Source organism: Anarhichas minor, unplaced genomic scaffold, assembly GCF_050575085.1.
Source record: "Anarhichas minor isolate MPS153535 unplaced genomic scaffold, ASM5057508v1 ptg000058l, whole genome shotgun sequence".
NCBI lineage: Eukaryota > Metazoa > Chordata > Actinopteri > Perciformes > Anarhichadidae > Anarhichas > Anarhichas minor.
This window is the reverse complement of record NW_027466504.1, coordinates 4,779,535-4,895,012: the sequence shown is the minus strand read 5'-3', so window position 1 is coordinate 4,895,012 and position 115,478 is coordinate 4,779,535. Positions and strand designations below refer to the sequence as shown.

General features: G+C 40.8%; 4 protein-coding genes and 3 pseudogenes across 4 annotated transcripts; 5 read left to right on the top strand and 2 right to left on the bottom strand.

Annotated features, from left to right (window-relative positions):
- The first annotated feature begins 7,256 nt into the window (after positions 1-7,256).
- Positions 7,257-13,421, top strand: LOC142933152 (protein NLRC3-like; annotated as a pseudogene).
- A 17,135-nt stretch (positions 13,422-30,556) lies between these two features.
- Positions 30,557-31,339, bottom strand: LOC142933151 (general transcription factor II-I repeat domain-containing protein 2A-like; annotated as a pseudogene).
- Positions 31,340-61,882: 30,543 nt separating this feature from the next.
- Positions 61,883-68,001, top strand: LOC142933150 (protein NLRC3-like). Its single transcript, XM_076077292.1, has 7 exons — positions 61,883-61,950; positions 62,959-63,037; positions 63,193-63,421; positions 63,584-65,378; positions 65,476-65,649; positions 67,360-67,533; positions 67,641-68,001. The coding sequence occupies exons 1-7, from the start codon at positions 61,883-61,885 to the stop codon at positions 67,792-67,794; spliced, it is 2,673 nt and encodes an 890-aa protein (XP_075933407.1). The 3' UTR covers positions 67,795-68,001.
- A 1,023-nt stretch (positions 68,002-69,024) lies between these two features.
- On the top strand, positions 69,025-70,557 carry LOC142933149 (neoverrucotoxin subunit alpha-like). Its single transcript, XM_076077291.1, has 2 exons — positions 69,025-69,042; positions 69,694-70,557. The coding sequence occupies exons 1-2, from the start codon at positions 69,025-69,027 to the stop codon at positions 70,333-70,335; spliced, it is 660 nt and encodes a 219-aa protein (XP_075933406.1). The 3' UTR covers positions 70,336-70,557.
- A 20,745-nt stretch (positions 70,558-91,302) lies between these two features.
- Positions 91,303-96,755, top strand: LOC142933147 (NLR family CARD domain-containing protein 3-like). The gene is made up of 5 exons (XM_076077290.1): positions 91,303-91,314; positions 91,755-91,998; positions 92,162-93,965; positions 94,063-94,236; positions 94,638-96,755. Exons 1-5 carry the CDS (start codon positions 91,303-91,305, stop codon positions 94,900-94,902), a joined length of 2,499 nt encoding a protein of 832 aa, XP_075933405.1. The 3' UTR covers positions 94,903-96,755.
- LOC142933146 (stonustoxin subunit beta-like) lies at positions 96,703-98,750 on the top strand. The gene is made up of 3 exons (XM_076077289.1): positions 96,703-96,720; positions 97,167-97,263; positions 97,403-98,750. The coding sequence occupies exons 1-3, from the start codon at positions 96,703-96,705 to the stop codon at positions 97,927-97,929; spliced, it is 642 nt and encodes a 213-aa protein (XP_075933404.1). The 3' UTR covers positions 97,930-98,750.
- A 1,955-nt stretch (positions 98,751-100,705) lies between these two features.
- LOC142933145 (general transcription factor II-I repeat domain-containing protein 2A-like) lies at positions 100,706-114,838 on the bottom strand (annotated as a pseudogene).
- Between the last annotated feature and the right edge of the window lie 640 nt (positions 114,839-115,478).

Below are 115,478 nucleotides of genomic sequence, written 5' to 3'. Positions count from 1 at the left end.
AGGTTGTAGTCGACCTTTTCTTAACTCAACTGTCTGAGACACTTTTTCTATCTAACTTTTCTCTTCAGACTTTTCTGAGTTAAAGAGGAGCTGAGCAGCAGAGAGAGAATGTTTCCTCGTGTTCTTTGAGTTTTCACTGTAAAAACAACTGAAGTCACAATTAACTAAAGGTTTGTTCACTTCAGTCTTTAGTGTGAGCAACAAGAAGCCAAAGGGATTCAGCTGACACTGATAGGAAACAGAGAGAAGCAGCTGATACAGGAGAGATGATGTAAAGGATGAATGAGTGCTGATGTGCTGATCAATGATTGGACTGATGCTTTCAGCTCTGCTCTCACTGGTTCCTCTACACATGAAGGTACAAAGTGATGTGAATTCAGCAGCAGCTAACAAGGTCACATGACTGATTTTGGATTATTGGACTAGCTGCTTCATGCTCTGACTGGATGTAGTAGACGTGGAAACAGAGGAACATTTCAAACGTTGAAGAGCTTTTCAAAGTCAGTCAAAGAAAGTGAAAAGTGACGTCATCCCCAGAGAACATGAAGTGTCTTCCTCTAGTCTTCAAACAAGCCAACAGACTAAAGAGCATTGTGAACGTCATTTCTTAGAGATGACTCTGCAGCTCAAAGTGACAACAACATGGAAACTGTCCCATGAGTGTCTTTAGTATTGAGGTGAATGAGCTGTGTGTGTTTGTCATGATGAAGAGAAATAATGTTGTTGTGTTTGTGTGAAGGTGTGGACTCTGCTATGAATCAGTGTGAGGACAGAGAGGAGGGAGTCCCTCCCTCTAAAACCAGCCAGACCAAAGCTCAGAGGTGAGATGACCATCTCTACCTGTTCACACATAGTGTTCACTTTTTACTGACACCGTCACAGAGGAGTTCACTCAGTTCATTATGTTTTATCACTGAGGTCAAAGTTACTGATGGTGTTGTACCAGACTTCATTATGTTCAGAGGGGTTCCTAATATTCTGACCATCAAACACAGCTCTCAGTATCATGTAGTCCAGTACAACACCACCTTTAACTGAGTCAGTATAATGTAGTCCAGTACAACACCACCTTTAACTGTTACTTCAGTAATAGACATAGAACTGATTTAACACACTTCTGACACAAAAACTGGACATTATCATCTTTGTAAAGGTAGAATTTAGTGCAGCACTGTTTTATTGAATTGTTTTAGACTTCACAGATGTACTTAATAAAGTGGACACATGACATGTTTTTCTTCATTAAGGACAAGGACAAAGTTTCCTCAACTTGTATCAATACTGTTTTTGTTTCAGGGTCCATCAGCAGAGACCAGACTGTCCCGAGGCCAGCTGTCTGTCCTTCAAGAGCGACCAGTCAACACAAGATTTCATTGACTTTAAAGGACAACCTCCATGTGCTGATCAGATGTAAGCTGTAACTGAGAGTAAGAGTCGGGTTATGCTAAAAAATAAATCTAAATTGTTTCTATTTCTTGTAAAAAGCCATCCGTCTTAGAGAGCTGTGAGACAAGTTCAAACTCTGCCTACTTTCTCACCTAAAATCAGCTGACCAATCACTGAGTGAGGTGGGTGTGATGATTCATGTTTGAACTGTTGTTAACTCAGAGAAACTTTACTGGTTTAGTGTCATTTGTTCGTACTGGGAGCTGCCCAGTACAACCAGTCTGACACTGAGACGCTCCACTGGAGCAGCTGGAGGTTCTGGGTGCCTTGCTCCAGGGCACTTCAGCAGTGTACAGTGAGGGAGGGAGAGCTACATGGAGGGCTTGGTGAGAGCTGTTGGGACTAAACCAAACTGACTGGTGAAGAAAACAGTGAGCTGAAAGACTGAGCTGTTGATTCTCAGTGGGATCAGCAGGACTAGTAAACCTTTACCACTACAGGGACTCATCTGATCCACATCCAGATATCACTTCATGGACCTTCACCTTGTGTTTGTCTCTGTGTGGACAGACACAATGTGAGCTGATTCTTCATGATTGAATGATGATGATGATGTAATGTCAGTGTTTCTATCAGTTCACAGCAGCAGAGAGAAAAGTTTCCTGTACCCAGCTGTGTGTCCATGAAGAGTGATCGGTCTACAGGTCGTCTGATTAACTTCAAAGATGGACGCCATTCTTATGACCCAGAGTAAGTTCTTAAAACCAATGAAACCAATGATGAACTGTTCTGATTCTCAGTTATGAAACACAGAATTGGTCTTGCATTGTTTACAGTGTTGTTTTCATGATGATCAATCATGACATAACTCAATATATTTAACTAACCGGTCTGTATGTGTTTGTGTGTAAGTCATTAACTGTAAACAGTTTCGGGTGCAAACACAATGTGAGCTAATTCCTCCACAGAGTCGACCAGGAGAGGTCATATTTTCAGATAGCTGCAGATGTCTGGAGACAGAGGAATGGGACAAGCTGCAAATGTCTTTAGAAAAGCTTCAGTGCTCTGGGGACTAGCTGAAGTTGTCTGGGAAATAGCTCCAGAGTTTTGGTTTCGAGGTATGAGGAGTAGTTTCAGAAGACTAATTACCAGGTTCAGAGGTCTGGGGACTAGCTGCAGGGGTTTGGGGACTACGTTCAGAGGCCTGGGAACAAGTTATCAAGGTATGCAGACTTGTGGCAGTTCAATCAGGAGAGACAAGTTAGATGAAGAAAAGATAATTGTTTTTTATTAACTGATGATAAAGTCTTGACAGAGTCTTTGGCGCTTGGACTCTACAGGGAGATTTGTAATTGAGGGGCGTCTGCCCTTAGCAGCAGCAATATAAATCCCCCAAAAGGAAAAAAAAAAAAACACAGCCTAATATTTACCCCAAAAGAATGTTGACTTACCAAGCGGGAATGAAACGGGTCACAAATGATGGATGAAGATTGCATAAGCTGCTAAGAGATGAGGCATAACAAGGAGCATGACAGAAATTTGACGTTTAGATTAGAATCAGCGATTTACCACAAATGAGTAAACGTGAACGAAAACGCTGCAATGACTAGGTCAGCACTGACCAGAGCATTTGCGAGATCAACTTTTTTGATCTTAGCCAGCAATGGCCTGAGGACAGCAATGCCCCGATTGCAATGTATAGGCTCTAGTCAGCAATGGCTAATGGCCAGCAGTGACCTGAATAGCAACAGTTTGAGCTTAGACTAGTGTACTGGAATGACTCCATTACCTGCACTTTAAATGAATCACACATCACTCATAAGACATTGAATGGATTTAACCAAACAAGTCAGCAGTGACCTGAGAATTAGTTATGCGATGGATCTGATACCACTTCGATATACGATGTCCATGACGTCACTTATTAGAATACAATGATTGTGAGCAATTACAGAAGTAATGGAAATGTAGCAGATAGCCTATGACTAAATTATGAGAATACAAGAATATGAACCACTTGTAAAAATAAAATGAATAGGTTTCTACTTACCAGATACGACGATATAACACCACTTACCTGATATGACACCACATATCAGAACACAATTAATATGGGCATTTAGTAGAATATGATAAAAATGCAACAATTGCAGAGTAAACATAAGTAGACAGCAGCAAGATGATAGGAAAATGATCCGATTGTTTCATTGTAATATTGGATAGAGACCAGCTGATCTAAACAGCTGATATTATGATTGACAGCCCCGAACAGTGACAACAAGGAAATAATGAGTGAGAAAGAAACTTTTAGCCTCAGCATACAAGCAGGGACGTGCGGTCAGGGGAGGCTCACCTGCCATCATGAAAAGTAAAAAACAAATAATGATAAAATAAAATAAAAATGAATATTTATCTACTGATCTGTGCTATAAATGTAATTTCTGTATGATTCCCATCATTTCAAGCATTTTTGTAATCAAAATCGCTGAATTTGCGCATTTCCTGTTCAAACAGAGGAGACGCGAGGTGAGGCAGCGACGAGCTGGGTTGAGCGCGTGCCTTAGAGCAAAAGGCACGCGCTCAACCCAGTTTGTGGGGATTGCGCAATCTGAGGTGAGGCAGAGCTCGTCGCTGCCTCACCTCGCGTCTCCTCTGTTTGAACAGGAAATGCGCAAATTCAGCGATTTTGATTACAAAAATGCTTGAAATGATGGGAATCATACAGAAATTACATTTATAGCACAGATCAGTAGAAACATATTAATTGTTATTTTATTTTATCATTATTTGTTTTTTACTTTTCATGATGACAGGTGCCTCCCCTGACCGCACGTCCCTGGTTGACACTTGTATTATATGTCATTTCTTTCCATAGAATAGCTCATGTATTTCACGTATGTGTAGAACATATTCAGTCTTGCTGATTTGACAGAAACCGCAGTGAAAAAGCACAGAGGGGAGGCACACAGTACCTCTGCCTCAATGAAGGGGGCGTAAGAGAGCCCACGGGTCGGGTTATGCTCGTAGTTCCGTTACTCTTCTTCTACACTTCTCTTCTTCGTTTTATATTTAGCTTTGACCGCAAACATTTAAGATTAAATATCTAAACTTAAACAATTCTCAAAAAACAGGGAAATGTGACCAAATCAACAGCAATCCAACGTCGGACAGGTAAAGTAAGCTTGTCTGTGTTTGTTGTTCTCTTTATAAATCCGTGGTTGTTACACAGATTATCGCGGGATCTCGCGATTTTCGCTCCGCTTCTGAAACAGGTTGGTGGGGCAGGTCGCAGATCGCGGCACACACGCTCCTGGTGCATTCAAATATGTTCCGTACCTATGTGTGTGTAAATAATGCTGATATGAAAAGCAACCAGTAGTCAATGTGCAAGCTGCCAATTGAATGGTGATTTAAGATACTCTATTTTGGGTTCATATATTTGTAAATCTGACTCTGAAAGATCGAGTCAGTGCCTCACCAGCCACGAACCTCACCGCACGTCACTGCATACAAGAGTATAGTCTTCCTGACTGAACTTACGCTAGAGCTTCATATGTTTGGCACTACCTGCAGGGGTTCTGGTGGTAGAGTGCAGTTCGATGAAGAGTCAGTGGTTTAAAAGAGTTGCCTGTTGGATGTTTGTACTTATATGTCGCAGCCTTTGTTGGTAACTAGGCTGTTGCTTTGCAGATGACTCCAGAAATACCCTCATTAAAGCAAAAGCCCCAGATTGATAATCGCAATTGCAATCAGGGAACATAGTGCGGGGCTCAAGTGGGGTGGCAGGTCGACAGTATTAAGTCTTAGCCTGGCATTGGTATAAAATGACAAAACTCCATGTACCACATCAGATTGTGGAGATCAGCGCCTTTAAGCTCGCTCGCTCCTGCGTCACACATATCTACCAGTCAGGCTCCCCGGCTCCAAGTCAAACTGCTACAAGATGTGACTCGAATAGTTTTAGTTATTGTGTCTCATTGTAATGACAACAAGTCACCATAAAGAAGCTGTGTCTTCTTCATCATTAAAGACATGTTTCAATGGCAACAACATAACTTTCACTGTCCAATAAAAACAGTGAAAGCAGAAAGAGAAATTGTGTATATTCAGTAAATCTCAGTGTTTCTATCAGTTCACAGCAGCAGAGAGAAAAGTTTCCTGTACCCAGCTGTGTGTCCATGAAGAGTGATCGGTCTAAAGGTCGTCTGATTAACTTCAAAGATGGACGCCATTCTTATGACCCAGAGTAAGTTCTTAAAACCAATGAAACCAATGATGAACTGTTCTGATTCTCAGTTATGAAACACAGAATTGGTCTTGCATTGTTTACAGTGTTGTTTTCATGATGATCAATCATGACATAACTCAATATATTTAACTAACCGGTCTGTATGTGTTTGTGTGTAAGTCATTAACTGTAAACAGTTTCTGGTGCAAACACAATGTGAGCTAATTCCTCCACAGGGTCGACCAGGAGAGGTCATATTTTCAGATAGCTGCAGATTTCTGGAGACAGAGGAATGGGACTAGCTGCAAATGTCTTTAGAAAAGCTTCAGTGCTCTGGGGACTAGCTGAAGTTGTCTGGGAAATAGCTCCAGAGTTTTGGTTTCGAGGTATGAGGAGTAGTTTCAGAAAACTAATTACCAGGTTCAGAGGTCTGGGGACTAGCTGCAGGGGTTTGGGGACTACATTCAGAGGCCTGGGAACAAGTTATCAAGGTATGCAGACTAGTGGCAGTTCAATCAGGAGAGACAAGTTAGATGAAGAAAAGATAATTGTTTTTTATTAACCGATGATATGTGATGATAAAGTCTTGACAGAGTCTTTGGCGCTTGGACTCTACAGGGAGATTTGTAATCGAGGGGCGTCTGCCCTTAGCAGCAGCAATATACTGGTTTAGTGTCATTCTTTCATACTGGGAGCTGCCCAGTACAAACTCTGACACTGAGACTGGAGCAGCTGGAGGTTCTGGGTGCCTTGCTCCAGGGCACTTCAGCAGTGTACAGTGAGGGAGGGAGAGCTACATGGAGGGCTTGGTGAGAGCTGTTGGGACTAAACCAAACTGACTGGTGAAGAAAACAGTGAGCTGAAAGACTGAGCTGTTGATTCTCAGTGGGATCAGCAGGACTAGTAAACCTTTACCACTACAGGGACTCATCTGATCCACATCCACATATTACTTCATGGACCTTTACCTTGTGTTGGTCTCTGTGTGGACAAACACAATGTGAGCTGATTCTTCATGATTCCTCCACAGAGAGGACCAGGAGAGCTCAGAGGTTCCCAGAGGTCAGTCTGCCCAGCAGCATCAAACACACCTGGACTCCATATTTATGGTCTGTACATGTACAACTACTTTTACATCTATTCTGTTCACAATCATCTCCATGCTGCACTTTGTAGACCAGTGGATTGTTAGTCTGTCCAACATGGATCTGATGTTTGGTTCCATGGTTTTAGTTTGTGTCATTCATAGAATATTCTGTTCCAGCTGCTGGAGGAGAACATCGTCACTTTTGTGAAGAACGAGCTGAAGAAGATCCAGAAGGTTGTGAGTTCAGATTACCCAGAATGCTTAGAGAGGATGAGGAGGTGTTGGACGGTGAGGATGAAGAGCAGAGGAGGAGCAGCAGAGAGGCATTTGTGAAGATCACACTGCACTTCCTGAGGAGAATGAAGCAGGAGGAGCTGGCTGACTGTCTGCAGAGCAGTAAGAGGATTTCTCTAAAGATTTAACATGCTGGATAAATGGGACGTTTACTAATGTCTCAAGAGATGGACCAAAATATATTCATAGACTCATTCTTTGAGGAAATGAAATGTTGAAATCTATTGTTTGACTCATTGATCTTCTTTGTTGTGTGTTCATTCAGGACTTCTTGCTGCAGTTTGTCAGCGTGAACTCAAATCTAACCTGAAGAAGAAGTTCCAGTGTGTGTTTGAGGGGATCGCTAAAGCAGGAAACCCAACCCTTCTGAATCAGATGTACACAGAGCTCTACATCACAGAGGGAGGTACTGCAGAGGTCAATGGTGAACATGAGGTCAGACAGATTGAAACAGCATCCAGGAAACCACACAGACCAGAAACAACCATCAGACGAGAAGACATCTTTAAAGCCTCACCTGGAAGAGAGGAACCAATCAGAACAGTGATGACAAAGGGAGTGGCTGGCATTGGGAAAACAGTCTTAACGCAGAAGTTCGCTCTGGACTGGGCTGAAGACAAAGACAACCAGGACATACAGTTCACATTTCCATTCACTTTCAGAGAGCTGAATGTGCTGAAAGAGAAACAGTACAGCTTGGTGGAACTTGTTCATCACTTCTTCAGTGAAACCAAAGAAGCAGGAATCTGCAGGTTTGAAGAGTTCCTGGTTCTGTTCATCTTTGACGGTCTGGATGAGTGTCGACTTCCTCTGGACTTCCACAACAATGAGATCCTGACTGATGTTACAGAGTCCACCTCAGTGGATGTGCTGCTGACAAACCTCTTCAGGGGGAAACTGCTTCCCTCTGCTCGCCTCTGGATAACCACACGACCTGCAGCAGCCAATCAGATCCCTCCTGAGTGTGTTGACATGGTGACAGAGGTCAGAGGGTTCACTGACCCACAGAAGGAGGAGTACTTCAGGAAGAGATTCAGAGATGAGGAGCAGGCCAGCAGGATCATCTCCCACATCAAGACCTCACGAAGCCTCCACATCATGTGCCACATCCCAGTCTTCTGCTGGATCACTGCTACAGTTCTGGAGGATGTTTTGAAGATGAGAGAGGGAAGAGAGCTGCCTAAGACCCTGACTGAGATGTACATCCACTTCCTGGTGGTTCAGTCCAAACTGAAGAAGGTCAAGTATGATGGAGGAGCTGAGACAGATCCACACTGGAGTCCAGAGAGCAGGAAGATGACTGAGTCTCTGGGAAAACTGGCTTTTGATCAGCTGCAGAAAGGGAACCTGATCTTCTATGAATCCGACCTGACAGAGTGTGGCATCGATATCAGAGCAGCCTCAGTGTACTCAGGAGTGTTCACACAGATCTTTAGAGAGGAGAGAGGACTGTGCCAGGACAAGGTGTTCTGCTTCGTCCATCTGAGTGTTCAGGAGTTTCTGGCTGCTCTTCATGTCCATCTGACCTTCATCAACTCTGGAGTCAATCTGCTGTCAGAAGAACAAACAACCTCCCGGTTGTCTAAAGTCATTAGAGACAAACCTAAACCAAAACGTCTCTACCACAGTGCTGTGGACAAGGCCTTACAGAGTCCAAATGGACACCTGGACTTGTTCCTCCGATTCCTCCTGGGTCTTTCACTGGAGTCCAATCAGACTCTGCTACGAGGTCTGCTGACACAGACAGGAAGTAGCTCACAGACCAATCAGAGAACAGTCCAGTACATCAAGAAGAAGATCAGTGAGAATGTGTCTCCAGAGAAAAGCATCAATCTGTTCCACTGTCTGAATGAACTGAATGATGGTTCTCTAGTGGAGGAGATCCAACAGTCCCTGAGTTCAGGACGTCTCTCCACAGATAAACTGTCTCCTGCTCAGTGGTCAGCTCTGGTCTTCATCTTACTGTCATCAGAAAAAGATCTGGACGTGTTTGACCTGAAGAAATACTCTGCTTCAGAGGAGGCTCTTCTGAGGCTGCTGCCAGTGGTCAAAGCCTCCAACAAAGCGCTGTAAGTACAGAGAGAGTTAGATTCATATATCATAACTTAAATATGCTGCTTTCTTTTCTACTTATTGCTCATTTTTTCTTCATCATTGTCTCTTCAGACTGAGTGACTGTAACCTCTCAAAGAGAAGCTGTGAAGCTCTGTCCTCAGTTCTCAGCTCCCAGTCCTCTAGTCTGAGAGAGCTGGACCTGAGTAACAACAACCTGCACGATTCAGGAGTGAATCTGCTGTCTGGTGGACTAGAGAGTCCACACTGTGAACTGGAAACTCTCAGGTCAGGATTCATCAATTTGTTCCACTGATGACCACCTTAATCCTGATTTACATTAATGGATACATTCTTAACCTGCATAAGATTGTGTCTGTGCTTGCATGGTTTTAAACCAATTGTGTTTAATTTGTTTCTATTTTAAAAATATCAATTAAACATGTTTTATGATCTTTTTTTTCTCACTCTGCTGTTATAACTTGAAATTTCAGAGAAGAATCAAAGAGTTAGCAGTAATGTTGTCAGATTGTTGATGGACATTAGTGAGTGTTTGGTTGTGACTAGAAAACAGTCAGTAACTATGTTAATGTAACCCCACAGTAACCGACAGTATCTCAGTACTGCAGTAACCTTCCAGCCCTCACAGTTCCCTCAGATTATGTGACGTGTGTTGTTTTGTGTGTTTGCAGCCTGTCAGGCTGTCTGATCACAGAGGAAGGCTGTGCTTCTCTGGCCTCAGCTCTGAGCGCCAACCCCTCCCATCTGAGAGAGCTGGACCTGAGCTACAATCATCCAGGAGACTCAGGAGTGAAGCTGCTGTCTTCTGGACTGAATGATCCACACTGGAGACTGGAAACTCTCAGGTACGAAGAGGCATGCTGCATCTATAGCTCAGTGAAGAACCAACAGCTGATTGTGGACATGGTGTGTCAGAGCCCAAAGAGGTTTATTTAGGACTGGACCAAAGTTATAGGGGGACACAGGCAGTGCTCTGTGGCTGCAGACGGACTTGAACTGTAATATGTTCACCCTCAGATTACAGATAATAGAAACCAGTGTTGACTGTTGCTAAGAGACGGGATGTGAACAGCTTTGTACATCCAACCATCCCCCCGACCTCCTTCATCAGAGGGTTTGTGGCGCTGTAGTGATTTCAGGCTACTTTCTCCTTTACTTCTGAGAGACAACAGTCATTATTACACAAACACAAGAGGTTGCTTGTCAGGACCAAAACATCCAACAATCAATACTTCTATATTGACAACGGATCAGCTGACTCTGTGTAATGGTGAAGAGTCGTGTGGTGGTGATGAACCCACAGAGAATTGTCTCCATCTCTACAGCTCTTTTAGCTCCTAGTTTTCTCAGTGTTTCCAGCAGCAGCTGTTTTCATCCAACAAGCTGTGATGAAGCCACTGTTCACTACCTGCTCAGCAGCAAACAGCAGACAGACTCAGTTAAAGACTTGCTGGTGAACATAGTGGAGCATTTAGCAGCTAAAGAGGCAGATGTTTCCCTCAGGAGGTGGTGGAGACCAAAAACAGAGCTAAAAGAGAGAGAATATTGGACTTCCATTCATCAGGTGACACAAACACAAAGACTCCTGATGAATCATCATGTTGATGTGTAACTGCTGGATGTGGAAGCAGCTGGTTGATATCATGTTAGACACAACTACTTTCTTTCAATCATTTTATTTTCAGTTTATATAGTTTACACACCACATGTTACCCCCAAAAAGAACAGCACATAACATAACATACCTGCTAACTATACAAACAATCAGACTCGGACACAAAAACAATCGAGACACAAGAAACCAAAATAAACATAAATCATCACCCTCCATATTGACCCTGCAATAACAATTAAATATTAATTGAGGCTAACTATACAGACACCACAGTTGTAGATCATCATCATCCATATTATACCTGTCACAACAATTAAATAATATTAAATATTGTGGACTTTTCCCTTCACCAGCTCACTTGGATCCCACGTTGCAAAACCTATTCGTATGGTTTCGGCATAGTCCTCTCCAATAAAATCCATAACAGGGTTCCAAACAGAGAAGAACCCATTTATGTCTCCTTGGAGAACATGTGTGAGCCTCTCCAATGGGAGTAGTTGTAGAACATTATAAAGCCAACTTGAAACAGATGGTTGTGCGCCGTCTAGTCAATACTGTAAGATTGATAACCGTGCACAGAACCATAGAAGACTAAGAATTCTCTTATATCTGTTTAATACTGGTGAGGCAGCGTCTAGGCCTAGGATGCATTGTACAGGATTGAGCTCAATAGGACACTGTGTTATGGAGGATACTTGGTTACCAATTTCAACCCATAATGTATGAATTTCTGGACAGAGCCACATTAAATGCACATAGGTGCCTACATGCTGCTGACACCTTCCACATACATCTGTGTGGGGCTGAGTGAGCTCTCTCCATTACCTGCTGTAATTCTCCATTGAGTCCGCCTTCTGTTTCAGCTCACTGGTTTCTTTTTCAATGTGACTGATGCAGGTTTTTAAGTCCTCAACGTCGTCTTCGTTGCAGCTGACTCTTTGTTGTACTGCAGTGATTTGGTGTTTACCTCTTATATTATATATATATACTGTGTATAAAAGATCATAATTAATATCACCACCGTATTATTGGTTTCAGTAGAAGCATCAAGCCGTGATATTAAGTCTGGTTTACACTGGCTGATTGCGTCCATGAGCAACTGAAGGGAGACTTGACTTTGGTTTAGATGTCAGAGATTTCACAGGTAATCAGCTACTTGTTCACTAGTTTAAAGGTCGTACATCCGTTGGTTTGAACTTGTAGAGGTTCTATTAACAAACTGACTCCGCCCATGCAGTGCGACCACGACCCAGAACCGACACAACTACTTTATAAGCTGATAATATGTCAGATGTTGTGTTTACAGCTTGTTTTCACTGAACCACAAGTGGACAAAGAAATTATTTGATGCAGGTTTAAACATGTGATTTACTGACTGACTGGAAGAGGAAACTGAGTGTGAAATGGATGATGATTGTCAATATAATACTGATAATAATATATCATGAATAAGTGAACATAATGAGCTGTCGTCATGGGCCAATCAGAAGAAGCTCCAGTGAAGTAAAAGAATATGAGCTGATGAATAATAAGTGCTCCATGTGAACATGAATAACAAAGCTCTGTGTGTGAGAGCGATGTAATGTCCATGTTTCATGCTGCTCTGACCCCCCTCCTCCTTTCAGGGTGGAGCCTGCTGGAGTCCGATGGTTCAGACCAGGTCTGAGGAAGTGTAAGTGTGCTTTGACTTTGATTCATGAAAACAAAGCATCTTCAAACTGTGACATCACTCATTCACATCTCTGATGTCATCATCAAACAGATGATAGATTAATAACTGCAGCTGTATTGTGTCTTGTTCTCTCCATCAGATTCCTGTGAACTCACACTCGACACAAACACAGTACACAGAAACCTCAAACTGTCTGACAACAACAGGAAGGTGACACATGTGAAGAAGGTTCAGTCATATCCTGATCATCTAGACAGATTTGATGTCTGGCCTCAGCTGCTGTGTAGAACTGGTCTGACTGGTCGCTGTTACTGGGAGGTCGAGTGGAGAGGAGGAGTTTCTATATCAGTGAGTTACAGAGGAATGAGAAGGAGAGGAGACAGTGAAGACTGTTTGTTTGGAAGGAATGATCAGTCCTGGAGTCTGTTGTGCTCTGATGGTGGTTACTCTGTCTATCACAATAAGGCAAGAACATTCATCTCCTCCTCCTCCTCCTCCTCCTCCTCCTCTGGTAGAGTAGCAGTGTATGTGGACTGTCCTGCTGGCTCTCTGTCCTTCTACAGAGTCTCCTCTGACACACTGATCCACCTCCACACCTTCAACACCACATTCACTGAACCTCTTTATCCTGGCTTTGGGTTCTTGTTCTGGTCTGGTTCTGGTTCCTCAGTGTCTCTGTGTTCTCTGTAGGAGGGAGAGTCTCCTCCTGCTAGAGAAACTTTCTCTCTGCTGACCAGATAGTTCAGTGTGTACAGGATCACACACAGCTGATGTTAGTTAGAGAATGTGATTAGGAGTTTATCCTCAGGGTGGTGTTTGTAGTGTTCTCTCTCCAGTATGCTAGAGGTTGATGAAACAATACTCTGAACAGAGTGATGTAACTTCAACAACCTTACTCTCATTCTTGAAGGTCGTACATCTTATGTGTCCAAACAGAACATCATGTATTGCTTGGATTCCCCGGAGAGGTGTTTATTCTGTTTATTATTACAGAGGATTATAAAAACAGAATAATATGTTAAAATAATCATTCGATTTTTTAATATATACTGTATATATATACACACACACATAAAATATAGCCTATATTCCATCAGAAAAACATTACAGCCAACAATCATCTTTTTGGAATTCATTAAATGTGTGTGTAAGTGTGTGTGTGTGTGTGTGTGTGCATATGTATGTGTGTAGGTGTATATGTGTATAAATAAAATGTAGTAAATAAAAGTTGTATCTGATGAACTTTAACTGAGCTCTGTGACTTTCCAACAATACGTGTTAATAACAGTGACTCTAACATGATAAAGGTGATTGTTTGTTCACTATATGATCAGTATTTAGTACATTGTGTGTAGAATGATGGATTTGGGACACAGACTGTGGTGTTGTTCATCCAGCAGGGGGCGTCCTCTCCCTGCACATCAAGTCTCAGAGTCCTGAACAACTGAACACGTTTGGACTAAAGATTCAAAATAATTATTATCTTTAATTAAATTTAACAAGGAAATAAACTGACGCATTCAGTCGTTAGATTTAATTAGATTTTAATCTTAAAGAAAGAAATAAACTGTGACTGAGTGTGTGTTGGAGGTTATATACACATGTAGTATACATGTGTGTGACATTTTCTTTATTAAAATCACCATTTCTTCATCCTTCTGCTCCCCGTGTCTCTGTGTTTGGGTCCATCTCCTGCTACCTTTTTGCCTTAACTTGACAGAAGGAACCAACCGAAAATATGGACTCAGCAGATGGATGGTTTAAAGAGGAGCTCTATAACCTGAGTTATTCCCTCTTTTGTTTTCATGGAGCGTGGAGGAGATCTGTGTTGAGATTGGTGAGCAGGAAGACATCAGCAATGTTATGAATGGCAGTGGTGGGCCGTCAGGGCCTAAACAGAATCACAAAGTTATAGCTATTTTATTATTTAATCATTTTTCATAAATACACTACATGTATTCTAATTATTTTTCCCATTATCTTATTTTCTCATTGCACAGCTACTGTCCTCTGTTGCTCTGCTTCCAGCCTGCAGCGCTGCTTCCAGTGCAGCTTGTTTTAAGGAGAGCTTTTATCCAATCAGATTTCACCTCGATGTCTCGAAAAGGTTCAAAGTTGCTTCATGTTAACAGAAGAATTGTTAGAATCTCATAGTTTGTTAAAAAAAAAGGTTCAAATAGTTGTTAAATATTGTGTAAATATCAAATAATCTTATATTTCCTCTTTCTGAATTCCCTGAAAAGAAATGTTAGAATATTATTAATTTGAACAAACAACTCATATGATCAATGACTAATAAATCATAAAGCTGTGAGCTGCAGCAGCTTAACAGAAGTTAGAGAACAGGAGAGTCAGAAGGTGTTAATAGATCTCGGTCTGTTCACATCCACACAGTCCTGACAAGAGCTCTAATTAGGCCACAAGTGGAAGCAGCTGTGTGGGTGAACCAGGCTTCACTAAAGAAAACCAAAGGCTCAGATATTATCAACATATTACCAGTCGAACAAGTTCAGAATACAGAAACAAAAGGTTAAAAGGCTTTTTAAACCTCATCACACCTCAATGTAAGTGTCACAGAAACGTTGGAGAGAAAAGTAGTCCCAACCCAGACACTTTTCTCTCTTTTATTATTCAAATAAAGAAAATGTGTCCACATTGTGATCCACTTTTCAGCTGCTCAGTATGATGTATTGAGTCACCGTATATTGTTACATCCCCAGTGAAATATGTTCCATATACTGTCGTTGTTGACTGTCACAACAGGCCGAACGTTGTAGGATAAACTGGATATCTTAGAGAAATAGAGCAAAGAGGAAATCCTGCTTAAGTCATTTATTGTATTAATGACATTTCAATCAGTCAACAAAGGTCACCTTCCCTTGTTTCCCTCGTTATTTGGAGAAGATACGCTCCTTCAGGACGTCGTAGCAGACCTCCACCACCTGAGGGCGCAGCAGAACAAGACGTGTTAGGGAAGACAACTGTAGTCCTGACTCTCCTCTTTCTGATGTACATGTACAGTGCCTTGCATAAGTATTCACCCCCTTGGATGTTTCATCCTTTTGTTGATTTTACACATGAAATCATGGTCAATATAATTTGGCTTTTTTGACAAGAATTTGCAAAAAAAGTGAAAACAGATTTTTACAAAATAATGTCAATTAATTAAAAATATATACGGTAAAGTAAATGATTGCATAAGTATTCACCCCCTTCAGGTCAGTATTTTGGAGATGCACCTTTGGCTGCAATCACAGCACTGAGTGTGTGTGTGGATGTGTCTCACTCAGGCTGGCACATCTGGACACTAAGATTTTTCTCTATTCTTCTTCAAAACAGCTCAAGCTCTGTCAGGTTGCTCAGGGATCGGGCGTGAACAGCTCTTTTCAAGTCCAGCCACAAATTCTGGATTGGATTGCGGTCTGGGCTTTGACTTCCACTCCAGAACATTCAACTTGTGGTCTTTGAACCATTCTGTGGAGCTTTTGCTGTATGCTTGGGGTCGTTGTCTTGCTGGAGAATAAATCTTCTCCCAAGTCGTAGTTCTCTTGCAGACTGAGTCAGATTATCCTCCAGGATTTGGGGATATTTTTCTGCATTCATGTTCCCCTCTACCTTTACAAGCCTTCCAGGGCCTGCTGCTGAGAAGCATCCCCAGAGCATGATGCTGCCACCACCATGATTCACAGTGAAGATGGTGTTTGTGGTGATGTGCAGTGTTTGGTGTTCACCAAACATAGCGTCTAGTCTGATGGCCAAAAAGCTCAATTTTTCCAACATGCCTTTGAGTGAACTCCAGGCGAGATTTCATATGAGCTTTTTTTAACAGTGGCTTTCTCTTTGCCACTCTCCCATACAGCTCCGACTGGTGAAGAACCCGGGCAACAGTTGCTGTATGTACAGTCTCTCCCATCTGAGTCACTGAAGCTTTGAACTCCTTCAGAGTGGTCCTAGGTGTCTTGGTGTTCTCCCTCATCAGTCCTCTTCTTGCCCGGTCACTCAGTGTGTGAGGACGGCCAGCTCTAGGAGATTTAAACAAGTCCCATACTCCTTCCAATTCTTAATGATGGACTGAACTGAACTCTGTGGGATGTCCAGTGAGTTGGAAATCTTTTTGTAGCCATCTCCTGACTTACACTTTTCAATGATCTTTTCTCTGAGTTGCATGGAGTGTTCTTTTGTCTTCATGTTGCAATTGTAGCAGGAATACTGATGAACCAGAGACTGGACCTCCCAGACACAGGTGTGTTTATACTACAATCACTCGACACACATCAACTGCACTCAGGTCATCTCCATTTCACTACGTGTGACACTGCTGGCATCAACTAGCTGGACTTCTGTTGAATTAGGTCAGTCACTTTAAAGGGGGTGAATATTTATGCAAACAGTTATTTTACACTATATATCTTTAATTAATTGACATTAGTTTGTAAAAATCTGTTTTCACATTGACATGAAAGAAGCTTTTTATTGACCATGATTTCATGTATAAAAGCAACAAAATGGGAAAACATCCAAGGGGGGTGAATACTTTTTATAGCCATTGTATGTATATAATATGTGACTAGATGGATACTTCATGTATCCCCGGGGGAGATTGGTACGTCACATTTACAGCTCTGGAGGTGAATTCATGTCCTCTTTTAAAGTCAATAACAGTGTTGGAGTGTTGATGATGTCAGTGATGAGGAGCTTTATGTTCTCAGGTTTGTTCCAGTGTGGAAGATGCTGTGGGTTAAACTTTAACACGTATCATATAAAGTCATATAAACATGATGCAGCTGATCTTTGAACTGAGTGCTGCAGGTTCAGACTGGTTTATTAAAGTGTTGGAGTGTGACAGCAGCCTGAAGACACTGAGGACTGATGAAGAAGAAGAAGAGGAGCTCATCGTCTCACTCACATCAACACAAAACTTTTTTTCCACACAGACCTGGTCCAGACAGCAGAGAGCTGCAGAGTGTTGAAGTTCATGAGAAGAAACTGAGTAAGTGGAACTTTAATTCATGACAGACGAGCTGCTCTTTGTTGGTTCATGTGTTGACCTCCTGTCTTTGATAATGAGTCCACAGCACAAAGCTGATCTGACAACAGATACTTGAAACTACAGCTGGCTGTCTTTAAAGTCTACATGCAGAAACAGATCCCATTTCCTGATGAGACACAAATCAAATGAGACTGAAGACTAATGATGAACCCGTCTGTCTGTCTTCATCAGGTGGCTGCAGCTTATCAGCAACATGGAAAGGTATCACACTCAACACTTCTCATTACATTTGATACTGTTTTACCTTCAACATATTCATTCTTACTAACTTCATGTTGACTGTTTCTCTGCTCTTTCACTTAAACATTAATTCATAATGAACCTATAAATCTATAAAACAGATACAGTCGTTAGATTGAATTCTGATACTGGACTAAAGTCTGGACTTTGATCCTTCAGGTATTTTATGAAGCTCATATTTCATGTTTATTGAGGCCTCTGTTGGTCAAAGTGCTCTCATAGATCAAATGACCAGTTCTACTCTGTTAATGAATCACTTCATAAGCTCAATGACAATGTGTTATTATGTTGAACTTATCAGTCTATGAAGTGAGAACCAATGTATGCAGAGAGGTCTATAGACTAGTTCTAGAGGTCGAGGAACTAGTTGAAGAGGACAAGGAACTAGTTGAAGAGGACAAGGAACTAGTTGAAGAGGACTAGGGACTAGTTCTAGAGGATATAGTTGATGTTGTTCTCCAGAGCTAGAGATACTAGTAGTAAAAAAAGTTCATATTTCCACTATACAATGATTCAAATATATGAGGGTTACAGAATATAAATACCTCAGTATTTGGAGATGGGAAACTCACATTCACATATCCTTTCAACAATCTTGTCAATACATTACAACAAATAATTGGTATTCTGTAATGAATTTTAAAATTTCCCTATGTTTTATGGTAAAAGGATTATTGGTAAGTAACCTTCAAACATGGACTATGGACAGTTCAGGGCCATGATCATGGGCCACAGTCCGTCAGTGTGTACTGGTTTTATCTGATTTTGTTGTTTTTCTCTTTGTTTTTTAATCCTTAAATCCTCAATGACATCTCTGATATAAATTAATTAATTAATGAATAGCAGCAGAGATCTGGGGACTAGTTGCAACAATCTGGGGATTGATAGCAAATGTCTACTGACTTTTTGCAGATGTCTAGGGACAAGTTGCAGCAGTCTAGGGACTACTTTCAGAGGTCTAGTGACTAGTCTTTAACTAACTGCCATGCACATCTGTATGCAGATTATACAATATTGTGTTGTATTGCCCACACTAAACCTGCAAAATTGATTTAACGCTCTCCAAGTTGCACTCAGTGATCTAAAACTCATATTAAAAGCACTACTTCAGTGTTCGGATAGATGACAAATTCTCATACTCAAAGGAACTTTATATGGTAAAAACAGAAAGAATAAAAGCAATTACAGTATGAACTGCAGTCGTTTACTTAATCAACAAAGGACGCTGCTACGCCCCACCCATCATGCTGTTCATGCGCTGTCTAATCTGGCACTCTATTACACACCAGTAATATGTATGTTCTCCACACAGTCCTCATGTCCAGATCACTCCATCACTTTCTCGTTTAACGTTCCAGAAGTTCAGGAGCTCTTGCAGACACACATCCACCATTGGTTCCTCCATTTTCAACTCTTTCGTTCAACTTGTAATTCCCGCCCTAATTCCGTTGATCATTGAGTCCCAGAACTTCATCATGGATACCCTGGATCTCCCTCAACCCTTTCTTTTTACTGGTCAGCTTGGAAGAATGTCCACTACTTCCACCACATGACCAGTTCATTATAACCTTTCCACTGTTAAATCTTGTCAACATGACCTGTTTTTGTTACCTTCACCCATTCCATGATGATCATCTAAAAACTCATGCCATCAAAGTGCACCTTAGTGGAATAAGCTTCTTCTCTAAACTCTTATCCGGTAGCCCGAGCTTTTAACTTCACTTCTCAAAGCTCCTCTACGCATCCCAGAACCCTCAAAACAAACATGAGACTTTGGTCCTCCTAAGCCAGGGGTCGGCAACCTGCGGCTCGCGAGCTGCATGCGGCTCTTCAGCCCCTCTGTTGCGGCTCCCTGAGTCGACATCAGGGAACCCCAACTGGCGGATCGGATCCGGACCCAGGACCTAAATCCGATTGATGATTCGGAATTATACATATTAAGCACTGAGTTTATAGTTTAACTGGCGCCTCTTATTAAGCCGTTACGGCACTTGTTCGGCGGTGCAGGAAACACACCGACCAATGCATTGTAAATCACATTAGGTGATGCAGCTCAGCCAATCAAATATGGGTATTCTGACAAGTTTCCTGACTCGAGCGAGGTTTACACACACCGTGACACACAGGGCTGAGACGAGGAAATAGAAAGAAGAGCAGGGAAATTGCGCTGATCGAAGAAGATATCTCGCATGACGTTCTCCAAAAAGAGACACATGTTCAGAGAGAATATAATTTATAAGCAAGAATGAACAGAATCTTCTCTGTTAATTATTCCCACAGGCAGTCAAATCCTCTACCTCTGTCAAGTGCTTTTCCCCCACGAACGCAAACGGCTAATCATGATTTTCAGACCCACGCCCTCGGTAAACTATCAATGGATAAATCCAAAAAAAGAAAAGTCACGGAGGAAAATAGAGTTTGACTCTGCGTGGACGTCTTCATTTGCTTTCACTGCCAACGATGCTGGCTTACCTGTATGCTTCCAGAACAAGCACACAGCATGTGCTCAAAAGTGTCACGCTGGAGATGAGCGAAAAAGAGCGATTCCTCAGCTGCTGCAGCAAACTGAGCTCTTCATAAGAGTTTGATATTGTTATAACAGGTAAAATTGCAGTAAAATGTGAAGAATTGTCTTTATTCTTGATATATATTTTCAGAAATACAACAAACTATAGTTTTTGTATATATAATATAACTATATAACACTTTATAAGCTGTGATATCAAATAGCTTTTGCAGCTCCAGACGAATTTCATTTGGTGGAAAATAGGACAAAATGGCTCTTTGGATAGTAAAGGTTGCCGACCCCTGTCCTAAGCGTATCTCCACTACATTCACTCAGTTCTTGAAGATCTCAACTCCGCTCAATCTAGTTTCAAGTATCTGGATATTTTTGTGGCTTCGTTGTGCCGGGGTGCTACAGCGGATTCCCTATCAAAACTTCCCCACAATATATTTGACAGAGCAGATGAGCTACAAACAGTTCAAGCCTGGCAGATAAATCATGTTTTCTTTAAAATGCTTCTACATCGGTTCCTCAAATTTCCAAAAACCACTCTGTGTGGGGACATGACAGCCAGACCAAAGCTCAGAGGTGAGATGACCATCTCTAACTGTCCATGACCCATGACTCAAAGTCTTTGATTCACTAACTCTGTTTCTACATATGTGACCAGGATCCATCAGAGACCAGACTGTCCTGGACCTGGATCTGGACCTGGACCTGGACCTGGACCTGAACCTGAACCTGAACCTGGACCTGGACCCAGCTGTGTGTCCATGAAGAGTGACCGGTCTATGCGTCTTCCTATAGTCTTCAAAGATGGACGCCACTCTGTTGATCAAAGGTGAGGATTTCAAACTGATGATGAAAACAAAGTGATGATGATGATGATGATGATGATGATGATGATGATGATGAAGTCAGAAGGTCACTCAGGTAAAACTCTTTTACACCACATGGTTCCTCTCTTCATCCTGATTGGACAGCATTACTCTTCAACCATCATGTTCATCTCACTGCATCACTTCCTGCCTTTGCTGCACTGAATACAGCTTCAACATCAACATTGAAACATTTCTACATGAAACATTGATTTCATACTAAATGTCTCCTAAAACTACCAGAATGCAAATACACTGAGTACAGTAGGTTTATTAAATCACCTCAGTGCAGAATGTGTCTGGTGTTTCTATCAGGAGGAAGATGGAACAACCTGGACCTGAACCCAGCTGTGTGTCCATGAAGAGTGACGGGTCTATGGATCATCCTATTAAGTTCAAAGGTGGACGCCACTCTGTTGATCAAAGGTAAGGATTTCAAACTGATGATAAAAACAAAGTGATGATGAAGATGATGACGATATGTTTCTATCAGACTCTCTGTTGTGAGATCTTCAGGTTTTAAACCTTTACTGACTCAGATGAAGTCCTCTGAGCACCAACACTCTTCTTCATTGAAATACATTCACACTGGGAGCTGCCCAGTACAACCAGTCTGACACTGAGACACTGAGTTTTTCTGCAACATGCACATTTTTCTGTGCTGTTTTTGTTTCAGGGTCCAGCAGCAGAGACCAGACTGTCCCGAGGCCAGCTGTCTGTCCTTCAAGAGCAACCAGTCAAAGCAACATTTCATTGACTTTAAAGGACAACGTCCATGTGCTGATCAAATGTAAGCTGTAACTGACAGTAAGAGTCGGGTTATGCTAGAAAAGAACTTTATACGACATCTGAAATCTAAAGTTTTTCTATTTCTTGTGAAAAGCCGTCCATCATAGAGGGAGAGAGACGTGATATTGTTTGAATATATATGGAGATAAAGAAATTACGTAAATTAATTAAGGGAATAATAAATAAAGAGAGCTGTGAGACAAGTTCAAACTCCGCCTACTTTCTAATCTAAAATCAGCTAACCAGTCACCGAGTGAGGTGGATGTGATGATTCATGTTTAAACTGTTGTTTACTCAGAGAAATTTGACTGGTTTAGTATCATTTTTTCACACTGGGAGCTGCCCAGTACAACCAGTCTGACACTGAGACGCTCCACTGGAGCAGCTGGAGGTTCTGGGTGCCTTGCTCCAGGGCACTTCAGCAGTGTACAGTGAGGGAGGGAGAGCTACATGGAGGGCTTGGGGAGAGCTGTTGGGACTAAACCAAACTGACTGGTGAAGAAAACAGTGAGCTGAAAGACTGAGCTGTTGATTCTCAGTGGGATCAGCAGGACTAGTAAACCTTTACCACTACAGGGACTCATCTGATCCACATCCAGATATCACTTCATGGACCTTTACCTTGTGTTGGTCTCTGTGTGGACAGACACAATGTGAGCTAATTCTTCATGATTCCTCCACAGAGAGGACCAGGAGAGCTCAGAGGTTCCCAGAGGTCAGTCTGCCCAGCAGCATCAAACACACCTGGACTCCATATTTATGGTCTGTACATGTACAACTACTTTTACATCTATTCTGTTCACAATCATCTCCATGCTGCACTTTGTAGACCAGTGTCCAACATGGATCTGATGTTTGGTTCCATGGTTTTAGTTTGTGTCATTCATAGAATATTCTGTTCCAGCTGCTGGAGGAGAACATCGTAACTTTTGTGAAGAACGAGCTGAAGAAGATCCAGAAGGTTGTGAGTTCAGATTACCCAGAATGCTTAGAGAGTCAGAGGGAGGATGAGGAGGTGTTGGACGGTCAGGATGAAGAGCAGAGGAGGAGCAGCAGAGAGGCATTTGAGAAGATCACAATGAACTTCTTGAGGAGAATGAAGCAGGAGGAGCTGGCTGACTGTCTGCAGAGCAGTAAGATGATTTCTCAAAAGATTTAACATGCTGGATAAATGGGACGTTTACTAATGTCCGGAGCCTAAGAGAGGCTGAGCGTAAATGGAGAAAAGGCAAACTCCCGGGGGACCTTCTTAACTTCCAAGCTCTTCTTTCCACTTTTTCCATCACTCTATCTACTGCTAAAGCTGCTTTCTTTCGCTCCAAAATCCTAACCTCTGCTTCCAATCCTAAAAAACTCTTCGAAACTTTCTCTTCACTCCTCCAACCCCCACCCCCTCCTCCTACTTCCTCCCTTCTCCCTGACAATTTCGCCAACTTCTTTGACAAGAAGGTAAACGATATCAGATCCTCCTTCTCTCAGCCCCCCTGTCCACTCTCTCCCTGTCCACCCTCTCCCTCTCTACCATCTCCAGCTCTTCCCCCACAGCTCTCCCTCTCCTCTCCATGCCCCATCTTACCCTATCTTGCTCCCCTCTCCCCTAACGAGGTCCTCAACCTTGTTACATCTAACCGCCCCACCACGTGCTCCCTTGACCCGATTCCCTCCCCTCTTCTTCAGTCTATTACAACTGAACTCCTTCCTTTTCTCACCCACCTCATCAACACATCTCTTGTTTCAGGATACTTTCCCACGGCTTTCAAGACTGCTAGAGTCACCCCCCTTCTGAAGAAACCATCACTTGACCCCTCTGATGTCAAGAACTTCAGACCGGTGTCTCTTCTACCCTTTCTTTCCAAAACACTTGAACGTGCTGTCTTTACTCAACTATCCTCCTATCTCCACCAAAACAACCTCTTGGACCCTCACCAGTCCGGGTTCAAAGTGGGTCACTCGACTGAGACAGTCCTCCTTGCGGTGACGGAGTCGCTTCATGCAGCGAGATCTAACTCTCTTTCCTCTGTCCTGATTCTCCTGGACCTGTCTGCGGCATTTGACACTGTTAACCACCAGATCCTCCTATCCACCCTCGAGGGGATGGGCGTTTCAGGCTCTGCACTCTCCCTGTTTTCATCCTACCTGACAGGTCGATCCTACCAGGTGTCATGGAGGGGCTCTGTGTCGGAACCACGCATACTGACTACGGGGGTTCCGCAAGGCTCAGTCCTGGGCCCCCTTCTCTTCTCGCTCTACACATCATCTCTGGGTTCTGTTATTCGCTCGCATGACTTCTCCTACCATTGTTATGCCGATGACACCCAGCTGGTCTTGTCATTTCCCCCCGGGGACACTCAAGTGGAGGCACGCATCGCTGCGTGCTTGGCTGACATCTCGAAGTGGATGACGACACACCACCTCAAGCTCAACCTGGACAAAATCGAGCTACTGTTCCTCCCGGGGAAGGGTTGCCCGCACCGAGACCTGTCCATCACCATTGATGATACCGTGGTGACGTCAACTCAGACTGCGAGAAACCTGGGTGTGACCCTGGATGACCAACTGTCGTTCTCAGCAAACATTGCATCGGTTACACGCTCCTGCAGATTCCTGCTCTACAACATCAGGAGGATTCGCCCCTTCCTCACTGATGAGACGGCGCAGGTGCTAATCCAGGCTCTTGTCATCTCCCGCCTGGACTACTGCAACTCACTACTTGCCGGAGACCCGGCGCTGGCCATCAGACCTCTGGAGCTTGTCCAGAAAGCTGCAGCTCGCCTGGTGTTCAATCGCCCCAAGTTCTCTCACACAACTTGCCTTCTCCGTTCTCTACACTGGCTACCTGTAAAAGCCCGCATCCAGTTTAAGACTCTGGCGCTAGCCTACAGGGCAGTGAAAGGAACAGCTCCTTCCTATCTCCAGGCCATGGTCAAGCCCTACACCCCGGCCCGACCACTTCGCTCTGCTACCTCGGGGCGACTGGTTGCCCCGTCGCTCAGAGGTCCCTGCGGCCAATCGACCCGGTCGCAGCTGTTTTCTGTCCTGGCCCCACAGTGGTGGAATGAACTCCCCACTGACGTCAGGACGGCAGAGTCGCTGCCCATCTTTCGGCGCAGGTTGAAAACTCACCTCTTCAAGAAGGCCTACCCTTCTGCTTAGCACTTACTTAGCATCTACTGTATTCATACTAGCTTATTGCACTTATTGTTTTTATATTAGCTTGTGGCACTTATTGCATTCCTTTGTTTCTGCACTGTATGTTGGCTCTGGTTTATGCTCTTAGATGTTTGTTTGAGGTAGGGACATGTACTTATTACTTCTGGTGACTAGTTGTTCTCTCGAAAACCAATGTTGAATACACTTATTGTAAGTCGCTTTGGATAAAAGCGTCTGCTAAATGACTGTAATGTAATGTAATGTAATGTCTCAAGAGATGGACCAAAATATATTCATAGACTCATTCTTTGAGGAAATGACATGTTGAAATCTATTCTTTGACTCATTGATCTTCTTTGCTGTGTGTTCATTCAGGACATCTTGCTCCAGTTTGTCAGCGTGAACTCAAATCTAACCTGAAGAAGAAGTTCCAGTGTGTGTTTGAGGGAATCGCTAAAGCAGGAAACCCAACCCTTCTGAATCAGATGTACACAGAGCTCTACATCACAGAGGGAGGGACTGCAGAGGTCAATGATGAACATGAGGTCAGACACATTGAAACAGCATCCAGGAAACCACACAGACCAGAAACAACCATCAGACAAGAAGACATCTTTAAAGCTTCACCTGGAAGAGAGGAACCAATCAGAACAGTGATGACAAAGGGAGTGGCTGGCATTGGGAAAACAGTCTTAACACAGAAGTTCACTCTGGACTGGGCTGAAGACAAAGCCAACCAGGACATACAGTTCACATTTCCATTCACTTTCAGAGAGCTGAATGTGCTGAAAAAGAAAAAGTACAGCTTGGTGGAACTTGTTCATCACTTCTTCACTGAAACCAAAGAAGCAGGAATCTGCAGCTTTGAAGAGTTCCTGGTTCTGTTCATCTTTGACGGTCTGGATGAGTGTCGACTTCCTCTGGACTTCCACAACAATGAGGTTCTGACTGATGTTACTGAGTCCACCTCAGTGGATGTGCTTCTGACAAACCTCTTCAGGGGGAAACTGCTTCCCTCTGCTCGCCTCTGGATAACCACACGACCTGCAGCAGCCAATCAGATCTTCTGTTGTTTTACATCTGCAGTAGCGTTACTACTGAGTTCATTTGTCTATGGTGTCGTTTTTATGATATGGTTAATATTGTTCCCTCTGATGTGAATACTTTTTGAATGGCCCGTGCTCTTCAGTGTGCGGTGGAATATACGTGTTTTAGCGCCGCAGGTTTGCTGGATTGATTTGTTGCTTTGTTGTCATATTATATATGTGACTGGTTCTTGTGAGTTTTTTCTTGTCATTGTGTTAATTACATTGATTTTGACTATAACCATCCCGTCATGCGCATATTCATGTTTCTGCAATCTGCAGCTGGTGTATTTGTGTTGAGTTTCATGTAACATTTTATTTCACTTGTCAAATGTTGCAGTGTTATGTGAATATGCTTTGCACTCAAGGTACTGTTATCAGTGTAATGCACAATATGAGCTGTTTCAATGGCTGTTCGTGTATATTTAGTTCATCTGATTTTAAATGCATGTTAGAAATGATTAAACCTGTTTTCATTAAGTTGAAACCGGATGTTTTATAAAATAATTGTAATATAACATCTGAGAATAATATTTGAGGAATAAACTCAAATGTTTTGATTTTTAATGGAGGTCTGGAGCTGTATGATATATTCACACAACACATTATCTTTGTTTACCTAAACTCATCAAACCAACTTGTTTCGAGAAGTTGTAAGCACACTTCCCAGCATGCATTGTGTGTGGGTTAAAATTCTCCACAGAACCTCGTTCATACGAATTGGGGAAAGTTATGATGAGAGTTTTTTATGGATCTTTTTCTACAAGTGTCTCAGATGAGTCACATGGCCCTCTCTATGATTAGAATTAAAACAGTAAAAACCATTACCCACTGATCCAGGTGTGGATGTGCTGGATTAAATAGCTATGGTTCATTATATTGTAATACCAATTGCTTACATAAAATAATTGTCACTGAAATCTGAACATAACTGTTAAATGAGTCTCAAAACTCACCTGAAATTCACAAAAGAATGATTAACTGACAGAATATTTGATATATTCGTAGAAGTTAGAACGAAATCTAGAACTTCTTAAACAGATTTCAAACAATGTTAGTTTACTAAAATACCTCGTTGTGTTCACCTTGAAAACTAATATTTCTCTTACAGTTTGTGACATTTGGTTTCACTGTTGATATTTAGAGCTGCCTTTAAGAAATGTAGGATTATCTATGAGAGGTGAAAATTGTCAAAATACCATAAATTGTAAAAAAAGAAAGCAGAAAAAAGAAATCAAATCAAATGATATATAAACTATATTATTATTATTACCATTTATTCTATCTGAATACTCTGACAAGACAAAATAAAATATTACTAATTTTAATTTGTTTGTGAGTGTTAATAAACAGTGTCGGGTATTTTGAAACATAACATAATGGGTGTTATTTTTTCCACAATAAAAAGAGAGTTAATAAATCATTAAGATGTGAATCGTACCACCTTAACAGAAGTAACACACCAGGAGAGTCAGAAGGTGTAAAGAGAGCTCAGTCAGTACACATCTACAAAGTCCTGACAAGAGGCCTAATTAGACAACAAATGAAAGTAGCTGTGTGGTTGAACCAGACTTCACTAAATAAACCAAATAAATAAATAAATAGTAACAATATTAAAATACCCTATTCATAAGCTATTCACAACCTACTAGAACATAAAGAGTCGATTCGCTTCATTATAAACAAAAAGTACGATAGGAGCCAGAAAAAAAAGGGCTGTAATGCAAGGCTACTAGAAATGTTCTTGATACAATAAGAGACAAGTTCTGGCCAATGAAATTACATAGCAATGCTTGATTCCAAAGCACGTTCACTTATTTCAAGAATTTTCGAGCAAAACATGTCAAAACAAGAGAGATTAAGGCCCCCAACACTACTTTGGCTCCCTGTAAGAGCTCACATCCAGTGTAAGACTCTGGTGCAGCCTACAGGGCAGTGAAAGGAACAGCTCCTTCCTATCTCCAGGCCATGGTCAAGCCCCACACCCCCGCCCGACCTCTTCGCTCTGCTGCCTCGGGGCGATTGGTTGCCCCGTCGCTCAGAGGTCCCTGCGGCCGATCGACCCGGTCACGGCTGTTTTCTGTCCTGGCCCCTCAGTGGTGGAATGAACTCCCCACTGACGTCAGGACAGCAGAGTCGCTGCCCATCTTTCGGCGCAGGCTGAAAACTCACCTCTTCAAGAAGTACTACCCTGAGCCTCTCAGCACTAATTGTATTATACCGACCATCTCCTCACCTGCAGCTCATCCTCTCATTAGTCCCTCAGTATTGTTACAAGTCTACTTTCACTCTGTCCTTGTCAGATTGACTTGTATGTTTCTGACAAACTCTCCAGTGTTTCCTAGTCCGTGTTATCTGATCTGCCTGTTCTGACCCTGCTTGTCTGCTTCTTGGACTTTGGATTTTCTACCTGAACCTTTTCAGATTTGGTATCCTGAGTGACTGATCTCCCTGTTTTGATCTCACCCGACCTGATAAGTAAACTGAACTTTCCTTGTAACTGTCTCATTGTGAGGCATTTTGATTCAAGTCTGCCTGAACCAGTGAAAGTTACACAAAACAACACAGAGACTCAAAACAACTGTATAAGAGACTCAAAATGACTACAAAGAGATAAAAGCTACAAAAGGAGGCTAAACTAAAGTCGTTGTGTCTTGCTCCTATGAAGGAGAGGTGGTGAGGTATTTTAGGTGCCGATTGTCTCATAATCCAACTATGATTATACGTATTTACTGTTCAACCAAGTTTGGTACTAAAAAAAGATCTATGACCCTTAGCTTTTGAGGTCAACAGTGGTCTGACCTCGGCCTTGATCAAGTGATCTTTTCTAAAAGCTGCAGTCATTCTGGGGTCCTATAGTATCAGAGTTCCTCATATTATTAAGGAAGTCTGTTTTGTTCACTCTGCCTGATTCTGAAATAAAATAAACTCCGTATAACAATATGAGACTCCAGTGAAATGAAACCAAAATACCTTTCTATCTCAAACATTTGTGTTTCATTTTGATTATGTTATTTATAAAATATATATTTACTGATATTTTGTGAACTTTGAAGCTTAAGATTTCAGGAAAATTTAACCTGAAATTAACACTGAAGCACAATTTGTGACAAATATCTTTTAAAATAATATGTTGTGTATTTGTGATTACTATTATTTATATATATATATATATATATATATATATATATATATATATATATATATATATATATATATATATATATATATATATATATATATTATAATATTAGACCCGTCCTTCTAACTTGTCCTTTAGTTATAGTTAACTTAAACGGCATCCTTGTTAATGTTTTGTTGTAAAGCACCCTGCAGGGCGGGACCATCAAGAAGCCAGGGTGGAGGCACATGGCTGGACTCCTCCCATCACATCAACCTGCTGGAGCTTGTTGCTGTCGAGAAGGTTCTGAACCATTTCGCTCCACAACTGAGGGGGAAGCACGTCATGTTGAGGTCGGACAACACCACTGTGGAGGTGAACCTCAACAGACAGGAGGTTGTCAGATCCCCGGCCCTTCACAGGGCAGCAGTGTCTGATCTGATGTGGACAGATCATCACCTTTTCTCTCTTATTCACAAATAGAGAAAACACCCAATGTCCCCCGTTGGGAGTGGACACTTCGACATGATTCAAAGCAACACCTGTCCATGTTACTGGTAGCTCTGGAGAGTCCGGGCACCAGGTGGTTCCTGCACCTTGCATCACGAGCGGTTACCAGACCTGCCCATGGCTCTGCATCAAGCAGAGGACTCCATCCTCTCATGCCCGATTCTGGGGCAACACCTCATGGTCTGGAGGTTTCAGGGATGATATTGAGCGACCTGGGTCTACCACCCCCTATTGTCTAGACCAGGGGTGGGCAATTATTTTTCCCAAGGGGCCACATGAGAAACAGGGACTGTTGTGGAGGGCCGGACCAATAGACTGAACTCAATCCTGCTCAATATTATTCCACCTCTTTATAAAAAGCAGTACATTGTATGGTTTTGATGAGCTGTGAGTGGTAACAGTAAATATTATGATCAGTGGTGGAATGTAACTAGTATATTTGCTTAAGTACTATACTTATGTACAAATTCAAGGTACTTTACTTGAGTATTTCCATTTTATTCAACTTTGTACTTCCACTCCACTACATCTCAGAGGGAAATATTGTACTTTTTACTCCACTACATTTGTCTGCCAGCTTTAGTTACTAGTTACTTTGCACATTATAATTTGTCAAACCTTTCCTAACTACCCAAACTGAACAACAGAGTATAAAGGAGTTAAAATGAGCTCCACCTTAAACATCTGCAGCAGGAATAATCCAAACCACATATACATTTGTAATATCCATATATAATAGTAGAACACTGACGGGGATCATGTTTTTGCAAAATTTTAGGAGCATTATCCACACTGCACGTGAAGGGAGAAGAAATCATGTGCATTTCACTCTCAACTGTTTTGAAGTCTTGAAAACTCACCATGCAGTGGCCCTAACATGGATGATACCTGTGGAGATGTTCAACTGATGGTGTGGCTTCTTTCAGGGTGTGCAGGTGGGTGAGAGTGTTACCTGCATCTGGCTTGAAAGAAACTGCAACTTTGTCATGAAAGCCTTCACCAGGCTGCACATGTGATGTGCAAAGAGGCCCTTGCCTTGCAGTTTGGTATTCAGATCATTCATTAGTGCAGTCACATCAACAGCAAATGCAAAATCTCTCATCCAGTTTACATCAGAGAGCTCTGGGATGTCCTCGCCTTTCTTCTCACAAAACTCTTAAATCTCTGCTCTCAGGTCCCGAACTCTTAACTCTTTGAAGCACTTTGCCCAGGCTGAGCCACCTGCCAGCTGTGTGTTAGCCTATGTCACTGTGTTCAGTCTCATGCTCCTCCAAGAGTGCAACAAACTGTCTGTGATTCAATGCTCTTGCCCTGATGACGTTAACTATTTTAGTTACAACATCAATAACATGGTTACGTTTGAGCACATTCTGATGTTTAATGCAATGCAAAAATACACATTTCAGTTCTGGGTTTATTTCAGTCACTTTATCTTGCATCCGCTTTAAAAGTCCGACATTTCTCCCCGTCAGATTTGGACAACCATCAGTTGTGACACGTGCCAGTTTGTCCCATTTCAGTCCCAGCTTGTGGAAGCATGCATCTACCTCCGTGAACAAATCACTCCCCGTCGTCGTCCCTTTCATTGACTGCATTGCTGCCAGCTCCTCTGTAATCTCGTACAAAGGTGAGTAACTGGGCTGTGTCGCGGACATCGCAGCTCTCGTCCAGAGCCAAGGCGAACAATTCGAAATGATCTGTTTTTTTTTGCAGCTGAAGCTCCAGATTTCCCGCGATGCCCTCGATCCTCCTCGTTACGGTGCACTTGGAGTCCATTTTGTGGGATATCACAAAGCTGGTCTTGGCGGCTGCATCCCTGATGTGTGAAGCTGGATGTGTAAAAAGGACTTGTTGCTTTTGCAGCTTAGCTAGCAAAGCCTCAGACGTCCGTTCCCGCTCTGCATCCGTCAATCTTTCGTATTTCTCCGTGTGTTTCCTCTCGTAATGACGATTCAAATTGTAATCCTTAAACACTGCGACTTGTTCTCCACAAACTAAGCACACGGCTTTACCTTTGACTTCAGTAAAGAAATACTTTAAAGTCCATGTTTTGTTAAAAACTCTGCACTCTGTGTCAGTCTTTCTTTTTTAACACAGGCTGGCATTTTTGAGGGCTAACAGCTAACTCACATCTCCCGTAAACTCAGTTCGCCAACACATTGCAGTGACGCTGCTGCTCACACACATTCACTAACGTACTTAAATTGAGAAGAAAAAAAACAACGAAAGTCGCCTTCAAAATAAAATCAATGCAGCTCTATTCTGTGCATGATGTACACTTATTTACGTTTTATTCCTAATTTCCCAATGACCTCCCGCCCGGATGTGGCCCGCGGGCCGTACAATGCCCAGGTCTGGTCTAGACGTATCACAATGCACATAACCCCCCCTGTAAGAGGCTTACTTGACTTGTTTGTGGTTGACTGATGCAAGATCAAGGGCCTCGCTCCACCTTCCTGCTCTCTTGAGGATATTTTGACTTTCCTGCAGGTTGTTGTTGACAGTGGTCGTGCTGTATCCACCTTGGGGGTGTTTGCTGCAGGAATTACAGTTTGTGTTCTATATTCGGTCACATTTTGCAGCATGCAAGCCAGCATGCTTTCCTGACTATTCTGACCCACAATCCTTTGCACAGCAGATATTTGAGCAAGAGGGTCAAAGTTCAAGGTGCCATGTTATAAGGAAGCAGTATGTCCCAGTTGAATGCAGACTGCATGCATCAGTATGTACTTTGTAGGGAAGCTGCAGTATGTCCTCAAAGTAAAAAGAAAAAGTAAATGATTTAGAACGCAGCTTCAGACTGATACGTGGGTAAGTTGTCCCGCCCCAACAGGTTCAACCAGATCCACAAAGTGGAGTGAAGAATAAAAACACTCTCAGGTCAGACTCTGTTGTCTTAGTGAATGTATTTATTCAAGATAAACTCGACACAACATTTGCTGCAAAGGTTTCTGCTTGATCATCTGTTCCCTACTAGTCTACATACAAGAAGACAAGGTGACAAAGAGGGGCGTGCATGGATCCTCTAAACTATCTGGTCTAAACAACAGAATCCAGTCTGATGTCAAAGCAACTCTTTACAAGTTGAAATGATTTTTCCACAGATGCTGAGTTTGATCCTGAAAGACTCTTGTTTGAGCTGTGAGGAGGTTTCTGTTCACAATGACATTTGATCCTGTGAACGCAGCTCAGACTGAGACTCAGTCCAACCAGTCAGACTGCATACTGTGATGGTGACGTGAGGACACACACTCTCTCTGATGAAGGATAACAAGCTGCGTCACTTCACTTCGTCTGATGGAAGTTGAAGTTGAAGTGAAGCACGGAGCTCCTTTTCTACACAGACCTGCTGAGGACAGAAGAGAGCTGCACACTGATGAAGTTCATGCTAAAAGTTCAGTAAGTGGAGCTGTGATTGGTTGAAATGACGTCATTGATTGTTGTGAATGTGTGATTGTTTATAGCTGCTTTCAAACACAAACGTCAGCTGGGAAACAAGATGTGTGAGCATGTAGAGAGAAGCTGCTGTTAGTTTGAATGTTGAAGTCCAGATGAAGTGTTGCTTTGAATGATGACACTGTGATGAAGAAGATGAGTTCAGTCTGATCTGGGGTCTGTCAGGACTGTTACTGATATGGAGCACTAGGACCCAGCAGGGACCAGAGAGCTCACCTGGGCCTTTGTTCCTGCACTGAAACACACCTGAGAGAATAGGCTCGTTCGAGTTGAACTGCGCCTCGCCTGGAAAGCAGACGAGAGCAGGCGGACGTAGAAAGGGGCGTTGACAAAAAACTGTGTTCAAGTCGGACCGTTTTCAGCCGCCTGCTTCTTCTTCTATATATATATTTATATATATATATATATGTATACATATAGAAAAAATAAATAATAATACATTTCTTTCTCAAATTCTATTCATTAGTGTTGTTGACTCTAAATATTCCAGAAAAAGTTTCCAACATTTGTCACTAAAGCTTTCCTCTCCAATCTCTCTTAGACCTTTTTTTTCAAAACTTCTCTCTCTGACTCGTACCTCTGACAGGACAATAAAACATGATCCACGGTTTCTTCTTCTCCACAAAATTTACACTTTCCATTATTATGCTTTCTAATAACATAGAGGGAACTGTTCAGACCAGTATGGCCATTCCTTAGTCTTGTCATAATCAATCCACTAGATCCTGCACTCCCAACCAATGGTTTATTTTAAAGACATCTTCCTTTACTCCCTTTATTACATTCGTTCTGACATATATTTTTAATTTGTTCCTTAATCACCACTTTAGCTTCTGACTTACTTATATTTACATTAACGTTATTTTTCCCACTCTTCAAAGCCCTTTTTGCTGCTTTACCCGCCTTCTCATTGCCATCGACTCCAACATGGACCCACACTAAATCAACCGATTCTTTAAAATGATTGTAGAATTTCAAACAGTAAATCCTCTCTGTTTCTGGAGTGGCACAATGTCAAACTCGTTAGCACTGCACATGAGTCTGATGCAATCACCACTCTCTCTGGCCTGACATCCTCTACCCACTGTAACGCAATAACTATGGCCATCATCTCACATGTAAACACAAATAAATCATCACTGAGTCTCTTCACACTCCAAATGGAATTCTGGGATTACTGCTGCTGCTGCTGTTCTACCAGTTTTAGGGTCTTTAGATCCATAAATCTGTATTTAATTGTGTTAACTGATGTATGACTTGAAGATCTTACAGTTTCCCCCACGTTCATGTCTCATCAGTTCAAGGAGGCCAAGATCTATTCCAGGCTGTGGCAGTAACCAAAGAGGAACAGCTGGACCACAGCTGGAGAATAACTCCTATAACCTAATTCACTAGCCTTCTTCTTAACAACCCAACCAGAGCTCTTTGTTGGCCTTTTTGTCATGTTCCCAGCATGGCTCAATTGCACTTATTGTTGGATAGTTGTTATGTCCTTGTAAACTGACCCAATATGTCATCATTATCTGTATTCTTCTCAATTCCAACAGCATTTCCCCCATTTCTACCTGCAATGCCGGCACAGATGTTGTTTTAAAGACCCCACTACATATTCTTGATGCTTGTATTACATCCAGTTTTCCCAACAAGGTTTTAGACGCCGACCTTTAAGCCACACAGCCATAGTCTAGAACTGATCTTGGGCGACTGTGGCTAAGTGGAGTGCAGGGCCGTCATTCAATCAGAGGAGCGGCGGTTCGATCCCCGGTTCCGCTGGGAGCATGTCGATGTGTCCTTGAGCAAGACACTTAACCCCAAAATTGCTGGTCTTTAAGTTTGGATGTCTTTTTATATATTTAACTATGTTATTATTATAATTGAGGATATAAGATTGGGCATATTTTAGTTCTTGGATGTCATATTTATTTAAACATTTATATAAATAAATTAGTGCTGGGCAACGATTAAAATATTTAACCGCGATTAATCGCATTGTTATGGCAAAGTTCAATAATGAATCCAAAAGTAGTGTATTGCGCACTTTTATTTTAAAAGTACTGCTATATGAACAAAAGGGCAATAACATTTGGTTCACGAGATGCAGGTAGCATGTTTTATACTTAATGTGAATATAATTCATACTTTGTTGGCATCTTATTCTGAAAACCGGATGTTCGTCTGCAGAAACCGGATGTTGTCTCACGTTAATCTTTCCGCTAACTTTCAAAGTCCTTCGCTCGCTCCCGATCTGTGCCGTTTAAATGTGTTTACCGTGAATTTCAGCATATAGGTGCACTAACATGTAAGTGTCTGCTGAGTTGACCACGGAGATCTTTTTTTTTCCCATCTTAAAAAAGGCTCAAGGACATACACACACGTTCACACACACACACGTTCACACACACACACACGTTCACACACACACACGTTCACACACACACACACACACATACACACACATACACAACTGACTATAGGATGTTTGCTGCCTTTTATGCCACTGTTCTTGTCATTCTCTTGTTGTTATGTCTATGTATTGTCTCTTGTCTTTCAATTATAATAAATTAAAAGAATGCGTTAACGAGCGATAAAATAATTGTTGGCGTTAATTGATGAATGCGTTAACGCGAAATGAACTCGTTAACTTGCCCAGCACTAAAATAAATATATGTGAAGATAGCGTCATTTCTAAATCATACAACCGTAAATTTAAGAAATTTAAAAACTGAACCAACTGTCCAAACATCACAGCTACATAAACAGGCTACACGGAGGAAAAGCAACGCTGCAAGTTTCTATCAGTGACAATTGTGCTTTTCTTTTAATACGTTTTGTGATGCTTCACAATCATTAGTCGATGGACACATTCCAGAGCTCTGACTGAAAAAATGTTGACATCAAGTAGGATGTAGGCTTTCTCAATAAATATCTTTATTTACAGATGCTAAATAAATAACCTTATATATTATTATTGTTATTGCACAAAATGAGACTAATAGCCAACAATCTAGCGTTAAGTATTACAATTAGACAGAAAATTAGGATTTACATTTTTTTATACTATATTTATCCTGTTAATTAAGGATAAATTTGTCTCTGCATTTGACCCATCCCTATATATGGGGAGCAGTGGGCTGTCTTTGACAGGAGACAGGTCAAAGGCCAAGGCTTGAACAGCTGATGTTGTGGGCACCAGACAACCCTCTTAACCCAGTGAGCCACGATCGCCCACCTTTTCCACTAAAGAAAATCTAAGAGCCAATCAGCTCTTTGATCCGAAGACAGAAAGAAGTTTCCCATCATGCACTGGCGTCACGCAGTCAGTGGAGAGCAACTGCAGCGCCTGGCTCTAAAATCTGCGGCCACCCCGCTCTCGTGAGGTTATCGTTGCCCACATTTTCATGACGTCAGAGCAAATCGGACGCAAATCTACCCAGCATGCATTGTGCGCCGATCGCCGGTGATCGATTCTGCGCACGCCTGGCTTATGTCGAACGAGCCTACTCTCTGTTTGCTCTCACCTGCTGCTTTCAATCCTTTAAGTCCACAAAGCTTCATGTTCATTTCTTCATCTGCTTCTCAACACATTTACTCCATTTTTGATAGTGTTTGAATGTGTTTTCTTTCGTGTTCACTTTTTCTCTCATTGATCACCAGGTTGTAGTCGACCTTTTACTAACTGATCAAATGGTGAAGTGAACAATCCATCAAATGAAAGCTTCCACATGTTCCCACAGTGCCCACAGTGTTTTCTATGAGGACACTTACATGTCATTTTACTGTTCTGTGTTTTACTGACTTCTGGACTCTGAAGCTAGATCATGAGGAGAAACAGCTCAGCTCCATTTGTTGGAGGTTGATGAACAATATTTAACTTGTAAAACACTGTAAATTTATAGGATGAGCATTTAAAATGACGTCTTTTGTCATGTTGATAAAACATTAAGTTAGTTTTATCTCCAGAAATCTAAACATTAACAGACAGATGGACATAACCAAAACATTTGGTTAAAACATAACCAAAGTTCAATTAGTTCAATTCTATTAGCAGTATTCTCTTATACCTTTAACATATTTTCTCATATCTACTTACTGGCTGTACAATTACAGAGTTGGTATCCATAGCTAATATCTGTATTTAATGGTATTTTATTGCAGTAGAATATATTTATATTTTACTGTAATTTAATGGGAACTTCTGCTGCCAGACGTTTTACCATTTTATAAAGATTTGTTTTTTAAAGTGTGCACATTAATCAGCAGGTTGTAGTCGACCTTTTCTTAACTCAACTGTCTGAGACACTTTTTCTATCTAACTTTTCTCTTCAGACTTTTCTGAGTTAAAGAGGAGCTGAGCAGCAGAGAGAGAATGTTTCCTCGTGTGCTTTGAGTTTTCACTGTAAAAACAACTGAAGTCACGATTAACAAAAGGTTTGTTCACTTCAGTCTTTAGTGTGAGCAACAAGAAGCCAAAGGGATTCAGCTGACACTGATAGGAAACAGAGAGAAGCAGCTGATACAGGAGAGATGATGTAAAGGATGAATGAGAGCTGATGTGCTGATCGATGATTGGACTGATGCTTTCAGCTCTGCTCTCACTGGTTCCTCTACACATGAAGGTACAAAGTGATGTGAATTCAGCAGCAGCTAACAAGGTCACATGACTGATTTTGGATTATAGGACTAGCTGCTTCATGCTCTGACTGGATGTAGTAGACGTGGAAACAGAGGAACATTTCAAACGTTGAAGAGCTTTTCAAAGTCAGTCAAAGAAAGTGAAAAGTGACGTCATCCCCAGAGAACATGAAGTGTCTTCCTCTAGTCTTCAAACAAGCCAACAGACTAAAGAACATTGTGAACGTCATTTCTTAGAGATGACTCTGCAGCTCAAAGTGACAACAACATGGAAACTGTCCCATGAGTGTCTTTAGTATTGAGGTGAATGAGCTGTGTGTGTTTGTCATGATGAAGAGAAATAATGTTGTTGTGTTTGTGTGAAGGTGTGGACTCTGCTATGAATCAGTGTGAGGACAGAGAGGAGGGAGTCCCTCCCTCTAAAACCAGCCAGACCAAAGCTCAGAGGTGAGATGACCATCTCTCACTGTTCACACATAGTGTTCACTTTTTACTGACACCGTCACAGAGGAGTTCACTCAGTTCATTATGTTTTATCACTGAGGTCAAAGTTACTGATGGTGTTGTACCAGACTTCATTATATTCAGAGGGGTTCCTAATATTCTGACCATCAAACACAGCTCTCAGTATCATGTAGTCCAGTACAACACCACCTTTAACTGAGTCAGTATAATGTAGTCCAGTACAACAACACCTTTAACTGAATCAGTATAATGTAGTCCAGTACAACACCACCTTTAACTGAGTCAGTATCATGTAGTCCAGTACAACACCACCTTTAACTGAGTCAGTATAATGTAGTCCAGTACAACACCACCTTTAACTGAGTCAGTATAATGTAGTCCAGTACAACACCACCTTTAACTGTTACTTCAGTAATAGACATAGAACTGATTTAACACACTTCTGACACAAAAACTGGACATTATCATCTTTGTAAAGGTAGAATTTAGTGCAGCACTGTTTTATTGAATTGTTTTAGACTTCACAGATGTACCTAATAAAGTGGACACATGACATGTTTTTCTTCATTAAGGACAAGGACAAAGTTTCCTCAACTTGTATCGATACTGTTTTTGTTTCAGGGTCCATCAGCAGAGACCAGACTGTCCCGAGGCCAGCTGTCTGTCCTTCAAGAGCGACCAGTCAACACAAGATTTCATTGACTTTAAAGGACAACCTCCATGTGCTGATCAGATGTAAGCTGTAACTGACAGTAAGAGTCGGGTTATGCTAAAAAATAAATCTAAATTGTTTCTATTTCTTGTAAAAAGCCATCCGTCTTAGAGAGCTGTGAGACAAGTTCAAACTCTGCCTACTTTCTCACCTAAAATCAGCTGACCAATCACTGAGTGAGGTGGGTGTGATGATTCATGTTTGAACTGTTGTTAACTCAGAGAAACTTTACTGGTTTAGTGTCATTTTTTCGTACTGGGAGCTGCCCAGTACAACCAGTCTGACACTGAGACACTCCACTGGAGCAGCTGGAGGTTCTGGGTGCCTTGCTCCAGGGCACTTCAGCAGTGTACAGTGAGGGAGGGAGAGCTACATGGAGGGCTTGGTGAGAGCTGTTGGGACTAAACCAAACTGACTGGTGAATAAAACAGTGAGCTGAAAGACTGAGCTGTTGATTCTCAGTGGGATCAGCAGGACTAGTAAACCTTTACCACTACAGGGACTCATCTGATCCACATCCAGATATCACTTCATGGACCTTCACCTTGTGTTTGTCTCTGTGTGGACAAACACAATGTGAGCTGATTCTTCATGATTGAATGATGATGATGATGTAATGTCAGTGTTTCTATCAGTTCACAGCAGCAGAGAGAAAAGTTTCCTGTACCCAGCTGTGTGTCCATGAAGAGTGATTGGTCTACAGGTCGTCTGATTAACTTCAAAGATGGACGCCATTCTTATGACCCAGAGTAAGTTCTTAAAACCAATGAAACCAATGATGAACTGTTCTGATTCTCAGTTATGAAACACAGAATTGGTCTTGCATTGTTTACAGTGTTGTTTTCATGATGATCAATCATGACATAACTCAATATATTTAACTAACCGGTCTGTATGTGTTTGTGTGTAAGTCATTAACTGTAAACAGTTTCTGGTGCAAACACAATGTGAGCTAATTCCTCCACAGAGTCGACCAGGAGAGGTCATATGTTCAGATAGCTGCAGATTTCTGGAGACAGAGGAATGGGACTAGCTGCAAATGTCTTTAGAAAAGCTTCAGTGCTCTGGGGACTAGCTGAAGTTGTCTGGGAAATAGCTCCAGAGTTTTGGTTTCGAGGTATGAGGAGTAGTTTCAGAAGACTAATTACCAGGTTCAGAGGTCTGGGGACTAGCTGCAGGGGTTTGGGGACTACGTTCAGAGGCCTGGGAACAAGTTATCAAGGTATGCAGACTTGTGGCAGTTCAATCAGGAGAGACAAGTTAGATGAAGAAAAGATAATTGTTTTTTATTAACTGATGATAAAGTCTTGACAGAGTCTTTGGCGCTTGGACTCTACAGGGAGATTTGTAATTGAGGGGCGTCTGCCCTTAGCAGCAGCAATATAAATCCCCCAAAAGGAAAAAAAAAAAAACACAGCCTAATATTTACCCCAAAAGAATGTTGACTTACCAAGCGGGAATGAAACGGGTCACAAATGATGGATGAAGATTGCATAAGCTGCTAAGAGATGAGGCATAACAAGGAGCATGACAGAAATTTGACGTTTAGATTAGAATCAGCGATTTACCACAAATGAGTAAACATGAACAAAAACGCTGCAATGACTAGGTCAGCACTGACCAGAGCATTTGCGAGATCAACTTTTTTGATCTTAGCCAGCAATGGCCTGAGGACAGCAATGCCCTGATTGCAATGTAGGCTCTAGTCAGCAATGGCTAATGGCCAGCAGTGACCTGAATAGCAACAGTTTGAGCTTAGACTAGTGTACTGGAATGACAGGCATTACATTTTATACATTTTGCCAAGCAGTAAGTCTCCATTACCTGCACTTTAAATGAATCACACATCACTCATAAGACATTGAACGGATTTAACCAAACAAGTCAGCAGTGACCTGAGAATTAGTAATGCGATGGATCTGATACCACTTCGATATACGATGTCCATGACGTCACTTATTAGAATACAATGATTGTGAGCAATTACAGAAGTAATGGAAATGTAGCAGATAGCCTATGACTAAATTATGAGAATACAAGAATATGAACCACTTGTAAAAATAAAATGAATAGGTTTCTACTTACCAGATACGACGATATAACACCACTTACCTGATATGACACCACATATCAGAACACAATTAATATGGGCATTTAGTAGAATATGATAAAAATGCAACAATTGCAGAGTAAACATAAGTAGACAGCAGCAAGATGATAGGAAAATGATCCGATTGTTTCATTGTAATATTGGATAGAGACCAGCTGATCTAAACAGCTGATATCATGATTGACAGCCCCGAACAGTGACAGCAAGGAAATAATGAGTGAGAAAGAAACTTTTAGCCTAAGCATACAAGAGTATAGTCTTCCTGACTGAACTTACACTAGAGCTTCATATGTTTGGCACTACCTGCAGGGGTTCTGGTGGTAGAGTGCAGTTCGATGAAGAGTCAGTGGTTTAAAAGAGTTGCCTGTTGGATGTTTGTACTTACAGTGGGGGAAAAAAGTATTTAGTCAGCCACCAATTGTGCAAGTTCTCCCACTTAAAAAGATGAGAGAGGCCTGTAATTTTCATCATAGGTATACCTCAACTATGAGAGACAGAATGAGAAAAAAAATCCAGAAAATCACATTGTCTGATTTTTAAAGAATTTATTTGCAAATTATGGTGGAAAATAAGTATTTGGTCAATAACAAAAGTTCATCTCAATACTTTGTTATATACCCTTTGTTGGCAATGACAGAGGTCAAACGTTTTCTGTAACTCTTCACAAGCTTTTCACACACTGTTGCTGGTATTTTGGCCCATTCCTCCATGCAGATCTCCTCTAGATCAGTGATGTTTTGGGGCTGTCGCTGGGCAACACGGACTTTCAACTCCCTCCACAGATTTTCTATGGGGTTGAGATCTGGAGACTGGCTAGGCCACTACAGGACCTTGAAATGCTTCTTACGAAGCCACTCCTTCGTTGCCCGGGCGGTGTGTTTGGGATCATTGTCATGCTGAAAGACCCAGCCACGTTTCATCTTCAATGCCCTTGCCCTTGCTGGGGACTAGCTGCAGGGGTTTGGGGACTACATTCAGAGGCCTGGGAACAAGTTATCAAGGTATGCAGACTTGTGGCAGTTCAATCAGGAGAGACAAGTTAGATGAAGAAAAGATCATTGTTTTTTATTTACCAATGATATGTGATGATAAAGTTTTGACAGAGTCTTTGGTGCTTGGACTCTACAGGAGATTTGTAATCGAGGGGCGTCTGCCCTTAGCAGCAGCAAGATACTGGTTTAGTGTCATTCTTTCACACTGGGAGCTGCCCAGTACAAACTCTGACACTGAGACTGGAGCAGCTGGAGGTTCTGGGTGCCTTGCTCCAGTGCACTTCAGCAGTGTACAGTGAGGGAGGGAGAGCTACATGGAGGGCTTGGTGAGAGCTGTTGGGACTAAACCAAACTGACTGGTGAAGAAAACAGTGAGCTGAAAGACTGAGCTGTTGATTCTCAGTGGGATCAGCAGGACTAGTAAACCTTTACCACTACAGGGACTCATCTGATCCACATCCAGATATCACTTCATGGACCTTTACCTTGTGTTGGTCTCTGTGTGAACAGGCACAATGTGAGCTGATTCTTCATGATTCCTCCACAGAGAGGACCAGGAGAGCTCAGAGGTTCCCAGAGGTCATTCTGCCCAGCAGCATCAAACACACCTGGACTCCATATTTATGGTCTGTACATGTACAACTACTTTTACATCTATTCTGTTCACAATCATCTCCATGCTGCACTTTGTAGACCAGTGGATTGTCAGTCTGTCCAACATGGATCTGATGTTTGGTTTCCGTGGTTTTAGTTTGTGTCATTCATAGAATATTCTGTTCCAGCTGCTGGAGGAGAACATCGTCACTTTTGTGAAGAACGAGCTGAAGAAGATCCAGAAGTTTGTGAGTTCAGATTACCCAGAATGCTTAGAGAGTCAGAGGGAGGATGAGGAGGTGCTAGACGGTCAGGATGAAGAGCAGAGGAGGAGCAGCAGAGAGGCATTTGAGAAGATCACACTGCACTTCCTGAGGAGAATGAAGCAGGAGGAGCTGGCTGACTGTCTGCAGAGCAGTAAGAGGATTTCTCTAAAGATTTAACATGCTGGATAAATGGGACGTTTACAAATGTCTCAAGAGATGGACCAAAATATATTCATAGACTCATTCTTTGAGGAAATTACATGTTGAAATCTATTCTTTGACTCATTGATCCTCTTTGTTGTGTGTTCATTCAGGACTTCTTACTGCAGTTTGTCAGCGTGAACTCAAATTTAGGCATAGTCCTCTCCAATAAAATCCATAACAGGCTTCCAAACAGAGAAGAACCCATTTATGTCTCCTTGGAGAACATGTGTGAGCCTCTCCAATGGGAGTAGTTGTAGAACATTATAAAGCCAACTTGAAACAGATGGTTGTGCGCCGTCTAGCCAATACTGTAAGATTGATAACCGTGCACAGAACCATAGAAGACTAAGAATTCTCTTATATCTGTTTAATACTGGTGAGGCAGCGTCTAGGCCTAGGATGCATTGTACAGGATTGAGCGCAATAGGACACTGTGTTATGGAGGATACTTGGTTACCAATTTCAACCCAAAATGTATGAATTTCTGGACAGAGCCACATTAAATGCACATAGGTGCCTACATGCTGCTGACACCTTCCACATACATCTGTGTGGGGCTGAGTGAGCTCTCTCCATTACCTGCTGTAATTCTCCATTGAGTCCGCCTTCTGTTTCAGCTCACTGTTTTCTTTTTCAATGTGACTGATGCAGGTTTTTAAGTCCTCAACGTCGTCTTCGTTGCAACTGACTCTTTGTTGTACTGCAGTGATTTGGTGTTTACCTCTTGTATTATATATATATGTATATATATATATATATATATATATACTGTATATAAAAGATAATAATTAATATCACCACCGTATTAATGGTTTCAGTAGAAGCATCAAGCCGTGATATTAAGTCTGTTCTACACTGGCTGATTGCGTCCATGAGCGACTGAAGGGAGACTTGACTTTGGTTTAGATGTCAGAGATTTCACAGGTAATCAGCTACTTGTTCACTAGTTTAAAGGTCGTACATCCGTTGGTTTGAACTTGTAGAGGTTCTATTAACAAACTGACTCCGCCCATGCAGTGCGACTCACGCACGTGCGACCACGACCCAGAACCGACACAACTACTTTATAAGCTGATAATATGTCAGATGTTGTGTTTACAGCTTGTTTTCACTGAACCACAAGTGGACAAAGAAATCAATTGATGCAGGTTTAAACATTTGATTTACTGACTGACTGGAAGAGGAAACTGAGTGTGAAATGGATGATTGTCAATATAATACTGATAATAATATATCATGAATAAGTGAACATAATGAGCTGTCGTCATCGGCCAATCAGAAGAAGCTCCAGTGAAGTAAAAGAGTATGAGCTGATTAATAATAAGTGCTCCATGTGAACATGAATAACAAAGCTCTGTGTATGAGAGCGATGTAATGTCCATGTTTCATGCTGCTCTGACCCCCCTCCTCCTTTCAGGGTGGAGCCTGCTGGAGTCCGATGGTTCAGACCAGGTCTGAGGAAGTGTAAGTGTGCTTTGACTTTGATTCATGAAAACAAAGCATCTTCAAACTGTGACATCACTCATTCACATCTCTGATGTCATCATCAAACAGATGATAGATTAATAACTGCAGCTGTATTGTGTCTTGTTCTCTCCATCAGATTCCTGTGAACTCACACTCGACACAAACACAGTGAACAGAAACCTCAAACTGTCTGACAACAACAGGAAGGTGACACGTGTGGAGGAGGATCAGTCATATCCTGATCATCCAGACAGGTTTGACTTCTGGGAGCAGCTGCTGTGTAGAACTGGTCTGACTGGTCGCTGTTACTGGGAGGTTGAGTGGAGCGGAGGAGTTTCTATATCAGTGAGTTACAGAGGAATCAGAAGGAGAGGAGACAGTGAAGACTGTTTGTTTGGAAGGAACGATCAGTCCTGGAGTCTGTTGTGCTCTGGTGGTGGTTACTCTGTTTGTCACAATAACACAAGAGCACCCATCTCCTCCTCCTCCTCCTCCTCCTCTGGTAGAGTAGCAGTGTATGTGGACTGTCCTGCTGGCTCTCTGTCCTTCTACAGAGTCTCCTCTGACACACTGATCCACCTCCACACCTTCAACACCACATTCACTGAATCTCTTTATCCTGCGTTTGGGTTCAGGTTCAGGTCTGGTTCCTCAGTGTCTCTGTGTTCTCTGGAGGAGGGAGAGTCTCCTCCTGCTAGAGAAACCTTCTCTCTGCTCACCAGATAGTTCAGTGTGTACAGGATCACACACAGCTGGTGTTAGTTAGGAGGATGTGATTAGGAGTTTATCCTCAGGGTGGTGTTTGTAGTGTTCTCTCTCCAGTATGCTAGAGGTTGATGAAACAATACTCTGAACAGAGTGATGTAACTTCAACAACCTTACTCTCATTCTTGAAGGTCGTACATCTTATGTGTCCAAACAGAACATCATGTATTCCTTGGATTCCCCGGAGAGAGCAAGTCTCACTATATTACAACCCTCTCTGATCTCTAAATGAACATAGATGTGTTATTAGCAATGCTATAAATGAACTGAAATAAAAAAAATATTCTCCTTATTTTAAACTCAAAGTGTCCATGAGTCTTTTCTTCTTCTACTAACAATGTGCTACTTTGCAGTGATATTTGATCAACAATCTCTTGATTTCTCCAGAAGTCACAAAGTACCTGCTGAACATGGTGCATCCAGATAAATGTTCTTCTCTTGGTGATGAAGACCTTCATCATCTGGAGGGTCTGGAGTTTATGGTCAGATAATGAGCTATGTTGAAATATTAATCAGACAAGTTTTAATATTTATTTTGGGTAAATTATTAAAATTATACATATGATATAAATCAGGACATAAAAATATGATAATTACCATAGTTGATCAATTACTTAACAATCATTAGATTAAGCGATAAAGAAATAATCATTAGGTGTTTATTCTGTTTATTATTACAGAGGATTATAAAAACAAAATAATATATTAAAATAATCTGATTTGTTTTTTATACAGTATATACTGTATATATATACACACACACACAAAATATAGCCTATATTTCATCAGAAAAACATTGTAGCCAACAATTTGGAATTCTTTAAATGAGTGTGTGTGTGTGTGTGTGTGTGTGTGTAGATGTGTATGTGTGTTTGTGCATATCTATGCATGTAGGGGTATATGTGTATAATAAAATGTAGTAAATAAAAGTTGTATCTGATGAACTTTAACTGAGCTCTGTGACTTTCCAACAATACGTGTTAATAACAGTGACTCTAACATGATAAAGGTGATTGTTTGTTTACTATATGATCAGTATTTAGTACATTGTGTGTAGAATGATGGATTTGGGACACAGACTGTGGTGTTGTTCATCCAGCAGGGGGCGTCCTCTCCCTGCACATCAAGTCTCAGAGTCCTGAACAACTGAACAAGTTTGGACTAAAGATTCAAACTAATTATAAACTTTAAGTAAATTAAACAAGGAAATAAACTGAGACGCTTTCAGTTGATAGATTTAATTCGATTTGAATCTTAAAGAAATAAATAAACTGTAACTGAGTGTGTGTTGGAGGTTATATATACATGTAGCAAACAATATCGTCTCCATTTACTTTAATCTGCACTGGATGCACCTGAGACTCTGCAGGCCTCTGGCCTCTGTTCTTACCTAGAGACACAGAGGTGAAATCTGATTGGATAAAAGCTCTACTTAAAACAAGCTGCACTGGAAGCAGAGCAACTGAGGAGGACAGTAGCTGTGCAATGAGAAAATAAGATGATGGGGAAATATTTTTATAAATTATAATACATGTAGTGTAGCCAAGACAAATTATTAAATTATAAAATAGATATAGCTTTGTGATTCTGTTTAGGCCAGCAGAGAAGGCCTTGCAGGCCCTGACGGCCCGCCACTGCTCCAAACACAACTATAGACTAGTAATATAAGCATCTAGAAAATGTGGCATAAAAGCATGAAATCCTGGGCAGAAATCGTCGTTATGTGTACTGCAAATCAATATTTGCACGCCGAAGCTAGCGGCTACCGAGCTAACCAATGCATTTTTTAACATTAGCACTGGTGCCGAACGCATAAATACCTTCGTTTTTTCTCTCCGTGGAAACAGTAGAAAGCTGTGAGTGGACAACTGTACAATGGCACTGGCGTTCGCCGAAAAAAATCGTTGGTTTTTGGTCACGTTTTATGAAAAATGAGTAGAATAACGTCGCAGATTATCCGGTTCAAAGCTATCATCATTAATGCCTACTGCATCCTGTTTACTCCCGAGCTGTTTCCAGTATAAGAGCGGTCAATCCATCTTTGGGCGAGCGGTCAGACTTCTGGCGAACTGAAATTTATGCTCGGGGAGACGCAGCACTTCTTGCAACGTTACTCGCTCAAACTTCTGTCAATCAAGACCCGCTTCGAAGCCAGCATTCCTGAGACTCTGACGCGTCGAAGGCGGGCTCATTGACTGAAATCGACCGATGATAGGCTGAGCTACTGCCACATACACACACATGAACTGAGAAAATCCTATGGATGAGAGCCAGAGACAGGCTCTGAGACCACCCTGGCTCTCAAAATTATTCTAAACAGCTGTATTTGGATGTATTGAATAATATGAGTGATACAAAAAGTGAAATATATAGTTATATAGTATATAAAAGTACAATGTAAGAGCTGCAACAGCTGGTTCGAAAATGATGACCTCGCGTGACCTCTCTGTACTAAAGCCTCTTATTCTTCACTTTATCCCAGCCAACCTTTATTCAGCAACTACTGATCGGTTGTGCTATGATTTGGGAGAGTTTTTAGGGAGCCAGCTGCATTATTTCAAAAACATATCAATAAAAGTGTTTTTTTTTTCAGGCGAACCTGATTATTTTCAATTTGAGCTGTGTAATGTCTTCATGCACTATATTAACCAGCAACATATACACAATATTTACCCATCTGAATAAATCTCACAAGTGTTATCTGATTATAGCATCAAAGATTACTGAAATAGACCTTGTAGTTACAGAACTGTGGTCTCCTTAGTATGGGTATGCCATTTTCGAGCAGAGGCCTACAAATAGGGCTCGAGCTTAAGAGGTATACCTCATCACAACTCAATTTAAGTGTCACAGAAACGTTGGAGAGAAAAGTAGTCCCAAACCAGACACTTTTCTCTCTTTTATTATTCAAATAAAGAAAATGTGTCCACATTGTGATCCACTTTTCAGCTGCTCAGTATGATGTATTGAGTCACCGTATATTGTTACATCCCCAGTGAAATATGTTCCATATACTGTCGTTGTTGACTGTCACAACAGGCCGAACGTTGTAGGATAAACTGGATATCTTAGAGAAATAGAGCAAAGAGGAAATCCTGCTTAAGTCATTTATTGTATTAATGACATTTCAATCAGTCAACAAAGGTCACCTTCCCTTGTTTCCCTCATTATTTGGAGAAGATACGCTCCTTCAGGACGTCGTAGCAGACCTCCACCACCTGAGGGCGCAGCAGAACAAGACGTGTTAGGGAAGACAACTGTAGTCCTGACTCTCCTCTTTCTGATGTACATGTATATCTTTAAATTTGGTGATTATTTTTAAATTAGATGGCTGCATAATATCTGAGAGATTGGCATTATTTTTATGCAAAAAGAGAAAGAAAGATTTTAGGAGAAATCTACAGAAATAAATTACAAAAGTGCATTAAAATAAACACCTTTATGTGTATTTTGGATGCTTTCTTTTCAATTCAAAGAAAGAAAAGGGCTGCAGGGAGTCGCAAAACAATATCAATTATACAACATATTTACATTTACAAATGCATAATTGATTGATACATATAAAAATGTATTATTAATGATGTGTTTACATTTATAATTACAGTTGACGGACACATTCTGCTGATGGCATATTAGAAATTGAGAAACTCAAGACCCTTTATTAATGACTTACTAACATTTCAACAGACTGGATGACTTTTTTATAGTGAGAGAAACACAAGCATTTAGTTAGCCCTTCATAAAGGGTGACTTATCAAAACGTTACAGGTAAGTAAAGGTGTCTGCTGGCAAACTAAAATAAAAAGGATTAAAACATTTAATTAAAAGTGTGATGAGAAAATGTGATTCAAAGTTACACAAACTGATAGGATCTCTAATATCAATCTGTTTTATGTGAATTCCTGTGTACAAAACCAAGACTGATCTGATGACTGCAGACAATGATGGAATGTAATGAATAATCACCAAATCTCCTCTATAGCCCGAGCGAGCCCCATTTGGGGTTCGAGTACCGGTACCGAAGTTCCGAATGGACTTTTCATCAAGAAATATGAAAAATGGTCCAGACATGTAAAATATCGAAAAAAAAAAAAAAAAAAAAAAAGTCCGGGCAAAATCATCATGCAAGCCATTTTACACAATGATACACAGTTATACACAAACTAATTCAATACACTAGAAGATTTATCACAATATCAGGATTTTTCTCCAAAAAATCCGCCAACTATGCAGCAGAAATTCATCTTTTATCACAAAGCCGGCAGCGAAAATGGCGGAAGGATACATGATTTCGCACGAGGGCTCAATACGGCGTCGACCCAGCGTGTCCAAATAGAACTCCGACAAAGCATTCAAAGGTCACAGGACAAACGCCAAGAACCCACACACTGCTCTCCTGAAAATAAATGTAAAATCTACATACCTTTTGGCGATTTTCGTCCGGAAAAAAACAGTTAATCCATTGAAAGTTGCTGCAGCGCTGTAGTGCATTTCCTGCTCTGTCTGCCTGCATTGAAATGAACGTGCTGTGACCTTTCATGAGAAAATGGGGCCATTTTTCGCCTGGACCAATCTATTTTTCGCATGGGGGTTGAGCCCACCTAATCAAGATTTACAAATAACACCCCTGACGGGTTTCAATGGACTATTCCAAACCTAACAACGTGTCATATGATTAAATCCGCCAATCACAGGCCTTACAAATCCCACATACACACTGAGTCAGAGCAGGTTTTTTTCTTGGATGAGACCTATGACATCTGGAAATAACTGAACATGGCTGAAAATGATTGCAAACTGCTTTATTACGATGTATTGAACACTCTTAGTGATAAAGCAAGTGAATATATAGTTAATATGTAGTTATATAATATATAAAATTAGAATAGAGCAGAGCAAAATCTGGTTCCAAAAATGAAAATTTGGCTTGAAATTCTGTACTCAGACCTCATTTATGCTGGCCTGCTAAGTAAAATTAGCTTGGACAGACCACAAACCTGTGCTGTGACTGTGGAGTATTTTTAGGCTTCAATCTGCATTATTTAAAAAAAAAAGTTCAATAAAAGTACTTTTTTTTCAGGCGAATCTGGAACTTTTCAATTTGAGCTGTGTGCCATCTTCATTCACTATTAACCAGTAACATATACACAATATTTACACATCTGAACAAGTCTCTCACAGGTTTTACCTGTATTATACCATCAAAATTATTAAAATAGACCTTGTAGTTTCAGATCTACAGTCTAAAAGGTATGGGTATGCAATTTTTGAGCAGAGGGCTAAAAATAGGGCTAGGGCTATGGAGGTTAAAAACAAAATATAAAAATAACTATTTAGATTCAGAACTTAACCAGACTTTGTAACATTTGAATCTTTCCTTTCATGAAGAATTTCCACTTCAGATATTATTCAAAATATGTCCAGTTACTCAGGTAAATAAAATTCCTACTTTCACTTACTGACTTATGCAGGCTTGATCATTTCAAACATAGATTCAAAGATCATATTTCCTACAAATACATGGCTAGACACTGAGACACTAATCCATCATACTGCTATACGTCAGTATGATCAACACTACCTTTAGTTCAGACTAGTGGGAGGAAGAAGAGCTCTCTTTGGTCGATAGAGTTCAGCATCACAGTCAGTCAGCGAATGGAAATACTTTTGAGACACTTGTAAAATGTGAACAGAAGGCCAGCTTTAATTTATCAGACATGCGGTTAATACACAGCTATGTTTTTGTGTCTCCCCTCATTTGTGGCGAGGAAGAAATCGTTCTTATTCTCAAGAAAGTGTCAAAAGACACAAACGTGGCAAACTGTTACAATTATTAAGGTCTGACATGTTTGTGGTAGTTTTAAAGACAATTATATACTGTTTGTTTTGTTGTCTGTTTGTTTTAGGTGGACGGATGAGAATGGGGCTAGGGACGCTGGTGTCAGTAGGAAAACTCATGTGGATATTCACAGCACCTCACCTTGGTTACTGGATTGCAGCACCTTTGTCAGACGATGCCGTCTACAGCGGTCTCGGTCTCTTTCTGGGCGAAGCTGCTGACCTGCAGTCAGCCAGAGCATGAGGCTCCCGGCTCTCCTCTAGAGATTCAGCTTTTTATATACAGTCTATGGTTTTAAATTCGGTGTAACCCAAGCACTATTCTTCACTAGTACAAAATATGCCTTAAAGGTATTCAAAGTTTTATTTTGAAGGGAAATTTGGTGGACAGTGTTCAGATGACAAGAGAGAAAAAACATAGAAGTGAAAAATATGACAAAAATTTAACAAAATATAAATAAACTGTCATTTGTCATGATTTGTCATTTCTCAATGTTCATGAGAGGAGCTGCTGTCAAGCTGAATAGTTCAGCCCAGATGTGTTCATCACAGTAAACATGACTGCTGTGAGGCTGCTGTGTGGACCTGCTTTGATTTATTTAGCTGGTGATGAAAACAAACAGTTGTGTTGTTTAGGCCGATGGAGAGATGCAGTGGGAATTGGCACTTAGGTTACCAGGTTAGTGTGTGCATGAATTCATTGTCGGGACACTTGGGGACGGAACAAATCAGACTGTTATCAACAACACTCACATATGAAGTTTATAATAGGACTTGCCTCACCGTTTCCTCCCAAGGACGTCACAACATGCTGTAGACAGATCAGTCAAACTGACAGACAAATGAGCTGGAAGCCTCACTGTGTGTGTGTGTGTGTGTGTGTGTGTGTGTGTGTGTGTGTGTGTGTGTGTATGTGTACAAGTATATTAAAGTGAAAAGGGGGGGGGGGTTGTACAATGTCCCTGCTTCGTGCATGAGACGCAGGTCTCAGCGTGGCAGAGAGGAGGAGCTGTTGGACCACAGTGGGGTCAAGATGCGCTCGGTGCAGGTGAATCTGAGAAGGGCTCGTTTCATCATCATTTAAGGATTCAGTAGGGGTTCAAATATTTCAAATAAAGATAGAGAAACATTTTCAAGGTGCATCAGCCTGTCAAGTATGCCATCAATAAGCTATTTTTGTTGATATTTATATTATGTAGGAGTCAAATTTCTACATACCACTAACTATATAGAACCACTTTGTAGTTCAGCTTGTGGTTCACAGCTATAGGACTGCACCAGCGTGAAAAGTGAAACACAGGACGCACATAGAGATGGCGGTGATCCCTCTCCGTGGACGGTTCCATCATTTTACACACGCGAAATGAACTTGGCATGTATGAAATATTATCTTTTTTTAGAATATATATACAGTGCCTTGCATAAGTATTCACCCCCCTTGGATGTTTCATCCTTTTGTTGCTTTTATACATGAAATCATGGTCAATATAATTTGGCTTTTTTGACAAGAATTTGCGAAAAAAAAACTCTTTAATATCAAAGTGAAAACAGATTTTTACAAAATAATGGCAATTAATTAAAAATATATAAGGTAAAGTAAAGATTGCATAAGTATTCACCCCCTTCAGGTCAGTATTTAGTAGATGCACCTTTGGCTGCAATCACAGCACTGAGTGTGTGTGTGGATGTGTCTCACTCAGGCTGGCACATCTGGACACTAAGATTTTTCTCTATTCTTCTTCAAAACAGCTCAAGCTCTGTCAGGTTGCTCAGGGATCGGGCGTGATCAGCTCTTTTCAAGTCCAGCCACAGATTCTGGATTGGATTGAGGTCTGGGCTTTGACTTCCACTCCAGAACATTCACCTTGTGGTCTTTGAACCATTCTGCGGAGCTTTTGCTGTATGCTTGGGGTCGTTGTCTTGCAGGAGAATAAATCTTCTCCCAAGTCGTAGTTCTCTTGCAGACTGAGTCAGATTATCCTCCAGGATTTGGTGATATTTTTCTGCATTCATGTTCCCCTCTACCTTTACAAGCCTTCCAGGGCCTGCTGCTGAGAAGCATTCCCAGAGCATGATGCTGCCACCACCATGCTTCACGGTGGAGATGGTGTGTTTGTGGTGATGTGCAGTGTTTGGTGTTCACCAAACATAGCGTCTAGTCTGATGGCCAAAAAGCTCAATTTTTGTCTCATCAGACCAAAGAACCTTCTTCCAATTGACATTGGTGTCTCCCACATGCCTTTGAGTGAACTCCAGGCGAGATTTCATGTGAGCTTTTTTTAACAGTGGCTTTCTCTTTGCCACTCTCCCATACAGCTTCGACTGGTGAAGAACCCCGGCAACAGTTGCTGTATGTACAGTCTCTCCCATCTGAGTCACTGAGGCTTTTAACTCCTTCAGAGTGGTCCTAGGTGTCTTGGTGTTCTCCCTCATCAGTTCTCTTCTTGTCACTCAGTGTGTGAGGACGGCCAGCTCTAGGAGATTTAAACAAGTGCCATACTCCTTCCATTTCTTAATGATGGACTGAACTGAACTCTGTGGGATGTCCAGTGAGTTGGAAATCTTTTTGTAGCCATCTCCTGACTTGTACTTTTCAATGATCTTTTCTCTGAGTAGCTTGGAGTGTTCTTTTGTCTTCATGTTGCAATTGTAGCAGGAATACTGATGAACCTGAGACTGGACCTCCCAGACACAGGTGTGTTTATACTACAATCACTTGACACACATCAACTGCACTCAGGTCATCTCCATTTCACTACGTGTGACACTGCTGGCATCAACTAGCTGGACTTCTGTTGAATTAGGTCAGTCACTTTAAAGGGGGTGAATATTTATGCAAACACTTATTTTAAACTATATATCTTTAATTAATTGACATTAGTTTGTAAAAATCTGTTTTCACTTTGACATGAAAGAAGCTTTTTATTGATCATGATTTCATGTATAAAAGCAACAAAATGGGAAAACATCCAAGGGGGTGAATACTTTTTATAGGCATTGTATATAATATGTGACTAGATGGATACTTCATGTATCCCCGGGGGAGATTGGTACAAACACATTTACAGCTCTGGAGGTGAATTCATGTCCTCTTTTAAAGTCAATCACAGTGTTGGAGTGTTGATGTTGTCAGTGATGAGGAGCTTTATGTTCTCAGGTTTGTTCCAGTGTGGAAGATGATGTGGGTTAAACTTTAACACGTATCATATAAAGTCATATAAACATGATGCAGCTGATCTTTGAACTGAGTGCTGCAGGTTCAGACTGGTTTATTAAAGTGTTGGAGTGTGACAGCAGCCTGAAGACACTGAGGACTGATGAAGAAGAAGAAGAGGATTTAATCCTGATGGAGCTCATCGTCTCACGCACATCAACAGAAAACTCTTTTTCCACACAGACCTGGTCCAGACAGCAGAGAGCTGCAGAGTGTTGAAGTTCATGAGAAGAAACTGAGTAAGTGAACTTTAATTCATGACAGACGAGCTGCTCTTTGTTGGTTCATGTGTTGACCTCCTGTCTTTGATAATGAGTCCACAGCACAAAGCTGATCTGACAACAGATACTTGAAACTACAGCTGGCTGTCTTTAAAGTCTACATGCAGAAACAGATCCCATTTCCTGCTGAGACACAAATCAAATGAGACTGAAGACTAATGATGAACCCGTCTGTCTGTCTTCATCAGGTGGCTGCAGCTTATCAGCAACATGAAAAGGTATCACACTCAACACTTCTCATTACATTTGATCCTGTTTTACCTTCAACATATTCATTCTTACTAACTTGATGTTGACTGTTTCTCTGCTCTTTCACTTGAACATTGACTCATAATAAACCTATAAATCTATAAAACAGATACAGTCGTTAGATTGAGTTCTGATACTGGACTAAAGTCTGGACTTTGATCCTTCAGGTATTTTATGAAGCTCATATTTCATGTTTATTGAGGCCTCTGTTGGTCAAAGTGCTCTCATAGATCAAATGACCAGTTCTACTCTGTTAATTAATCACTTCATAAGCTCAATGACAATGTATTATTATGTTGACCTTATCAGTCTATGAAGTGAGAACCAATGTACGCAGAGAGGTCTATAGACGAGTTCTAGAGGTCTAGGAACTATTGCAGAGGTCTGTTTCTCTGCTCTTTCACTTGAACATTGACTCATAATAATCCCATAAATCCATAAAACAGTTACAGTCGTTAGATTGAATTCTGATACTGGACTTCAGTTCAGACTTTGATACCTCACTGATTTTACAACCAATAACTAATAATTATTAGTTATTATAAGTTATTGATGTTGCTGTAGATACATTGAGGTTTATCATTTAGATTTCTATGTTATCTGAAGTCAGAGTTTTTCTTCACATTGAATCCGACAGAAATAAATAGGAGCATCTGTGAGTGTGAAGAGGATCAGCTGAGGGTTTCATGTCAGACTAATATGAACTGTGTGAAGAGTTTATATATTTGTATTCTATATTTACTGTAAATTACATCATGGGTCTGTTTTACTGTCTGAAGCAGCAGACTGAACATTTTAGATAAAGTTGTTGATTCAAAAGCTGACTGGAGCTCTTTAGACAAATTGTGAGATGATCTCAGGTTCAACATGACACATGTCCTGCTGTATCCATGACAACGATTGAAGTCCTTGTGTTAACCCTCTGGACCCAGCAGTGTGACGGTCTTATTAATAGAGAGCACTTGAACACATCACAGAGTGACAGGAGTCTGGGAGGGCTCAGTGTTCAGGTCCAGAGGGTGGAGCTTTATGTTTCTACATCAGCTGCTGAGCTCCCCCTGGTGGTCAGTGAGGTTTACACTCAGTCAACATACTTCACGTTCAGCTGGGATTCATTTAGACTCATTACTTTTTTAACGTTGTTTTACAGATGAACATCTCTTCCAATGTTATGAGTTGATCTTTCTCCAATTAAACTTTTTTTCTTTATTGCATCATTGTAAACTGAATATTTTTGGGTTTTGAACTGTTTCAAGACGTTATCTTGAGCTCTGAGAAATTATCATGGATAATAATTTGTACGTTAAACTGTTAATCTACAATAATATAATAGTTTGTTGTAGATGTGCATCTCTGTGTCTGGCATTAGCTTCTTGGTGCAGTGTGAACCTTGTTGATTAAACATCATCAGCTCAAATCCCAGCTGTGCTAGAAGATGCTACGTGTCACATAATTATAGCTTCTTTATTCATAATCTTCAGATTCCCAGCACTCACACACATTCTTCAGGATTTCAAATAAAACGTTGCTGTATTGATCCTTTTCTTATTGATAGCTGCTAGTTTTTCCAACAGCTGCTGAGAATGAAGACTAAAAATTGAATTACCTTCCCTGCTGCTCTTCCTCTGTGTGCCAGGATCCATCAGAGAACAGAGTCCCCTGGACCTGAACCTGAACCCAGCTGTGTGTCCCCTGAGACCAACCAGTCACACAAACATGGCATCGATTTTAAAGGACGAAATGTCTCTGCTGCAGAGTAAGTACAAATTAAATGTAAAATGTACCTAATAGCTGTATAACTGGTCTTCTACTGCTGCTGATATACTCTGCAAAGAAAAGTGAGCAGGTCATGATACTGCTATTTGTTCTGCTTTCTGAAAAGTAACGAGAAGTAGAAAAACCAGAACTACATCAGTCATCAGTCACTTCCTTGATAAAACATGAAGTGGTTTATTACCTAATATGTCTCCAAACTACAACCAGGACAGTGTGTTTGAGTTTAGACAATCAATGAGGGACAGCGTTTATTACAGTCCACTGTGATTTACAATCAGAGCAGTCAAACTGAACAAGAACTTCAGGTAGATGTCATGAAAAAATGAAGGTACATTCTTCTCAAATAAACAACTGAAAGTGTGTTAGAAAGCTACATTTTTATATTTTAACGAAATGAGATGTACGTCAGGTATGTGAAGGTGTTGTGTGACAGATGGCTCTCAGATCGTGGTGGAAGATGTTCAGTGACTCTGCTGTCCTGACTTCAGTACTTCATTCCACAACTGTGGGACCAGAACAGAAAAGAGTGATGATCGAGATGAGAGACCACAGGGTCCTCTGAGGGACAGGGCGGACAAACGTCCAGAGGTAGAGGAGGATTGTAGGGTTTGACCATGGCTCGTAAGTAGGAAGGACCAGTTCCCTTCACTTCCCTGTAGACCAGCACCAGAGTCTGGAGCTGCTGTGAGCTGAGGCTGGGAGCCAGTTTAAAGAAGCTGTGTAGGAGAACATGGATGTTTGTTTATCAGACAGGAGTGGACCAAACCACATACATGAGTGATGTGACAGTTCAACAGTCTTAAGTCTTAAGACATCTGACAAACAACACACTGGTTCAAAAAAATCTGCACGAAATGCAACAAGTATCCCATGTTAAATAAACATAAGCAAGACATGTTTCAAAAAAGGCTCACGATGTTACAGAAATGTGTGATGACTGCATCAATTTGTGGTTATTCCTGGGCAGATAACAGAAGTTATCGGTTTGAGAGAACCGTTCATTCAGTATCGTTCAGCCATCGTAGCGACCAGGCCGCCTCCACAACAGTCCATGGTGTCTTTGTTCAAGACAATGATTCCCGCTCACTCATTGGTTGTCCCGCTTCCTATGTTTTGAGCGACTGCTCCACCGTATCAGCGAGTGGGATGGGAATCTGGCATCAGGATGCCAGCGCCCCCAGTTTTCCACTCCCAGCAATCACATCAGCCAGCCTTAGCAGGGGAACTTGGACCAAGTGCCAAGCTCGAACTCGCCTTCTGACACATCACTCTTGGAATCTTTCTCACTTGAACTACGTCTCTGGCTCAACGTTCTCACTAACTGGAACTGGATCACCTTTTCTAAGATGATCAACCCACTTACCCACATGAATATGGTCCATACAGTGAAGCCGCACCTTCTATTGGTTTTTGGGGGGTTTTCATGACGGAAGATGGATCAAAGCAGAACGGCTCCAGGAGCTTTCGAGTGAATACCAAGTTGTTTCCTCTTTGCTCTATGAAATCTATCCCATAGTAGCAGCAGCCATTCTATGGGGCCATGAATGGTCCAGCAAGTCCATCCTTCTTACACTAAAAACCTTGCAGTCATTTACTTAATCAACAAAGGACGCTGCTACGCCCCACCCATCATGCTGTTCATGCGCTGTCTAATCTGGCACTCTATTACACACCAATATGTTCTCCACACAGTCCTCACGTCCAGGTCACTCCATCACTTTCTTGTTTAATGTTCCAGAAGTTCAGGAGCTGTTGCAGACACACATCCACCATTGGTTCCTCCATTTTCAACTCTTTCGTTCAACTTGTAATTCCCGCCCTAATTCCGTTGATCATTGAGTCCCAGAACTTCATCATGGATCACCTGGATCTCCCTCAACCCTACTGGTCAGCTTGGAAGAGTATCCACTACTTCCACCACATGACCAGTACATCATCAGCCCGAAATTTATAACTTCACTTCTCAAAGCTCTTCTACGCATCCCAGAACCCTCAAAACAAACATGAGACTTTGGTCCTCCTAAGCGTATCTCCACTACATTCACTCAGTTCTTGAAGATCTCAACTCCGCTCAATCTAGTTTCCAGTATCTGGGTATTTTTGCAGCTTCGTTGTGCCGGGGTGCTACAGCGGATTCCCGATCAAAACTTCCCCACAATGTATTTGACAGAGCAGATGAGCTACAAACAGTTCAAGCCTGGCAGATAAATCATGTTTTCTTTAAAATGCTTCTATATCGGTTCCTCAAATTTCCTAAAACCACTCTGTGTGGGGAACATGACAGCCAGACCAAAGCTCAGAGGTGATATGACCATCTCTAACTGTCCATGGCCCATGACTCAAAGTCTTTGATTCACTAACTCTGAACCTGAACCTGAACCCAGCTGTGTGTCCATGAAGAGTGACCGGTCTATGCATCAACCTATAGTCTTCAAAGATGGACGGCATACTGTTGATCAAAGGTGAGGATTTCAAACTAATGATGAAAACAATGTGATGAAGATGTCAGAAGGTCACTCAGGTAAAACTCTTTTCCACTACATGGTTGCTCTTTTCATCCTGATTGGACAGCATTTCTCTTCAACCATCATGGTCACCTCACTGCATCATTTCTTGTCTTTGCTGCACTGAATACAGCTTCAACATCAACATTGAAACATTTCTACATGAAACATTGATTTCATACTAAATGTCTCCTAAAACTACCAGGATACAAATACACTTATTACAGTAGGTTTATTAAATCACTGATATTCAGTAAATCTCAGTGTTTCTATCAGTTCACAGCAGCAGAGAGAAATGTTTCCTGTACCCAGCTGTGTGTCCATGAAGAGTGATCGGTCTACAGGTCATCTGATTGACTTCAAAGATGGACGCCATTCTTATGACCCAGAGTAAGTTCTTAAAACCAATGAAACCAATGATGAACTGTTCTGATTCTCAGTTCTGAAACACAGAATTGGTCTTGCATTGTTTACAGTGTTGTTTTCATGATGATCAATCATGACATAACTCAATATATTTAACTAACCGGTCTGTATGTGTTTGTGTGTAAGTCATTAACTGTAAACAGTTTCTGGTGCAAACACAATGTGAGCTAATTCCTCCACAGAGTCGACCAGGAGAGGTCATATTTTCAGATAGCTGCAGATTTCTGGAGACAGAGGAATGGGACTAGCTGCAAATGTCTTTAGAAAAGCTTCAGTGCTCTGGGGACTAGCTGAAGTTGTCTGGGAAATAGCTCCAGAGTTTTGGTTTCGAGGTATGAGGAGTAGTTTCAGAAGACTAATTACCAGGTTCAGAGGTCTGGGGACTAGCTGCAGGGGTTTGGGGACTACATTCAGAGGCCTGGGAACAAGTTATCAAGGTATGCAGACTTGTGGCAGTTCAATCAGGAGAGACAAGTTAGATGAAGAAAAGATCATTGTTTTTTATTAACCAATGATATGTGATGATAAAGTCTTGACAGAGTCTTTGGCGCTTGGACTCTACAGGGAGATTTGTAATTGAGGGGCGTCTGCCCTTAGCAGCAGCAAGATAAATCCCCCAAAAGGAAAAAAATAAACCACAGCCTAATATTTCCTCCAAAAGAATGTTGACTTACCAAGCGGGAATGAAACGGGTCACAAATGATCGATGAAGATTGCATAAGCTGCTAAGAGATGAGGCATAACAAGGAGCATGACAGAAATTTGACGTTTAGAGATTAGAATCAGCGATTTACCACAAATGAGTAAACGTGAACAAAAACGTTGCAATGACTAGGTCAGCACTGACCAGAGCATTTGCGAGATCAACTTTTTTGATCTTAGCCAGCAATGGCCTGAGGACAGCAATGCCCTGATTGCAATGTAGGCTCTAGTCAGCAATGGCTAATGGCCAGCAGTGACCTGAATAGCAACAGTTTGAGCTTAGACTAGTGTACTGGAATGACAGGCATTACATTTTATACATTTTGCCAAGCAGTAAGTCTCCATTACCTGCACTTTAAATGAATCACACATCACTCATAAGACATTGAATGGATTTAACCAAAACAAGTCAGCAGTGACCTGAGAATTAGTAATGCGATGGATCTGATACCACTTCGATATACGATGTCCATGACGTCACTTATTAGAATACAATGATTGTGAGCAATTACAGAAGTAATGGAAATGTAGCAGATAGCCTATGACTAAATTATGAGAATACAAGAATATGAACCACTTGTAAAAATAGAATGAATAGGTTTCTACTTACCAGATACGACGATATAACACCACTTACCTGATATGACACCACATATCAGAACACAATTGATATGGGTATTTAGTAGAATATGATAAAAATGCAACAATTGCAGAGTAAACATAATTAGACAGCAGCAAGATGATAGGATAATGATCCAATTGTTTCAATGTAATATTGGATAGAGACCAGCTGATCTAAACAGCTGATATCATGATTGACAGCCCCGAACAGTGACAGCAAGGAAATAATGAGTGAGAAAGAAACTTTTAGCCTAAGCATACAAGAGTATAGTCTTCCTGACTGAACTTACACTAGAGCTTCATATGTTTGGCACTACCTGCAAGGGTTCTGGTGGTAGAGTGCAGTTCGATGAAGAGTCAGTGGTTTAAAAGAGTTGCCTGTTGGATGTTTGTACTTATATGTCCCAGCCTTTGTTGATAACTAGGCTGTTGCTTTGCAGATGACTCCAGGAATACCCTCATTAAAGCAAAAGCCCCAGATTGCTAATCGCAATTGCAATCAGGGAACATAGTGCGTGGCTCATGTGGGGTGGCAGGTCGACAGTATTAAGTCTTAGCCTGGCATTGGTATAAAATTACAAAACTCCATGTACCACATCAGATTGTGGAGATCAGCGCCTTTAAGCATGCTCGTGCATCACACATATCTACCAGTCAGGCTCCCCGGCTCCAAGTCAAACTGCTACAAGATGTGACTCGAATAGTTTTAGTTATTGTGTGTCATTGTAATGACAACAAGTCACCATAAAGAAGCTGTGTCTTCTTCATCATTAAAGACATGTTTCAATGGCAACAACATGACTTTCACTGTCCAATAAAAACAGTGAAAGCAGAAAGAGAAATTGAGTATATTCAGTAAATCTCAGTGTTTCTATCAGTTCACAGCAGCAGAGAGAAAAGTTTCCTGTACCCAGCTGTGTGTCCATGAAGAGTGATCGGTCTACAGGTCATCTGATTGACTTCAAAGATGGACGCCATTCTTATGACCCAGAGTAAGTTCTTAAAACCAATGAAACCAATGATGAACTGTTCTGATTCTCAGTTATGAAACACAGAATTGGTCTTGCATTGTTTACAGTGTTGTTTTCATGATGATCAATCATGACATAACTCAATATATTTAACTAACCGGTCTGTATGTGTTTGTGTGTAAGTCATTAACTGTAAACAGTTTCTGGTGCAAACACAATGTGAGCTAATTCCTCCACAGAGTCGACCAGGAGAGGTCATATTTTCAGATAGCTGCAGATTTCTGGAGACAGAGGAATGGGACTAGCTGCAAATGTCTTTAGAAAAGCTTCACTGCTCTGGGGACTAGCTGAAGTTGTCTGGGAAATAGCTCCAGAGTTTTGGTTTCGAGGTATGAGAAGTAGTTTCAGAAGACTAATTACCAGGTTCAGAGGTCTGGGGACTAGCTGCAGGGGTTTGGGGACTACATTCAGAGGCCTGGGAACAAGTTATCAAGGTATGCAGACTTGTGGCAGTTCAATCAGGAGAGACAAGTTAGATGAAGAAAAGATAATTGTTTTTTATTAACCGATGATATGTGATGATAAAGTCTTGACAGAGTCTTTGGCGCTTGGACTCTACAGGGAGATTTGTAATCGAGGGGCGTCTGCCCTTAGCAGCAGCAATATACTGGTTTAGTGTCATTCTTTCATACTGGGAGCTGCCCAGTACAAACTCTGACACTGAGACTGGAGCAGCTGCAGGTTCTGGGTGCCTTGCTCCAGGGCACTTCAGCAGTGTACAGTGAGGGAGGGAGAACTACATGGAGGGCTTGGTGAGAGCTGTTGGGACTAAACCAAACTGACTGGTGAAGAAAACAGTGAGCTGAAAGACTGAGCTGTTGATTCTCAGTGGGATCAGCAGGACTAGTAAACTTTTACCACTACAGGGACTCATCTGATCCACATCCAGATATCACTTCATGGACCTTACCTTATCTCTCTGTGTGGACAGACACAATGTGAGATGATCCTTTCATGATTTCTCCACAGAGAGGACCAGGAGAGCTCAGAAGTTCCCAGAGGTCAGTCTGCCAAGCAGCATCAGACAAATCTGGACTCCATATTTATGGTCTGTACATGTACAACTACTTTTACATCTATTCTGTTCACAATCATCTCCATGCTGCACTTTGTAGACCAGTGGATTGTCAGTCTATCCAACATGGATCTGATGTTTGGTTCCATGGTTTTAGTTTGTGTCATTCATAGAATATTCTGTTCCAGCTGCTGGAGGAGAACATCGTCACTTTTGTGAAGAACGAGCTGAAGAAGATCCAGAAGGTTGTGAGTTCAGATTACCCAGAATGCTTAGAGAGTCAAAGGGAGGATGAGGAGGTGTTGGACGGTGAGGATGAAGAGCAGAGGAGGAGCAGCAGAGAGGCATTTGTGAAGATCACACTGCACTTCCTGAGGAGAATGAAGCAGGAGGAGCTGGCTGACTGTCTGCAGAGCAGTAAGAGGATTTCTCTAAAGATTTAACATGCTGGATAAATGGGACGTTTACTAATGTCTCAAGAGATGGACTAAAATATATTCATAGACTCATTTTTGAGGAAATGACATGTTGAAATCTATTCTCTGACTCATTGATGTTCTTTGTTGTGTGTTCATTTAGGACTTCTTGCTGCAGTTTGTCAGCGTGAACTCAAATCTAACCTGAAGAAGAAGTTCCAGTGTATGTTTGAGGGGATTGCTAAAGCAGGAAACCCAACCCTTCTGAATCAGATCTACACAGAGCTCTACATCACAGAGGGAGGGACTGCAGAGGTCAATGATGAACATGAGGTCAGACAGATTGAAACAGCATCCAGGAAATCGCACAGAGCAGAAACAACCATCAGACAAGAAGACATCTTTAAAGCCTCACCTGGAAGAGAGGAACCAATCAGAACAGTGATGACAAAGGGAGTGGCTGGCATTGGGAAAACAGTCTTAACACAGAAGTTCGCTCTGGACTGGGCTGAAGACAAAGCCAACCAGGACATACAGTTCACATTTCCATTCACTTTCAGAGAGCTGAATGTGCTGAAAGAGAAAAAGTACAGCTTGGTGGAACTTGTTCATCACTTCTTCAGTGAAACCAAAGAAGCAGGAATCTGCAGGTTTGAAGAGTTCCTGGTTCTGTTCATCTTTGACGGTCTGGATGAGTGTCGACTTCCTCTGGACTTCCACAACAATGAGATCCTGACTGATGTTACAGAGTCCACCTCAGTGGATGTACTGCTGACAAACCTCATCAGGGGGAAACTGCTTCCCTTTGCTCGCCTCTGGATAACCACACGACCTGCAGCAGCCAATCAGATCCCTCCTGAGTGTGTTGGAATAGTGACAGAGGTCAGAGGGTTCACTGACCCACAGAAGGAGGAGTACTTCAGGAAGAGATTCAAAGATGAGGAGCAGGCCAGCAGGATCATCTCCCACATCAAGACCTCACGAAGCCTCCACATTATGTGCCACATCCCAGTCTTCTGCTGGATCACTGCTACAGTTCTGGAGGATGTTTTGAAGACCAGAGAAGGAGGAGAGCTGCCCAAGACCCTGACTGAGATGTACATCCACTTCCTGGTGGTTCAGTCCAAACTGAAGAAGGTCAAGTATGATGGAGGAGCTGAGACAGATCCACACTGGAGTCCAGAGAGCAGGAAGATGACTGAGTCTCTGGGAAAACTGGCTTTTGATCAGCTGCAGAAAGGCAACCTGATCTTCTATGAATCCGACCTGACAGAGTGTGGCATCGATATCAGAGCAGCCTCAGTGTACTCAGGAGTGTTCACACAGATTTTTAGAGAGGAGAGAGGACTGTACCAGGACAAGGTGTTCTGCTTCGTCCATCTGAGTGTTCAGGAGTTTCTGGCTGCTCTTCACGTCCATCTGACCTTCATCAACTCTGGTGTCAATCTGCTGTCAGAACAAACAACCTCCTGGTGGTCTGAAGTGTTCAGTGGCAAATCAACACGTCTCTACCAGAGTGCTGTTGACAAGGCCTTACAGAGTCCAAATGGACACCTGGACTTGTTCCTCCGCTTCCTCCTGGGTCTTTCACTGCAGACCAATCAGACTCTCCTACAAGGTCTGCTGACACAAACAGGAAGTAGCTCACAGACCAATCAGAGAACAGTCCAGTACATCAACAAGAAGATCAGTGAGAATGTGTCTCCAGAGAAAAGCATCAATCTGTTCCACTGTCTGAATGAACTGAATGATGGTTCTCTAGTGGAGGAGATTCAACAGTCCCTGAGTTCAGGACGTCTCTCCACAGATAAACTGTCTCCTGCTCAGTGGTCAGCTCTGGTCTTCATCTTACTGTCATCAGGAAAATATCTGGACGTGTTTGACCTGGAGAAATACTCTGCTTCAGAGGAGGCTCTTCTGAGGCTGCTGCCAGTGGTCGAAGCCTCCAACAAAGCTCTGTAAGTACAGAGAGAGTTAGATTCATATATCATAACTTAAATATGCTGCTATCTTTTCTACTTCTTGCTCATTTTTTCTTCATCATTGTCTCTTCAGACTGAGTGGCTGTAACCTCTCAGAGAGAAGCTGTGAAGCTCTGTCCTCAGTTCTCAGCTCCCCGTCCTCTAGTCTGAGAGAGCTGGACCTGAGTAACAACGACCTGCAGGATTCAGGAGTGAAGTTGCTCTTTGCTGGACTAGAGAGTCCACACTGTGAACTGGAAACTCTCAGGTAAGATCAAGTTATTTTGTTTGAAATGATTTAAATGTTTCTCTGAACTATCAGATCCATGCTTTGTAAACAGCCTCTCTCTTTCTCAATCTTTGAATTTGTTCATCAGGATTTCAGATTTCAAGAACCCCTTTTTCACCAGGAAATTAACCAGAACTATGGAACCAGGGGAAATAATCTCAGAGCCTAAACTAGGGTCCAAAAGTCCTCTTTTGAATTTCCGTTTGTGTTTCCATCACATCATAAGAACTTTACAATAAATCACCTCTGGCCAAATCAATCACACAACTTTAACACTGTTTCACCGTTATACTGTTGTTGTTGTTTGTTTGTTTGCTAAATCTTTGCACTATTGTTCAGTTAATTAATTTAATATTATTCTATTTTATTGAATATATTGTGTACTTTTTAAAAATGTTATTTGTATTGCTTTTCTTTACCTGTACCTATAAATGCTGCTGTAGCAACAAAAAAAAATTCCCCTTGCGAGATTAATGAAGTACCTATCTAATCTAATCTAATCTAATCTAAATCTTGTAGAACAGATAAATTTGATCCACAGTGGATTAAAAAACGCTGACAGAGTTTGAAACCCAGTTTTCATTCACAGTAAAACATCACAGGGTCATCCTGTTGTTCCTCTTCTTTATGCTTTGTGATATTATGTTTGATATAATTAATGAATGAAAAGGAGAAAAGCAGAGGTGGAAAAGAGACTGAAAACTTAAATGTCTGACTCTACAGTGACGATCTGCTGAGAGTTTGATGGTTATTTATTTCTACTTTAGAACGTAACTCACATGAAATCAGAATATGAAGTTTAATTTCTCATTTTCCTTCACTTTGTTCTCTCTCTCTCTCTCTCAAATGAGTCTTGAAGGCGACAGAAAAGCCTAACTTTGTATTTAACATGAATGAAAAACATTAAATATCTAACCCTCATCCTGATCTTGATAGTACTACAGTAGAGAACAATGAACTGAATCTTTTATCGTGTTTAGAGTAGAACAGCAAGAGTTTTATCCACTTTCACTGAAGAAATTATCTTTGTTCTTTCTGATTGTACTTTAGTCCAGACTCATTATCAAAGAGGATTTATTTTTAACACAAATGTTATTTTTCTTCTTGTTGATTGTTGTCTCTTCAGACTGAATGACTGTAACCTCTCAGAGAGAAGCTGTGAAGATCTTTCCTCAGTTCTCAGCTCCCAGTCCTCTAGTCTGAGAGAGCTGGACCTGAGTAACAACGACCTGCAGGATTCAGGAGTGAATCTGCTGTCTGCTGGACTGGATAGTCCACACTGTGAACTGGAAACTCTCAGGTAGTTTGATTGTTGTTTATTTCTTCTTTAGAACGTAACCGACATGAAATCAGAATATGAACTTGAATTTCTCTTTTTCTCTTTTTCTCTTTCTCTCTCTCTCTCTCAAATGAGTCTTGAAGGCGACAGAAAAGCCTAACTTTGTATTTAACACAAATGAAAAACATTAAATATCTAACCCTCATCCTGATATTGATAGTACTACAGTAGAGAACAATTTACTGAATCTTTTATCGTGTTTAGAGTAGAACAGTAAGAATTTTATCCACTTTCACTGAACAAATTAGCTTTGTTCTTTCTGATTGTACTTTAGTCCAGACTCATTATCAAAGAGGATTTCTTTTTAACACAAATGTTATTTTTCTTCTTGTTGATTGTTGTCTCTTCAGATTGAGTGACTGTCACCTCTCAGAGAGAAGCTGTGAAGATCTTTCCTCAGTTCTCAGCTCTCAGTCCTCTAGTCTGAGAGAGCTGGACCTGAGTAACAACGACCTGCAGGATTCAGGAGTGAAGTTGCTGTCTGCTGGACTGAAGAGTCCACACTGGACACTGGGAACTCTCAGGTCAGATCAAGTTATTTTGTCTTCAATGATTTAAATGTCTCTAAACTATCAGCTCCATGCAGTGTAAACAGCTTCTCTCTTTCTGAATCTTCGAATTTGTTCATCAGCATTTCAGATTTCATGAACCCCTTTTTCACCAGGAAATTAACCAGAACTATGGAACCAGAGGAACTAATCTCAGAGACTAAACTAGGGTCCACAAGTAATTTTTGTGAATTGCTGTTTGTGTTTCCACTCTATTGTAAGAACCTTGGAGAATAGAAAAATGTGATCCATAGTGGATTAAATAACAATGGTGGTGTTTGAAACCGTTTACATTCACAATAAAAAGAGAAAGAAAGAGAGAGACAGTTCTCTTTCTCTCTCTTTCTTTCGTGTCAAACAATAGTTGGATGTTTTGATGCTCGTCATCTGCCACCAGTGTGTGTTGCCTGATGTGGTTGATTTTTGATGTCGATGCTCAGCTTCATAGACACAAAAAAAATCGAGACATAAGAAACCAAAACAAACATAAATCATCACCCTCCATATTGACCCTGCAATAACAATTAAATATTAATTGCGGCTAACTATACAGACAGTCAAACTCAGCAACAAACCATGTTATTTTTTTTTTTATCTGAGAAAACAGCACAGTTGTAGATCATCATCGTCCATATTATACCTGTCACAACAATTAAATAATATTAAATATTGTGGACTTTTCCCTTCACCAGCTCACTTGGATCCCACGTTGCAAAATCTATTCGTATGGTTTCGGCATAGTCCTCTCCAATAAAATCCATAACAGGGTTCCAAACAGAGAAGAACCCATTTATGTCTCCTTGGAGAACATGTGTGAGCCTCTCCAATGGGAGTAGTTGTAGAACATCATAAAGCCAACTTGAAACAGATGGTTGTGCGCCGTCTAGCCAATACTGTAAGATTAATAACCGTGCACAGAATGATAGAAGACTAAGAATTCTCTTATAGCTGTTCAATACTGGTGAGGCAGCGTCTAGGCCTAGGATGCATTGTACAGGATTGAGCGCAATAGGACACTGTGTTATGGAGGATATTTGGTGACCAATTTTAACCCAAAATGTATGAATTTCTGGACAGAGCCACATTAAATGCACATAGGTGCCTACATGCTGCTGACACCTTCCACATACATCTGTGTGGGGCTGAGTGAGCTCTCTCCATTACCTGCTGTAATTCTCCATTGAGTCCGCCTTCTGTTTCAGCTCACTGTTTTCTTTTTCAATGTGACTGATGCAGGTTTTTAAGTCCTCAATGTCGTCTTCGTTGCAGCTGACTCTTTGTTGTACTGCAGTGATTTGGTGTTTACCTCTTATATTATATATATATATACTGTATATAAAAGATCATAATTAATATCACCACCGTATTAATGGTTTCAGTAGAAGCATCAAGCCGTGATATTAAGTCTGGTTTACACTGGCTGATTGCGTCCATGAGCGACTGAAGGGAGACTTGACTTTGGTTTAGATGTCAGAGATTTCACAGGTAATCAGCTACTTGTTCACTAGTTTAAAGGTCGTACATCCGTTGGTTTGAACTTGTAGAGGTTCTATTAACAAACTGACTCCGCCCATGCAGTGCAACTCACGCACGTGTGACCACGACCCAGAACCGTCACAACTACTTTATAAGCTGATAATATGTCAGATGTTGTGTTTACAGCTTGTTTTCACTGAACCACAAGTGGATAAAGAAATCAATTGATGCAGGTTTAAACATTTGATTTACTGACTGACTGGAAGAGGAAACTGAGTGTGAAATGGATGATTGTCAATATAATACTGATAATAATATATCATGAATAAGTGAACATAATGAGCTGTCGTCATCGGCCAATCAGAAGAAGCTCCAGTGAAGTAAAAGAGTATGAGCTGATTAATAATAAGTGCTCCATGTGAACATGAATAACAAAGCTCTGTGTATGAGAGCGATGTAATGTCCATGTTTCATGCTGCTCTGACCCTCCTCCTCCTTTCAGGGTGGAGCCTGCTGGAGTCCGATGGTTCAGACCAGGTCTGAGGAAGTGTAAGTGTGCTTTGACTTTGATTCATGAAAACAAAGCATCTTCAAACTGTGACATCACTCATTCACATCTCTGATGTCATCATCAAACAGATGATAGATTAATAACTGCAGCTGTATTGTGTCTTGTTCTCTCCATCAGATTCCTGTGAACTCACACTCGACACAAACACAGTGAACAGAGAACTCAAACTGTCTGACAACAACAGGAAGGTGACACGTGTGAAGGAGGATCAGTCATATCCTGATCATCCAGACAGGTTTGATGTCTGGCCTCAGCTGCTGTGTAGAACTGGTCTGACTGGTCGCTGTTACTGGGAGGTCGAGTGGAGAGAAAGAGTTTCTGTATCAGTGAGTTACAGAGGAATCAGAAGGAGAGGAGACAGTGAAGACTGTTTGTTTGGAGGGAATGATCAGTCCTGGAGTCTGGAGTGCTCTGATGGTGGTTACTCTGTCTATCACAATAAGGCAAGAACATACATCACCACCTCCTCCTCCTCCTCCTCCTCCTCCTCCTCCTCCTCTGGTAGAGTAGCAGTGTATGTGGACTGTCCTGCTGGCTCTCTGTCCTTCTACAGAGTCTCCTCTGACACACTGATCCACCTCCACACCTTCAACACCACATTCACTGAACCTCTTTATCCTGGCTTTGGGTTCTTGTTCTGGTTCAGGTCTGGTTCCTCAGTGTCTCTGTGTTCTCTGTTGGAGGGAGAGTCTCCTCCTGCTAGAGAAACCTTCTCTCTGCTGACCAGATAGTTCAGTGTGTACAGGATCACACACAGCTGGTGTGAGTTAGGAGAATGTGATTAGGAGTTTATCCTCAGGGTGGTGTTTGTAGTGTTCTCTCTCCAGTATGCTAGAGGTTGATGAAACAATACTCTGAACAGAGTGATGTAACTTCAACAACCTTACTCTGATTCTTGAAGGTCGTACATCTTATGTGTCCAAACAGAACATCATGTATTGCTTGGATTCCCCGGAGAGAGCAAGTCTCACTATATTACAGCCCTCTCTGATCTCTAAATGAACATAGATGTGTTATTAGCAATAACACATATATGAACTGAAATAAAATATTCTCCTTATTTTAAACTGAAAGTGTCCATGAGTCTTTTCTTCTTCTACTAACAATGTGCTACTTTGCAGTGATATTTGATCAACAATCTCTTGATTTCTCCAGAAGTCACAAAGTACCTGCTGAACATGGTGCATCCAGATAAATGTTCTTCTCTTGGTGATGAAGACCTTCATCATAATATTAAAGTAATCATTAGACTTTTTTTATATATATACACACACACACACACACACACACACACACACATAAAATAAAATAAAATATTCCATCAGAAAAACATTGCAGCCAACAATCACCTTTTTGGAATTCATTAAATGAGCGAGTGTGTGTCTCTGTGTGTGTATATGTGTGTGAGTGTGTGTGCATATGTATGTGTGTAGGTGTATATGTGAATAATAAAATGTAGTAAATAAAAGTTGTGTCTGATGAACTTTAACTGAGCTCTGTGACTTTCCAACAATACGTGTTAATAACAGTGACTCTAACATGATAAAGGTGATTGTTTGTTTACTATATGATCAGTATTTAGTACATTGTGTGTAGAATGATGGATTTGGGACACAGATTGTGGTGTTGTTCATCCAGCAGGGGGCGTCCTCTCCCTGCACATCAAGTCTCAGAGTCCTGAACAACTGAACAAGTTTGGACTAAAGATTCAAACAAATTATAATCTTTAATTAAATTAAACAAGGAAATAAACTGACGCATTCAGTCGTTAGATTTAATTCGATTTGAATCTTAAAGAAAGAAATAAACTGTGACTGAGTGTGTGTTGGAGGTTATATACACATGTAGTATACATGTGTGTGACATTTTCTTTATTAAAATCACCATTTCTTCATCCTTCTGCTCCCCGTGTCTCTGTGTTTGGGTCCATCTCCTGCTACCTTTTTGCCTTAACTTGACAGAAGGAACCAACCGAAAATATGGACTCAGCAGATGGATGGTTTAAAGAGGAGCTCTATAACCTGAGTTATTCCCTCTTTTGTTTTCATGGAGCGTGGAGGAGATCTGTGTTGAGATTGGTGAGCAGGAAGACATCAGCAATGTTATGAATGGCAGTGGTGGGCCGTCAGGGCCTAAACAGAATCACAAAGTTATAGCTATTTTATTATTTAATCATTTTTCATAAATACACTACATGTATTCTAATTATTTTTCCCATTATCTTATTTTCTCATTGCACAGCTACTGTCCTCCTCTGTTGCTCTGCTTCCAGCCTGCAGCGCTGCTTCCAGTGCAGCTTGTTTTAAGGAGAGCTTTTATCCAATCAGATTTCACCTCGATGTCTCGAAAAGGTTAAAAGTTGCTTCATGTTAACAGAAGAATTGTTAGAATCTCATAGTTTGTTAAAAAAAAAAGGTTCAAATAGTTGTTAAATATTGTGTAAATATCAAATAATCTTATATTTCCTCTTTCTGAATTCCCTGAAAAGAAATGTTAGAATATTATTAATTTGAACAAACAACTATATAATCAATGACTAATAAATCATAAAGCTGTGAGCTGCAGCAGCTTAACAGAAGTTAGAGAACAGGAGAGTCAGAAGGTGTTAATAGATCTCGGTCTGTTCACATCCACACAGTCCTGACAAGAGCTCTAATTAGGCCACAAGTGGAAGCAGCTGTGTGGGTGAACCAGGCTTCACTAAAGAAAACCAAAGGCTCAGATATTATCAACATATTACCAGTCGAACAAGTTCAGAATACAGAAACAAAAGGTTAAAGGGCTTTTTAAACCTCATCACACCTCAATGTAAGTGTCACAGAAACGTTGGAGAGAAAAGTAGTCCCAAATCAGACACTTTTCTCTCTTTTATTATTCAAATAAAGAAAATGTGTCCACATTGTGATCCACTTTTCAGCTGCTCAGTATGATGTATTGAGTCACCGTATATTGTTACATCCCCAGTGAAATATGTTCCATATACTGTCGTTGTTGACTGTCACAACAGGCCGAACGTTGTAGGATAAACTGGATATCTTAGAGAAATAGAGCAAAGAGGAAATCCTGCTTAAGTCATTTATTGTATTAATGACATTTCAATCAGTCAACAAAGGTCACCTTCCCTTGTTTCCCTCATTATTTGGAGAAGATACGCTCCTTCAGGACGTCGTAGCAGACCTCCACCACCTGAGGGCGCAGCAGAACAAGACGTGTTAGGGAAGACAACTGTAGTCCTGACTCTCCTCTTTCTGATGTACATGTACAGTGCCTTGCATAAGTATTCACCCCCCTTGGATGTTTCATCCTTTTGTTGCTTTTATACATGAAATCATGGTCAATATAATTTGGCTTTTTTGACAAGAATTTGCAAAAAAAACCTCTTTAATATCAAAGTGAAAACTGATTTTTACAAAATAATGTTAATTAATTAAAAATATATAAGGTAAAGTAAATGATTGTGTTAAGGATTTCAGTATAATAAATATTATAAGTAGGATTAAATAACACCCCTAGTGGTGAGTAGAAGTGTCACAATAATAAGAATGTCAAAATATGTTACAGTCACAAAATATTTACTTATGGAATGTATTATGTTTACAATATTCTTACTTATAGAGGATATTATATGTTACAGTATTTTACTCATTGAATGTATTAAACCATAGAAGTATAGTCACTAAAGGTATTAAAACACTGTATGAATAGTTTTGAGGGTCAGAAAGGGAACATTTTGAGTGAGACTTTACAGAGGTGCAGCAGAGGACAGAGGGACAACTGACCACCAGGACCAGAGGAGGAGTCCGGACGACTTCAACCAAACACTGAGATGATAACTGCCCCAAGCCAGGAGGGGCTATTGAATTTCGGCCAATCACAGAGGCTGATAATGGACATTTAAACTTTCGGACAGAGACTTTTAAATATAGGCTTAGTTCCAGAGGGTTTTGCCAGAGTTCGCGCCGTTACCACTCTGGGTAGTTTACCAGCTGGGCTGGGCTATTTAGTGGGCCTTGTGAGAACTCTGCCCTGGGGACATATTGATATCGATAGAGTAATTCAGTTTGCAACTGTTATAGCTTCTCTTGTTTATTAAATACTTTTTGATTGTTAACCGGATCCAGTTCATTTTTGGTGCGACTTCGCTGCCGAAGGTTTGCAGCCTGCGAAAGTCCAGCGGTCTGGGTCTCCCCTGAAAACATCTAGCCCCAACAATTGCATAAGTATTCACCCCCTTCAGGTCAGTATTTAGTAGATGCACCTTTGGCTGCAATCACAGCACTGAGTGTGTGTGTGGATGTGTCTCACTCAGGCTGGCACATCTGGACACTAAGATTTTTCTCTATTCTTCTTCAAAACAGCTCAAGCTCTGTCAGGTTGCTCAGGGATCGGGCGTGAACAGCTCTTTTCAAGTCCAGCCACAGATTCTGGATTGGATTGAGGTCTGGGCTTTGACTTCCACTCCAGAACATTCACCTTGTGGTCTTTGAACCATTCTGTGGAGCTTTTGCTGTATGCTTGGGGTCGTTGTCTTGCTGGAGAATAAATCTTCTCCCAAGTCGTAGTTCTCTTGCAGACTGAGTCAGATTATCCTCCAGGATTTGGCGATATATTTTTCTGCATTCATGTTCCCCTCTACCTTTACAAGCCTTCCAGGGCCTGCTGCTGAGAAGCATCCCCAGAGCATGATGCTGCCACCACCATGCTTCACGGTGGAGATGGTGTGTTTGTGGTGATGTGCAGTGTTTGGTGTTCACCAAACATAGCGTCGAGTCTGGTGGCCAAAAAGCTCAATTTTTGTCTCATCAGATCAAAGAACCTTCTTCCAATTGACATTGGAGTCTCCCACATGCCTTTGAGTGAACTCCAGGTGAGATTTCATGTGAGCTTTTTTCTACAGTGTCTTTCTCTTTGCCACTCTCCCATACAGCTTCGACTGGTGAAGAACCCGGGCAACAATTGCTGTATGTACAGTCTCTCCCATCTGAGCCACTGAAGCTTTGAACTCCTTCAGAGTGGTCCTAGGTGTCTTGGTGTTCTCCCTCATCAGTCCTCTTCTTGCCCGGTCACTCAGTGTGTGAGGACGGCCAGCTCTAGGAGATTTAAACAAGTGCCATACTCCTTCCATTTCTTAATGATGGACTGAACTGAACTCTGTGGGATGTCCAGTGAGTTGGAAATCTTTTTGTAGCCATCTCCTGACTTGTACTTTTCAATGACCTTTTCTCTGAGTAGCTTGGAGTGTTCTTTTGTCTTCATGTTGCAATTGTAGCAGGAATACTGATGAACCAGAGACTGGACCTCCCAGACACAGGTGTGTTTATACTACAATCACTTGACACACATCAACTGCACTCAGGTCATCTCCATCTCACTACGTGTGACACTGCTGGCATCAACTAGCTGGACTTCTGTTGAATTAGGTCAGTCACTTTAAAGGGGGTGAATATTTATGCAAACAGTTATTTTACACTATATATCTTTAATTAATTGACATTAGTTTGTAAAAATCTGTTTTCACATTGACATGAAAGAAGCTTTTTATTGACCATGATTTCATGTATTAAAGCAACAAAAGGGGAAAACATCCAAGGGGGTGAATACTTATGCAAGGCACTGTATGTATATATATACTGTGTATATATATATATATCAGACTACATCACACTGAAGGAATCGTCCTGTATGATGAACTAGTAGTCCTGATAATACTTCTGTATTCTTTAATGTGAAACATGCAGTACTTTTCTTCGTACTGCAGTATACTGTAGTTTCCTGAAGTAAAGAGTTGTCGTTGCCTCATCGTGTTGCTGTTGCTTGACACTCACAGCGTCAATCAGCTGTTGTCTCTCTGTCAGTCAGGTGTCTCAGAACACAAACAGGAAGTGAACTCACCTGCAGCAGATACAAATGTTTGATGATTGAATCTCTGATGGTTTATTTAAAGTCTGTCCTCCTGGTTCTCTACTTCTTGTTTCCTGCTCCTCTGACGACACCAGCTCTCCACCAATCACGGCTTCTCGGAGGCGGGCTCTTGTGGTGCCTTCAGGTGCTGTAGGAAATGTCTTATATTAACGTTTTTTGTGGAATAAAATATTTCCCTTTACAAATTTACAAATCAAACACACTAAAGCAGGGGTCTTCAACGTTTTTCAGGCCAAGGACCTGAGCTGAGAGAGAGATGGAGCAGGGACCCCCGACTATATATATTGTATAAAATTGTGTTTTATATTAAACTAGGCCTAGTACCATGAATACCTCTTTATTGTGCATTCAATACTAAGCGATTCAAATAATACACAGGTTCATACATTCATGTTTTTATTTTAAACATGTGCAAGGTACAGTGAGTAGGGAGGCCGTGCCACTGCCATTCATAAACATACCTTGTCAGCTGATACCAATGCCAATATCAACATTGTCTATCAATTGCATGATAATCATGCAAACAAGCTATTCAAATTGACGTTTTCATTTTAAACATAAATGTGGAAATGAAAATGAGTGATGGCCTATTAGTGCCACTGCCATGCATAAACATACCTGTTATCTTGCATACAATACTGAACTATTAAAATAATGGAAAGATTCATGTTTACAAAAGAAAAATGTAATTGTCTAATCAACCACAAATTTCGCGGACCCCCTGCAGTACCGCCGCGGACCCCCTAGTGGTCGCGGACCCCCTGTTGAAGACCTCTGCACTAAAGTGACAATATGTTTAAAACAATATGAAACAAAATACGTTTTTACATGAAATATCAATAAAATAAAATTTGACTTCATTTATTTTAATTCATTCTGTTATTGATTACTTTCATTTTATATTTTTTAAGACTATATTCTTCTGTAATCTGAACACTGATCTTTTATATGTTTTATCTTCTTCTTGTGAACTAATTTTTCTTTTCTTTTTTTTCTTTTAAAAGCATCAAATGTAAAAGATTTCACACTTTCTGTTGAAAGAAAAAGAAAATCTGGCTTCATTTAAATAGTTTATTACTAAATAGTAAACTCTGAGTGTCTCCACTCATCTGATTATGTCATGTCACATCATCACTGTTATAAAACTGTTGTAAAATTGTTATAAAACTGTTCCATGATGAATTAAAGGGGGCTGTCTTTGAATGAGTTACAAATATAAATATGACTTTATGCTTCAGTTTAAGTGAGCGATTGGTCTCGCTGTCAATCAAAAATATCTACAGCTCTGATCCAGATGAACAAGATGAACAAAATGAACTCTTTATGTCGGTATCGAGATGGAAGCATCTCTTTTGGTCGTGTTCTATTCTTTCTGTTGGGAAATGAGGCTTTACTAAATTCACTGAGTTATCTAATAACTGATCACAGTTGACCTTTGACCCCATGCAGTCAGAAAAGTTAGTCACATATCTGATTTGAGTAAAATATACTTTAAAACCTCTTTAACACTAGCCCTATTTTTAGGCCTCTGGTCGAAAATTGCATACCCATACTAAAGAGAGTGTATTTCTGCAACTACAAGGTATATTTTAATAATATTTTGATTGTATAATACAGGTAACACTTGTGAGATGTGCTGATATGTGTAAATATTGTGTATATGTTACTGGTTAATAACAAATACACATATGGCACAGCTCAAATTGAAAAAGTTTCAAGTTCGCCTGAAAAAAAGCACTTGTGTCTAAAATATTACTTGAAATAAGGCCTAAAAACATTAATGGCATAGCCAAAGTCATAGCACAACAGGTTTTACAGTCTCTAAAACTGAATCAATCAAAATTTGACTTTGACTGAGTGAAGCAGGCCAGCATAAACCAAGCAAAGGCATGCAAAATTCTCATTTTTGGAAGCAGCAGTTGCATTGCTGTATTCTAATTTTATATACTATATAACTAAATATTAACTATATATTCACTTTTCTTATCACTGAGTGTTCAATAATCCTAATAAATCAGTTTGATACCATTTTGAATAATTTTGAGCAGTTATGATGTGTCATATCTGTCATTCATAACAATAACTGGCTCATAATGTGTATATGTGACCCTGGTAAGGCCTGTGATCGGCCGATTTACAAGTGTGAGACCATTTTAGATGTGAGATAGTCAAACGGGAGCCATACGGGGGTGTTTGAGAATCTCCGTTTCTCTTTACTGACTAAAAATCGCAAAATGCAGGGCAAACCCCCCTCTCTACATGGATTGCTCCACCCCACAGAATCGTCTGCCATTTTGTCATTCATTCCGCCAGCGCATTGATCTCACTCACAGGCATGCAGCACAACATGGAGGAAAGAGCTGCGCCGAAATCCGCTGGAATAAATCCGTTTTTCATCGCCAAAACCGTCAAAACGTAAGTTTTTTTACCCAATTTATTTTCTCGTGACCAGTGGCTGATGTTGGCATGTATACCCACAACTTTTGAACGGTTTGAAAGAGAGTAATTTCGACGTCGCTGCTCGTTTCCGGGTCGAATCACGAGCCTGCTAGATGTGCTCATCCGCCATGTGCGATCCGTGCTTCGTGATGAGAGATCATACAAAGAGCACAGTTCGTCGATTTTTGGCCAAAATTGTGGCAAATCTTCTAGATATCTTCCAGATATGATCTTAGTTCATGTATAATTGTGTTTTGCAGTGTGTAAAATGGCTCCCATGGTTGTTTCGCCCAGAATCTCTTTGTTACACAGGTTTTTTTTATTTATTGTTTTATTATTTTATTCCTTTCGCAAAAGTGAATTGTACACATGTACACCACCCCCCCGCCCCCCTCTAGCCCCCTTTAAAGGGGGCTCTCGTTACCAAGATTAAGTACATCTAAAAATGTATTATTGATTTTATATATCAGATATTTTCTTAATTCATGAAGCAATGTCAGAAAATAGGGGAAAATGTTCATTTCAGTTTTCCAGATTGCAAGTTGATGTATTTAAAATGTATATATATACAAATATAAATATAATCATTTGGTGCACACAAAGAAAATCTATATAGATTTTCTTTGTGTGCACCTAATAATTATTTCTTTATCGCTTAATCTAATGATTGTTAAGTAATCAATTATGTAATTATCATATTTGTATGTCCTGATTTATATCGTATGTAATTAATAATTTACACAAAATAAATATTAAAACTTGTCTGATTAATATTTCAACATAGCGCATTGTCTGACCATAAACTCCAGACCCTCCAGATGATGAAGGTCTTCATCACCAAGAGAAGAACATTTATCTGGATGCACCATGTTCAGCAGGTACTTTGTGACTTCTGGAGAAATCAAGAGATTGTTGATCAAATATCACTGCAAAGTAGCACATTGTATTTTGTATTTAAATAGTGAACAGCAGCTTTGGTAAGTGAAGTGCTTTTGTTTTTTTACATCTACTGTGTTAATTTGTCTATGTTGTCTACAGAGTGTTGGGCTTCACCCAGACTCCAATGAAAACAGAATACCTTTCTATCTCAAACATTTGTTTATTTTGATTATATTGTATATAAAATATATATTTACTGATATTTTGTGAACTTTGAAGTGTAAGATTTCTACTCAGGAAAATGTAATCTTAAATTGAGCTCCGAAACACAATTTGTGAAAAACGTCTGTTTAAATAATGAGTTGTGTATTTGTGATTACTATTATTATAATATATATCTATATATAGATATATATAGATATATATATCAACCTTATCAATCCTGTAATATATATATATATATACCTGTATGTGTGTATATGTGTGTATGTGTATATATATATATATATATATATATATATATATATATATATATATATATATATATATATATATATATATATATATATATATATATATATTACAGGATTGATAAGGTTGATATTGTTAATATTAATTTCAATACAAAGCAACATGTGGAACTGGTTCTGGTGTCCTCGTGACGGCCCCTCTCTTCCTGTTTCTACTTTAGTTTCGCTTCTGGAGCTCGTGGTGTCGCAGCTTCTTCTGCTTCTAAAGGTTAGTGAGCGACTCTTTTCACTGAGGGACTCTTGGAGGACTCTTTGTTCTGGTAGCGAACACAAGGTTTTATGAATCTGAATATTATTTGAGGTATGTGTAATTCCTCATTTGAACATATGCAAACATTTAGTGTGTATTTTATGCTCTGTTTTATAAATGAGACCCCTGAACAGTAATTTAAGAGCCTATTATTTGAACTCAGTACTATTTAAACTACAATCAAATATAATATGAAGTACTTTTACTGTGTACCTTTTGAACAATCTAATGTCAAAGTTCCTTCCAGAGACCAAGATTCAGCCATTTTGTCTAACTTTGATGAGAGATTAAAAAACAGCAATTCATAAATAGTTTATTTTTGGATAATACTTTATAGACTACATGCTATATTTACTCAACTTCTGTACTAAAGTACATTTTTGTGTTTTTTGTATTTTAGCTTATAATTTACATTTTATGGTAGTTTATAATTCTACTCCTCCACATTTTTTTAAACTAAATAAATGTTTTACTCCAAATGTATTTGATAACTTCAGTTACTATAGAGTTTGAAGATCAGTAATATAAAACACTAATATTATGTGTGAATATTGATGACGCCACCCAGCAGTATATAAACAGGCTTACCGGAAGTGAAATGATCTCCACCATATTCTGTTCCACGGAAATTCGTAATCTAGAACTCACGCGACTCTTTACTTTGAAATCCGGACCGGAAGTACTCCTTGGAGGTATGTGCGGTAGCTTTAGAGCGGACGAAGACGTAATACTGTACATATGAAACTTCACTTTGATTAGAACCAGAAGACAGAGAGGAGGAGCTATTGTTCTTTTAATGTTTATTATTATGATCATGATTATTATTATCATTATTCATACTATTGTTATTATTATAATAATTATGATTATTTTTATCATAATTATTATTACTATCATTATTATGATGATTATTATGATTATTATTCTCGTATGTGTTTGAGCTCTACATCGAGGTTCTTGGGCTCCTGGTCAACTCTTAAACATGAGTCAGTCATGGTGTAAACATCCGTCTGATTTGGAGGTCTAGCTCCGGTACTAGAAACTGGCTCCATAGCGCCCCCTTCTGAGGAACCACAACATGGGCTCTCACCTGTATGAAGTTTGGGCCCAATCCCAGAGTCCCCCTAAGACCTTAAACCCCGAACCCTCAGGGACTCACTGAGGTCACCTGGTAGATGTTTGAGTGTGAGAGACTGTGAGGGCTTCAACATATCACGTTACCATAAATTTAGTTATATGATGTGGTTTTAATGCTTCAGAGGTTCACCTAGATGTACAACATTTGGTCGGCACACGTATCACATGTAGACTTTTAAAAACGTCTCTTGGAAACAGAGGAACATTTCAAACGTTGAAGAGCTTTTCAAAGTCAGTCAAATAGAAGTGAAAAGTGACGTCATCCCCAAAGAAAGGCCAATAAAAAGCCACATGAAGTGTCTTCCTCTAGTCTTCAAACAAGCCAACAGACTAAAGAACATTGTGAACGTCATTTCTTAGAGATGACTCTGCAGCTCAAAGTGACAACATGGAAACTGTCCCATGAGTGTCTTTAGTATTGAGGTGAATGAGCTGTGTGTGTTTGTCATGATGAAGAGAAATAATGTTGTTGTGTTTGTGTGAAGGTGTGGACTCTGCTATGAATCAGTGTGAGGACAGAGAGGAGGGAGTCCCTCCCTCTAAAACCAGCCAGACCAAAGCTCAGAGGTGAGATGGAGACATTTATGTTTAAACTGTACATGGTCCCTTTTAAATAAATTAAATAAATACATAATAAATGACCATCTCTAACTGTTCATGACTCAAAGTCTTTCATTCACTGACTCTATTTCTACACTTGTGACCAGGATCCATCAGGGACAAGACTGTCCTGGACCTGGACCTGAACCTGAACCTGAGCCTGAGCCTGGACTTGGACCTGAACCTGAACCTGAGCCTGGACCTGAACCCAGCTGTGTGTCCATGAAGAGTGACTGGTCTATACATGAGCCTATTATGTTCAAAGATGCACGCCACTCTGTTGATCAAAGGTGAGGATTTCAAACTGTTGATGAAAACAAAGTGATGATGATGATGATGATGATGACATTGATAATGATGATGATGATGATGATGACGATGATGATGATGATGATGAGGTCAGAAGGACACTCTGTGGCGTTAACGAGTGTTGAATGAAGCACAAAGTCAGCTCCATTGAAGCGTCTGCAGCCGGACTCACAGCACAGTGAAATGAATGAGATGCACAAATGATTAAAGGACAGAAGAGAAGCCAGTGGTTCATCCTCTGGAGACTGTTGAGAGAGAGAGAGGATGAGTTCCACCTCATCTGGTCTTTCAACACTGTGTAAGACTCATCAAGTCTCTCTCTTTACTGAGAGGTCAAACGGAGGCTTTCTTCACATTTACTGCCTGATCGCTATGATAAAGTCTGTGGTCAGCTGGGTCATTGAGTGATCTGTCACAAGGTCTGGAAGAACACATCACATCCAGAAGTTTACATTACATTCCCCACTTTGAGCATTTGATGCTCACAAATCAATCCTGAAACCAGGAATGAGATATAAATGATTCCAGAGAAAAGAATCGTCACTTGTGTTTATCATTAGCTGAACCATTATTACTGTCATATATGAAGAATTAGAGGCATCATTGTGTGATTACAGCAAAGCATGAAATAAGGAACAATAGAGCTCAATGACATCTTCATTGTAATGAGGGGTCCTCTCTGGGGGGTCATTTAGTGATGTCATTCTCTGACAGCTGACTTGATCAAAGAGCTAATCATAGCTTTAGCACGAGGGATCACACAACATTTCAAGGCTGTAAACAACAAGACAGGTTAACAAAGGAGGTCAAGAGTTTCCTCAATGTGGCTTTCCATCTGCCTGCTGTCAGCCAGGACCACCAGCCCCGACCTCCAGGGGTCTAAGAGTCCTCGTTTTTTTCTTTGTGCAGCAGATCATTAAGGTGTGAAACAACGTGAGTCATGTTACCTGAAATGTCCTGAATGTAGGTGCAGCAGTCCGTTGCAATGACTCCTTGGCTGGCGTAACTGCTACTTGGACTGCTGTGGTGTTGATCTTGGTTTCATTGAGTAATGTCATGTCGTAGTGGTGGGATGATGAATAAAGCGGGCAGGAATATGCTGCAGGTTCCTCTCCACCTGCCGCCCCTCCGGTGCCACGGTTGGTTCAATGGCGTCATCCTATCAGCAGTGTGACCTCAGCTCACCCCCTTAATCAATGTGCTGCCTCTTGGTGAGTTTGAGAAACGTGTGGTCCGAATGACAATCAACACCCGTCTCTCCCTGCAAACACAAGGTGGGGAAAGCTCTGGCTCCCTTCAGTTGATGTACGATTGATGAGGCGTCGTTGGTGGGCTCAGGAACTCGTTTGCAGTGGCTGTTGTGGATCCTAGTTGCTCTTTCTGCCACCTTTACTGCCGTCTCCGTGGTGAGGAGGATCTGGTTGGGTCCGTTCCACCTGCGTGCTCTCCAGATCTTTCTCCTCAGGTCTTTTACTACGATCCAATCAGCTGGCTCCCGGTCATGTAGTTTATTTTCTGTGGCTCTTTGTAGCTCTTCTTTTACCTGTTTGTGGATATCAGGGAGCACAGAGGACAAAGGCCAAACTCATGTGCCACGCCCCATGCATATGTACTGTCAGTACAGATGTTCACTGTTTTATCTTGAGAAGTTTGCATGCTTCTGTCAATGCAACCTCATCTGCTGCCTGTACAAAGTCCTTTGATGGGAGTGGTTCAGCCATGATTGTTTCATGTGTTGTTGTGATGCAGAACCTGTCAGATTTTGATCAGTTACTGGGTCTCTTGAGGCTGAACCGTCCACAAACACTTCCAAATCTGCATTGGTCAAAGGTGTGTCTAACAAGTGTGGCCTGGGGGAACAAGCTTCGGTTATTTCTGCCACACAATCATGCTGCTGTCCATCAGCTGCTGTTGGGAGGAGAGTTGCACCGTTAACAACAGTGTATCTTTTTACAGGGATGTTTGGCATTTCAAGCAGGACAGTGTTAAACCTGAACCACCTGGCCGTTGACAGGTTTTTGTTCTAGCATGTGGAACCAACAGGTTAGGTCAGCAGAACCTACAAGGTCACATGATGACATCACAGTCTTCTCAGCATCTGCTACAGTTCTGAGACAGGCTGGAAGTCCTGCTGCTACAGAGTCAGGTTTTCATGGTCCTGGATGAATACTGAAGTCCTGTACCCGCCCCGTCCGTCAACAGTCTGTGAAATGTCTGGTGCAGTCTGGAAGGCCCAGTGTTGGAGGAGACTGTAGAGCTATCTTCAAATCAGCTGATGCTTTTTTCTGCTTCTGGTGTCCATGAAACTTTGTCTATTGCAGTGAGGCCTTTCCCATGAGCGGATGCTGCTAATTGTTCCTCAGTTTCAGCATCATTTGGAATCCACTGTAGACAACAGGACGTCTCTGTCAAAAAACTCATGACCTGTTTCTTTGTTTCGGGCTTTGGGATGGTTTGGATGACTTCTATTGGTTTGGGGGAGAGGGTTTTGTCCTCTGCTGTGATCATGTGCCCCAGAAGGGTGACTTTTTCAGAAACAAACTGCAGTCTAGATACTTGTTGTGGTGGAAAAAAATATTTTTAACTTCCCTGTGAGAAATAACTGAGATGAGAAAACTCTTAAATATAACAAACATATTTATTGAACAGACACTTGTAATAATTCAGCTGAATGGATAGAGCTCTTTCCCCACAGATGGTTCAGAGGTCTAACAATAAGGAGTAGTTTAACCCCCCCCCCTTCGCAGATGTCCTCCTCCTCCTCTGCCTACTGATGCATCCACCAAGGCCAGGTTCCGGCCTTGGTATTGTTTTCGTGGGAAGAGGGTTAAGTGGTGAGATCAGGATGACACTACAGCAAGCCAGAAATGTTAAAATACCTTCGATATGATAATATTTATTATTAGGTTTTAAATGAGTCTGGTTGGCCTCGTCTGCATATATGCAGGTTTAAGCGATACAAGTTATAACTAAAAGAACAATATGATACATTTCCACAACAATTCCCCCTTTGGCCATTCCTATGGCCATTAAAGTATTTACAATTTATCGAAACATCAACACATATTACCCAGAATGGTTTTCATATGCACATTATTAATCGATCAGGTTAAAGCATTATCTGGTTTTGTGAGTTCTAAGCAACTCCATGTTGTAGCTAGCTAGAGAATGTTAACATCAACATGGCAAAATAAATCTCCTGAGATGAGGTGAAACACAGACATCGGACCTCCATCTCTGTTGAACTGTATAATGAGACAACATGTCAGTGAGCTTCATAATAAACAATAATCAATCAACTTAAACAATTTGTAAGAAATTCTGTCATCTAAGTCTGTAATAAACATCCAGAATCACCTGTCAATTCAATTCATTTCTTTATCAAGTAAAATAAATGGAAGCACTAGCTGATTTGTGAGATTATATTTCTAAAACAGCAAGCTGTAATAAACATAAGTATTACACAGAAATGTCTCATCTAAGGGAGGAAAAGAGTCGGCCATTGGAAACAAGTCAGATGAGACCCGATCGGCCTGGGGAAGATTCACATATTGGGAAACACTCTTTGTTATGGATTTTCAATCAGCTTTCTAGAACATGGAATGATGCAACAACCACATAGGGCAACAACAGTTACACAAACAACTATGATAACGCCAATTCAAGCCAAAATAGCACCCCATCGGCCAAATAAGTTTACAAACCACTTTTCTGTCCACGCATCCACACCAGCATTGTCCTTGAGTTCCTCAGCCATGGTTTTGAGTTTAGAGAGGGCTTTGGTGTATGAGCCATCTGGAGCTGTGTTGTTTGGAATGAAAGTACAACAGGAGTCCCCGAACATAACACAAACCCTCCTTTTTCAGCCAACATGTGTAGGGCATCCTGTTCTGCCATGCTGTCTGGGTCGTAGCGTGGATCTGCTCACCCAGGGCCTGCAGAGCATCTCTAGTATAGTTAACAAATCACTGTTGATTAAAATAGATATAATTTATCCAAGCTACATTCTTGTTGATTGTTACCAGGTAGAAAATAGATTCAAAGCCAGCTGCTATATCATTTCGGGCTTTTGAATTCTGAGACAAATTGTTCGAAAAAAAAAAAAAAAAGTTCTGCAGCTTGAGCAGAAAAGTGGGATGCCAACTTAGCACAGAGTGTCATGTGATGAGACTACAGCAAACACAACCAACCCTTCTCCTGTCTCCTGCGGGATGCCGAACCGTCCACAAACGGCTCTAAATCAGCATTTGGCAGTAGGGACTCTGTGAGGTCAGGTCTTGGTGTGCAGACCTGTTCAGGAGAAACAACAGTTATGTGGCTCTCCATCTGCTGCCGTAGGGAAAAGAGTGGCAGGATTAAGGGTGGTACATCTTTTCACAGTAATGTTAGGCAAATCTAATAAGGTTGTGTGATAGCGCTAGTGATAGTGATGTTTTCTGAGTGTGCAGGATATGTGAAACTGCATGTGGAACCATGTGTGAGCTCACCATAACCCACAATGTCACGTGATGCCACTACTGCTTTCTCTGCAGCAGCTATAGCACGCAGACACAGAGGAAGGCCAGCTGCTGCAGGGTCTAGTTTAGTAGGGAAATATGCAACAGGTCCCTGTTTCCCCCCATGTTCCTGAGTCAAAACTGATGTCATGTAACCGTCTCTTTGGTCAAAGTATTGTGTGAACGGTGTGTCAAGTTTAGGTAGTTCAAGAGTCAGAGCTGACAGTAAAGCTCATGCTGAGTGTATCTTTATGTTGACCTTGTCTGTTCCATTTGTCTTCATATTTTCCGTCTGCTCCTAAAGAGAGATGTGTGTCGTGCAGTGTAAGCTCTGTGGTGTCATGATATCAGAGTGTGTGATTGTGGAGAGTGCTTTGGCTTCCTGTGTCACTTTGTTGCTGACAGAGTTGAGTGCAGAGTATTGGAGCTTCCACTGATGAGCTCCTATCAGGCTCTCCTTGTTGAACTTAACAAACCAGTTTGTTTTTGGAATTCTGGCAACTTTGCCCTGTGAGGTGGATTTCAGAATAATTATAATTTAACACTAAAAACCCACCTAAGCAGATTTACAGGGCAGTGTTTCGACAGCAGAAGTGTGTGTGTGTGTGCGTGTGTGTGTGTGTGTGTGTGTGTGTGTGTGTGTGTGTGTGTGTGTGTGTGTGTGTGTGTGTGTGTGTGTGTCGGTTAACACGACCTCTGTACAGTAGGTTTATTGCAGAATGTATCTGGTGTTTCTATCAGAAGGAAGCTGAAAGGACCTGGACCTGGACCCAGCTGTGTGTCCATGAAGAGTGATTGGTCTACAGGTCGTCTGATTAACTTCAAAGATGGACGCCATTCTTATGACCCAGAGTAAGTTCTTAAAACCAATGAAACCAATGATGAACTGTTCTGATTCTCAGTTATGAAACACAAAATTGGTCTTGCATTGTTTACAGTGTTGTTTTCATGATGATCAATCATGACATAACTCAATATATTTAACTAACCGGTCTGTATGTGTTTGTGTGTAAGTCATTAACTGTAAACAGTTTCTGGTGCAAACACAATGTGAGCTAATTCCTCCACAGAGTCGACCAGGAGAGGTCATATTTTCAGATAGCTGCAGATTTCTGGAGACAGAGGAATGGGACAAGCTGCAAATGTCTTCAGAAAAGCTTCAGTGCTCTGGGGACTAGCTGAAGTTGTCTGGGAAATAGCTCCAGAGTTTTTGTTTCGAGGTATGAGGAGTAGTTTCAGAAGACTAATGACCAGGTTCAGAGGTCTGGGGACTAGCTGCAGGGGTTTGGGGACTACATTCAGAGGCCTGACAACAAGTTATCAAGGTATGCAGACTTGTGGCAGTTCAATCAGGAGAGACAAGTTAGATGAAGAAAAGATAATTGTTTTTTATTAACCAATAATATGTGATGATAAAGTCTTGACAGAGTCTTTGGCGCTTGGACTCTACAGGGAGATTTGTAATCGAGGGGCGTCTGCCCTTAGCAGCAGCAATATAAATCCCCCAAAAGGAAAAAAAATAAACCACAGCCTAATATTTCCCCCAAAAGAATGTTGACTTACCAAGCGGGAATGAAACGGGTCACAAATGATGGATGAAGATTGCATAAGCTGCTAAGAGATGAGGCATAACAAGGAGCATGACAGAAATTTGACGTTTAGAGATTAGAATCAGCGATTTACCACAAATGAGTAAACGTGAATGAAAACGCTGCAATGACTAGGTCAGCACTGACCAGAGCATTTGCGAGATCAACTTTTTTGATCTTAGCCAGCAATGGCCTGAGGACAGCAATGCCCTGATTGCAATGTAGGCTCTAGTCAGCAATGGCTAATGGCCAGCAGTGACCTGAATAGCAACAGTTTGAGCTTAGACTAGTGTACTGGAATGACTCCATTACCTGCACTTTAAATGAATCACACATCACTCATAAGACATAGAATGGATTTAACCAAACAAGTCAGCAGCGACCTGAGAATTAGTAATGCGATGGGTCTGACACCACTTCGATATACGATGTCCATGACGTCACTTATTAGAATACAATGATTGTGAGCAATTACAGAAGTAATGGAAATGGAGCAGATAGCCTATGACTAAATTATGAGAATACAAGAATATGAACCACTTGTAAAAACAGAATGAATAGGTTTCTACTTACCAGATACGACGATATAACACCACTTACCTGATGTGACACCACATATCAGAACACAATTAATATGGGCAATTAGTAGAATATGATAAAAATGCAACAATTGCAGAGTAAACATAAGTAGACAGCAGCAAGATGATAGGAAAATGATCCAATTGTTTCATTGTAATATTGGATAGAGACCAGCTGATCTAAACAGCTGATATTATGATTGACAGCCCCGAACAGTGACAGCAAGGAAATAATGAGTGAGAAAGAAACTTTTAGCCTAAGCATACAAGCAGGGACGTGCGGTCAGGGGAGGCTCACCTGCCATCATGAAAAGTAAAAAACAAATAATGATAAAAATAAAATAAAAATGAATATGTATCTACTGATCTGTGCTATAAATGTAATTTCTGTATGATTCCCATCATTTCAAGCATTTTTGTAATCAAAATCGCTGAATTTGCGCATTTCCTGTTCAAACAGAGGAGACGCGAGGTGAGGCAGCGACGAGCTGGGTTGAGCGCGTGCCTTAGAGCAAAAGGCACGCGCTCAACCCAGTTTGTGGGGATTGCGCAATCTGAGGTGAGGCAGAGCTCGTCGCTGCCTCACCTCGTGTCTCCTGTTTGAACAGGAAATGCGCAAATTCAGCGATTTTGATTACAAAAATGCTTGAAATGATGGGAATCATACAGAAATTACATTTATAGCACAGATCAGTAGATAAATATTAATTGTTATTTTATTTTATCATTATTTGTTTTTTACTTTTCATGATGACAGGTGCCTCCCCTGACCGCACGTCCCTGGTTGACACTTGTATTATATGTAGTTTCTTTCCATAGAATAGCTCATGTATTTCACGTATGTGTAGAACATATTCAGTCTTGCTGATTTGACAGAAACCGCAGTGAAAAAGCACAGAGGGGAGGCACACAGTACCTCTGCCTCAATGAAGGGGGCGTAAGAGAGCCCACGGGTCGGGTTATGCTCGTAGTTCCGTTACTCTTCTTCTACACTTCTCTTCTTCGTTTTATATTTTGCTTTGACCGCAAACATTTAAGATTAAATATCTAAACTTAAACAATTCTCAAAAAACAGGGAAATGTGACCAAATCAACAGCAATCCAACGTCGGACAGGTAAAGTAAGCTTGTCTGTGTTTGTTGTTCTCTTTATAAATCCGTGGTTGTTACACAGATTATCGCGGGATCTCGCGATTTTCGCTCCGCTTCTGAAACAGGTTGGTGGGGCAGGTCGCAGATCGCGGCACACACGCTCCTGGTGCATTCAAATATGTTCCGTACCTATGTGTGTGTAAATAATGCTGATATGAAAAGCAACCAGTAGTCAATGTGCAAGTTGCCAATTGAATGGTGATTGAAGATACTCTATTTTGGGTTCATATATTTGTAAATCTGACTCTGAAAGATCGAGTCAGTGCCTCAGCAGCCACGAACCTCACCGCACGTCACTGCATACAAGAGTATAGTCTTCCTCACTGAACTTACGCTAGAGCTTCATATGTTTGGCACTACCTGCAGGGGTTCTGGTGGTAGAGTGCAGTTCGATGAAGAGTCAGTGGTTTAAAAGAGTTGCCTGTTGGATGTTTGTACTTATATGTCGCAGCCTTTGTTGGTAACTAGGCTGTTGCTTTGCAGATGACTCCAGAAATACCCTCATTAAAGCAAAAGCCCCACATTGATAATCACAATTGCAATCAGGGAACATAGTGCGGGGCTCAAGTGGGGTGGCAGGTCGACAGTATTAAGTCTTAGCCTGGCATTGGTATAAAATGACAAAACTCCATGTACCACATCAGATTGTGGAGATCAGCGCCTTTAAGCATGCTCGCTCCTGCGTCACACATATCTACCAGTCAGGCTCCCCGGCTCCAAGTCAAACTGCTACAAGATGTGACTCGAATAGTTTTAGTTATTGTGTCTCATTGTAATGACAACAAGTCACCATAAAGAAGCTGTGTCTTCTTCATCATTAAAGACATGTTTCAATGGCAACAACATAACTTTCACTGTCCAATAAAAACAGTGAAAGCAGAAAGAGAAATTGTGTATATTCAGTAAATCTCAGTGTTTCTATCAGTTCACAGCAGCAGAGAGAAAAGTTTCCTGTACCCAGCTGTGTGTCCATGAAGAGTGATCGGTCTAAAGGTCGTCTGATTAACTTCAAAGATGGACGCCATTCTTATGACCCAGAGTAAGTTCTTAAAACCAATGAAACCAATGATGAACTGTTCTGATTCTCAGTTATGAAACACAGAATTGGTCTTGCATTGTTTACAGTGTTGTTTTCATGAGGATCAATCATGACATAACTCAATATATTTAACTAACCGGTCTGTATGTGTTTGTGTGTAAGTCATTAACTGTAAACAGTTTCTGGTGCAAACACAATGTGAGCTAATTCCTCCACAGAGTCGACCAGGAGAGGTCAGGTTTTCAGATAGCTGCAGATTTCTGGAGACAGAGGAATGGGACTAGCTGCAAATGTCTTTAGAAAAGCTTCAGTGCTCTGGGGACTAGCTGAAGTTGTCTGGGAAATAGCTCCAGAGTTTTGGTTTCGAGGTATGAGGAGTAGTTTCAGAAGACTAATTACCAGGTTCAGAGGTCTGGGGACTAGCTGCAGGGGTTTGGGGACTACATTCAGAGGCCTGGGAACAAGTTATCAAGGTATGCAGACTTGTGGCAGTTCAATCAGGAGAGACAAGTTAGATGAAGAAAAGATCATTGTTTTTTATTAACCGATGATATGTGATGATAAAGTTTTGACAGAGTCTTTGGCGCTTGGACTCTACAGGGAGATTTGTAATTGAGGGGCGTCTGCCCTTAGCAGCAGCAATATACTGGTTTAGTGTCATTCTTTCATACTGGGAGCTGCCCAGTACAAACTCTGACACTGAGACTGGAGCAGCTGGAGGTTCTGGGTGCCTTGCTCCAGTGCACTTCAGCAGTGTACAGTGAGGGAGGGAGAGCTACATGGAGGGCTTGGTGAGAGCTGTTGGGACTAAACCAAACTGACTGGTGAAGAAAACAGTGAACTGAAAGACTGAGCTGTTGATTCTCAGTGGGATCAGCAGGACTAGTAAACCTTTACCACTACAGGGACTCATCTGATCCACATCCAGATATCACTTCATGGACCTTTACCTTGTGTTGGTCTCTGTGTGGACAGACACAATGTGAGCTGATTCTTCGTGATTCCTCCACAGAGAGGACCAGGAGAGCTCAGAGGTTCCCAGAGGTCAGTCTGCCCAGCAGCATCAAACACACCTGGACTCCATATTTATGGTCTGTACATGTATAACTACTTTTACATCTATTCTGTTCACAATCATCTCCATGCTGCACTTTGTAGACCAGTGGATTGTCAGTCTGTCCAACATGGATCTGATGTTTGGTTCCATGGTTTTAGTTTGTGTCATTCATAGAATATTCTGTTCCAGCTGCTGGAGGAGAACATCGTCACTTTTGTGAAGAATGAGCTGAAGAAGATCCAGAAGGTTGTGAGTTCAGATTACCCAGAATGCTTAGAGAGTCAGAGGGAGGATGAGGAGGTGTTGGACGGTCAGGATGAAGAGCAGAGGAGGAGCAGCAGAGAGGCATTTGAGAAGATCACACTGCACTTCCTGAGGAGAATGAAGCAGGAGGAACTGGCTGACTGTCTGCAGAGCAGTAAGAGGATTTCTCTAAAGATTTAACATGCTGGATAAATGGGACGTTTACAAATGTCTCAAGAGATGGACCAGAATATATTCATAGACTCATTCTTTGAGGAAATGACATGTTGAAATCTATTCTTTGACTCATTGATCTTCTTTGCTGTGTGTTCATTCAGGACTTCTTGCTGCAGTTTGTCAGCGTGAACTCAAATCTAACCTGAAGAAGAAGTTCCAGTGTGTGTTTGAGGGGATCGCTAAAGCAGGAAACCCAACCCTTCTGAATCAGATCTACACAGAGCTCTACATCACAGAGGGAGGGACTGCAGAGGTCAATGATGAACATGAGGTCAGACAGATTGAAACAGCATCCAGGAAACCACACAGACCAGAAACAACCATCAGACAAGAAGACCTCTTTAAAGCCTCACCTGGAAGAGAGAAACCAATCAGAACAGTGATGACAAAGGGAGTGGCTGGCATTGGGAAAACAGTCTTAACACAGAAGTTCACTCTGGACTGGGCTGAAGACAAAGCCAACCAGGACATACAGTTCACATTTCCATTCACTTTCAGAGAGCTGAATGTGCTGAAAGAGAAACAGTACAGCTTGGTGGAACTTGTTCATCACTTCTTCAGTGAAACCAAAGAAGCAGGAATCTGCAGGTTTGAAGAGTTCCTGGTTCTGTTCATCTTTGACGGTCTGGATGAGTGTCGACTTCCTCTGGACTTCCACAACAATGAGATCCTGACTGATGTTACTGAGTCCACCTCAGTGGATGTGCTGCTGACAAACCTCATCAGGGGGAAACTGCTTCCCTCTGCTCGCCTCTGGATAACCACACGACCTGCAGCAGCCAATCAGATCCCTCCTGAGTGTGTTGACATGATGACAGAGGTCAGAGGGTTTACTGACCCACAGAAGGAGGAGTACTTCAGGAAGAGATTCAGAGATAAGAAGCAGGCCAGCAGGATCATCTCCCACATCAAGACCTCACGAAGCCTCCACATCATGTGCCACATCCCAGTCTTCTGCTGGATCACTGCTACAGTTCTGGAGGATGTTTTGAAGACGAGAGAGGGAGGAGAGCTGCCCAAGACCCTGACTGAGATGTACATCCACTTCCTGGTGGTTCAGTCCAAACTGAAGAAGGTCAAGTATGATGGAGGAGCTGAGACAGATCCACACTGGAGTCCAGAGAGCAGGAAGATGACTGAGTCTCTGGGAAAACTGGCTTTTGATCAGCTGCAGAAAGGCAACCTGATCTTCTATGAATCCGACCTGACAGAGTGTGGCATCGATATCAGAGCAGCCTCAGTGTACTCAGGAGTGTTCACACAGATCTTTAGAGAGGAGAGAGGACTGTACCAGGACAAGGTGTTCTGCTTCGTCCATCTGAGTGTTCAGGAGTTTCTGGCTGCTCTTCATGTCCATCTGACCTTCTTCAACTCTGGAGTCAATCTGCTGTCAGAAGAACAAACAACCTCCCGGTTGTCTACAGTCATTAGAGACAAACCTAAACCAAAACGTCTCTACCAGAGTGCTGTGGACAAGGCCTTACACAGTCCAAATGGACACCTGGACTTGTTCCTCCGATTCCTCCTGGGTCTTTCACTGCAGACCAATCAGACTCTCCTACGAGGTCTGCTGACACAGACAGGAAGTAGCTCACAGACCAATCAGAGAACAGTCCAGTACATCAAGAAGAAGATCAGTGAGAATGTGTCTCCAGAGAAAAGCATCAATCTGTTCCACTGTCTGAATGAACTGAATGATGGTTCTCTAGTGGAGGAGATCCAACAGTCCCTGAGTTCAGGACGTCTCTCCACAGATAAACTGTCTCCTGCTCAGTGGTCAGCTCTGGTCTTCATCTTACTGTCATCAGAAAAAGATCTGAACGTGTTTGACCTGAAGAAATACTCTGCTTCAGAGGAGGCTCTTCTGAGGCTGCTGCCAGTGGTCAAAGCCTCCAACAAAGCTCTGTAAGTACAGAGATAGTTAGATTCATATATCATAACTTAAATATGCTGCTATCTTTTCTACTTATTGCTCATTTTTTCTTCATCATTGTCTCTTCAGACTGAGTGGCTGTAACCTCTCAGAGAGAAGCTGTGAAGCTCTGTCCTCAGTTCTCAGCTCCCAGTCCTCTAGTCTGAGAGAGCTGGACCTGAGTAACAACCACCTGCAGGATTCAGGAGTGAATCTGCTGTCTGGTGGACTAGAGAGTCCACACTGTGAACTGGAAACTTTCAGGTCAGGATTCATCAATATGTTCCACTGATGACCACCTTAATCCTGATTTACATTAATGGATACATTCTTAACCTGCATAAGATTGTGTCTGTGCTTGCATGGTTTTAAACCAATTGTGTTTCATTTGTTTCTATTTTAAAAATATCAATTAAACATGTTTTATGATCTTTTTTTTCTCACTCTGCTGTTATAACTTGAAATTTCAGAGAAGAATCAAAGAATTAGCAGTAATGTTGTCAGATTGTTGATAATTAGTGAGTGTTTGGTTGTGACTAGAAAACAGTCAGTAACAATGTTAATGTAACCCCACAGTAACCGACAGTATCTCAGTACTGCAGTAACCTTCCAGCCCTCACAGTTCCCTCAGATTATGTGACGTGTGTTGTTTTGTGTGTTTGCAGCCTGTCAGGCTGTCTGATCACAGAGGAAGGCTGTGCTTCTCTGGCCTCAGCTCTGAGCGCCAACCCCTCCCATCTGAGAGAGCTGGACCTGAGCTACAATCATCCAGGAGACTCGGGAGTGAAGCTGCTGTCTGCTGGACTGAATGATCCACACTGGAGACTGGAAACTCTCAGGTATGAAGACGCCTGCTGCAGCTACATCTCAGTGAAGAATCAACAGCTGATTGTGGACATGGTGTGTCAGAGCCCAAAGAGGTTTATTTAGGACTGGACCAAAGTTATAGGGGGACACAGGCAGTGCTCTGTGGCTGCAGACGGACTTGAACTGTAATATTTTCACCCTCAGATTACAGATAATAGAAACCAGTGTTGACTGTTGCTAGGAGACGGGATGTGAACAGCAGTGTCAAAGTCAGACACTTTGTACATCCAACCATCCACCCGACCTCCTCCATCAGAGGGTTTGTGGTGTTGTAGTGATTTCAGGCTACTTTCTCCTTTACTTCTGAGAGACAACAGTCATTATTACACAAACACAAGAGGTCACTTGTCAGGACCAAAACATCCAACAATTAATACTTCTATATTGACAACGGATCAGCTGACTCTGTGTAATGGTGAAGAGTCGTGTACCCACAGAGAATTGTATCCATCTCTGCAGCTCTTTTAGCTCCTAGTTTTGGTTCTGCAGCACATTTCCTGTTTGGTTCAGTCTCAGTGTTTCCAGCAGCAGCTGTTTTGGTCCAACAAGCTGTGATGAAGCCACTGTTCACTACCTGCTCAGCAGCAAACAGCAGACAGACTCAGTTAGAGACTAGCTGGTGAACATAGTGGAGCATTTAGCAGCTAAAGAGGCAGATGTTTCCCTCAGGAGGTGGTGGAGACCAAAAACAGAGCTATAAGAGAGAGAATATTGGACTTCCATTCATCAGGTGACACAAACACAAAGACTCCTGATGAATCATCATGTTGATGTGTAACTGCTGGATGTGGAAGCAGCTAGTTGATATCATGTTAGACACAACTACTTTCTTTCAATCATTTTATTTTCAGTTTATATAGTTTACACACCACATGTTACCCCCAAAAAGAACAGCACATAACATAACATACCTGCTAACTATACAAACAATCAGACTCAGACACAAAAAAAATCGAGACACAAGAAACCAAAACAAACATAAATCATCACCCTCCATATTGACCCTGCAATAACAATTAAATATTAATTGAGGCTAACTATACAGACACCACAGTTGTAGATCATCATCGTCCATATTATACCTGTCACAACAATTAAATAATATTAAATATTGTGGACTTTTCCCTTCACCAGCTCACTTGGATCCCACGTTGCAAAACCTATTCGTATGGTTTCGGCATAGTCCTCTCCAATAAAATCCATAACAGGCTTCCAAACAGAGAAGAACCCATTCATGTCTCCTTGGAGAACATGTGTGAGCCTCTCCAATGGGAGTAGTTGTAGAACATTATGAAGCCAACTTGAAACAGATGGTTGTGCGCCGTCTAGCCAATACTGTAAGATTGATAACCGTGCACAGAATGATAGAAGACTAAGAATTCTCTTATATCTGTTTAATACTGGTGAGGCAGCGTCTAGGCCTAGGATGCATTGTACAGGATTGAGCTCAATAGGACACTGTGTTATGGAGGATACTTGGTTACCAATTTCAACCCAAAATGTATGAATTTCTGGACAGAGCCACATTAAATGCACATAGGTGCCTCCATGCTGCTGACACCTTCCACATACATCTGTGTGGGGCTGAGTGAGCTCTCTCCATTACCTGCTGTAATTCTCCATTGAGTCCGCCTTCTGTTTCAGCTCACTGTTTTCTTTTTCAATGTGACTGATGCAGGTTTTTAAGTCCTCAATGGCTTCGTTGCAGCTGACTCTTTGTTGTACTGCAGTGATTTGGTGTTTACCTCTTATATTATATATATATCTATATACTGTATATAAAAGATCATAATTAATATCACCACCGTATTCATGGTTTCAGTAGAAGCAGGAGACTTGAAGGGAGACTTGACTTTGGTTTAGATGTCAGAGATTTCACAGGTAATCAGCTACTTGTTCACTAGTTTAAAGGTCGTACATCCGTTGGTTTGAACTTGTAGAGGTTATATTAACAAACTGACTCCGCCCATGCAGTGCGACTCACGCACGTGCGACCATGACCCAGAACCGACACAACTACTTTATAAGCTGATAATATGTCAGATGTTGTGTTTACAGCTTGTTTTCACTGAACCACAAGTGGACAAAGAAATCAATTGATGCAGGTTTAAACATTTGATTTACTGACTGACTGGAAGAGGAAACTGAGTCTGAAATGGATGATGATTGTCAATATAATACTGATAATAATGTATCATGAATAAGTGAACATAATGAGCTGTCGTCATGGGCCAATCAGAAGAAGCTCCAGTGAAGTCAAAGAATATGAGCTGATGAATAATAAGTGCTCCATGTGAACATGAATAACAAAGCTCTGTGTGTGAGAGCGATGTAATGTCCATGTTTCATGCTGCTCTGACCCCCCTCCTCCTTTCAGGGTGGAGCCTGCTGGAGTCCGATGGTTCAGACCAGGTCTGAGGAAGTGTAAGTGTGTTTTGAATTTGATTCATGAAAACAAAGCATCTTCAAACTGTGACATCACTCATTCACATCTCTGATGTCATCATCAAACAGATGATAGATTAATAACTGCAGCTGTATTGTGTCTTGTTCTCTCCATCAGATTCCTGTGAACTCACACTCGACACAAACACAGTACACAGAAACCTCAAACTGTCTGACAACAACAGGAAGGTGACACGTGTGAAGGAGGTTCACTCATATCCTGATCATCCAGACAGATTTGACTTCTGGCCTCAGCTGCTGTGTAGAACTGGTCTGACTGGTCGCTGTTACTGGGAGGTTGAGTGGAGAGAAAGAGTTTCTATATCAGTGAGTTACAGAGGAATCAGAAGGAGAGGAGACAGTTATGACTGTTTGTTTGGAATGAATGATCAGTCCTGGAGTCTGTTGTGCTCTGATGATGGTTACTCTGTCTGTCACAATAAGGCAAGAACATTCATCTCCTCCTCCTCCTCCTCTGGTAGAGTAGCAGTGTATGTGGACTGTCCTGCTGGCTCTCTGTCCTTCTACAGAGTCTCCTCTGACACACTGATCCACCTCCACACCTTCAACACCACATTCACTGAACCTCTTTATCCTGGGTTCTGGTCCAGGTCTGGTTCCTCAGTGTCTCTGTGTTCTCTGTAGGAGGGAGAGTCTCCTCCTGCTAGAGAAACCTTCTCTCTGCTGACCAGATAGTTCAGTGTGTACAGGATCACACACAGCTGGTGTGAGTTAGAGGATGTGATTAGGAGTTTATCCTCAGGGTGGTGTTTGTAGTGTTCTCTCTCCAGTATGCTAGAGGTTGATGAAACAATACTCTGAACAGAGTGATGTAACTTCAACAACCTTACTCTCATTCTTGAAGGTCGTACATCTTATGTGTCCAAACAGAACATCATGTATTCCTTGGATTCCCCGGAGAGGTGTTTATTCTGTTTATTATTACAGAGGATTATAAAAACAAAATAATATGTTAAAATAATCATTAGATTTGTTATATATATATACACACACACACACATACATAAAATATAGCCTATATTCCATCAGAAAAACATTGCAGCCAACAGTCATCTTTTTGGAATTCATTAAATGAGCGTGTGTGTGTGTATATATGTGTGTGTGTGTGTGTGCATATGTATGTGTGTAGGTGTGTGTGTGTATAATAAAATGTAGTAAATAAAAGTTGTATCTGATGAACTTTAACTGAGCTCTGTGACTTTCCAACAATACGTGTTAATAACAGTGACTCTAACATGATAAAGGTGATTGTTTGTTTACTATATGATCAGTATTTAGTACATTGTGTGTAGAATGATGGATTTGGGACACAGACTGTGGTGTTGTTCATCCAGCAGGGGGCGTCCTCTCCCTGCACATCAAGTCTCAGAGTCCTGAACAACTGAACAAGTTTGGACTAAAGATTCAAACTAATTATAAACTTTAAGTAAATTAAACAAGGAAATAAACTGAGACGCTTTCAGTTGATAGATTTAATTCGATTTGAATCTTAAAGAAATAAATAAACTGTAACTGAGTGTGTGTTGGAGGTTATATACACATGTAGCAAACAATATCGTCTCCATTTACTTTAATCTGCACTGGATGCACCTGAGACTCTGCAGGCCTCTGGCCTCTGTTCTTACCTCGAGACACAGAGGTGAAATCTGATTGGATAAAAGCTCTACTTAAAACAAGCTGCACTGGAAGCAGAGCAACAGAGGAAGACAGTAGCTGTGCAATGAGAAAATAAGATGATGGGGAAATATTTTTATAAATTATAATACATGTAGTGTAGCTAAGACAAATTATTAAATTATAAAATAGATATAGCTTTGTGATTCTGTTTAGGCCAGCAGAGAAGGCCTTGCAGGCCCTGACGGCCCACCACTGCTCCAAACACAACTATAGACTAGTAATATAAGCATCTAGAAAATGTGGCATAAAAGCATGAAATCCTGGGCAGAAATCGCCGTTATGTGTACTGCAAATCAATATTTGCACGCCGAAGCTAGCGGCTACCGAGCTAACCAATGCATTTTTTAGCGTTAGCACTGGTGCCGAACGCATAAATACCTTCGGTTTTTCTCTCCGTGGAAACAGTAGAAAGCTGTGAGTGGACAACTGTACAATGGCACTGCCGTTCGCCGAAAAAAATCGTTGGTTTTTGGTCACGTTTTATGAAAAATGAGTAGAATAACGTCACAGATTATCCGGTTCAAAGCTATCATCATTAATGCCTACTGCATCCTGTTTACTGCCGAGCTGTTTCCAGTATAAGAGCGGTCAATCCAGCTTGGGCGAGCGGTCAGACTTCTGGCGAACTGAAATTTATGCTCGGGGAGACGCAGCACTTCTTGCAACGTTACTCGCTCAAACTTCTGTCAATCAAGACCCGCTTCGAAGCCAGCATTCCTGAGACTCTGACGCGTCGAAGGCGGGCTCATTGACTGAAATCGACCGATGATAGGCTGAGCTACTGCCACATACACACACATGAACTGAGAAAATCCTATGGATGAGAGCCAGAAACAGGCTCTGAGACCACCCTGGCTCTCAAAATTATTCTAAACAGCTGTATTTGGATGTATTGAATAATATGAGTGATACAAAAAGTGAAATATATAGTTATATAGTATATAAAAGTACAATGTAAGAGCTGCAACAGCTGGTTCGAAAATGATGACCTCGCGTGACCTCTCTGTACTAAAGCCTCTTATTCTTCACTTTATCCCAGCCAACCTTTATTCAGCAACTACGGATCGGTTGTGCTATGATTTGGGAGAGTTTTTAGGGAGCCAGCTGCATTATTTCAAAAACATATCAATAAAAGTGCTTTTTTTTCCAGGCGAACCTGATTATTTTCAATTTGAGCTGTGTAATGTCTTCATGCACTATATCAACCAGCAACATATACACAATATTTACCCATCTGAACAATCTCAAAGTCTCAAACTGATTATAGCATCAAAGATTACTGAAATAGACCTTGTAGTTACAGAACTGTGGTCTCCTTAGTATGGGTATGCCATTTTCGAGCAGAGGCCTACAAATAGGGCCCGAGCTTAAGAGGTATACCTCATCACAACTCAATTTAAGTGTCACAGAAACGTTGGAGAGAAAAGTAGTCCCAAACCAGACACTTTTCTCTCTTTTATTATTCAAATAAAGAAAATGTGTCCACATTGTGATCCACTTTTCAGCTGCTCAGTATGATGTATTGAGTCACCGTATATTGTTACATCCCCAGTGAAATATGTTCCATATACTGTCGTTGTTGACTGTCACAACAGGCCGAACGTTGTAGGATAAACTGGATATCTTAGAGAAATAGAGCAAAGAGGAAATCCTGCTTAAGTCATTTATTGTATTAATGACATTTCAATCAGTCAACAAAGGTCACCTTCCCTTGTTTCCCTCATTATTTGGAGAAGATACGCTCCTTCAGGACGTAGTAGCAGACCTCCACCACCTGAGGGCGCAGCAGAACAAGACGTGTTAGGGAAGACAACTGTAGTCCTGACTCTCCTCTTTCTGATGTACATGTATATCTTTAAATTTGGTGATTATTTTTAAATTAGATGGCTGCATAATATCTGAGAGATTGGCATTATTTTTATGCAAAAAGAGAAAGAAAGATTTTAGGAGAAATCTACAGAAATAAATTACAAAAGTGCATTAAAATAAACACCTTTATGTGTATTTTGGATGCTTTTTTTTCAATTCAAAGAAAGAAAAGGGCTGCAGGGAGTCGCAAAACAATATCAATTATACAACATATTTACATTTACAAATGCATAATTGATTGATACATATAAAAATGTATTATTAATGATGTGTTTACATTTATAATTACAGTTGACGGACACATTCTGCTGATGGCATATTAGAAATTGAGAAACTCAAGACCCTTTATTAATGACTTACTAACATTTCAACAGACTGGATGACATTTTTATAGTGAGAGAAACACAAGCATTTAGTTAGCCCTTCATAAAGGGTGACTTATCAAAACGTTACAGGTAAGTAAAGGTGTCTGCTGGCAAACTAAAATAAAAAGGATTAAAACATTTAATTAAAAGTGTGATGAGAAAATGTGATTCAAAGTTACACAAACTGATAGGATCTCTAATATCAATCTGTTTTATGTGAATTCCTGTGTACAAAACCAAGACTGATCTGATGACTGCAGACAATGATGGAATGTAATGAATAATCACCAAATCTCCTCTATAGCCCGAGCGAGCCCCATTTGGGGTTCGAGTACCGGTACCGAAGTTCCGAATGGACTTTTCATCAAGAAATAGGAAAAATGGTCCAGACATGTAAAATATCGAAAAAAAAAAAAAAAAAAAAAAAGTCCGGGCAAAATCATCATGCAAGCCATTTTACACAATGATACACAGTTATACACAAACTAATTCAATACACTAGAAGATTTATCACAATATCAGGATTTTTCTCCAAAAAATCCGCCAACTATGCATCAGAAATTCATCTTTTATCACAAAGCCGGCAGCGAAAATGGCGGAAGGATACATGATTTCGCACGAGGGCTCAATACGGCGTCGACCCAGCGTGTCCAAATAGAACTCCGACAAAGCATTCAAAGGTCACAGGACAAACGCCAAGAACCCACACACTGCTCTCCTGAAAATAAATGTAAAATCTACATACCTTTTGGCGATTTTCGTCCAGAAAAAAACTGTTAATCCATTGAAAGTTGCTGCAGCGCTGTAGTGCATTTCCTGCTCTGTCTGCCTGCATTGAAATGAACGTGCTGTGACCTTTCATGAGAAAATGGGGCCATTTTTCGCCTGGACCAATCTATTTTTCGCATGGGGGTTGAGCCCACCTTATCAAGATTTACAAATAACACCCCTGACGGCTTTCAATGGACTATTCCAAACCTAACAACGTGTCATATGATTAAATCCGCCAATCACAGGCCTTACAAATCCCACATACACACTGAGTCAGAGCAGGTTTTTTTCATGGATGAGACCTATGACATCTGGAAATAACTGAACATGGCTGAAAATGATTGCAAACTGCTTTATTACGATGTATTGAACACTCTTAGTGATCAAGCAAGTGAATATATAGTTAATATGTAGTTATATAATATATAAAATTAGAATAGAGCAGAGCAAAATCTGGTTCCAAAAATGAAAATTTGGCTTGAAATTCTGTACTCAGACCTCATTTATGCTGGCCTGCTAAGTAAAATTAGCTTGGACAGACCACAAACCTGTGCTATGACTGTGGAGTATTTTTAGGCTTCAATCTGCATTATTTTTTAAAAAAAAGTTCAATAAAAGTACTTTTTTTTCAGGTGAATCTGGAACTTTTCAATTTGAGCTGTGTGCCATCTTCATTCACTATTAACCAGTAACATATACACAATATTTACACATCTGAACAAGTCTCTCACAGGTTTTACCTGTATTATACCATCAAAATTATTAAAATAGACCTTGTAGTTTTGAGCAGAGGGCTAAAAATAGGGCTAGGGCTATGGAGGTTAAAAACAAAATATAAAAATAACTATTTAGATTCAGAACTTAACCAGACTTTGTAACATTTGAATCTTTCCTTTCATGAAGAATTTCCACTTCAGATATTATTCAAAATATGTCCAGTTACTCAGATAAATAAAATTCCTACTTTCACTTAATGACTAATGCAGGCTTGATCATTTCAAACATAGATTCAAAGATCATATTTCCTACAAATACATGGCTAGACACTGAGACACTAATCCATCATACTGCTATACGTCAGTATGATCAACACTACCTTTAGTTCAGACTAGTGGGAGGAAGAAGAGCTCTCTTTGGTCGATGGAGTTCAGCATCACAGTCAGTCAGCGAATGGAAATACTTTTGAGACACTTGTAAAATGTGAACAGAAGGCCAGCTTTAATTTATCAGACATGCGGTTAATACACAGCTATGTTTTTGTGTCTCCCCTCATTTGTGGCGAGGAAGAAATCGTTCTTATTCTCAAGAAAGTGTCAAAAGATACAAACGTGGCAAACTGTTACAATTATTAAGGTCTGACATGTTTGTGGTAGTTTTAAAGACAATTATATACTGTTTGTTTTGTTGTCTGTTTGTTTTAGGTGGACGGATGAGAATGGGGCTAGGGACGCTGGTGTCAGTAGGAAAACTCATGTGGATATTCACAGCACCTCACCTTGGTTACTGGATTGCAGCACCTTTGTCAGACGATGCCGTCTACAGCGGTCTCGGTCTCTTTCTGGGCGAAGCTGCTGACCTGCAGTCAGCCAGAGCATGAGGCTCCCGGCTCTCCTCTAGAGATTCAGCTTTTTATATACAGTCTATGGTTTTAAGTTCGGTGTAACCCAAGCACTATTCTTCACTAGTACAAAATATGCCTTAAAGGTATTCAAAGTTTTATTTTGAAGGGAAATTTGGTGGACAGTGTTCAGATGACAAGAGAAAAAAAACATAGAAGTGAAAAATATAACAAAAATTTAACAAAATATAAATAAACTGTCATTTGTCATGATTTGTCATTTCTCAATGTTCATGAGAGGAGCTGCTGTCAAGCTGAATAGTTCAGCCCAGATGTGTTCATCACAGTAAACATGACTGCTGTGAGGCTGCTGTGTGGACCTGCTTTGATTTATTTTGCTGGTGATGAAAACAAACTGTTGTGTTGTTTAGGCCGATGGAGAGATGCAGTGGGAATTGGAACTTAGGTTACCAGGTTAGTGTGTGCATGAATTCATTGTCGGGACACTTGGGGACGGAACAAATCAGACTGTTATCAACAACACTCACATATGAAGTTTATAATAGGACTTGCCTCACCGTTTCCTCCCAAGGACGTCACAACATGCTGTAGACAGATCAGTCAAACTGACAGACAAATGAGCTGGAAGCCTCACTGTGTGTGTGTGTGTGTGTGTGTGTGTGTGTGTGTGTGTGTGTGTGTGTGTGTCTCAGCGTGGCAGAGAGGAGGAGCTGTTGGACCACAGTGGAGTCAAGATGCGCTCGGTGCAGGTGAATCTGAGAAGGGCTCGTTTCATCATCATTTAAGGATTCAGTAGGGGTTCAAATATTTCAAATAAAGACAGAGAAACGTTTTCAAGGTGCATCAGCCTGTCAAGTATGCCATCAATAAGCTATTTTTGTTGATATTTATATTATGTGGGAGTCAAATTTCCACATACCACTAACCATATAGAACCACTTTGTAGTTCAGCTTGTGGTTCACAGCTATAGGACTGCACCAGCGTGAAAAGTGAAACACAGGACGCACGTAGAGATGGAGGTGATCCCTCTCCGTGGACGGTTCCATCATTTTACGCACACGAAATGAACTTGGCATGTATGAAATATTATCTTTTTTTTAGAATATATATACAGTGCCTTGCATAAGTATTCACCCCCCTTGGATGTTTCATCCTTTTGTTGCTTTTATACATGAAATCATGGTCAATATAATTTGGCTTTTTTGACAAGAATTTGCGAAAAAAAAAACTCTTTAATATCAAAGTGAAAACAGATTTTTACAAAATAATGGCAATTAATTAAAAATATAAAAGGTAAAGTAAAGATTGCATAAGTATTCACCCCCTTCAGGTCAGTATTTAGTAGATGCACCTTTGGCTGCAATCACAGCACTGAGTGTGTGTGTGGATGTGTCTCACTCAGGCTGGCACATCTGGACACTAAGATTTTTCTCTATTCTTCTTCAACAGCTCAAGCTCTGTCAGGTTGCTCAGGGATCGGGCGTGAACAGCTCTTTTCAAGTCCAGCCACAGATTCTGGATTGGATTGAGGTCTGGGCTTTGACTTCCACTCCAGAACATTCACCTTGTGGTCTGTGAACCATTCTGTGGAGCTTTTGCTGTATGCTTGGGGTCGTTGATTTCGCGATATTTTTCTGCATTCATGTTCCCCTCTACCTTTACAAGCCTTCCAGGGCCTGCTGCTGAGAAGCATCCCCAGAGCATGATGCTGCCACCACCATGCTTCACGGTGGAGATGGTGTGTTTGTGGTGATGTGCAGTGTTTGGTGTTCACCAAACATAGCGTCTAGTCTGGTGGCCAAATAGCTCAATTTTTGTCTCATCAGACCAAAGAACCTTCTTCCAATTGACATTGGAGTCTCCCACATGCCTTTGAATGAACTCCAGGCGAGATTTCATATGAGCTTTTTTCTACAGTGTCTTTCTCTTTGCCACTCTCCCATACAGCTTCGACTGGTGAAGAACCCCGGCAACAGTTGCTGTATGTACAGTCTCTCCCATCTGAGTCACTGAAGCTTTGAACTCCTTCAGAGTGGTCCTAGGTGTCTTGGTGTTCTCCCTCATCAGTCCTCTTCTTGCCCGGTCACTCAGTGTGTGAGGACGGCCAGCTCTAGGAGATTTAAACAAGTGCCATACTCCTTCCATTTCTTAATGATGAACTGAACTGAACTCTGTGGGATGTCCAGTGAGTTGGAAATCTTTTTGTAGCCATCTCCTGACTTGTACTTTTCAATGATCTTTTCTCTGAGTTGCTTGGAGTGTTCTTTTGTCTTCATGTTGCAATTGTAGCAGGAATACTGATGAACCAGAGACTGGACCTCCCAGACACAGGTGTGTTTATACTACAATCACTTGACACACATCAACTGCACTCAGGTCATCTCCATCTCACTACATGTGACACTGCTGGCATCAACTAGCTGGACCTGGAATTGTGTTTTATATTAAACTAGGCCTAGTACCATGAATACCTCTTTATTGTGCATTCAATACTAAGATTTTCAAATAACACACAGGTTCATATATTCATGTTTTTATTTTAAACATGTGCAAGGTACAGTGAGTAGGGAGGCCGTGCCACTGCCATTTATAAACATACCTTCTAAGCTGATACCAATGCCAATATCAACATTGTCTGTCAATTGCATGATAATCATGCAAACAAGCTATTCAAATTGACGTTTTCATTTTAAACATAAATGTGGAAACGAAAATGAGTGATGGCCTATTAGTGCCACTGCCATGCATAAACATACCTGTTATCTTGCATACAATACTGAACTATTAAAATAATGGAAAGATTCATGTTTAGAAAAAGAAAAATGTAATTGTCTAATCAACCACAAATTTCGCGGTCCCCCTGCAGTACCTCCGCGGACCCCCTAGGGGTCGCGGGCCCCTGTTGAAGACCTCTGCACTAAAGTGACAATATGTTTAAAACAATATGAAACAAAATACGTTTTTGCATGAAATATCAATAAAATAAAATTTGATTTAATTTATTTTAATTAACTCTGTTATTGATTACTTTCATTTTATATTTTTTAAGACTATCTATTTTTCTGTAATCTGAACACTGATCTTTTATATGTTTTATCTTCTTCTTGTGAACTAATTTTGCTTTTCTTTTTTTTCTTTTAAAAGCATCAAATTTAAAAGATTTCACACTTTCTGTTGAACGAAAAAGAAAATCTGGCTTAATTTAAATAGTTTATTACTAAATAGTAAACTCTGAGTGTCTCCACTCATCTGATTATGTCATGTCACATCATCACTGTTATAAAACTGTTGTAAAATTGTTATAAAGCTGTTATAAAACTGTTATATGATGAATTAAAGGGGGCTGTCTTTGAATGAGTCTATAATTTAGTTACACATATAAATATGACTTTATGCTTCAGTTTAAGTGAGCGATTGGTCTCGCTGTCAATCAAAATATCTACAGCTCTGATCCAGATGAACAAGATGAACAAAATGAACTCTTTGTGTCGGTATCGAGATGGAAGCATCTCTTTTGGTCGTGTTCTATTCTTTCTGTTGGGAAATGAGGCTTTACTAAATTCACTGAGTTATCTAATAACATAGATGTGTTATTAGCAATACTATATATGAACTGAAATAAAAAAAGTCTCCGTATTTTAAACTCAAAGTGTCCATGAGTCTTTTCTTCTTCTACTAACAATGTGCTACTTTGCAGTGATATTTGATCAACAATCTCTTGATTTCTCCAGAAGTCACAAAGTACCTGCTGAACATGGTGCATCCAGATAAATGTTCTTCTCTTGGTGATGAAGACCTTCATCATCTGGAGGGTCTGGAGTTTATGGTCAGATAATGAGCTATGTTCACATATATAAATATGTCACAGTTGACCTTTGACCCCATGAAGTCAGAAACGTTAGTCACATATCTGATTTGAATAAAAGATACTTTAAGTACATCTAAAAATGTATTATTGATTTTATATGTCAGATATTTTCTTAATTCATGAATCAATGTCAGAAAAGAGGGAAAAATGTTCATTACGGTTTTCCAGATTGCAAGTTGATGTATTTAAAATTTATATATATACAAATATAAATATAATCATTAGGTGCACACAAAGAAAATCTATATAGATTTTCTTTGTGTGCACCTAATGATTATTTTTATAATCCTCTATCAAAAAACCGAATAATAAACGGAATAAACACCTAATGATAATTTTTTAATGATTGTTAAGTAATCAACTATGGTAATTATCATATTTTTATGTCCTGATTTATATCATATGTAATTAGTAATTTACCCAAAATAAATATTAAAACTTGTCTGATTAATATTTCAACATTGCGCATTATCTGACCATAAACTCCAGACCCTCCAGATGATGAAGGTCTTCATCACCAAGAGAAGAACATTTATCTGGATGCACCATGTTCAGCAGGTACTTTGTGACTTCTGGAGAAATCAAGAGATTGTTGATCAAATATCACTGCAAAGTAGCACATTGTTAGTAGAAGAAGAAAAGACTCATGGACACTTTGAGTTTAAAATACGGAGACTTTATTTCAGTTCATATATAGTATTGCTAATAACACATCTATGTTCATGTTGAGATAAGAGAGGGTTGTAATATAGTGAGACTTGCTCTCTCCGGGGAATCCAAGGAATACATGATGTTCTGTTTGGACACATAAGATGTACGACCTTCAAGAATGAGAGTAAGGTTGTTGAAGTTACATCACTCTGTTCAGAGTATTGTTTCATCAACCTCTAGCATACTGGAGAGAGAACACTACAAACACCACCCTGAGGATAAACTCCTACCCACATTCCAGTAGTGGGGCGTCAGGGCCAGCAAAGCCTTCTCTGCTGGCCTAAACAGAATCACAAATTTATAGCTATTATATAATTTAATAATTTTTCATAAATACACTACATGTATTCTACTTATTTTTCACATTAACTTATTATCTCAGTGCTCTTCAGTGTGCGGCAGAATATACGTGTTTTAGCGCCGCAGGTTTGCTGGATTGATTTGTTGCTTTGTTGTCATATTATATATGTGACTGGTTCTTGTGAGTTTGTTCCTGTCATTGTGTTAATTACATTGATTTTGACTATAACCATCCCGTCATGCGCATATTCATGTTTCTGCAGTCTGCAGCTGGTGTATTTGTGTTGAGTTTCATGTAACATTTTATTTCACTTGTCAAATGTTGCAGTGTTTTGTGAATATGCTTTGCACTCAAGGTACTGTTATCAGTGTAATGCACAATATGAGCTGTTTCAATGGCTGTTCGTGTATATTTAGTTCATCTGATTTTAAATGCATGTTAGAAATGATTAAACCTGTTTTCATTAAGTTGAAACCGGATGTTTTATAAAATAATTGTAATATAACATCTGAGAATAATATTTGAGGAATAAACTCAAATGTTTTGATTGTTAATGGAGGTCTGGAGCTGTATGATATATTCACACAACACATTATCTTTGTTTACCTAAACTCATCAAACCAACTTGTTTCGAGAAGTTGTAAGCACACTTCCCAGCATGCATTGTGTGGGGGTTAAAATTCTCCACAGAACCTCGTTCATACGAATTGGGGAAAGTTATGATGAGAGTTTTTTATGGATCTTTTTCTACAAGTGTCTCAGATGAGTCACATGGCCCTCTCTATGATTAGAATTAAAACAGTAAAAACCATTACCCACTGATCCAGGTGTGGGTGTGCTGGATTAAATAGCTATGGTTCATTATATTGTAATACCAATTGCTTACATAAAATAATTGTCACTGAAATCTGAACATAACTGTTAAATGAGTCTCAAAACTCACCTGAAATTCACAAAAGAATGATTAACTGACAGAATATTTGATATATTCGTAGAAGTTAGAACGAAATCTAGAACTTCTTAAACAGATTTCAAACAATGTTAGTTTACTAAAATACCTCGTTGTGTTCATCTTGAAAACTAATATTTCTCTTACAGTTTGTGACATTTGGTTTCACTGTTGATATTTAGAGCTGCCTTTAAGAAATGTAGGATTATCTATGAGAGGTGAAAATTGTCAAAATACCATAAATTGTAAAAAAAGAAAACAGAAAAAAAGAAATCAATTCAAATCAAATGATATATAAACTTTATTATTATTACCATTTCTTCTATCTGAATACTCTGACAAGACAAAATAAAATATTACTAATTTGAACTTGTTTGTGAGTGTTAATAAACAGTGTCGGGCATTTTGACACATAACATAATGGGTGTTATTTTTTCCTCAATAAAAAGAGAGTTAATAAATCATTAAGATGTGAATCGTACCACCTTAACAGAAGTAACACACCAGGAGAGTCAGAAGGTGTAAAGAGAGCTCAGTCAGTACACATCTACAAAGTCCTGACAAGAGAACTAATTAGACAACAAATGAAAGTAGCTGTGTGGTTGAACCAGACTTCACTAAATAAACCAAATAAATAAATAAATAGTAACAATATTAAAATACCCTATTCATAAGCTATTCACAACCTACTAGAACATAAAGAGTCGATTCGCTTCATTAAAACAAAAAGTACGACAGGAGCCAGAAAAATAAAGGGCTGTAATGCAAGGCTACTAGAAATGTTCTTGATACAATAAGAGACAAGTTCTGGCCAATGAAATTACATAGCAATGCTTGATTCCAAAGCACGTTCACTTATTTCAAGAATTTTCGAGCAAAACATGTCAAAACAAGAGAGATTAAGGCCCCCAACACTACTTTGGCTCCCTGTAAGAGCTCGCATCCAGTGTAAGACTCTGGTGCTAGCCTACAGGGCAGTGAAAGGAACAGCTCCTTCCTATCTCCAGGCCATGGTCAAGCCCTACACCCCCGCCCAACCTCTTCGCTCTGCTGCCTCGGGGCGATTGGTTGCCCCGTCGCTCAGAGGTCCCTGCGGCCGATCGACCCGGTCACGGCTGTTTTCTAATTGTATTCATATTAGTTTGTTTCTGTACTGTACTTTTGCTCAAACAGAGCTTGATGAATGGGCAAAAAAAAACGTGATTTGACAATCAGTTGACGCTATGAAAATACTTGGTATTTTTCGAGGACACCCCTTCTTTAAAGTCAGGATGACAGGAAGTAAAGGGGAAATAGAGGCCAAATGACACTCGACACTTGACTCAGGCCGATGCTATCCAACATGTGAGTCAAGATCTCGAGCCAGGACCAGGCACATTTCAGATCTGTCTCATTTTAGAATTCCCAACTTTAAACAGACCCATGGGTCCCCTTCATGTCCCAATACGAGCTGCTGTCCCGGGCCCATTGTTGTATCATTGTCATTGAGTGAAACTGTGTGTATGATAGGTGATAATGAACACTTTTACGGGGCTGACGTATAAAGACAGACAGCTGTCCATATTGTCTTCAGAGTTTTCAGTTAGCCTAACCTTCTTGTCTTTCGACTGTGGGGCACCCAGCATAACCTTTCCTTCTGTCTTGCGAAACACAATTTCAGTTTAGCAAGCACTCGACAGTCAGTCTTAAAACAACACTCATGTAGCTACCAAACAACTACATGAAACACTAAATAATCTATAAAAATGTTCAGTACACATTGGTCCCCACTTCATATGTCATATTTGGTGCACTTTACATGTCACTAACCTGAGAAAAACAGGAAATGACTAAACGTGTGGCTTCCCTCATGTAACGTATTCTCCAGCTATGAGAATACGCTGCATGCGTACATACAAGTCCCTTGTCGCGAGCTGAAACCACAGCGCTGAACTGCTACCTGGGCATAGATAGGAATACACTTCTGAGGAAGTTTTATTATGATTAGCAAAATCACAGAAATTCGTTCTGTCAAATAAACAAAAAATGTGACCATACATTTTGTGTGCGTCACAAGGACGGAACTAGTGTTCAGGGATCACCTCATCCACAAGAACCTTGATTTAAAATGTATTTTCTTGGTCTTCCTCTTGGTCCGTGATTCACTGTAAAGACTCATTGATCAGCAGCTCATTTCTATACATCAACATTCATAAGGTGCTTTGCATTGACCATTAATGGTTGAGTGTGTGCGTGTAGAGGGAGGGATGTGAGGCTGAACCAGCTGCTCACATTTACAGCTTGATTTGAGATTTAAAACAGGAAATAGCTCACTAACAGGAGTACAAGGTTTTATAAATCATAATATTTTTTAGCGTATGTACAATTCAACGTATGCAAACATTCAGTGTGGATCCTACACTCTGGTTCATAAATGAGACCTCTGGTCTTCCCCGACCGTCTCCTCACCTGCAGCTCATCCTCTCATTAGTCCCTCAGTATTGTTACAAGTCTACTTTCACTCTGTCCTTGTCAGATTGACTTGTATGTTTCTGTCAAACTCTCCAGTGTTTCCTAGTCCGTGTTATCTGATCTGCCTGTTCTGACCCTGCTTGTCTGCTTCTTGGACTTTGGATTTTCTACCTGAACCTTTTCAGATTTGGTATCCTGAGTGACTGATCTCCCTGTTTTGATCTCACCCGACCTGATAAGTAAACTGAACTTTCCTTCAACTGTCTCATTGTGAGGCTTTTTGATTCAAGTCTGCCTGAACCAGTGAAAGTTACACAAAACAACACAGAGACTCAAAACAACTGTATAAGAGACTGAAAGTGACTACAAAGAGATAAAAGCTACAGAAGGAGGCTAAACTAAAGTCGTTGTGTCTTGCTCCTATGAAGGAGAGGTGGTGAGGTATTTTAGGTGCCGATTGTCTCATAATCCAACTGTGATTATATTTACTGTTCAACCAAGTTTGGTACTAAAAAAAGATCTATGACCCTTAGCTTTTGAGGTCAACAGTGGTCTGACCTCGGCCTTGATCAAGTGATCTTTTCTAAAAGCTGCAGTCATTCTGGGGTCCTATAGTATCAGAGTTCCTCATATTATTAAGGAAGTCTGTTTTGTTCACTCTGCCTGATTCTGAAATAAAATAAACTCCGTATAACAATATGAGACTCCAGTGAAATGAAACCAAAATACCTTTCTATCTCAAACATTTGTGTTTCATTTTGATTATGTTATTTATAAAATATATATTTACTGATATTTTGTGAACTTTGAAGCTTAAGATTTATATTCAGGAAAATTTAACCTGAAATTAACACTGAAACACAATTTGTGACAAATATCTTTTAAAATAATATGTTGTGTATTTGTGATTACTATTATTTATATATATATATATATGTATATATATATATTATAATATTAGACCCGTCCTTCTAACTTGTCCTTTAGTTATAGTTAACTTAAACGGCATCCTTGTTCATGTTTTGTTGTAAAGCACCCTGCAGGGCGGGACCATCAAGAAGCCAGGGTGGGAGGCACATGGCTGGACTCCTCCCATCACATCAACCTGCTGCAGCTTGTTGCTGTCGAGAAGATTCTGAACCATTTCGCTCCACAACTGAGGGGGAAGCACGTCATGTTGAGGTTGGACAACACCACTGTGGAGGTGAACCTCAACAGAGACGAGGTTGTCAGATCCCCGGCCCTTCACAGGGCAGCAGTGTCTGTTCTGATGTGGACAGATCATCACCTTTACTCTCTTATTCACTAATAGAGAAAACACCCAATGTCCCCCGTTGGGAGTGGACACTTCAACAGGATTCAAAGCAGCACCTGTCCATGTTACTGGTAGCTCTGGAGAGTCCGGGCACCAGGTGGTTCCTGCACCTTGCATCACGAGCGGTTACCAGACCTGCCCATGGCTCTGCATCAAGCAGAGGGCTCCATCCTCTCATGCCAGATTCTGGGGCAACACCTCATGGTCTGGAGGTTTCAGGGATGATATTGAGCGACCTGGGTCTACCACCCCCTATTGTCTAGACCAGGGGTGGGCAATTATTTTTCCCAAGGGGCCACATGAGAAACAGGGACTGTTGTGGAGGGCCGGACCAATAGACTGAACTCAATCCTGCTCAATATTATTCCACCTCTTTATAAAAAGCAGTACATTGTATGGTTTTGATGAGCTGTGAGTGGTAAGAGTAAATGTTATGATCAGTGGTGGAATGTAACTAAGTATATTTGCTTAACTATACTTATGACAAATTCAAGGTACTTTACTTGAGTATTTCTATTTTATTCAACTTTGTACTTCCACTCCACTACATCTCAGAGGGAAATATTGTACTTTTTACTCCACTACATTTGTCTGCCAGCTTTAGTTACTAGTTACTTTGCACATTATAATTTGTCAAACCTTTCCTAACTACCCAAACTGAACAACAGAGTATAAAGGAGTTAAAATGAGCTCCACCTTAAACATCTGCAGCAGGAATAATCCAAACCACATATACATTTGTAATATCCATATATAATAGTAGAACACTGACGGGGATCATGTTTTTGCATAATTATGGGAGCATTATCCACACTGCACGTGAAGGGAGAAGAAATCATGTGCATTTCACTCTCAACTGTTTTGAAGTCTTGAAAACTCACCATGCAGTGGCCCTAACATGGATGATACCTGTGGAGATGTTCAACTGATGGTGTGGCTTCTTTCAGGGTGTGCAGGTGGGTGAGAGTGTTACCTGCATCTGGCTTGAAAGAAACTGCAACTTTGTCATGAAAGCCTTCACCAGGCTGCACATGTGATGTGCAAAGAGGCCCTTGCCTTGCAGTTTGGTATTCAGATCATTCATTAGTGCAGTCACATCAACAGCAAATGCAAAATCTCTCATCCAGTTTACATCAGAGAGCTCTGGGATGTCCTCGCCTTTCTTCTCACAAAACTCTTGAATCTCTGCTCTCAGGTCCCGAACTCTTAACTCTTTGAAGCACTTTGCCCAGGCTGAGCCACCTGCCAGCTGTGTGTTAGCCTATGTCACTGTGTTCAGTCTCATGCTCCTCCAAGAGTGCAACAAACTGTCTGTGATTCAATGCTCTTGCCCTGATGACGTTAACTATTTTAGTTACAACATCAATAACATGGTTACGTTTGAGCACATTCTGATGTTTAATGCAATGCAAAAATACACATTTCAGTTCTGGGTTTATTTCAGTCACTTTATCTTGCATCCGCTTTAAAAGTCCGACATTTCTCCCCGTCAGATTTGGACAACCATCAGTTGTGACACGTGCCAGTTTGTCCCATTTCAGTCCCAGCTTGTGGAAGCATGCATCTACCTCCGTGAACAAATCACTCCCCGTCGTCGTCCCTTTCATTGACTGCATTGCTGCCAGCTCCTCTGTAATCTCGTACAAAGGTGAGTAACTGGGCTGTGTCGCGGACATCGCAGCTCTCGTCCAGAGCCAAGGCGAACAATTCGAAATGATCTGCTTTTTTTTGCAGCTGAAGCTCCAGATTTCCCGCGATGCCCTCGATCCTCCTCGTTACGGTGCACTTGGAGTCCATTTTGTGGGATATCACAAAGCTGGTCTTGGCGGCTGCATCCCTGATGTGTGAAGCTGGATGTGTAAAAAGGCCTTGTTGCTTTTGCAGCTTAGCTAGCAAAGCCTCAGACGTCCGTTCCCGCTCTGCATCCGTCAATCTTTCGTATTTCTCGGTGTTTCCTCTCGTAATGACGATTCAAATTGTAATCCTTAAACACTGCGACTTGTTCTCCACAAACTAAGCACACGGCTTTACCTTTGACTTCAGTAAAGAAATACTTTAAAGTCCATGTTTTGTTAAAAACTCTACACTCTGTGTCAGTCTTTCTTTTTTTAACACAGGCTGGCATTTTTGAGGGCTAACAGCTAACTCACATCTCCCGTAAACTCAGTTCGGCAACACATTGCAGTGACGCTGCTGCTCTCACACATTCACTAACGTACTTAAATTGAGAAGAAAGAAAACAACAAAAGTCGCCTTCAAAATAAAAGCAATGCAGCTCTATTCTGTGCATGATGTACACTTATTTACGTTTTATTC

What these genes read in the sequence shown, in the direction of transcription:
- LOC142933150 (XM_076077292.1), top strand. Translation starts at nt 61,883, where the DNA reads ATGAAGAGTGATCGGTCTACAGGTCATCTGATTGACTTCAAAGATGGA. An exon ending in GGCTGACTGTCTGCAGAGCA is followed by an intron (nt 63,422 to 63,583) that starts GTAAGAGGATTT and finishes GTGTTCATTTAG; the next exon opens with GACTTCTTGCTGCAGTTTGT. An exon ending in GAAGCCTCCAACAAAGCTCT is followed by an intron (nt 65,379 to 65,475) that starts GTAAGTACAGAG and finishes TTGTCTCTTCAG; the next exon opens with ACTGAGTGGCTGTAACCTCT.
- LOC142933147 (XM_076077290.1), top strand. An exon ending in GGCTGACTGTCTGCAGAGCA is followed by an intron (nt 91,999 to 92,161) that starts GTAAGAGGATTT and finishes GTGTTCATTCAG; the next exon opens with GACTTCTTGCTGCAGTTTGT. An exon ending in AAAGCCTCCAACAAAGCTCT is followed by an intron (nt 93,966 to 94,062) that starts GTAAGTACAGAG and finishes TTGTCTCTTCAG; the next exon opens with ACTGAGTGGCTGTAACCTCT.
- LOC142933146 (XM_076077289.1), top strand. An exon ending in CAGACCAGGTCTGAGGAAGT is followed by an intron (nt 97,264 to 97,402) that starts GTAAGTGTGTTT and finishes TCTCTCCATCAG; the next exon opens with ATTCCTGTGAACTCACACTC.